Raw genomic sequence first — 130,925 nt, 5'->3', positions numbered from 1 at the left:
AGGCCCTACCCCTGGAGCTGGTACCCGGGCCCTACCCCTGGAGCTGGTACCCGGGCCCTACCCCTGGAGCTGGTACCCAGGCCCCGCCCTGTGAGGGAGGCAGCTCAGCGCTCCTAGCTCCTAGCTCCAGAGAATGGATTTCCTCATCAGGATTAATAATATATTAATATATGATTGATAAGTATATATATATATATATATATATATATATATATATGATTGATAAGTATATCATCATCATTCAGCGCCCGTCGAAGAGCAGTTATCAGGTTTTGCCATTGTCATTAAATCTGTGACATTTGGGATACACACCTAGACATAATATAGTGCATCTCTGGTTCCCTGACGCCCCGGGCCCAGCTGAACATCCAGCCCTTTGAGCCAAAGGCAACAGCGGCCCAGAGGCGGAATGACACGTTTCAAACACTGTGCGGACCGGCGTTTTTACCGACCCAGCCGAACCAGCGGGTCGTCTTGCTATCTCATATGGTATGTGCACTGCATAGTAGCTATGCACAAATATATTCACACACATTCTTACAACACATCTGAAGCTAGGATGAATGGTTTTTGAAAAGATTGAGCCCAGACACAGGCGGCCCCCTGCTGTTCAAATTAATAGAGGGCAAACACCCATAAAGTGTGTGTCTGTGTGTCTGTGTGTGTGTGTGTGTGTGTGTGTGTGTGTGTGTGTGTGTGTGTGTGTGTGTGTGTGTGTGTGTGTGTGTGTGTGCGTGCACGTGTGTGTGTGTGTGTGTGTGTGTGTGTGTGTGTGTGTGAGTGAGTGTGTGTGCATGTGTGGACATGTGTCATGTGTGAGTGTGCATATGCGTGTGCATGTGTGTGTGCATGCGTGTATGTGTTTCCGCATGCGTTTATGTGTGTTTTTTTCCACTGCCATGCCTGCTGTGGATGACATTTGTATTCACCCATTCACCTAAATCCTATCCTCAATTTCCGCGCAGTAAGGTCTCCAAGTGAGGCGGCGACGTTGTTGAACGCATGAAGGCAGAGAAGAGCGAACCAAAGAACGAGCCAGAAAATACTGGCATACAGTCACACAAACCTACTGTTGCTGCGTCACATTCGTCTCTATAAGGAGGCACGATGTGAAAACAAAGTGAATAAATCTGTGGATTACAGTAGAGTTAACCATCTGGTCGTCATGCTGTGGCACACACAACAGCTGCCACTCCTGGTGAAAAGCCGCTGTCGTCTTGAACGTGTCGTCCTTCAGGCAGACAGAGAGAAGGTGTAATACACGACAACAGATCCAGAACCGGGCTGTTTTACACACATGCTCAACCTGTGGCTGGTCTGGCGTTTAGCACTGATGTGGCGTGGTCATGGCCCATCGACGGACACAGCAACATGTAGAGGCACAGGACGTGTGTGTGTGTGTGTGTGTGTGTGTGTGTGTGTGTAGTTGTGAATGAATAAGCATTGAAGGCATAATCTCAACTGTCTGAAATTAAAATGCTACTTGCGCACACACACGCACACACACACACACACACACACACACACACACACACACACACGCCGAGTTATGGTTTGAATGTCATGTTACAGATACGCCACCCTTCAGGCTATACCTGGCAATTAATTTGTGGGACAGGGCTTGACCGCCGCAGCACATGACTAATCAGTGACACAACCTATTCTCTGGAATACCACAAGCCGACAGGCAGCAGCAGCCACTAGGACCTGGCCTCATCACAGAGCCTCCAAACTACCCTACACAGCGGCCGTACGCCTGCCAGCGGAGTGGGCTCGCCTTTTAATTGATTCGAGCAACAAAAACAGGCACTAGCAAGAGGTGTGTGTGTGTGTGTGTGTGTGTGTGTGTGTGTGTGTGTGTGTGTGTGTGTGTGTGTGTGCGAGTGAGTGTGTGAGGGCATGCATATTAATCGATTCAAAGGAACAAAAAACAGGCGGTCCAAAGAAGTCAGTATGTGCAGTGTGTATGTGCAGTGTGTGTGTGTGTGTGTGTGTACGTGCCTGCCTGCCTGCTGAGCGTATCTCTGAAGGAGGGATTATATGGTGGTTTCAGGTTGTCTGGCCAGCCCTACACACAAGCTAATTCTAGAGGTGCGATTAAAGCACAGCTTTGGCATCACATGGAAGGGTTAAAGGCACTGTAATCAATATTTACTTGTTAAAATAAGTAAAATAATATTTGTTAAACAGCTCTATTTTCTGACAGCCATCACTGATATAGAGTTTTTGGTCAGTTACATAGTTCTCCCAGTCGATAAGCTTAGCAGTAAACGGAAGACACATTTTCTGGTATACCGTTCCCACTTTATCTGATCACAAGAGAGAACTCTATAAAGAGGCGGTCCTTTCTGCACATTTGGGGGCATGCAGCAGTATTTCATTGGAGACTAACAATGGCAGAACAGGTCTGAACCCTGTGCTCCCAGGAACGGCTTACACAACCAGAATACTAAGTGAAAAAAACAGCTGAAGAACAGAAAGCTGCCAGGTAAAACAGACAGGAGTCCTTTATGGTGAGGTGGGGAGGAGGGAGGGGAGTACTAAATGCAAAAATGGACAGGAAGTTAACCAAAACGATGACATTGCTAACAGTGCATTTAAGGATCAGTAGAAGCTTGTTTGTGGCCATTTAATGATAACAGGTGATTGCTACAGGGAAGTGCCATGTATGAAATCAAACCATAAAAATAAAGATGTCAACCAGTATGTGTAGTGGTGTGTGAAGTAGGGGTAACTTCCTCATACTTAAAACAGGATTTAGTACCCCACCATGAAAGCCCACCATAAAATATGAGATTAGTCTCCCTAACCTTCATGGTCAAATTTAACCAACACGATTTCACAAAGAATAAAGATGGTTGACTCTAATATTTTTATATGCTAATGATGTGAGGCTGTGGTGTACAATTGTTTCTGGACTATTATTGCAGGTGTACTTCAGAGACATGCGTTTAACGACATTCAGATTGTTTGGCTAGGTGACTCGAGTGTGTAATCGTTACAAAGGCACTTTCATTTGCTAATGGCCCCCGTGAGTACAGAGGCATAGTGGGCACTAAAGCATGGCATCTCTCTGCTACAGGGGCCACCTCCCATGCCTGGCAGGGGATCCAAAGTACTGGTTCAGTGCACAGAGCAGAAAAAGCCAGATAGCATTATCACTCATATCAGCTGTTAAAAATACAAAAGTCTCCTGTCCTGGTTGACGACAGTTTAGCATCTGCAGCCCGAAGAGTGACGGCGCAAAACTTTGATCAAAGAGGAAGCCATTGCTCTGTGTGTGTCATAGTGCTATGTCATTCTAAATCCGTACGTGCATGTTCATGAGACGCGCTCATTATGCTTCGGTGTGTTCAGGATGAGACTCATGGCGGGGAAAGAGCTTGCAGAAGCAAAGAGGCACACAGTACCCAGTGTGGTACACAGTGAAATCCCACCTCTGCACTTTTCCTTATTCTCTTCTGCTTTATCTTACCCCTTCCTACTTTTCTTCCCCAGAAAATGATTCATTAGTGTCGAGATAGTGGAGTTACCTCTGGAGCCATCTCATACCTTCTTCTCTCTGCTCTTTCTTTTTGCCATGCCGCTGAACACAAAGCAATTGACCTTACACATTTCTATCAATCTCACACGTCTACCCCCACACATCCCCTAACCCACATATACTGGACTTGTAAACAACACACACACACACACACACACACACACACACACACACACACTGCATGCAAACACACACACATGTAGGCGTGCACACCGACACGCAAACACACACAAGCCACAAACACACATTCTCACACACACACCAAAAAGGTGCCCAAGGGCAATGTATTTAGAGCCGCCAGTAAAAAAAAAACAACAGAGCTAGCTATCAGCAAGTCATAAAGCAAAGTTTAACGCCCACACATACTCAAGTAGACAAAGTTCTCTTCAAAATCCCATATTGGACACTGCAGCATAGACATTGGCATATCCAGCCTCTCTGCCATGACTCAAAACAGCCTCTCCCCTCCACACACACACACACACACACACACACACACACACAAACACACGCGCACACACATACACACACACACACACACACACACACACACGCACACACACACGCTTGGACATAACTGGACCAACCGTTCGCCCTCCTGCTCCTTCTCCCTCTCCCTGTCCCGCTCTCTCTCCCTCTCCTTGGCCCGGCGAGACTTGTGCAGGAGTCCGATGAGGATCACCGCCGCCCGGATCCCAGCCTTCTTGCTGTGCACACGCTCCCTGGCTGGCTCCGACATGTCTTGTGGCTCTGAGACAACCGGTCCCAAGGCTATGTGGGCTCCAGTCTCCTGTGGGACGGCTGCGCTCCAAAACCACCGCACCCCCCCCAACCCCCGCCGCTGAGCGGAACGGCCGGTAGTTCTGGTGGCAGTGCAGAAGTTTCTTGTAGAGTCTTGTTTTGGTTTTGTATCAAAAGGTGTGTCCCACCAACCCAACACCGGCTCTCGAGGAACACCTGGAAGGGGCGCAGATGTGAGGCGGCTCTCTCCGTTCTGCGCCCAGCTGCAGGTCGGCACTAGGCACCTGGTGAACCAAAGTTCCCCCTGAACCAGGTAGTATTGCGGCGTTCCACTCCTAGAAATCTCCTAGCCAGGATCCCGTTCCGGCTTGTGTGTCTCCACGCTCAACGCCACAACAATTCACTGATCCTCTGCTCCGGACAGGGAGCGCTTTGCTCCTGCGGCCGATTCAAGGTTAAGTTGTATCTGTGTGCCCCCGCTCACAGCACAGTGAATCCTTGCGATTTGGCTCCATAGCACAACATGGTCCCTGAGGAGCAGCTCTACACACAATGCACCGATGCAGACTGTGACACTGCATCTCTCTGTCTGACTACCTCTACCTATCTACACCTCTCTCGCTCTCTCGCTCTCTCTCTCTCTCTCTCTCTCTCTCTCTCTCTTGCTCTCCCTCTCTCACACACGCTCCGGCTCTCTCTCTATCTCTCTCTGTGACTCTTGCTTGTCTGCACCCTCCTTCCTGACTGCTAAACCCCGCCCACTTCTCTCGGATAGGGCAGGATTGAGTCCAGGGACTGCCCACTTCTCTTCCCCCACCCCAGCCCTTCTCCCATTTCCCTTGCCTCCTCACCTCTCCACAGTGAAGCGCTCTCATTCTCTCGCACTGTCTCTCGCTTTCTCTCTCTCTGACTGTCCCTCTCTATCTTGCTCTATCTCTTTCTCTCTCTCTCACTCTCTCTCTCTCTTTGTGTCCTTGTTTCTGCCTTGTTATTAATTTTAATTTAATCTCCCTGACCTTGTTCCATCTATGCATGAATTACTGATTTCCGTTTTTGACACACCCACTCATAATGAACACACATAGTTCAAACACGCACACACACACACACAAACATGCACACGCACGCACACACACACACACACACACACACACACACACAGGCATGCATCAGCACACTCAAACACAAAAGCATAAAAGAGTGTGCACACACACACGCACGCACCCAAACACATACACGCATGCACACATACATGAAAACACACACACAGCTGTGTGTTCATGTGAAATCTTAGTTCAAACAATCTTATTAGCCAATCGCATGCCTTGTTGTCATTGTGGAAATTGCAATATTTATATTGCTTATATTTGAGCAGGATCCTCTGCACATCCTCTGACAAAAACAAACACACACACACACACACACACACACACACACACACACACACACACACACACACACACAAAACTACATGCACATCCTGCTTCATCTCTCATCTCTTCATCTCCTATTTCATCATTGTTCGTCATTGTTTCTCTTTTTATCCATCTCTAGCCACACAAGCCTCGTGGTTGACACCTCAGTCAGTGTGTGAACGGGATTGGGTGAATGTGAGCTTTTAATTACAAATCATGCAGAGTGGCCAGAGAGGTGGGGAGTGAGCCGTACAAAAGCGTGTAAAGTGTGGGGCGTTCTTCACCCGGCCACCTGTTCCTCTGCTGGCTGTGGCATGAAGGGACTGGCTGAATAGCTTCTGAGTGAATACATGAAAGAAATGAGAGCTGCACGGAAATCAATAATGGGGATGGCTAGCCATCCATCCATCCAGCGCTTCCTCCCTGCAGCCATCTATCCATCAACATTGTTTACCTTCATGGGATCTTTTTTGCTATAGTGATTTTTGTCTTCATAGGGAATAATCATAATCATTAAAAAGGACACCGCCCTGCCACTCATTTCACTAAAGAGCTTTATCGCTCTCTTATTAGTGTCAGGGGTGATGCATCGCCGCATGTTCAATTTTAGCTCGGGACATTTGATTGGTTGCGAATTAAAAAGGGGCGGGAGGAGGTGTGGTGTGATGGGGGGGGGGGGGTTGAGGAGGAGGTGTGACACAACAGAAACAAAGGGGAAAAGGGGAACAATCATGAGGACACGGCAACCAGCCCGAGGCCCTAAAGTGTGCATCATCTCCGTTGCTTCTGCTCACCGACATCTTCAACTGAGGTCAATTAACCAAAAGGATCATTAAATAGGGGAGAAGAGACGCTGGGCTCCGGTAATTGTTCAGGGGAACAGACCAAACCAGGGGAAACAGACAACAAAGACGACAATTAACGAGGAATCACTGTTTCTCTCTGTGCATAAATTACTGCTGCTGCTGCTTCGTTCCTCTGTTCTGTGTGTTGGTGCCTGTTGGTGTGTGTGCGTGTGCGTCTGCCTGTGCATGTGTGTGTGTGTGTGTGTGTGTGTGTGTGTGTGTGTGTGTGTGTGTGTGCCTGTGCATGTGTGTGTGCACGCGTTTTGCTCATGCCATGGTAACCAGGCAGCTGCCAGATGCACTGCTTCACATATCCATGAAGGTTGTATGCAGTCTGACAACATGGGGAAGAATAAGACGTTGTTTGTTCTTCTGTTTCAAGCTCTGCCTTCTCCACCGGCAACGACGTGAGCTGAAGTGTAGCAGCTGACTTGTTGAACAGAGCCATGTACCGGGTTCTCCCCCAAACCACCTGAGGATTTCCTTCCCCCTTCCCCCACCCCCCTATTTTTCTGTGTGGGAAGGTGGTCTAATGACTGCGGGTGTGTGACAAACAACCGCGGTTAGAGAAAAACTGGAGTAGTCCCACATGGCAGGACCCACACACACACACACGAGTGCGCACACACCCACACACGCATTCACACATACACACATACACACACACACACACACACACACACACACATGCAGCCACTTATCACTGGGGTTATGTGCCTGCGTCATCGAGGGGCCACCAGACACCTGTATCCCTTCAGTTTCACTCAAACACACACACGCCTGCCGACCCATCCGCTAATGAAGAAAAGCACATGTTATATGACCCAGTGCAGTTCCTGTGTGCTCTACGCACTCAGAAACAACAAAAACACAGGCTGAGGACCTATCATGTAATAGACCAACCAAGTCAATATTCTCAAACTTGATTTCAATAGTGTAATTATTTTGTGCAAAAGGATTTTAATTCACAACTATCTCTCAATCTATCCATCTATGAATCCATCAATCAATCTTTCAATCTATTAATCAATCAATCTAGCAATCCGGAATGCTAACAGACCTACAGGCACACACACACACACACACACACACCCAGACACACACACACACACACACACACCCAGACACACACACACACACACACACACACACACACACACACACACACACCCAGACACACACACACACACACACACACATGCCGGAGTGTTCCTGGTGCCGGCCAGTCGTTCCTGTCACTTCACAGTTCCTCCAGCGTCTCCTAAACCAACAGTTGTCAGTCTACCAGCTACATGCCACCTCCACTGCAGTCCCTTCTATTATAGGCTACATGAGCATACACACGCGAGCGCACGCACGCGCACACACACACACACACACACACACGCACACACACACACACACACACACACACACACACACACACACACACACACACACACACCACTTTGGAACATGTATACACACTTTGACAAATGCATAGCAAACATACCCACACACACACACACACACACCAAAAATCCCCTATGGAAACACTTCCAGCAACAGGTCTGGAAGGCGGAGAGCATACCCTGCTAACAATCTCCCCCCCACTCCAGCCCTCCATATGTACACATCCACAGCCTCGTCCCTCATCTCTCTATGTAATTTCACTGATTGATGACTTTATCTGAAAGGCCACGGAGCACTATGCGGTGCCCTGTCCCTGCCCTGTGCACGTGTGGCCATTAAGGGCTGGGAGCAATACAAAGGGTTTTCAGATTCTAATTGATCTTCATTGGCTTTGTCATTCAATGGCCAGGACAGTGAAGAGAGACAGGACAGTGAGGAGAGACAGGACAGTGAGAAGAGACAGGACAGTGAGAAGAGAGACAGGACAGTGAAGAGAGACAGGACAGTGAGAAGAGAGACAGGACAGTGAAGAGAGACAGGACAGTGAAGAGAGACAGGACAGAGAGGAGAGAGACAGGACAGTGAAGAGAGACAGGACAGAGAGGAGAGACAGGACAGTGGGTTGAAGAGGAGAGGGAATGACGTGTAGCACAGGACCACAGGTGGGACTCAAAGTTTTTTGTGGAAGATAACAAATCCTTGTACAAAGCATTGATTATCTGAGAATTGGTCAAATGCGTATTGTAACGGAAACATCCCTCGACCGAGACGATATTGAATCATCGTATATCGAATCGCAACCTCGCTAATCGGAATCAAATCGATTCGGGGAAGTCAGAGGCGGGCCCGGCGGCTATAAGACAAGAACGTCTGCGACCGCATGGAGCCGGTCCCCGCCTCGCTGTGTGGGCTGCTGCTGCTGCTGCTGCTGCTGCTGCCAGCCCAGACCACTCAGCTGCCAGGAATACGATTGACTCTGAGACGTGACATTGTGATGTAAATCAAAGGACGTGGGCTGTGGTGAAGATAAATTAATGTCATCTCTCACCGTTTGTCCTCGGGTCAACGTATGCAGAACGGAGGCTGCTCACCTGTTCACCATTAATTGCATAGGTCTGTAGAAGATTGTAGATGTTTTATGTGGGATCTCGACATCTATTGGGAAAAGGGGAAATGTATTCCCTACATCCATTTATCTTGTTAAACCAAAAAAGCAGGGGAAAAACAGTGGAAACATGCGTGTGCTATCGTAGGAAACGATTTATAAATTATAAAGTAGAGAATATAATACGATAATACACATGAGGTCATCACAATGTCACTAATGCATGGTGTGGTTTTGGGGGCTTGGTATGAATTGTCATTTAACATTTAATTTCAACCAAAACAGCCATTTGAGTTTAGTTGTGTGTGAAGTGGACGGTTTGATGATTTAATAGCGTTGTGTAGAGGCCGTATGGACGTCTATCCTCTATTATCTTCACAAGCCTTTTCTCCCCATTCTTCTTTAAAAGGATCGTCTATCTTTTTTTCGGACCAATTTAGGAGCAGAGATTTTTCCACTGCTGATGGGCCCAGTGGTAATCAGCCATCTGTAAGGGATTCCATTTTTAAAATGAGCCACTTCCAACTGTCATTCCAAGTCTCTCACTTCTCTGGGGTCCCTTCGCCACCTCCTCTGCCATCTCTCTCTCTCTCTCTCTCTCTCTCTCTCTCTTGTCATAGTTCTCATCCTGCACCCTCCCCTTCCTCCCTTTTTCGCTCTCTCACTCTTTCTGTCTCACTTCCTCTCTCCTTCTCTCTCTCTCTTTCTTGTTCTCAACATCTCACACATCAGGCGTAACCTGTCACAAGAACATAATGACTTCTAGGGAATTTGCACACACACACACACACACACACACACACACACACACATGCGCGCACACACACACACACACACACACAATATGACTAGCCTTTGGTGCTCAGTCAGACCTTTGCCAAGCCAAACTGAGCAGTTTAAAATAGCTGCAAGACACACGCGGTAAAAATGTTGTCACAGGCCTGGAAAGGGCAGGGCAGGGCATGCACACACACACACACATTTAGAAAAGGCTAGATGTGTGTGTGGGTGTTTGTGTGTGTCTGTGTATTTTGTGTGTGTGTGTGTGTGTGTGTGTGTGTGTGTGTGTGTGTGTGTGTGTGTGTGTGTGTGTGTGTGTGTGTGTGTGTGTGTGTGCGTGTGTGTGTGTGTATGTAAGGGAGGGAATGCAGCATGTGTCTGTGCGTGCTTGTGTCACAGTAGTGACCCCTAGTAGTGGCAGCTATCTCAAACGGCTAAATTTAACCTAGCACCAATGAGAAATGCCATAGCATGCCGTGCATTAAAACCACACCGCTAACGAAGGAAGACAAACTGCAGACCACAAGACCCTTGCATTACTTGCACCAAGTTTGTTTGAAATTCCTACTTTACCATTGTTTCTTACTGTACTTGTCTATTAATCAGCTGCAAGTCAAATTTCTGTGTGCCCATTTTTTTCTATTCAGTGCTACTATCTCCCCCCCCCCCCCTCCACACACACACACACACACACACACACACACACACACACATACACACACACACACACTCCCTGAATCTTCCCTGAAATGGGAATGCATTCAGTAAAGCCAACCGAATGGCTGGCCACAGGCTGTCTTCAGTGGGAGAAATGTTTTATAACTTGATCTGCTGAACTGAAACCCTGTAACCCAAATAACTACTTTGGCCTTGCTGTGATGATGTGCTATTCTGGACATTGTATTAGTAATAGATACTGCTATTCTCGTGTTGTTGGAAGGCCATCCTCGGCTGCTCCCCCATATTGCATGTATTAAAACAGCCCGGGCCAATTTTACAGAAGTCTCGACTTAAAAAGAGACTCCTCTTTTCTTTCTTTTACCTTATAGGGATGTTCTGGTAAGTATTTTCCTTTGGGGAGTAGGTTATTGTGTGTGAGTGTGAGTGTTCCCAAACGCTGCTCTGGCTTTAATGTAGGCCCTTTAAAAATCGAGATTGAGCACTCTATTAAAGAAATTAGCCTTATGCAAACATCCACGCACACACAAGTGGGCACACAGCACATACACACAAAAACATGCACTTAGCAACTGCGCAGTGGGGATTTCTTTACAGAGTCAATGAGCATTGCATTTACCTGCCTGGGCGCTCTGAACAGGATACAGTCCACTGAGTGTTTAATGTACACAGCGGTCTGCTACTCCACCCTGGTTCTTTGAGTGACTGTAGAATAACTGCTTCATTAAACTAACGTTATGAAACAGAACACAGTGGTACGGTGTGCTGATCTTCAAATAACCGATTGCCAGAAATATTGTTCAACACAGCCTAAATGACACTCATATAATTCCAACTCCTGCCATCAATCAAACTTGCCATGACTAGAAAGATCGTGCTGTAGAGCTTATCATTGACTTTCACCAGCAACAAATCACAGAAATGGCACCCCTGGACACACAAATCATGTGTGAGGATTGGGTGTGTAATGGTAAGTTATAAATAATATCATCATCATCATCATCATCATCATCATCAAGCAGGTTGAGTGCAGAGGATGTTTAAGTCCAGTAAGTTTATCATATATATATCACATATCACATATTTTTTTAGTATATGGCCTAACCTTATTATTAGAGCGGAACAGAATTAGTTTTTGGAGGGCTGAGTTTGGAAGTCTAGTTATACGAGCATATGTACTTCAGGTGTTGGACAAGACAAGAGGAGTGGGTGTGACAGAGTATGTCGTGATTAGTATACTTCAAGCGCCAGTCCACGTCGTCTTCTTCAATAGATGGTGTTTTATTACCCCTTCATCTTGATGGTGTTGCAATGACACGCTCAAAACCATTGCGGACAAGTTTTCTTAGAAAATGAATCCGCGTGGATTCCAATTTTGCCAGCTGCGATGTGTTAAGATGACAGGCTCGGGTACTGTATGTAAGACGGCTGCCCACACACGCAGTCAGGAACTTTACACCGGTGGACAGCTTTATCCGACGATCCGTGGGCACGGTTTTTATCTCATTCCACTTCTTATGGGCTGAAGAAATGCGTTGGATGGTACAAGCTGAATGTCCTTCCACATTTGATATGAGTATAGATAATGGGTATAGAATGGGTGAATAGACATGTTGATAAACCCATGGGGAGATGGTCTTAATATGAGTAAGTATATTTAGTATATACTTACTAAAGGGATCGAGTGACACTAAATCTCTCTGTAGCCTCTAATGACTTTGAAACCTGAAATCATTAATGCACACTCGAACAATTCCATATGTTTAACATTTAATAGAATACCCATGTCGAAAACTGCACACTGGAATCAATGACGAGAGAAAACCATTGATTTCGTTTTTTTCTGGCTGGCCTACACTGTATCCTGTTACAATTAACACTAACAAAACAGTATGATGCCAAGAATATTCAGAAGCCTTCGCCAGTCGATTTCTGCTGCAGCCAACATTGTGCACACACACACACACACACACACACAAACAATATGTGCATTGAAACTATTTTCTGAACACTGCTAACAGTATTTCCCACCCTGCCAAACGCTACCATGGAAGGACTGTAATTTCCGTAGCAACATGACCCTTGGGAGTCGGCACGAGCAGATGACAGATGTGTGTGTTTGTGTGTGTACATGTACGTGTACGTGTACCTGTACATGTGTGTGTGTGTGTGTGTGTGTGTGTGTGTGTGTGTGTGCATGCGTATGTGTGCATGCACGTGTGGGCGCGTGTGTGTGTGTGTGTGTGTGTGTGTGTATGTGTGTGTGTGTGTGTGTGTGTGTGTGTGTGTGTGTGTGCATGTGTGTAAGTCAGTACCATGTGCCAAGGCAACCTGTGTGTCTTAATTATGAGTGGCTATAGTGTCTCAGGCACATGGGCAAAATACTCCATTGTTGAGCTTGTGACCACACACTTAAGCTCCATGCACTGTCTTCAAGCAGATAAGCATATTATGAAGTCATTGCTGAATGAAACCATCACACGATTTGTTCGTTGATTAGAAGCCATTCGACCTCTATGAATGAAAGCGGTGGCCTGAAAGGGCTCCACGTGTGAACGTCTGTGAAAACAGGACCTGACGGACAGCCCGCAGTGAAAGACCAATACCCTCACCCTAGCCAATGGCTCTAGAAGCACGATCCTTCATATCCAAGGATCCGTGGCAGTTCCAGGCAATGGACACTAGGGGTGCCTACGAATGTTCCAGTACTCGCTGAGATTTGGACCGTGAAATCGATTGTAATGTTTTGGGTATTTCTTGCATCCCTAAAAGACATTGTGACATGCCGCCCATGTCGCTCCTTGGCAGCCGAATGCTCCTCAGACCCCCACTCATGATAGGGATCGACCAATCAGTGCATTGTAACATCATTAGCCGATGAGCTTATGTGGACCGTTACTCTTTTTATTTACTGTGAAAATAATACAATGATAATAATAACACTGACAGGTAATTATTTAGAAAGCCAGCCTTGTCCCACTGTGTAGGTTTTGCTATGTTATCTTCATTGTTCCTGGGCTCGGGTTACTCTGACTTTCAGGGTAAAGAGCAGGCAGTGACCCAGCATGTCAGGCCGGATGACCCTGCGTCTTCCTGCCTGCACCCTGGTAACCAGAAGAGGCACAATGTCTCTCTCTCTCTCTCTCTCTCTCTCTCTCTCTCTCTCTCTCTCTCTCTCTCTCTCTCTCTCTCTCTCTGGGGGGGGGGAATGACTTCAGTGGCCGCCGGGGGTCTCCTCGTCCACGGAGCCCGGCGCTTTGCTGACGTTGCCAAACAAGACACCATGTGTTTGTCAAGAGGCAACAGATGGAGTGGAGAGAGGGAGAGAGTGACAGAGAGAGAGATAGAGAATTAACTTTGAAGGAGCTGGGCTCAGAGGCCCATACATGCACACACACGGCCACGCATAAACAAGTGTACACACTCAATCACACACACACACACACACACACACACACACACACACAGGCTTTTTATTTGGCGAGTCTCTCAGCTGTTGCGTTCTCCTACTCTCGAACCCAGGGAGGAGACACAGGCTGAAATGGAGCTATTGTGGAGATTCATGCGCATCCTATGCTATATTCCAGGGGAAACAAACACCTTCATCTTCTATAGCTCTTAATTATCTTACTGCAGCACTGGCAGCATCATTGAAATATCATCCCAGCAATGCAAACTGTTTTCATGTCATTAAAATGCCGGGTGTAAATGTAATGTTTGACTAAGTAGGACTTCACTAAAATGAACATGAAAGCAATGACATCAATCAATTCAATGATGAGTTGGCCAGCACACTTGAATAAGTGTGTCTATTGAGCTGGCAGAGGAAAAGGCAGCAGGGAGATCACAGCATGCAGGTGTTGTCTGAGTCAGTGTGTTTTAATGGGTTCTGGGTGACTCAGCAGAACAGGCAGAACCATAACAGAGCGACAGACCACAGCGATGGCCTTGAGTGATACTGTGGGGAGAAAACAACCAGCTTTGGAAACACATCGGCTTTGCCCTTTACTGCCATCAGCACGGCCGAGAAAGGTAAGCAATTGCATAAAAATGCACATACACAAACACACACACACACACACGCACACACGTGCTTTTGATTCACCTTGGCCTAAGCTTTGCAAAATGGAGGCGATAAACTAAAGAGAAGGCAGTAATAAAACTGAATTTGGGTTGCATGTGTGTGTGTGTGTGTGTGTGTGTGTGTGTGTGTGTGTGTGTGTGTGTGTGTGTGTCCAGGGATATTTAGAGCAGAACCAAACTAGGGAACAGTACAGCTCTTTCTCAAGGACTACCACACACCCCCCCCCCCCCACACACACACACACACACACACACATACACACACAGCTATTAGGACCAGCTCATACCACCGTGGGGTGTCCACTCGGAGCCTGATAGTCGACCATCCATCAGTAGGTCTTTTGCTGTCTGCTTTAAGAGCCCCAGCGCCCCAGACAGTAGCAGGGCAACAGGGGACAAAGTCATCCAGACGACCGCGTCGGGAACAGCTACCAAGGCCTATTCACATGATTACCTGCTCCGCTGCGTCAAAATACATTCTCAGGACACACCTTGCTACTGCTGACTAATTAAACACAAACAGTGTTGTGACGAGGTACACGCCTGTTGTTCCCGGAGAATGCTGCATACAAAGGTTATCTGAAACCTTGTAATTTTCATACTATAGACCTGAATGGTCTATAAATGAAAAGGAAAAACACAAAGGGAGAGAGAGGGGGGGACAGGTACAGAGAGAAAGAGATATAGAAAGAGAGAAGTCACGTGATCGGCTGGACAGAGATGGCGGCTTAAAGTTTAGCTCCTAGCCCAACCTTGTCAAATAGTTGTTTTAGTTGGTTCCAACTTCGATATTTTACCATTTTATGTTCGATAAAGGTAGTTAAAGCAGAATGTCAAGCAAAGGCAGACCTCAACGCAACGATATTGATGCCATTGCCGAGGCATTTCTGGAGAAGCAGCGAAGCTACTTCGAGCCGCGTCTTGCTCAGATTCAACAAGTGGGGATCGACAACGACGAGAAGCTAATTGCTATCCAAGCACAGCTAACATCTTTTACTGCAAGCCTTGGTTCTATCAGGTCTGATGTGGACAACCTAAAAACTACCGCGGAAAGTAACTCAAGCGTACTTGATAGCCATGGCCACGCTTTTCAAGAGCTGGAGGTGAAGCTAGCCAATATGGAGGACAGAAACCGAAGGTGCAATATTTGTGTCATTGGTTTGAAAGAGGGACTAGAAGGCTCTAATGCTATTCAATATCTCTCTCGCTCCTTGTCTGAGTGGTTCCCACAACTGGCGGATGTTCAGATCGATATTATAAGAGCTCACTGAATCTACAGTGATAGGCCTGGTTCAAAGAAGAATGTCACTACTAATCGCACGTTGATTTTCAACGTGCTTCGCTACACAAGCAGGCAGGCGATTTTACAGGCTGCGCGGAAATCTCCTCTCATCATCGATGGTCGGAAAATTTGCTTCTCCCCGGATTACAGCAACCACACGGTCAAACGTCGCCAAGCTTTTCATCAAGCTATGGATTTAGCACGATCCAAGGCACTTGATTTTTTCCTGCTCTATCCGGCAACCCTGAAGATCAAAGAGGGCACCCAGTATAGGGCAATCACCTCCGCTGAGGATGCTGAGGACTTCGTGAACCGAGTTCCCTTTCATCCACCTGCTGCAACAGAGATGACCGACACATCGGATTCTACTACGGGAAACGCCTTGGAGGAAGAGCAGGATTAAAACATCTGGCTGATGAGCATGGACCTTCTGTTTGTCTTAATACCCTTGTTCTAGTGTTATTACACTGTTATCTGCTATGATTACAGAGACTGAATGCCATATCGAACTGTTTTCTATAGCCTAGGTTAGTTAACTGGCTGCTAAGCATAGCAGCTAGGTTAACCAGGCCATTACTGCCTGCGATTTTGTGCTTTTTGTTTTTGACGAGAAATGTTGTTTAAAGTTAATTTAATGTGGAACCAGTTGCCGTTGCAACCAGGTACTTATGGGCTACATGTTCCTTTTTACTGCCCCATATCCATTCTGGATCACAGACCTACTTTGAGTGTTAGCCCTTTGGCTATGTTTCCCCCCCTTCGCCTGCTTTCCCCTTCGTATCACTGTCTCGTCTGTTGTTGTTACCTGTCTTATGTGTTTTGTGTCGTGAGGGACTTAACTTTGGATGCACTGTTGTTAGGAGTTAACGAGGTGGAGAGCGGTAGCACTATACTTCTCCACATATACTTTCATTTAGAGCGCAGCCTTTTTGATAATGGGTGATCTTTCATTTTTAATTTGGAATTGTGGTGGACTGAATGCCCCTCATAAACGAGCCAGCTCTCTGGGCTTACTAAAAGAGAGAAACGTTGACATCGCATTATTACAGGAGACGCATTTGCTACAGGCTGACACCGGCCGTTTAGCCAATAGATTCTATCACACAATTGCATCTTCCTCAGCGAGCACAAAAATAAAAGGAGTAGCCATTGTTGTCAAACGAAATCTCCCACTTAAAGTTCTGTCCTCTTGGTCGGATGATACAGGCAGGATTGTGATCTCCACGATAGAATTCAATACTAGGAAAATTGCTCTAGTGTCGGCTTATGCGCCTAATGTTTTTGATGGCAACTTTTATAATACGCTCACCAATCAAATGTTGGAGTTAACGGACTGTTCTTTTATTGTTGGTGCAGATTTCAATGCTGTTTGGGACCCACAAATTGATCGGTCGAACGCAAAGGTGACAGGGGAGCAGGCTCAGTCCACAAATGCTCTGAAATCATGGGCCAACAGCTTGGGGCTTATAGATATTTGGCGTGCAGTTAACCCCACCTGTAAGGATTATTCCTTTTTCTCAGGTAGACACAAGCCTTTTTCCAGAATAGATTTTCTTTTTGCTTCCCCTCATTTATTTAACTCAACTGATAAAGCAGTGCTACTCCCAATGGCACTATCTGACCATAAAGGGGTCCTCTGCTCCACCACCCTAGGTCGACTGTCTCAACGTGCTGTTAGATGGCGTTTCAATTCCTCTTTATTGAATAATGAATCCTATGTCACACAGTTTATTGCAGAATTCCAGATATTTGCAGAAATTAATGTTGGCTCTGTAGAAGATCCAAGGATCTCGTGGGACGCGATAAAAGGTTTAATTAGGAGCAATACCATACTTTTCTGCTCAAATGCAAACAAAGCTAGGTCACTTCAACTGCAAAACCTCGAAGCTGAATTCACCAGATTAGACTCATTGATGCAAACAAGTTTTACTGATCAAATAGCTTTAGAACGATCACTAGTCAAGAAAGAAATAAACAACATTCTGAAACGGAAATCTGAATTTCTAATTCATAGAATGAGACAGCGTTATTATTTCCAGGGCGCTAGACCTAGTCATCTACTTGCCATGAGAATCAGGTCCAGTGACCACTTTTCAGATATTCCTACCATTAAATCTGCAGATGGCAATATCAGAACTGACCCTGTTGAAATAAATAAATCCTTTCAGACATTTTATTCTAATTTGTATGAATCAGAGGTTACTTTAGATAAGACACACTGTGACAGATGATTAGATCACCTTGACTTGCCTCAATTATCAGCAGAGGAATCAGCTGACTTAGACAATTTGATCGCTATAGAAGAATTAAGAATGGCAGTACAGAGTATGCAAAGGGGAAAGTCACCAGGTTTTGATGGGACCTTACATGGTTCGACCCAGATACCTCTGTGTGTCTCTCTGGCGTGCTTTAGAAAGTGCTATGACAGAACCATGGTCACTCCATGACGTTCTTTTTGCCAATATCTCTAATAAACAGTGCCAGTTGCGCTTTGGCCCCATTATCTCTCATCTTATAAAAAATTGGAGATTGGTTGAAACATATTGCCATATACCATACAATTGGCATACACTTTCTCCACTATTCAACAATAAAGCACTCCTGATTGGTGGGAGGCCTATAACAGCTCCACATTGGGAACAGAGGGGGGTTCATTATCTAAAAGACATTTTTAGCGAGACTGGCTTGTTACCTTTTTCCGACTTACAAAGTTCATTCAGTCTACCACGTTTCTCATTTTTCTTTTATCTTCAATTAAGATCAGCACTTAAGGCATATGGTGTCCCCTGGCAGAGATCTTTACCCATCTATCCTATCCGGAAATTATTTACAATGCAGCAAAAAACCAGCGGTATGGTATCCAAGCTTTATCAGTTTTTGGTGATACCTGGCCGCCCCAGCCTTCCTATTGAGAGGGTCTGGGAACGTGATTGCCCAGACCTGGACATTGATCTCGACTGGCATGATGTATGGTCTAACATTCCAGAAGTATCACGCAATCCAGACCATCAGCAGATTCACTACAATTTCATTCATAGGACATATCTCACCCCTGTGAAAATGCATCACATGAAAGTAATTACCAGTCCATTATGCACTTTCTGCCCGTAGGCAGGTAGAGAGAGAGAAAAGCTTAGAGAGGAAGGCAGAGAGAGAGAGAGAGAGAGAGAGACACACAGACAGACAGAGAGAGACAGAGACAGTGTGTGTGTGTGTGTGTGTGTGTGTGTGTGTGTGTGTGTGTGTGTGTGTGTGTGTGTGTGTGTGTGTGTGTGTGTGTGTGTGTGTTTCTTTTTTGAACAGCTACTGAATTGATTGTGGCTTGAACAGCCACTGGGATCACACAAGAGATCAGGCAACCTTTCCCTGTTGGGAATCCACTGATTTGACATGGATGGATAGGTAACAGCTGCAACGAAGAACACATGCTTAAGCCTGTCCATTCACATTAATACATGCTTCTGAAGACGAGGACGAAGGGGAGGAGCTAGATTCAGGGTTGTTGTTGCTCAACTTGCTTAAAGAACCAAATGATCCAAACTTTCTGGGATTTTCTGGACATGGAGCTGATGTTGCAGACTGTGATTGTCCACAATACTGCCTATGAAGCAGTACTCTCTTATATTAGAAAATAGCCACGGTTGGCGCTCCCCTTTTAACAAGAAATAGAGGTTATGACCAAGAGCTTTTGTTTTTATTTCAATGGCAAATCCCGAACACCAAAAGGTTGAATTGCTGTAAAGAATGGCAACACCCTGCAGTTCAATGCTGACAACAGCACACACAACCATGGGATTAAGCCCATATGAGATTCACAGCTGTTACTTACACAAATCCATAACCCATGTAAAGTGATGGACGGCTGTAACACCAGAATATGGCTGCATGTTTAGAAATGTTTAGAAATCAGTCACTGAGTAAACCATGAATACATCTCAAAGATTGGTTGGCCATTTCTCATCAAGGAAAAGTAGACCTACACAAATGTCTTGCTTGAATGAAACTGCAAGTGGGTTATGTTATTCTGTAGTCCCATCCATTCAAGTTCAATGATTCAGTGACACATTGGAAATATGTGCAATTGACTATCATAGCATGCAAAGTTGTACTTTGTTTTACTGTGCCTCTCTGGCTGGCTGGAAAGTGTGTGGCAGTTGCATGAAGACTATTTGTTGCCCATCATTTGACGGACAGATTAAATCAGGTTATGTTCTTTGGGAAGCTGTGAAAACTGGGGCAGAACAGTCTAGTGGTTAGGCTGTTTGACTCACAGCTTCTGTGTTTGAAGTCTAATTTCTGCCTATGCTACCCATATGAGTCCCTGAGCAATACAATCACTATGTTACGTTTGATTAAAGCTTCCGCTAATTGACCACAGTCATAATTGTAATGATTTGTATGGAAAGCTGACTAAAGAGGCAGCCGTGACATATGGAGTTCAGGGCCAAATATCCCAAAAATCCAGATCAGAGGGCCCTTAAACAATACAATAAAAAGGAAGTTGTGGATGTGAGCTAAAGTAAATGGTAAATGGACAGCATTTATATAGCGCTTTACAATATTGCCTAATATTCACCCATTCATGGACACATCAAACACAGATGGCGGTGTCAGCCATGCAAGGCGACAGCCAGCTCGTCTGGTGCAGGGTAAGGGTTAGGTGCCTTGCTCAGGGACACCTTGACAATCACCTCCAGCTAGGAGGAGCCAGGGATCGAACTAGCCGCCCCTCTAAAAGCTGAAGAGCCAAGAGAGGCGGCCGGCCTGGAAGTCAGTGGCATGCAGCTGGGAGACGGATCTACTAGACACACACATCCACAGGGTGTTTTATCAACACGTATGGGACTCGCCTCTCTGTCTGACTCTGACTCCATTATGTGTCGCAGGTGGTTCGGTCAAGGTGATCCAGAGGGACTTGTAGGAATTTATCGACCACTATGCCACGCAATGAGGCCGTGGAAGAGGACATTTCACCAATTTTAAGATTTAAATCCAGAAATCCAGAAGTTAGATGCATCGGAATGAGCTCTGACCGTCAGCCTCCCACATCACCGTGCAGCGGAACGCATCGTCAGGACGACGAGCGGCATTGTTCACTGCAGGAGCACTGATTGTCTCACAGTTCCTCCTGGTCAGTGAGCAGAAGAACCTGAACACATTGGTTCATCTGCTCACCCCCTGCTCCACATATTCAGGTCCTCCCAGAGAAGGAGAGGAATCCATGAAGCTGAACACACACTTCAGATCCGGCACCATATACCAATATTTTCGGCATTGGGCGAAGAGAAAGTCTGAGAAAGCAGGATAGTCATCCAGGTGGTTTCGGCCTTGCCTGCTTTAATCCAGTTTCTCAACTCTTTGTCCTCTGTGTCCCAGGAACAAGAGATCATTTCTTCAGAGGATGTCGGTGGCCCTCTTCAGCCAAGAAGCATCGCAAGGCTTCTAAGGCTGCAAGGTTTTAAAATTGTACGTTTTTAAAAAGGTTTTTAAAAGAAAAAAATGTAAATGGAAAGCTAATTATTTGAAGATTCTGTACAACCAGGAGGTAAGTCTCTAGCCAGGCTAGCGCCGCCTACTGGTTCCGGCAAATTTAATTTGCCTCAACCATATAGTCAGGGAACTAGCAATGCGTTTCGGTTTGCTCCGTCCGCCAGAGCGGACGGACCAATCAGCGAGCAGATGTGGCGATGACGGGCGATAACAGTTGACGAGATGGATGTCGGCGAAGCTATACGCTCTGTGCTTGAAACTATTCCGGATATTGAAGACTTAAAGCCAGAACAAGAAGCATGTTTGACGAATTTTTTGGAGGGCAAAGACGTTTTTGGACTTCTTCCTACCGGGTTTGGGAAAAGTTTAATTTACCAGCTGGCCCCGTTAGTGGCGAAGACATTATGCAAGCCAAACGCTAATGCTAACCCTATTGTCATCGTTGTGTCCCCCCTGCTTGCCCTGATAGAAGACCAGATTAAGGAGGCAGGGATACTGGGTGTAACAGCAGGCCAGCTTGGCGTTAGTGATGACCAGGACATAATAAACGGAAATAAATAAACGCATAGCATACGTCACCGCCAAGCAGCAGCGATTAGTCGAAGCAAACGGAAGCAACCGCCTCCCGGAAGCAAACGAATCTCTACGGCTCGTGTTCAGACGCTATATGAAATGTAATGAAGTAAGCGGCTGATGCATCAGGCTAGTAAGTCTCCTCTTCCAAGCTGGAAATATCAATAAACTAACAGGATTGGTTGTTTCAGAGCAGTCATCCAGACTAGGTAGTGAGCTCGCAATTTCTTCTGATCGGATTTCTTTCTTAAAGTTCACCACTATGCTAATCAAACGTTAGGGTGACATGCGTACATGCATGGCTGACTGTGAGTCGCCCTTGGAGAAAAGCCTCAGCTAAAATTATTAAATATCGAGCTTGGGTAGTTGACCAAATGCTCCCACTCTATATACGCTCTCTATATACGGCATACATGTCCGCACAACCCCATGTTATCCGTTCTCTCCGGCTTGGACGTCTGTGATAGTATTATCTGTTTTTAATTGGTGTTCCGGAGTCCCTCTCTGTCTGCTAGTCAGTGTCTCTTTGACTCCTGTGTCTTTGTGCTTCTCTAGTTTCCATGGGGGCCAAAGTGCCATGGATTACTCATAGAGCTAAATCCATTTCCTGCTTTCTATGTTTGTCTGGCTGACTGCGATGTGGGCTGACAGCAGGTTAACTCTGCGCCACACGCACACGGCCTGGCCTTATGCACACGCGCACGGCCACACATACACACACACGCACACGCACACCAGTGGCGGCTGGTGGTTTTTAAAGTGAGGGAGGAAGGACTGCACGCTTGGTTGCCATTGGCCTGCTTGTACCGTTAGTAGCGTATGGTGGCATAAGTATGTGAGACTCAAGTTTTTTCAGGGTGTAGCTATTGGTTGTTATTTGGCTATGTTTATTTTCAGCTACAATTGTTTTAAGAAAAATTAAGACAAGACCAAAAGTGCCATTTAAAATGCATCATGCTCTGAATCATTCACTTACATCCTTTCCACAATATCAAACAGAATGGTCAGAGTAACAAACAATTAAAAGAACAACAAGAACATCATTTCACAACTATTGACATGGGCCATAAGCCTAACATTGTTTGAGGCAAATGTGGATGTTAATGGATGTTTCAGAATGTTGGTCATGGTGTTAAACCAATTAAGATTGAGGGACTTCATTTATTATCAAGTCAATCCTCCTCACTGTTTGTGTTGCAAAGATATCAGTGACCTGGTCATACCAAACTGGTATAAGTTCAGAATAACGGCGTGTGTAGCTCCACGTTTTCGCCACCCTTTCAGACGGCTTGGTAACCCAACGGAGGAGTGTCGAAAAATAGGTAGGCTCAGCGCTTTTATTTCGGCTGACTTTTGGCGGTGGAAACGCCAATATAAGTGAACCGAGCCACACCGAACCGCACCGCTCGGTGGAAACGCCAATATAAGAGAACAGAGCCGCACTGTACCGCTACGAACAGTAGTGCACCACTCGGTGGAAACGAGGCATACGAGCGGGTTCATTGGTTCTCGTAGCCTAGAGACTTGAGGGGATAACCCCTCCCTCCGGGCTGCTCCACAGCCAGGGCTCCTGCTTATTGGTTCATAGCGCAGCCAGGACTTCTTCTTATTGGTTTATAGCGCAGCCAGGGCTCCAGCCTATTCGTGAATAGACGTTGACGTGATTCAGATCCCTCAGCTAGTCCACCCACTCAGAGGAGGACTTTCCTCCTCTCTCCCATTGAACCCCATGTAATTCACCAGCCGCCAGTAGTGCCAGAGAAATGAATGGGAGTCAATGGAGGCTGAGGGAGGAACATCCTCCCTGAAGTAATATTCAATAGGCGATAGGGGGTGGTAATGTCCCTTTACCCAGGGAAACAAACATTACATGTACAAAGGCATTAAAGTAGTCATATTTAAGGGCATTCATTCATTTCAGTAGTCTGGGCAATCTACACTTTTTATTCTCAACAATGTTAAGGAGGATCTTCCTCCCTCTCCTCACTGGAGAAGGAGGAGAGGGACACACACACACACACACACACACACACACACACACACACACACACACACATACAGATGCACGCACATACACACACAAACAAGCACTGTTGTGCATTGATAAATGTAGCTTCACAAACTGCCATTTGCTTCCTATCTATAACTCTATTTCTGGACAAACATCATTTGGCTTAATTGCCTTACTTGTGTACAAGGGGGACCAAAATGGTTCTGTTGACATTCATTTGACCACACCAGTATCAAAACATGCGTCCGTCCCCCATGGAACTTGCAACAGGTAACGCGCTGATTTTGAGCATGTTAGGTATAATACAATCATAATGCACAATGCAATCAAATCCTATGCTCGTCACTGAAATCATTCCAGCTTTCCTGTCGGATGCAATCTGAAAAACATTTCATATTGGCTCCTGACATCCACTCCCTGTCAATAAGTTGACCATGAATCTCTGCAGGGCTTCAGAGCTTATTTTTGTTGCCTAGCAACCAGGCACTGTTTATGAATATGGTTGACCCAACAGGGTCACAGAAAGGGCAATGACTCCAATGTATGGATGCTCTCATCCTCTATCTTCCATCTCTAGAACACACGCACGCATGCACGCACGCACGCACACACAATCACACACACAATCACACACACACACACACACACACACACACACCATTTCTGAAAGGTTAATCTCTGCGAGAATACATTGATATAAAAATACTTTCTTTCAGGACCCTGCGCTCCCTTTGCTCAGCCTCTTTGTCAAAGCAGCTCAGCGTCAGTCCGTCTCCGCCTCTCTGAATATCTCATGTTTCTGTCTTCACCTTTATCAGTCTCAATGGCCTGCCCTGCTCCCAGCCCACTCCTCAAGCCAGGCTCTCTCTCTAGCTCTCCCTCTCTCTCTCTGACATGTTAATATTGACTCTTGATATTGTGTGTGTGTGTGTGTGTGTGTGTGTGTGTGTGTGTGTGTGTGTGTGTGTGTGTGTGTGTGTGTGTGTGTGTGTGTCTTCTATCTCCAAAAGGATGTCCAGGTGGAATACTGACAGACTGACTTTCTGGCCAGCATTCTAAAGGGCCTGTCCATCTCTTTTATTGCCCTTTTCTATAGACACTCACTCCTGCTCTTTTCTTCCAGCATCTCTTCAAAATAAACTCTGTTTATCGAGCGCTCGCACACACACACACACACACACACACACACACATACACATACACATACACACACACACACACACACACTTTTCCTACTTGCCCTCTCATCAAACAACCTTCTCCTGCCTGTCTTCTACCTCGCAGCCATTTTCTCCAGACGGAGAACAATTGGCCGCTGGTGCTTGTTGAGATATAGATGGAGATACAGCTGAAACTCTACTGTGATGAACGCACACAGACACACACACACATGCTGGTTTGTTGAGATATAACTATCTGTATGGCTTAAAACGCCATTGTGATGAACACACACACACACACACATGCTGGTTTGATGAGATATAACTATCTGTATGGCTTAAAACGCCATTGTGATTAACACACACACACACATGTTGGTTTGCGTTGGAGCATCCATGAGCACTAGCCACAGGGAGAGGACGAGAAGAGCGTCTCACTTGGTTTCCCACGGCAATGCTTTCGGGGGTGAGTGGAATTGGGCAAACACTGGTTTCCTGGCGAGTGACGGGAAACGCAGACACGGTGTGCGAGGTCACTCCACCTCTCCTCCGAGCGTCTACAGCGCTGAGGGTCTGAATGTTCAGCGCGGTGAAACCCCAGGGACAGCAAACTGAATTTAGACGACACTCAGATGAGCTCTCATACGGGCTTCCTAGCAACGCACCGAAGAAACAGAGAAGATAATTGAGGGACACACTCATTTTGTTCTTGGCACCTGTCTACTGCTGATGTTTGTGTGTGCGTGTGTCAGTGGGTGTGATTGATTGTGCGTGTGCATGCGTGTGCTCGCTGTTTACCTTAACCGTGTGCCTCTCCTCTCTTGGAACATTTTGCCTCTTAATAGGTGAGGGTCGGCTTTATGAGCCCTTCACTGTCAACACACGGGCCAGATGGTGCATTTGTGTGTGTGTGTGTGTGTGGGGGGGGGGGGGGGGGGGGTGGAAAGAAAGGGGAGTGAAGGGAGAAGGCAAGAAGTAAATATTTGTCAGAAGGAAAAGCAGGCAGCTGGATGTCTAAGGGGCATTAGGTTGTTTAACACAGCGGTTCTCAAACTATTTTTACCACTGTTTCTAGGATATGTTTATCAGCCACGAAGCCCTTTCACAAGCACAAAACAGGAACAAACCTAAATGAGTATAAAAAATATACGTGCACGTTATTTGGTGTAAACATGAACAATAAATGGGTGGTGCAAATACGTCAAATGAGAAACAAGACAGAAGATTTTGATAATCCATTAGAACCTCTATTTTAGTATTCTGATTAACTTAATTGTAATAAGGCGATATTCAGATTCAACTGGTAATTCATAACCAATATAAAAATGGATGCATTATACATTTTCCAAGTACCCCTTGCAAAACCCCTACTCTAGAGGTACATGTACCTCTAGGAAAGGGGTGCATGTACACATAACCTCATGTGGGAAACACTGGTCTAAGACACACACACACACACACTTGCGTGGTTTGCCTCGTTCACGACGGAGAGGAGAGAATGGGAGAGGAAGACTGAGACAGTGAAACCAATGAAAGACAAAGAGGATATTTATCTAAACTGGGGGAAGCTGTTATCTTGCTGCCACTGATGTCAATGCCAGGGGCTGCACTCGTACGAGACACACATGCAATCTGGCTTGTCACAATATTCCAGGGCATGTTCAAGCAGAGGAAGAGGAGAATCGGATGTGAAAAGGATGGCATAATGTCAAAGTTTACGGACAAGACTTGACGGAAGGATGGAGATAGATAGATCTTTATTATAATGTCCATCAACCTTTGAGTACCTCTGTTAGAATCCCATAATGCGAGGGGGGGGGCAGGGGGTACGTTTGATTTAATTTACTGTATGTTTCATCTTCAACTCAACATACAGAAACACACACATGTGCACATGCATACACACACACACACACACACACACACACACACACACACACACACACACTAGTGGACACCCTATAAAAACCAGAGCTTTTCGACCATGGTATCTAACGGAAAAGGAAGATTGACATATAGCTGGAACGTTACTGTGATGAAGACACAAACACACATACACACACATGGCGACGCCTATAGAGCCATTTTATTTCCCCGCCTAAGGGATATAAAGAGACATTATTTATCCATATGGGTGACAATGACAATGCAAGCCAATTATTGTATTTTTTTTACCCCACTTGCACTGCGCTTTGATCAACTGGAAAGGCAGTCTGGTTGTTAGGCTAGACGCTCCAGTCCCTATCACCATGGAAATCAACAATAGTGGACAATCCCACAGGCAATCATCAGCTCATGCTGCCATAGCAACAGTCTTCTGTTCCCTATATGGTCCAAAATGGAGACAAGACATATCAATACATAAACAAAGTAATATGCCACTGTCTTCAGTTAGATAGATAGCCTAAGATAGATAAGTAGATAGATAAGATAGATAAGTAGATAGCTATATATATTGTTATATTGTTATATTGTCAGTGCTGATAGCTCACATTGATTAAAAGTAGCTACATGTGTTCTTTAAAATAATCTAGATTTCAAAGGCATATAAACTCTGAACCGTGTGGAGCGGTTTGCAGTTGAGATTCAACAGGTAATGTAACAGGTGGCGGAGAAACAACCTCATGTCAAGGGAGACGGTAAACTACCGCTCTCTGGCGGTCATTCTAATTCACTTCACTCTGTGAATGATTTTATAATGGGTTACGATACATTAATTGATATGCGTGACTTTAAGAAAAAAAAATACTAAAATCATTGATGATTATTTGAAATCTAATTGAAAGCATATTATCTACAACAAATTATCTTCCTCGTAGGCCTTCACGCAAGCAATAATTACATATAATATCCTAATTGATTTGTATTTTGTGCACACTGAAACACTCAATATAACAATTTTTGGGGAAGAATCATGACATCATTATTTGCATGAATAAAGGGCAAGAAAGAGCATCGAAAAGAAGGGAGGACGCCAGTTGACTGCTGCTCGGAAAATGTTACGAGGGCTCCCTCTAGTGGTTAAAGACGCGGATGACGCCTGTTGTTATTCAGTAAAGAAGCCTGCAAAACACGTAGCGCCATCACATATCCCCTTTGAGACGCAATGAGAAATAAATTCAAAGGTCAGCATTAATGGATTTTTTTTTTGTTATTTGGTTTACGCTTATCAAACAAATCACCAAGACGCATTTTTGATAGCGTACTTTTCCTCACCCAAAGTGTTTTGGGTGAGGAAGTGTGAAATTTCTTGACCACAACTTACTCGGAAGGGTGGAGCGCCACACCTCACCCACAACTGACCTGAACTCTCTTTCCAGTGTGGTTTCTCTACCTGTTTTGTCACACTCACATACAACCTGGAGTCCTATGTGAACATTGTTCACATGGAAACCAAGAGGAAGTGAAGTCATTATTGAACATAAAGATGAACAGATGCAGAACTCTGTAGGATCCTGTGTATGCAGTGTTTAAGGATACAGAGAGCAGCGCCTCCTATGAATATAGCCACTGCACATAACTGCAAACACAGAACAGAACCTTTATGGAGGAAAAGTGTAACGCACACCAAATAGCGAGGTCCTGGCTGCCGATTAAAGTCCAGTATATGAAAGAGAGGTAGCCATGGCCTTGGCCTTGAACATGAACATGGCCTTCATCTATTAATTAAAAAATAACTTTGATAATTGTAACTCGGAGTGTGCGGCTACCTCTCTTTCATAAACAGAACCTTGCCAGGACATTTTGCATTGTTAAGCACTCCTGCTGTCCGCAGACCCTTTACCACCAGTCTGTGGACATCGCAGAGACATTATACTAGCAATACCAATAAAATATGAAGAAAAGCATGCATTCACATCTGAGTTGTACGACTTTGACACTTGACACTTTTTGGTTGATTCTTGATATTGATACTTTAATAACCATAAGTAAACTGTAGTCAAAAGTACTGCCCCAAAACACACACACACACACACACACACACACACACACACAAACATGCACACACACACACACACACACACACACAGACTCTCTCCCTCTCCATTCTTCTCCCCTCCCCCAATACACTACCATTAATCAGAAAACCACACAAACTGTTACACCATGACAAACATAGACCTCAAAAGAAGAAGTGACTGAAAAGTCACATCAGATAGTGAAAGATGAAGGCCGTGCCGTTTCGCTGTGTTATCGGACTGGAAGCTATCAGTGTGTCTGAGGACACACTGTAATATAGTACATATGGAGGATTGCCACACTATGAACCTGCCTGAGTAAACAGTCTTTGGCCGTCCTCAGCTGGCTTCACGCTATCGCTGCGGTTTAGTACGGCACTGCACGGGACGATATTTCATGTGTGCTGTTTGTTTAGTGGCCCTATAGTAGGCTAGTCTACGGTTCTGTAATACAGAACCCCCGCGCAGGAAAAGTAAATGCCAGCTTCCAGAAATAGCCGTGATAGGGTGGGACTTTTCCGTGACGTTGGGAGAAAGCTAACATTAACACCTGCCCTTAATTTAGGCAAAAAAAAAGGAAGAGGGAATATGGCTCTAGAAATTAAAGTTCAAAATGAAAGGACAGGAAGTCATTGGGATAATTATTTTTCCGTCAAATGTTCAATTGCCTCTATTTGACCAATATTTTCTAAATATATGGCTGCTTATTTTCTATTGTTTCAAATCATCATCATTTCCTAACATGGATATGTCTAATTTAGTGTTAATCTGAAACATAAGATGGATCTATGCTATTTTAATCTTGCAGGTCTCAACCACGGATGAAGATGGTGAAGTGGTTGTTGTTTCTGTGTGTGCATGTGTGTGTGTGTGTGTGTGTGTGTGTGTGTGTGTGTGTGTGTGTGTGTGTGTGTGTGTGTGTGTGTGTGTGTGTGTGTGTCTGTGAGTGTGCGTGCGTGTGTGTGGGAGCAACCGCACAGATCACACCCACTGGCTGCTAGTGGGAGTTCACAAGATCAGTCGGAGATAGATAAGACAGAACTTGAATGATCCCGCCCATGGGAAATTGTATGGTTGCCGTGGCTACACAGGGAGATGCGAGAAGATCTGACCATGGATGACTCCATCCACAGGGTGGTATCAGAATCTTGGTAGAATTTTAAAGTTATATTTGAATGACCTGCGACTCGAGTCCCCATGTCATCATTAACAATATGACCACAACAGCGCTTCTAATAGCTGCTGATTGCTCTGTGCATCGCGTTAGTTCAGTGAATATACTGCAGAATGAACCATCCTTTTTTTAATTACCATGTCATTATGCAAGCACCTTTATTCCATATCCTATTCAATTCCCTCCGATCTGCCCTACATTGCTACCTCTCACTACTTTGATACGTATAATGTGTTTCCTCATTACTAGTACCATGGTTGAAAAGCTTCAGTACGAGCGACTGCAACACGAATTCTCAGATCCAACAGATAAACAATAAATATGATACAACACCAACCAATGAAAAATGCAAGCACCACACCGCACCTTCAACTCCAACCTGTTATCTTTCTCCCACAGGATATGAATAACCCATTTATATTACATGTATAATCTACAACGCTGTAACCACCAGGCACCTACAGGGAGAAAAATTAAGCAAACGGAAACTGCAAACTAATAAAAACACAATAAAACGGAGACATATGTTGGAAATGGATAGAGAAGCTCTCTTGGTAAAGGAGAGGAAGGGATTAAAGGCAGAGACTCACCACAGTTTGCGAGGCATGGTAACACAATGTGTATCAGGGACCTTCTGTGATGCAAACACCTTCGTTTCTGATTTCCTACCACTCTCCTCCTCCTCCTCCCCTCCCCGCTCTCTCTTCATTTGCTGTCTGTCTGTCGCTCTTTTGGCCCATGTCTTTAATCCTCCATCCACTCAATTCTGCCCATTTGTTCTTTCGTATTACTCATTCAGAAGAACCACCACTTCAGACCAAAGCACATACACTCTCACAAATGCACACATGCACAAATGCACACACACGCACACACACATCTGTGGCTCTGATTATGTAGTTATTAATGAGCTGTTGTACTTTGTGATGCAAAATTACCACATTGTAGAAGCCAGCGGCAGCGGAGGAACAGAGGTAAATGAGACAAAACCACAAGCAATTCATCCCAGGACGCACAGAGAGAGAGAGAGAGAGAGAGAGAGAGAGAGAGAGAGAGAGAGAGAGAGAGAGACATAGAGTGTGAAAGAGAGAGAGAGAGAGAGAGAGAGAGACATAGTGTGAAAGAGAGAGAGAAAAAGAGAGAGAGACACACACACACACAGAAAGAAAGAGAGACAGAGAGAGAAAGAGAGACTGCGAAAGAGGGATAGATAGAGAAATAGACATACAGACTGAGAGCAGAGAAAGGATCAGAAAAATAAAAGGAGTAAAGGCAGGAGGGTGACAAGCAGCGGGGGTGGGGGGGGGAGCGTGGGGGGGGAATAGATAAATAAATCAAAAGCCGAAAACAAAAGATGAGAGGAAGGCCACCAAGCTGCAGACGCTGTCAGAGCCATACCTCCTCCAGGCCTCCTCCTCTTTTACTCCCCGCCCGCCTCCCCTCAATGCCTCCTCTTTCATTACACTCACCTGGCACTCACAAAGCCTCCCACAAAGTCCCTTAGCCCGGTCCGCCAAGCCTGGACAAAGGTCTAGACGAGAGGCGACATGGGAAATCAGGACAGGAAGATGCTTCAAGGTAGTTTGTGTCAGGGTACCAATTCATGTCGCATGTACACACGTCACGGTCCATTGACGGTTCCATCCTCCTGGCCCTCGCTCCAGTCCGCCCACAGCCACCCAACCCCCCCCCCCAATCCACCCACCGACCCACCCACCACCCAAACTAGCAACACATTGAGCGGTTCATCCGTCCATCCACCACCCACACACCCAGCAATCAATCCACCCGTTTGTCTATGGATCTATCCACCAATGAATTCATCTGTTTGTCCATGCTGTGCGTCTATGGAATTCCTTTCCTGAACACAAAAAAAAGTAAAAAAGTGCCCCAACTGCTCCCAGTTTTAAAACTATACTCAAGACTGAACTGTTTTTAATTGCCTTTTGCTAACTGCCAACTTACACTCTGTTGTATGCCCTTTTACCTATTTTTAAATGTATGCCTATCTGCACTTTTAACCTCCATCTGATTTCTTACTTCTTATAAATTCATTTGTTTGTATTTTTACACTATGATTACACTATGATTATTTATGCTTACACTTGATTACACTATTATCATATCTTTTGTCAAGCACATTGAGTTGCACTTGTGTATGAAATGGGCTATATAAATAAAATTAACTTACCTTACCTTACCATGGATGGGGGTGAGTGGGGTCAGACATTGAGAGGGACTGGCAAGACTAATATATCAGTCATCAAGCCCTGAAGGATAACTAGGAGCTGAGAGCAGACAAGGTCAAGGGTCAAAAAGGAGGTGCAGCCTTGCACATTCACTCTATTTCTCCCTCGCTCTATATCACTCTGGCTCTGTCTCTGTCTCTCTATCTCTCTCACGCAGGCACACACACACACACACACACACACACACACACAAGACTATAGTGCGGGTAATGCGGGACAGCAGCAGCAGGAGTCACGACTCACTCATTCATATTCCCCACACACAGGCTTATGACACCTAGGCGGGATTTATGTGTGTGTGTGTGTGTGTGTGTGTAAAGGTAGATAAATGGGTTGATCAACAGTGAGAGTGAGATAGATAGAGAGAGAGAGAGAGAGAGAGAGAGAGAGAGAGAGAGAGAGAGAGAGAGAGAGAGAGAGAGAGAGAGAGAAAGAGAGAGAGAGATAGAAAGAGAGCGAGCGAGACAGACCGACAGACTGACAGACAGACTGACAGACAGACAGGACCTGAAAAACCTCTCCTTAGGGAGGCTTGCTCCTTCATTTCACCATCCCTGATTGACGTGCATGAGTGATGGCGGAGGTTGCATAGGTGGTCATTTACTGTGAGGAGGCCGTTGAATAGGTAAACGCTATTGATTCAGCCCTTCCATATTGTCCAGCATGAAATGCGCATCTCACTGCAACTCCTTTTTTTCTCACGTCGACTACAATTCCAGCGGCAACATCGCAATGTTGGCTGTCGGTTGAGGTGTTGTTTTCCCAATTATAGCATGAGCCACTGTATGCCCAACAGATTAGCCCCTGGCAGGCCTCGGATACTTTTTGGATAAAAATAGCATGGAGATTATAATTCTACTTGTTTCACATGCCACCCTAAAGATATCGCGAGTATCGCTTTCCCCGGAAGCAGCATGATGAATAAGAGCGTTGCGTCACACCATTACATAAGGTGATCACTCTACGAAAACAAACTCGGCATCAGCACAACGTACACAACCAAAACGAAAGAAGCAACATGGCTGTTTTCGGGAAACAGAAATGTGACAAACACGCGTGTTCTCTCATCTTTGTTCCTCCGCACGAGCATCCTACGCATGCAGCAGAACCCCACTGCCTGAGCCCCCTGCCCCCGTCCCCCTCTCTCTGCTCTGTGTGTGTGTGTTCTCATTTAGTCTCAAGTACCCCCCCAAGCTGCGGATAAACAACAATATCATCACAGTGCACCAAAAAACCCAGACACTTGATGAGTTCCCTTGTCGTCAGGGGCCGGATCGGAGGATGGATCATGATGAGGTCTGTGGCAGGTGACAGTGCAGTTATTTCTCAACAGAACCCATTGCTTAACAACCCTCCTTGTGGTGTGGTCATGCTCCGTGGGTGTGGCGCTAGCTTTCTTGCAGAATTGTACAAATGTTTATAAATTAAGACTCCTTCTACAATAAGCCAATGAATTGCTGTTTGAATAGACTTTATCGCATTCTGGAGTTCTTGAGGATGTTAAATATCCTCTCCATTTTATTTGCTGTTTTAGTACACAAACGTGTCACACTTGTGTCCCCTTCTGAAGTAAAAAAAATAGGAAATAAATGATAACGGTCTTACCTGGCTTTTAGGGAAGACAAACTGGACTTGTCGATCCTAGAGGAAAGAGAGAGAGAAGAGAGAGTGGAGAGCGAGAGTGATACATAGAGGAGAAGAAAGAAAGAGAGGGAGATAATAGATGAGACTGTGTTCAAACTGATTAACGGCAAATATCAAAATGACGTTTCTTTCAAGCAGTGCGTGATGTACAGTTTTATTCGAAAGAAGATGAGTCACTGTGACCGTAACACAACATAAATCAAGATGATGGACTGTAGGCCCTTTGGGTCTGCGCCACTCAATCCATCAGAACCCCTTTGTGTGAGATGAAGGATGACTACCAAGAAGAACTCTACCAAGAAGAATGAAGAAAAACAGTGCTTTCTGATAAGGCACTTCTTGCGTAAAGGTCACCTTTGGTAAGTCTGCCTAAAACCAGTTCCCTGACAGGGTTCACCTGGAGTTGGTGGGGGAGGGCTACACGCTTCACCTCTCGCTGTGCCAAGTGAAAACACTCAGCATTCGTAACATCAACAACCACGCAAATCACCCCGTTGATACTTTGCCGTATCATTTTATAAATACATTCACCAGCTCTCTTGAATTTCCCTGGATTTTGAATACATGCAACAGAGGGTGGCTCTTCAAACATGACGTACATGTAAATAGGTCATATTTATTTGTGGGACTTGTAATGTGTATGGTCTGACACACAGATGAAAACTGTCGGTATGATCCGTTATGCTGTATAGGGCAAGGAGCGTTAGACTGGGGGATAGGACTCTGTTTACACTCAATTGAGACACTGCTTCAGTAATATCATGCATTTGAAATACTAACATAGGATGCTGCCTAATTTCCCACACCCACACACATACACAAACAAACACACACAGGTGCATGCATGGAAACACACGGAAACACACACACACACACACACACACACACACACACACACACACACGTGCACACAGAAACAAAAATAAACACACCCACACGCTCCTACAACCTAAGCGTACAAACTACGTAACACCTATACATGCACACACACACACACACACACACACACACACACACACACACACACACACACACAACCAAAGTGACACCTACACCACATACACAAACATTCCCACACCCTCACCTATCCACTCACGCAAACAGACAGGTCCAATGTTCTCGTTCTTGCCCCCTCAAGCTTGATGTTTTAAATATCTTTTGAATATTTTCCAGGGGCTCTGAATAGCGCATCTCCAGCTCCGTCACCACAGCTGCAGCACAGAGGGCAGCTTTCACTCGTGCGATCTGTGTTCTTGTTTATCACCACCAGTAGTGCATAATGTCAAATTGCCCTGCATGTCGTTCTTTGAAAATATCACAAACATTGCCCCTTTGGGACATAAGCGTAGCTAGTAAATGAACAGTTTAACTCTGACTTTGACTAAGAACAATCTCTAGAGGACCAGTGTGAACACGGTGGTGGTTCTCCCCACACCGCACACAAAGTGTTCCCAACCCTCCATCCGCCGTCTCCTCCTCTCGGATCGATGTGCCTCCTGGCCACGTGCGTGTTAGCTGCTGCCTTGAGCTACTGGGGGGGTTCCAGAGTTAAAGTACTTTTCTCTGCAGGGGGGCTGCAGTTAGCGTCGCTAATGGGAAACTTCTACTTTTCAGCAGCTCACACAGGTGGCTGCAAAAGGTGCACATCACAGTACCTACTAAATACAACCTCTGCGTGTGTGTGTGTGTGTGTGTGTGTGTGTGTGTGTGTGTGTGTGTGTGTGTGTGTGTGTGTGACAACGTCAGTGGATTCTCAGTAACAGCCTGGAGACAGCATAAACAGAAGCAGCAATGCTCACACACACACACTCACACCCACACACACACACACAATGTTAATCAGAGGGAAAACTGTTAGAGGTGAGACACTCCACCCATCCTTCCTCTCTGGAAATACTTTACTTTTGCACCGTCTACACCCAGAGTACCTCGCAAAATGCACAGAAACATACACACACTCACACTCACCTTATACCTTTGGGTAATAATATGTAACTATGCAAGTAATTCCTGGTCCCGCAAGATATAAACACATAGCACGCACAAACACTCACTCATCACACACACACACACACACACACACACACCACTTTATAGTGGGGGTCCGGTGAAAAGGCCACCTACCATCCGAATCCTCCAAAGGACACGCTCCTCTTTCTCCTCAGCATTTTCAGTTCACAGCAGTCGTCCTCTCCCTCTTTATGTCTCTCTGTCCGTTTGTCTCTCTCTAACTCCAACTCTGCTTGCTGTTCTGAGCCGTGTTCTAGCTCTCTCGCTCTCTCTCTCTGTCTCTCGCTCACGCTCTCTCTCTCTCTCTCTCTCTCTCTCTCTCTCTCTCTCTCTCTCTCTCTCACTCTCTCTGGCTTTTCTGCTTCCGTTTCCTTTTCTTGTCTCCCTGCGCCTCGGTTCTTGGGCTACTTTCTCCACCTGCCGCATCTGCTGTGGCTCGCACACACACACACACACACACACACACACACACACACACACACACAATAACAGACACAAACACACACACACACAATAACATACACACACACACACACACACACGCACACACACACACACACACACACACAAACATACACGCACACACACACACACACACACACACACATATTTATACATTATACACAAGCACACATGCTTTATCAGGCCGGGAGCATGTTGCGGCATGATGTATCACCTCTTATCCGACCGGCTTTGTTTAACACATAAACACACTCAGAGAGCGGGTTCTAGCTCGCAACTACAAGCGACCGCATTGGCTCCTCACCCACCCAACATGCCGTGTGTGACCCATCACACACACCCTTCATGCCCAAAAACAGGAAGTGGTCGTGTGGTCACTTCCTGTGTTGTTTAGCACCTTAGTGACCATGTCGTGTGGCTCATACTCATGCATGCCCAAGTGTCAACGCATACAGGCGGATCCATGAGAACCATGGCATCCTGACTTCAGAGGCATAAAACATACTTCTGCATATTGTATGGTTTCAGAATGAGACGTAGAACTCTTTAGGAGAAGCTGGTGGAGGATTCAGTGAGAGCAGAGTAGAATTGGGGAATATTTTTGTTTATAATAGTCCAAATAGGAAAAAGGAGGAGCTATAAATATGTGGCAGTCGTTATGTAAACTGTATTTGGTTGCTGCAGGGGGTATCTAGTGGCTGTGTACTTCCTCGCTTCCTTCCTCCTTGCCTCCTTCCTTTCTACACTCATGGTCAATAGCTACCACAACCACTGGAATGTGCAAAGAAAAAAGGGTCCCTCTGTCTTTGTTATTAGAGTGCATTAATCGACCATCCACTTCTGCTTTACAGAATTCCCAGAGCGTTCCGGAGTGGAGGTTTTAAGGGAGTTGAGTGATCCAATGCTGCTCGGTCCTCTCAGCATTACTTATAAGTCACTTTTTACTGACTGAAGAGATATAGGTTATTCAATGCTGTCCTGGAAGAACAAAAGAGAAAAAAAGATAAAGCACGTCATGTGAATGGAATCAACATCAAGGCAATGTCATTGCAATTATTAAAATAGACCTATACATTATAATTGTCCGTATAAACAGATCTGAGCGCCGGCCGAGAGAGAAATATGAGCGATAACGTTAGTCCATTACATTCAGGATGAAAGAACATCAAAAGAGAATATGCAGGCGTACTTGTCTCATCTGTGTAGCTTCCTCTCTCTCTTGCTCGCTCCTGCCCTCTCTCCCTCCATCTCTTTCTTCCCCTCCCTCCCTCTGTCTGTCTATCTATCTCCCTGTCTCCCTCTCTGTCTCCCCTGTGAAGCTGACATTCAGACGAGTGGGTGTGCACACCTGGCCCATCTCTCCATCACGAGGTCACCTTGTTGATTGCGTCGTAATAAAAAGCTCCTTTGGCGTAATGTGATTTCATTTCAAGGGCAGATACGCATTGTGTGCAGTTCACGGATGGTTCTGTGCATGCAGGGTTGTGTGTGTCTGTGTGTGTGTGTGTGTGTGTGTGTGTGTGTGTGTGTGTGTGTGTTTGTTTGTGTGTGTGTGTGTGTGTGTGTGTGTGTGTGTGGAGGGGGGACGTGTATTGTTGAATTAGAATTGATGAAGTAATGGTTTAATGAGGAGGCACATACATTTATTTCTCCCTGTACAACGTGCGTATACACGGTGCAAATACAAATGGCAATTGGCCGATGAGACAGAATGCCTTATGTCCATTGAACACAATTCAATAAACTAGCAAACCTGTGTTTCCAATCCTATGTTTAAAGTAAGGGTAATAATTCGTAATGTTCTTCTAGAATACGGACTGGTAGACCAGTAGTTACGGTCCCCCTGTGTCAGTCCACTGAGAGTAAACAATGATGAATTATTAGCCCCAAAGCTGCTTTAGCCCGAAACTCAGAGAGGCTGGATGGTTCTGTAGTTATTGCTTACAATACATCACTGGCCTCCCGGGCTATCCCCATGGGTTCCTCCAGTACGATGGCCTACTAGCGCCGCCCAGTGGTTGGCTGTTCAGAAGCCCTAGAGGGTGTTCAGTTAATTTCCACACGCACACCACTCGGCTTAACCATCTATGGATTATGCTGAATGAGTCAGCCACTTAGCTTGCTCTATTTTTGTCCAAACATTAAGCCGACACTCAGATAGAGCTTATTTACACAATGTACACAAACTAGAATCCACATTTATGAAGAACAAAAGGTTAACTCGAAAATACCAGTTTGCCAGCTTGCATAACCAAATCCCACAACATAATTACGTCGTCTAGAAAGCGCCGTCGGGTTCTGTTATCAAAACGGTGATGGATGGATTCTTCTTCACATATTTCCTTGACGTTTTCCGTTGTGGTCAAGGAAAAGTGGTTCGGAAAGGGCATGGGATGTGTTTTTTACTCTTTGGCCAGAGCCCGATACTGCTCTTTGTAAGTATCTCTATAATTAGGAGGCTGGTTTAACACAGAGAGATAATACCCAGTCATTAGGGATTCAATGCAAGACACAAGTAATTGTGACCAGAACAGATGGATGACACAAAGTGTTTTATACTTCATCCTACTCGTTCTTGTCGGTGACAATCTCTGACAGTCTCATGATAATTGAATTAATGTTAGAAGACGAATGGTTGCGCTGAAGGATAATAAGACACCCGTGTCAAGTCGACGTCAAGTTGTGGTGTGTACCTTTCCCACCCTCTTGTGTTCATTCTCCTAAATGTTGTTTACTTTTATTTTCTTACTTGATTCTCCAATTTCCTTTCTTTTTTTTCCCCCTGCTCCATCTCATTCCTCTTCGTGCAGATTCTCTCTCTCTCTATAATCAAAGTGTTTAGTCATCTGACGGGTACCCTAGGGGGGTGAGAAACTTGCAGATGGAGGTGATGCATCTTCTTCCAACGAATCACCCTCCGCACACACACACACCCTCCACAAACACACACACACACACACACATACCGTGCACACCCACACCCACCAGACACACACACACACACACATACACACCATCAACACACACATCCACGGCACACACCCCCTCTACGCACACACACACACACACACACACACACACACACACACACACACACACAAACGGCACACACACACACACACCGCACACACACCTACTTCACACACACAGCCACACATCCCTTCCAAAGCGCTAGTGAGAGTTGGAGGAGAGGCGGGGGTGTGGATATCTAGACAGAGCTGCATCATTAACTCCTCTGTCTCCCTAACCGCCCCCTCATCTGTCTAACTTTTTACAACCCAAAAACTCAAATTGAAAAGAAACAACGCACAAATCGCACACTCTTCTACTATACTGTAGCTATTAACCTGTGAAATATTGTTAATTCTGTTCATTATTTTAATATTTGTGTGCACTGGTGTGTATGCATGAGCACGTGTACGTGTGACAGTGTGGCAGTGTGTGTGTAGGTTAGTGTGTGTGCGTGTGTGGGTCTGGGCATGAGTGTGGTTGCACGTCTAACGGTGTGGCAGTGTGTGCGTATGAGCGCGGGTGTGCGTGTGCGTGTGTGTGTGTGTGTGTGTGTGTGTGTGTGCTTCCACACGCCTGCAGTGATTCCACAACGAGGATGTGTTTGCAATTTCTATCCTTCCACATGGAATTGGGGGGGGGGGGGGGGGGTGATCCCCTACAGTCCTTATCTCCCCCTCCCCCCTCCATGCTCACCAACTGTCTCACACTCACAAGCATGGTAGCATCATCTTTACATCTTTACTTACACACATAGGCCTACATTTTAAGTTGCACAAGGGTCAATGCACGCATGCACACAAACACACCCACTAATCCGCATACTGTTATGTGTATAGACAACCACACACACCAAAGGACACACAGGGCTCTTCATCCTCCCACGCAATCTCCATAGTGCCTCGAGCCCCTCTTCTTTTCCCATGTTCATTCTTCCAGACAAGATTGATCAGAGAGGGGGGAGAGAGCGAGAGAGAGAGAGAGAGAGAGCATCCGTTTAATTCGCACATCCCTGACTGCCAGTTCACCAGACTTTAGGGACAGGCACAAGCAAAGGAAACCCAACAAAATAATGATAAAACAACACTTCTTCACGCTCTGAAGCGCACACACACACACACACACACACACACACACACACAGCTAAAGAGTAACGATGCCAGTGACATAGCAGTGGCCAGAAACAAATAAAAAAGATAGATGGGCTGAGATCGGCAAATATCGAGTCCAAATAATGGACCCGTGAGGGAAAGGGAAGGGAGTGGGAAATTAAAAGGAAAAGAGTGATGCATGGATGTTAATGAAATGACTGGGATTGAGAGGTGGTAGGAGAGGAGAGAAGGGGGGAGGAGAGAGGACAGCAGAGGAGAAGATACAGGAGATAAGAGGAGAGAGGAAAGCAGAGGACAGGATAGACTAGATGGCAGAGAGGAAGGCAGAGCAGACGAGAGAAGCGAATGGAGGAGAAAAGGATAGGAGACGACAGAGAAGATAAGAGGAGAGAAGAAGATATAGGAAATGAGAGGGGAGGAGAAGGAAGCCAGGTAGAATATTGCTTCACTCCTGACAGATTATTGTGACTGAACCGGGAGTGGTATCAACAAAGGAAATAGAGCAGATGGTGTGAGCACCACAGAAAAAAACAGAAAGAAAAAATAAACACATCAAAAACAGGACAACCCCTACTATGCGACTATACAGTATGCCTGTTTGATGTTTGCAAAGAGAAACCAATGCTTTCTCTTTGGAGCACACACCTTTCATAACAAGCTGCTCTGTGAGCCAGCTCAGACACCACCCCCCCGCCCTCGCTGTCACTCATGTAGCGGCAGCAGCTAGCTACTGGTCTGGGCCAACCAGGACCTACGGCCGGGTGACAGAGGCCATCCTCCTGTAGCTGGGATTCGTCAAGCCCCTTAGCCTCATGGGCTCTTACAGCCATCAAAACAGTCTGTGGCTTTAATGGCATGTGTGTGTGTGTGTGTGTGTGTGTGTGTGTGTGTGTGTGTGTGTGTGTGTACAGTAATGGGGAATGTAAAGGGTACATAAATTTAGCCAGGTCTGCATTATTGATATATTCAGCAGAAGTTGGTTGACCATGGAGCATAGCTGGCAGTTGGCTACGCTGCAGGCCTGACTCGACACCCACAGAAGAATAAGAGGAATAAAAATACACACAGAACCAAGGAGATCAGAGTGCTGCTGAGAAGATAACCAGCTACACGGTCAAACTGCATGATTAAAACTCGATTTATAATAGCTAACATTCCAATGCTCCGATTGCGGTTCATTTGATGTGAAGCCTTGATATACAAGCCCTATAACTACAGGTGGCAATTTGAATGGTGTATGTTGCAAAGCATATCTCTAACACACTCAGAAAGGTTAACTACTTGTATGGAGGGCCACGTGTTTCGTTCAGGCATATACACTCACACTCAAACACTATCTGGCCCGTGTGTTGTGGTTTTTCATCTATATAACAAATACAGACAAACACACACATGATCAAACTTGACTATCTCAAGGCACTTTAAGTCGTAAGTATGGAAGCAAATCACTGCAATAGTGTTTTGAATTTTAAAAGCCATTGAATTTTGTATTGAAATGTAAACAACTTTGAATTCATAACATTGAAATATTATTCTTTGAACACAGGGTCAGCTGAATTTATTTCGTTTTGAATTCATGTCATTGGTATTCAATTGGTATTCAAAGTTTAGCCATTTCAAAAAATATTGAAAAATATATTTTTTTGAAGATTTACATAGTCACATTTGTTGCATATCAAAATAGTTGCATATCAAAATAAGTTATTCACATGAGTCATATTTTGCTCAAAATACAGATCTGAATTAGTGAACATTTGATTATAATGCATATACTTGAAATGCCATATTTGAATTTCAAAGATGTAAATTCAAACTGATTTAACATAGACTTTAACCCAGGTTAAACAGATTTAAACCAGACTGTATAATATAGGTTAATCTGACCTAACATATACTGTATATAAAACAGGTTAAACTAACTTAACATAGACTGTATAATACAGGTTAACTTGACTTGTCATAGACTGTATAATAAAGGTTAAACTCATTTAACATAGACTGTATATAGAGGAGGTTAAACTGACTTAACATAGACAGTATATATAATACAGGTTGAACTGACCTAACATAGACTGTATATAAAGCAGGTTGAACTGACTTAATGTAGACTGTATATATATAATACAGGTTGAACTGACCTAACATAGACTATAAAGCAGGTTGAACTGACTTAATATAGACTGTATATAATACAGGTCAAACTGACTTAACGTAGACTGTATATAAAGCAGCTTGAACTGACTTAATGTAGACTGTATATAATACAGGTTGAACTGACCTAACATAGACTATATATAAAGCAGGTTGAACTGACTTATTGTAGACTGTATATAATACAGGTCAAACTGACTTAACGTAGACTGTATATAAAGCAGGTTGAACTGACTTAATGAAGACTATATAATACAGGTCAAACTGACATAACAGACATAATAGACATACAATTTGCATAATAGTACCAATGTACACACTGTACATTGCTGGAAATGGTTACAAAACGGTGTATTCGATTAGAGCTTTTTGGGATTTCTTACATCCCTAATATACACATGCACACACATACACACACGTACACATCTGTGTTTGAAATGAGTCACTCCTGAACACAACTACAACTGTGGATCACACACACACACCCCGCCACACCACCTCTGTGGTCCTCCTCCTCCTCCTCCTCCTCCTCCTCTCTCCTGTTAACACTTACCTCGGGTCCCCCGCGGCTCCTCTACCTGCTGGGGAGAACATCTCTAGGACAGCCTGCACACTGCACCAGCTGGGGAAACAGCGATGGAGTGAATGACTGCGAGCCCGAGTATTGCGATGGAGCGAGAGAGAGAGAGAGAGAGAGAGAGAGAGAGAGAGAGAGAGAGAGAGAGAGAGAGAGAGAGGGAGAGACAGAGCGAGGAGGAGGTCCTAAGTGGGGGTTGAGACGGAGCAGGGTAATCGTGTGCCTGCGAGTGTAAGAATGCAGGGATCTGGTGTTGCCATGGAGAGGGATACGCCTAACGTCATTTAGGCAGGGAGAAAGCGACAAGATGAGGGAGGAGAGAGAAGAGATCAAAAGGAAAGCCAATGAGAGGAGGAGGAAATGGAGGAGGGGGGGGGAAGGGAGGAAAGAAGGAAATATGTAGTCCTCAGTTCAAACGTCAAGAAAGCTTATGGAGAGAGAGAGAGAGAGAGAGAGAGAGAGAGAGAGAGAGAGAGAGAGAGAGAGAGAGAGACAGAGAGAAAATGTCTTAAAGCTAGGGTAGGCAATCATTTTTGTCATATTTGTGAAAATTCGCTTTACATCCTGCAGGAAATTAATAATCTAAATTACCTAAAAAAAATAAGAGAAATAATCTGGAATCTGTGGTGGCTATCCAGTAATTTAATGTGGCCAGAATAAAATGCTTGGCTGGCTTACCTGTCTACCTGGGCGCACTAGACGGGCACCCAAATGACCGGAGGCCTGATGTTTGTTTTTTCTTCCAAATTGCCTCCTCTAGCTTTAATTTGCCGTAGCCTCTATAGGTCTGCATGTGTTTTTGTGTGTGTGGAACAACTTATGACCTCGATGGAGGTGGCGAGTGGATGAGGGTCCCTGCATGGTCACTGTCCACACTGCCTTCATCATCCTAACCATCAGCCGCCCACTCACTTTACCTTAAGTATAGCCTCACCTTGACTCCATGGTAACACAAATACACAAGCACGCGCATGCAAACACATATGGCCTCTTCCTCTGGTCAAATAGTATTCATGGACATACAACCAGCTAAGGGTGAGTGAGAGAGAGCGAGACAGTGAGAGGGAGATTCATGCATTGTGTGTCCAAGGATTTGTCTTCTTTGTCAGCCTTTGTCAGTTCTAATTGGTTCTTTCTGGTTGGGGTTGCCTTGGAAACCCCCTAAGAAAGTGTTTAGATGTAGCAGGCTGTAGCCAAAACTATATTGTTGACCATACCAAATATAGCCTCACCTTGGTTGGGCTGCGTCGAGTTCAATGATCATTCTGTTCAGAACCATTGAACCATAAACATTGGTTCAATTGTGAAGCACCCTCTCCACCTTTGAACGTCATTTCCATATCGTATTTCGAGAGGCTTGGATAAATCAAGAAATTAATTATACAAATGTTTGTCTTCCAAATATTAGTCCCAACAGGTGGCATGAGTAGATGGAGGAGCACAGGAGCACAGCTTGTCCTGCATTAGCAGCTTGGCTTGATGGAGGATAATGGGCATTGCGGCGGCTTGCATTTCACCGCAATCACAAGCCGCAAGCACAAGTTCCACACAGCCATAAACCGTGGCAGGGGTATCGGGTAATAACATTCTGCCCACTGGCCTTGTCAGCATACATAGCCATGCGCCTGCGCTGCAACAACAAGGTACTGATTTATTATACAATTATTTTGCTGTGTATGTATGTATATATATACCATAGCAGCCACAATGGAATCAAATATGAGAGTATGTCTGCAGCACTAACTGAGGCAGCCATATGTTTAAACAACTCAGTAGCTCTGTCTCGCCAATGCAAATTCCCTTTTTGCATAGCACACAGTCAAAACGGGACCTAAAAAATGAACGTCTTGTGGTAGGTGTAGCGTTACAGTGGTTTCCAGAGTCCTTCTCTTAGTCAGCTACTGCTTGAGCTGGGTTAGCAACATACAATCTAAGCATTAAGCAACCGCGGATCCAAAACTCAAGTATTAGATAGGGAAGATATTCTTCATGGACATTAAAAAATCATAAAAACCTTATCAATAATTATGATTATGATTAATGATTAATGATTAATGTGTTATACATTGTCATTTGAAGTCCTCATGCTGTCCCGCTCCCCAGTGCCATTTTTTACCTGGTGCTGGTTAACTACCAGGTGTTGGGGGAAGCAGGGCATAAGCCCACAGAAATCATTAATCAATCATTAATCATATGGTTAATCATAATTAACCATACCATGTTATGTTTGTATGTATGTAGCCTATGTACAATGTTCCAATGTTATATACACATCTTTACACAATATAATTCAACTAAAAATTAACCTCATCACCTGACACACATCGCTACTCCATGCTGTCGTAGAAGATTACTTATTTCGAAATACCAAGACTTCCGTAATTCCCATCACTAGTTGGAATGACACCTGCGATCCCGAGTTCCCTTTAGGGGGCGTATCCTTGCTTTAGCGCACATGCTATTTGTGTGCTGTTTTACGTGACTGTTTTCCCTGGTTTATTTGGTTAATTAAATGGAGTTAGCTTCGACTAGGGGTGAAACGGTTACCAGTCGTAGGCTACGATAAACCGCAGTGAAAGTTTTACCGTGTCGAATTGAATTATCAAAACCCTGATAATAATTTTACCGCAAATGATCGCGAAACCGGTAACCTTTGCATCCCTCGTCCACATTTTTCCATGAAAAACCTGCCTAGGCAGTGACAGAGCTCCCGAGAGACTTTCCTAGAAAGATAAGGTTCTCAACTTTTAGTCCATCATAACCATTGTTAGTTACACGAAAGACAATTCAATATAACAAAAATATTAATTCCAACAGTCCAAACCTTATCACTTTGTAAATAAAAGGACGAACTAGAGGCCAAAACCTATGAAGAGCAAACTTCACTTTTTCTTCAACAATCAAAATATTCAACAATCAAAGATTATGTTTTACCTTTGTTGTTTTTGGCATCTAAGTGGTGTATGATCGTATAAAACCACCATAGACAGGTAATCCAGTGTATACATTTTGCAATTAAACATTGTGTTTACAATCAATGTAGGTCTGTATACAGACCTACATTGATTGTAGGTCTGTATACATTTACCTATACATTTACCTGTTTTCTCTGAAACCCTCTCTCCACTGAGTAACTATAGTTACTCAGTGGAGTAACTATAGTTACGCACCATACGGCCACCAGATGGCGACGAATAACCTGTGTTCTGATTGAAGCCATTTACCTATTTTCTCTGAAACCCTCTCTCCACTGAGTAACTATAGTTACTCAGTGGAGAGAGGGTTTCAGAGAAAATAGGTAAATGGCTTCAATCAGAACACAGGTTATTCGTCGCCATCTGGTGGCCGTATGGTGCGATTGTCTGGCCTGGTGTCATTAAACAATATTCGCCCTGACCGATGCGTAGAGGGGTGAAGTGTCAAGATTGTACATTGAATACTGAAGATATCTAACGGTTGGTGTTTCATCGCGTTGATATTGTCGATTGGCATACGTTTGCATTGAATTTATTGATTTATTTGAAGATTTGACCTAAACCCACCACTGCTAAAACCTCTGTCTTTGCTCTACTAGTACTATGACCATATGGTATAATATGGCTGGATAATGCTTTAGGTGGAATTCAATCTAAAACATTTATTTCAGGCAGAAATTAAATCTTATTCCACTTATGCAGTGTTCTTTATTCACTCTAACCAAGTAGTATCCACATTGATTATTTCACTTGCACAACAATCTCACAGGTTTTATCTTGCTTGTGGTACATAGGTTTACATAGGTCCTAGTAGGTGTATAGCCCTTGCAGTTGTGGAAATATATTTACTTACAAATGTTACTTTCAGAAAAATAGGCCTTGTGATGTTAGGCTAATACACGTGTCATGTTAATATAATAATAAAACAAATGTACTGCATTATGTACTGCATTATTTTATTGTTTATGCAGACAAGGGCCTAGTTCTGCTTTTTGTGGTTTTCAATATAAAACAGTGAAACACACTGATTTCAGTGTCTGTTTCAGTAGCCAACTTTTAAAAAATGTCAGCAGATTTTAACAATAACGCAACAATACTGATAATTTGGTCTCGATAATCCTGATGATTTGGTCACGATAATCGTGATCTGAAATCTTCATACTGTTAGCTCCGCCGAGAGCCCCTGAGTCTCCGTAATTCGACACAGCTCCATTTTGTGAATATGAGATTGAATCCCACAAACACTGATTAAATAAACGTTCAACTAAATATAAAAAAAAACCTTACAGCTATAGATGCAGAAGTTTATCTTAGAAAAAACATCTGCATATAATCAACGTTCTTGTACATATGTCATGATTTGCAGACAAATCTGTTGCACCACTAAAAGTATGTCCATTACACAATTCCAATAGTTACAACAACCACTAAATTAACAGAGTAGACACCTTCATTTTATTTGTAGGGATTTGAAAGGATTGCCATTCGTAACATGCATAGGCCTGCTTCTCAAATAACACACCGTTTTTTTGTAATCTATGGTGGGTATTCCAAAAGTAGGCCTATATGTGGCTGCTTTATTCAAATTGCGCCTGTTTAAAATAAAGCTATAGCCTACAGAGATTCGGGAGGACTACCGATGATCCCAGCTGCTTAGTCATATCGTGGAGCCTCAGCTGTATATACTCGATCTATTGCTCTGGTAATGGGGCCAGAGATGGGAGACTGTAGGGCAGATCTCTTCTGAAACCTAGTTATTAGGGACCGAGCAGAACCTGCAAGGTCCCTATTGTTTTTGCTATGTTTATTATTCTTCTTCTTATTATTATTTTTCAGAACTTTGACTGCATTTTTTCCCCCCCTGCACATATACGAAAACTTTTTTTTATTTGGCACATTTGTGGGGACTGGTGAAAAATTTGATATTCTATGCGTCAAATTCACATTGGCCCCAAGGTGGCGCTATACCAACTGTTCAAAAGTGCAAATTTTGCACAAGCATATCTCGCCACCGGTTTGACCTACACTCATGAAACTTTGCACACACATGCATATCCTCATGCTGAACAAATTCGCCTCTTGGACTGAACACTTCCGGTAGCCAGATTTTCCGCCATTTTGAATTTAGTTAAAAACAGTAAATTCCCCAAGGATCCCAGGTTTTTCGACTTTGACAAAAATCCTTTGGCACATATCATCTATGGCCCATTATCTTCAATCTGACTAGGATGACAAGGATTAGTCAGTACAATAAGTTAAAGATAAAATATAAAAGTTTAAAGCACCATTGAGTTCTAAAAGGGGTGTGGTTTAAACCGCGAAAATAGTTAACTGCTCATATCAACATCAAGTTGGACTCCTATGATGTTGACCCCAATACAAAAGTTGTTCAGAAACAAATTCTGAACAAGATAAAGTAAACATATTTCCAAATGGGGCGTGGCATTGAAATGGGCGTGGCCTGTCACTAAAATCGCCACAGTTCATAGACGCAATGTTTGATTTGAGCGGGACCGACTTAGTGGCCGTTGGGGACCAAAGTTCCAACCATAGACATCTTATAAGTAGACGCAGCATCGACCGCTACTGCCTACTGGCGCTGACGAGACGCGGGGCCGCCATCTTGGAGTGGTGATCCATAGTTGGCTTAACAGTAATAGAATATTCTTATATGCTATAAGTGACCAGATGTCCGAGATCAAAACTGGGAATATAATCCCCGAGAAGGGGAAAAAAACGGTCAGCTATTTTTAAGTAGAAGAAACAATATGATTAGGTTATATATACATATACGTATATCCTACATAAACAATGTATGAATACATTAGATATCTTAGGGACTTATAGACTGTATCTCTGTTGCTGCAGCAGCAGAGTTTATTCTGTCTTGACACTTTGTATTGATATTTTGTATTACATTCTTCCCTTAAATTATGTTTAGAGTGATTGTTTTATATGTATTTTTTATGTATGTCGCTTTGGATAAAAGCGTCTGCCAAATACTTAAACATAAATAAACACCTGAAAGTTTTTATATCAGCTAAAACCACCAATCTGTTTCACTGGATTCAGAATAAAACCAAATTCTGTCTTACCCAACAATGTTAGTATTTCAATATTGTTACTTGAACGACTTATTCATGGTTCCAATTATACTGTTAAGAAAGTATTGTCTTATACTTTGCCTAAAATTAGACAAAATAGAACATTTCCTTAAAAAGACGAATGGGGCCGGGGAACTAAGTTTTAACTTAATATTTGCCTTGTAGAATTCAGCAAGATTAAAAGTGCAAATATATCAATAGAAATTGGGAATTATACACAAGTTAACATTCAATTAAATTTTATTTATAGAGTGCCAAAACATTACACGTCTCACGGCGCTTTACAGAGTATTGAACATTCAGAGAAAAACTCCCTAGAATTGGAGATACATATAGGAAGAAACCTCGAGCAGATCCACGACTCGAGGGCCTGACCCATCTGCCTAGGGTCAGTTACAGGGCAGTGAGGTTTGTATACATGATAAATGAATAGGTTAGTTAGGTGTAGAGAATAGAACATGGTGTTTAGAGCCACCTGGGGTGTATGTTACAAAGAGGTGGGATGGTTACCTTACCAGTATGATAATGCATGAATCCCATTTAGTGTCAGAAAGTTAAAATAGTCTAGTGTAGGGATGAATTGTCATAGGGCAGTAGTGGATCGCTAGGCAGCGCAGGCCAGGAATCCGGTCAAGGGGACAGCAACAGGCGATGGTAGGGCAGTCATAGGGATGGGACTTCAGGTGCAATGAGGGCCAAATACAAGGATGGCTAATGACTGGTAATGGTTTACCTCACAAGTGAGGTAAGGGGGAAGAGAGATATATAGAGTGGGTTAATATTGCTATACGTTTCATGATGGTTAGTTTTAAGTGTATCAATGGTACTATAGTGTTACACTATAGAGAGAAAAGGCAAGAAATGTTATATTGATAATATGATTTATCAAGTCTCAGTTCATAGCCGGGTGAACACAGTAGTTCAACAGTAATCCCAAAAAATACCCCATTCCAGTTGTCAGGTAAGTGTGGCAGGACCTTTTCCTGTTTATCACACATTTCACGAAGGTGGGCTACACAAAATTGGGTTGGAAAGCTAGACTAGCTATACTGTATAGCCACTGTCCATCTGATTGTCTAGTTAGCTAATATCATCATACGTGCTTTTACTGGTTTGATATTCGCTGCTATGGTTAAGGTTAGGTTTAGGGTTAGGGATAAGTGTGAGGATGAGGATAAGGGTGAGGATTAGGGTAAGGTTGTGGGTAAGGGAGGCGGGCGGTTAGGGTATAGGGGAGGGGAGAGGTTAGGGTTAGAGGAGGGGGGGGGGGAGGTATGAGTAAAGGAGGGGGGAGGGGAGGGGGAGGTAAGGGTGTATGGGGGAGGACAGAGTATAGAGGGGGAGGTTAGGGTATAGGGGAGGGAGGTTGGGAGAGGATATGGGAGGGGGGAGGTTAGGATATAGGGGAGGGGAGAGGTAACCTTACCTCATTAGGGTAACATGCATGTGTATAATAAAAATTACCATACAACAAGCCACACAACCAGGTCATTTTAAATGATTTTATATCATAAAACATCAGTATACATTTCAACATCTGTGCACACAGTGAAACAATTCTGGGATGTGATTAAAAAAAAACAATGGTTCATCGTGAGACCATCTGACCCTAACTCTGTCCCTAACACTGAACCATGAGGAACCCGCGACTGAACCCTTGAGAAACAAGGAACCCTTGACACCCGTGACTTTAGTCACGTCCTGCGAGGTAGAAGTTGCATCTGAAGTCTCCACCGTCCAGCTCCGACGAGGCGCCGTCAGTGGGTCACTGAAATGTTGCAAGAGGAAAAACAAATCGTTAGCCTCGTAGCATAATCTATGTTGCTAGCCATAGGCCAACAACGTCAATGAGGCTACCAATGTCGATTACACTATGAGGCTACCCATGTCGATGACGCTATGAGGCTACCATGTTGATTACACTATGGGGCTACCAATGTCAATTATGCTACAATATCAATTATACTATGAGGCTAATGATATAGATAACTCTATGAGGCTAGCGATGTTGATTATGCTATGAGGCTAACAATACCCATTATGCTATGAAGCTAATGATATCCATTATGCTATGAAGCTAACTATATCCATTATGCTAGGAGGCTAACGATGTCCAGCTAGGCGGCTAACCAGATTCCGGGTCTCCCTCCAGATAGGTGGCTCCTCCATCATTTTTTTAGTTTATATAATTTGTGTTGAAGAAAATACTTTTGTTTTGAGAATTCTACACTAGAAACACAGTGGTAGTAGTTTATTATTCTTTGGACACCTTGTTTAAATAATTCTGAATCAAAATCAAATTTTAAACTTCAACATGAAACATGCGCACACTTGGGAATTTGTAATTCAGGAATATAGTAAAACATTCTGTGAATTTAACAGCATAGCTTTGGTGGTGAAACGATGTAAAAAAAACCTGTTGGTATTAACCTTCCAAAGACTTGAGCAGTCCCATCGTAGTCCTCGTCTCGCTCCTGGTGGGTCGTCAGCTTAATCTGTTCACAATACAAACACACATTAAAAGGGTGATGTTACGTTACCAAGTGTGAGTGTGACCAGCTGTTACGTTTTAGTGTCCACCTTGATGTACGCTGGATAAACTATAGTAGTAGCAGCTGATGTGACCTTAATTACTTCAAATCACAGCTTTGGCTAAAATTCACAGAATGAAAAATCTGAAGGAAAAACTAATGAAGACCCTCTACGATCGTTTGAAATAATTAAAAAGAACCTCCAGGTGTCAAGTGTTTGGTTATGGTTACCCTCCGGTCCAGCCTGGTGCCCCATTCCTGGTCCAGGGGGATCTGGATACCCTCTGGTCCAGCCTGGTGCCCCATTCCTGGTCCAGGGGGATCTGGATACCCTCTGGTCCAGCCTGGTGCCCCATTCCTGGTCCAGGGGGATCTGGATACCCGCTGGTCCAGCCTGGTGCCCCATTCCTGGTCCAGGGGGATCTGGATACCCGCTGGTCCAGCCTGGTACCCCATGCCTGGTCTAGGGGATCTAGTTACCCTACATTATAATTAAGTGCGAGAAAAGCACTAGACACAGCCAAATAATAATAATAATAATAATAATAAAATATTATTATTATTATTATTATCCACCCTGGTGACCCATACCTGGTCCAGTGGGATCTGGTCACCTGCTGGTCCTCAGCCTCTGGTCCACCCTGGTCCAGGGGATCCTGTGAAGTCAGACAGCATCTTTATAGACCCGTGCACATCGCAGTCTCGAATCTAACTACCAACCCCCCCGCAGGAGCCCCTTACCTTGAGCTGGAACGACGATGGAGATCTTGGGGTGCTTTGGTCGTCTTGTTGCAAAATACAGCCAACAGACTTACCTTGAGCAGATCTAGTAGTTTGTTGCTGTTGGTTCATGTACAAATAATTGACTATACATTTCATATCCCCCCCATTTAGCAAATAATTCCCACCCATAAACAAGGCTGACAACAGTACAAAATAACAAACTGTTCTCATGCCTTTTGTCTACTTCCTTACTACTCTCTAAAACATCGCATGCACATCGCATGAGTGTTGCCTTACTGATCAGGGTGTGATCTGAGTGACCAGAGATGCATGCTGGGATACTGTGCCATCTGACGCCTACAGTTCTGTAGAGGTTCCCCCTCAGGAGAAACCAAGTTTTCAAAAGGCTGTCGTGACATCAGTTACATGACCTGGAACGTCTGTCAAGACCGTGACAGGGACTCCCCAAGGAGAAACGCCAAAGGGTAGGCTGTGAGGCTCCCCCTCTCGGCGACTAGAATACAACAGCTCTTACAGGAGAGAATCATGGCGCACATTTCAACGTTCCTCTTCATAGACCTTGAAGCCCCGGTGAGGCTTTCTTCACCTCTTCTGAAGAAGAGCACAACTGCAGCTCGACAGGAATGCTAGTTGGGATGTTTCCAAGATGGTTTCCGATTCAGCCCGAGAAATACTTGGATCTCAGGGCAGGAGTACAGGAGATCCAGAGGGCTTGCCAGCAGTCCATCATGTTGAGGTTAGGTAGGGAAGCCACGTTGCAGAATGTTTCATCTTCCATCTTCAGTTAGTTGGTTGGTTTCTCATTCGATTCTGTCCATTCGGAATGCCGTTAGTCCATCATCCATTGTACCAAGTAGCCATTGTCGCTTCTCATTGTTTGCATGATTCAGTCACACTACAGTCCAAGCTGCATGACACTCAAGTCATCCTGTCCAGTGTGTAGAAGGTCGAATTGAGATCCAGATGCTAGATCGCTCCAGGCTCTTGCTGTATTGAACACCCACTTTGTTATCCTCTTTGATTTAGGCCACAGACTTGAGTCATCAGAAACATCCGACCAAATGACACTCAAGGGTGTTTCAGGAAGAGTAGCATCCTCCTATAGCTGAAAATTAAAATGTTAAGGTAATACAAGCCAAGTAGAAAAAGTTCCCCTCACACATGTGGTGCCCAGTACCAGGTTAAAGATTGCCCCTCTCACACTTAGTGCCCCATGCCAGGTTAAATATTGCCCCTCACATGAAGTAGTGCCCCATGACATGCAAAGATTGACCAGTACCAGGTTGAAGATCACACCTCTTTATTTTCAGTTATTAGATTGTGTATTTACACAAACAATGACAATACTCAAAGGAATACAAAGCCAAATTAAAACTGCGCGCAGTGATGAATGGGACCTCGTAACGTGCGCTTTTTTAAAACTGCGCGCAGTGATGAACGGGACCTCGTAACGTGCACATTTTTAAAACTGCGCGCAGTGATGAACGGGACCTCGTAACATGTGCGAATTTTTAAAACTGCGCGCAGTGATGAACGGGACCTCGTAACATGTGCGCTTTTTTAAAACTGCGCGCAGTGATGAACGGGACCTCGTAACATGTGCGCTTTTTAAAACTGCGCGCAGTGATGAACGGGACCTCGTAACGTGCGCTTTTTTAAAACTGTGCGCAGTGATGAACGGGACCTCGTAACATGTGCGCTTTTTTAAAACTGTGCGCAGTGATGAACGGGACCTCGTAACATGTGCGCTTTTTTAAAACTGCGCGCAGTGATGAACGGGACCTCGTAACATGTGCGCTTTTTAAAACCTGCGCGCAGTGATGAACGGGACCTCGTAACATGTGCGCTTTTTTAAAACTGCGCGCAGTGATGAACGGGACCTCGTAACGTGCGCTTTTTTAAAACTGCGCGCAGTGATGAACGGGACCTCGTAACGTGCGAATTTTTAAAACTGCGCGCAGTGATGAACGGGACCTCGTAACGTGCGCTTTTTTAAAACTGCGCGCAGTGATGAACGGGACCTCATAACGTGCGAATTTTTAAAACTGCGCGCAGTGATGAACGGGACCTCGTAACATGTGCGCTTTTTTAAAACTGTGCGCAGTGATGAACGGGACCTTGTAACATGTGCGCTGCCACGAGGTCCCGTTCATCACTGCGCGCTGAGTGTAGGTCAAACCGGTGACGCGTGCTGCTTGTGCAAAGTTTGCACTTTTGAACAGTTGCTATAGCGCCACCTAGGGGCGAATGTGAATTTGAGGGCTAGAATATCAAAACGAGTTTTCGTATATGTTCAGGGGGGGAAAAATGCAGTCGAAGATGAGGAAAAATACGGCGGAAGAATAAACACGAGGGTTTCAATAGGGACCTTGCCATGTTTGGCTCGGTCCCTAACGAGAGGAGAGACCAGTGGAGGGTTTGTAGGTCTTTGAGAGAGGAGAGACCAGTGGTGGGTTTGTAGGTCTTTGAGAGAGGAGAGAGCAGTGGAGGTTTTGACAGAGACCAGCGGTGGCTTTGTAGGTCTTTGAGAGACGAGACCAGTGGAGGGTTTGACGGAGAGACCAGCGCTGGGTTTGTAGGTCTTTGAGAGACCAGTGGAGGGTTTGACGGAGAGACCAGTGCTGGGTTTGACAGAGACCAGTGGAGGTTTTGTAGGTCTTTGAGAGACCAGTGGTGGGTTTTTAGGTCCTTGAGAGAGGAGAGACCAGCGGAGGTTTTGACAGAGAGACCAGCTCTGGGTTTGTAGGTCTTTGAGACGAGACCAGTGGCGGGATTGACAGAGAGACCAGTGCTGGGTTTGTAGGTCTTTGAGAGACGAGATACCAGTGCTGGGTTTGTAGGTCTTTGCGCCCTGCCCTTCAAAGAAAAGAGAACTCTTCCCGGGGCTCCCGCCAGCTTCTCCGGGGTCGTTTGCGTTACCGCACTGGACGCCTCGCGGCGCCTATCTCCGCCTCTCCAGATTTGGGAATCTGAACCCGACTCCCTTTCGATCGACCGGGGGCGACGGAGGCCATCGCCCCGCAGAGACGAGAGACCAGTGGAGGGTTTTTAGGTCTTTGAGAGGAGAAACTAGTGGTGGGTTTGTAGGTCTTTGAGAGGAGAAACCAGTGGTGGGTTTGACGGAGAGACCAGTGGTGGGTTTGTAGGTCTTTGAGAGACCAGTGGTGGGGGGACTAGGGCTTCAAAGCGTACGGAGGGAAACGTTGGAACGTGCTCCGTGGTTCTCAGGTGCAGGAACCAGGTTGGGTTCTAGTTGCTGAGAGGGACAGCCCTCACATCTCGCCCCCTGGTGTGTCTCCTTGAGGAGTCCCTGTCTCCATCCTGAAGGACGTTCCAGTTCATGTAACTGACGTGACGACGGCCTCTTAAACACTAGGTTCCCCTGAGGGGGAACGTCTACACAACTGAAGGCCTCAAACAGCGCAGAAAACTCGCATGCATCTCTGGACAGTCAGTCACACACCCTTATCAGAAGGACAACACACATGGGATGTGATGCAATGCTGAGGAATGTAGTAGGAAAGTGGATGGATAAAGTATCTTCTAGGGACGAATGAGAGGCATGAGAACGGGAGAGGCCAGAGAGAGAGAGAGAGGCCAGAGAGAGAGAGAGACCAGAGAGAGAGACCAGAGAGAGAGACCAGAGAGAGAGAGAGAGAGAGAGGCCAGAGAGAGAGAGAGAGAGGCCAGAGAGAGAGAGAGAGAGAGAGAGGCCAGAGAGAGAGAGAGAGAGAGAGAGAGAGGCCAGAGAGAGAGAGAGAGGCCAGAGAGAGAGCGGCCAGAGAGAGAGGGGCGGGGCCTACATGGGGCAGGGCCTACATGGGGCGGGGCCTACACGGATTTTCCAAGATGGCCGCGCACACGTCGCTGTTTGTTTTCTCCCTCTAACCTTGTGGTGTTTTAAACCTATTTCTAACCTATTTTAAATCTACTTTAATGATTCTAACTGTAGCGTCTACCTGGCCACCTATATTGTTTGTGATCGCCTGCGGATTGGCCTTTTAAAACACTTTTAAGGACGCCTTTTTATTAAACACGTCTCACTGAGTTCAGCCGAAGGCGCCGGCGTCTTACCTCCTCCGGATTCCTCACCCGTACCGATCCCTGGTGTGGTGTTCTCCCTGCTGACCCCCCGGATAATCACCTCGGATCCAGACTGTGTCGAGATTCTGCCGGCCGGCCCTGAGAGCCTGGGGATCCGTGTCATCCAGCATCCTGCGAGTCCCACTGGATAGGGTTGCAAACGAGGGTTGCCCTGCAGCACGCCCGGACCCGCTGAGACCTGGACCTCAGGCTGCCATCCCATCTGCGGAGCTGGCGTACGGATTGGAATCCTGTCGCAGCAACTTCTGCTTCCCTTACCGGTGGTCTGCGGGGAACCGACCTCCTACTGGAACTCGCTAGCTGCGGCTCCCTACCGACGAGTGGGGATCTGCGGGGTACCGGCCTCCTGCTGGACCCCGCTAGCAGCGGCTTCCCATCGGTGAAAAAAGTCCTCAAGTCCTTAAACCTCTTATGTACTTGAACTTTGTATGCGGCAGCGGCGAAAATGAGGCTTCTTCCTGCGTTTCTCTTGACATTGTTGCACTTGTCGTGGGGACCTGCGGCGTTACCCCATAACTCTGGCGATGTACACAGCGATGTGCCACGCCCCCCTCTGGGCCCCCTCAGTACAGTAACCATAGACATATATACACTCAGCTGGTCATTGGCTGACCCGGCCTGTCAAATATTGAAGCCCCAAGATGTGCCTGTTTTAAATGACAACTGCCCCATTCGTTTGTTGTGCCTTTCAGTTCTGGAAAATAATTTTAGGCTCACAGAATCCTTAATTATTAACCTCACCAATCCAGATAATGAGGCCATTGTTAAAACGTCAGTTGTTAAAAGGAAGTGTTTTATTTTACTTTTGCTCTTATTGTCAGGTAACATACAGCCAAACCCAGGCCCTCCACTGAATTATCTTGATACTCCTAATGAATTCAGGGCACGGTCTGGACTTGGGATTATCCACATAAATGTTAGGAGTTTACTCCCTAAAATGGACTTAATTAAAATCTGGATACAGACAACCGATACTGATATTCTTGTACTCTCAGAAACCTGGCTGAATAAAAATGTTCCAGACAAGGACATCACTATCAGTGGTTATAATGTTTTTCGTTGTGATCGGCCCAGGAAAGGAGGAGGTGTTGCCATTTATATCAAAAAGAAATTTCAGGCCACACCCATTACCTGTATTTCCTTAACTAAACAATTTGAATTACTTGCCCTAAAACTTGAGTTTTCTCATGACCAGTCTCTTATAGTTATGGGCTGCTACAGACCTCCTTCAGCCTGCAGTGAGACCCTTTCAACCCTATCTAATCATGTGGCAGGGTTTAATTCTAATGAAATTGTTCTTGTGGGAGATCTAAACTATGACTGGCTATCTTCAGCTTCAGACTGCCTAAAAAGTGTCTGTGATTCTCTGAATCTAACCCAGCTCATTGATAGCCCAACCCGACCTAACACAAAATTTCCATCCAGATCCTCACTTCTTGATCTTGTTTTGACCAATGTACCTCATAAGTACAGTAATATAGGTGTTTTTGCGAATGATCTGAGTGATCACTCCACTATCGCAGTGGTTAGAAATGCCAAACTCCCCAAGACCAAGCCACGTATTATATACAAGAGAGATTTTAAACATTTTCATGAACAAGCTTTTATTCGTGACGTGTATAATTGTAAATGGGACAGGATCTCCTTATTTGATGATGTGGAAATGGCCTGGAGTTATTTTTATGATGATTTCCTGAATCTAATTAATAAACACGCCCCCTTTCGGAAATTCAGGGTGAAAGGGCGTAATAATCCCTGGTTTCACCCAGAAATAGGAAATCTTACAAAAGACAGGGATGCTGCATGGGCCAGAGCTCGGAAATCAAAATCCGAAAATGATTGGCTTTGCTTCCGACAGTTACGAAATAAATGTACGGCATCAATTAAGAAGGCAAAAGCTGAGTTTTATCTAACAGAAACTACAAATAACTTAAATGACCCAAAGAAATTTTGGAAGGTGGTGAAGTCAACATCTGGTGTTGTTCAGCAAAATGAACTACCAAATTTTTTGGTCCATGGCTCTGTCAATTTAACAGATAATTTGTCTAAGCTAAATTTTTTTAACAAGCATTTTGTCTCTGTGGGTCATTTATTCGATAATGAATATTCCAGTCAAATAGAATCTGACGTGGCGAAGGAGTCCTTGGATGAGGCTGTAAATAGCCCCCCAGAGAACTCCTTTTACTTTGAACCTGTGTTAGCTTCTGAGGTGTCTAGAGCCCTAACTGGCTTGGATACTAAAAAATCAGCTGGTCCTGATAAATTGGACCCTATCTTCCTGAAGGTGGCTGCAAATTATATAGCTGAGCCCTTGACACACATTTTTAATCTTAGTCTCAGCACTAATACACTCCCAAAAGTTTGGAAATCTGCCTTTGTCCTTCCCCTGTTAAAAGGGGGTGACCCTTCTGACGTAAATAACTACAGGCCTATTTCAAAATTATGCATTGTTGCTAAAATATTGGAAAAAATAATCAGTGAACAACTAAAAGATTTTTTAGACTCTAATAGTATTTTAAATAACTTCCAATCTGGCTTCAGGAAGCAACACAGCACGGTCACGGCTGCCCTGAAAGTTTTTAATGATTTTATTGAAGCACTTGATCTTAAAAAAGTATGTGTTGCCCTTTTTATCGATCTCTCTAAAGCTTTCGACACAGTTGATCACAAGATACTGATCACAATCTTGAGAAAAATTGGCATTTCTAACCAGGCTTCCACCTGGTTTGCTGATTACCTGTCTAACAGGACCCAGGCAGTCCAGTTAGCCAATGTCACATCATCCTCACTCGGGATCACTAAAGGTGTGCCCCAGGGCTCGGTCCTTGGACCTATTTTATTTTCTATTTATATAAATGATCTCTGTATCAATTTGTCAAATGCTGCTTATCACTTTTATGCTGACGACACTGTCATTTATTGTTGTGCGTCCTCTGTTGTGCATGCATTTGAGCTGTTACAGTCTGCTTTTAATGTTGTACAGGCCCGACTACAAAGTCTCAAACTGGTTTTAAACACCAGCAAATCAAAAATAATGGTTTTCTCAAAAGCTACCTACTCAACTGAAAATTTACCCTCTGTAATAACTGCTCAAGGAAACCCATTCGAGGTTGTTACTAAGTATAAATACTTAGGTTTCCTTCTAGATACGGAGCTTTCGTTTAAATTGCATATTGAAAACCTGGTAAAAAAAACTCAGGCTAAAGCTTGGCTTCTTTTATAGAAATCGTGTGTGTTTCTCTCTGCGAGTGCGTAAATTGCTTGTGTCGTCAACTTTCCTACCAGTAGTTGACTATGGAGATGTGTTGTACATGTGTGCTTCGTCCAAAAGCCTAGCAGCTTTGGACACTGTATATCACAGTGCATTAAGGTTTTTCACTGGCTGTGGTCGTCTCACTCATCACTGTCAGCTCTACTCGATGTCCGGGTGGCCATCTCTGAGCACCCGGAGAGAAACTCATTGGTTGCTTATGATATATAAGGCTCTCCTTGGTATGGTTCCTCCCTACCTCTGTTCACTCCTCCGTCGAACAGAAAATCGATATGCCTTAAGGTCCAGTGATATCTATTGTTTGAGCATTTCTAGAGTGCGGACTGAATTAGGGAAAAAAGCGTTTAGTTATGCCGCTCCATTAACATGGAACAACCTCCAGGCTGAACTGAAATTGTCTGAACTTGTATCTCTTGGTGTATTTCGACACTTCTTAAAGGTCCGACAACAAAAATCATTTGAGCGGTGCCTTTGCTGACCAACCTTGTCACCTTGACCTCCTGCTCCCTGCACTTTTTGTTTTAACCTCTATTGTAACATGGCCCTATTTAATATAATGTAATATTGTAATGTCTTTTGTAATGTATTTTGTATTTTATAATGTTGACGACGTGTGCTGCTGCCCTCTTGGCCAGGTCGCCCTTGAAAATGAGATCTCGATCTCAACGGGTCTTTTACCTGGTTAAATAAAGGTTAAATAAAAAATAAATACATGGGGCGGGGCCTACATGGGGCGGGGCCTACATGGGGCGGGGCCTACATGGGGCGGGGCCTACATGGGGCGGGGCCTACATGGGGCGGGGCAGGGCCTACGTGGGGCGGGGCAGGGCCTACGTGGGGCGGGGCAGGGCCTACGTGGGGCGGGGCAGGGCCTACGCGGGGCGGGGCCTGAGAACCGGTTCAAACTAAACGCTGTCAGCCCACAGCATTAAAAGAAAATGTTGTGACTTACAGTTCGCAGTTTCTTCTTCTTCGTGGTTCGATCGTGATACTCACAGAATCTGTTTCTTCTTCTTGAGCTGTGAAGGAGAGCAACAAGATTAGTTTTACGGCTTGTGTGTGTGTGTGTGTGTGTGTGTGTGTGTGTGTGTGTGTGTGTGTGTTTTAATTAGTGATTAATCCAATAAATCCAAATAAGTTAATAAAATAAGTTATTTTTCCCATCTAACTACGACGGTAACCGAGTGCGGAGTCATTGTGTGACGTCATGGCCCCACCCCCCTACGTCTTCCGCCGCCAACTCCGTCATGGAGTCATTGATAAATATCTGCAGCCGCGTCACCCGGCGAAAAATATCAATTAACTCAATTAAAAACAGCTTACGACGACATACATCCAGAACTACTATTATTCAACTTATCAAGTAGGCCTAGAGTAAAAAAACAATTAAGATAAATTATAAATAAGTGTCCTACTCACAGCAGGTCCGGATGTAGCGGGCCGTTTTACTTCAAAAAGTGTTCGTTAATTAACCCGACGACCTGGAAAACAAAAGGACCAGACGGATCATTAGTTACTTTTATAACTTCAACCGGACGTTTCTAACCATGTTTCGGTTAAACTAGGCCTACTAAAATAACGTCAATATTAACCGTGTAATGGAGACGGCTCAGCGTCTTTTTCAACCTGTGGTGGAGCCAACAGCTGACGGAGCGCGAGCAGCAGCAGCAGCACAGTGAGGCTCAATGGAGACGCAGCGCGATCCGCACCGAGACCCGCGAAATAATCAGCGAATAATCAGCGGAACTACATGCAGGTGTGCGCCGCCATATTAGTGTGTGTGTGTGTGTGTGTGTGTGTGTGTGTGTGTGTGTGTGTGTGTGTGTGTGTGTGTGTGTGTGTGTGTGTGTGTGTGTGTGTGTGTGTGTGTGTGTGTGTGTGTGTGTGTGTGTGTTGAGCGGGGGTGGGGGTGGGTGGGTGGGTTTGGGTTACAAACTGTGGGTGTGTGTTTGGGTTTGTGTGTTTAAAAGGTGAACGATATGTGGATGAGTGGGAATAAATGGTATATATGTGGATGTGTGAGTGTGGTTTAAAACCATATGGAGTAGAGGAATACTGTTACTACCAGGAATTGTATGCTGATTGAAGTATGAAATTACACCGTATGATGGTGTATTTCCTTTTGATGAAAATAATAAAAAAAATAAATGCCTAATGTGTAACATAACTAATTAACTATAACTGTATTGATACAATTACTATTATAGAACATAAAAAAATAGAACACAACTTACTTAACTTAAATATGCAAATTACAACATTTGGGCAAATTATGATTTATGAAAGTTATTAACTATTAATTAAAAAATATTAACTATGAAAGTCTTTATAGTTGCGTTTGTTTATTCACAAAATAGAAATGCTATAACGGCATAAAAAATAATAAAATCAATCAGCTCAGATATTTATTGTCAAAGTGATGAAGTTATCAAAACGTACAGAAATCCAAATGACACTAAATGTTTCAAATGACATTAATAAAAGAATAAATTATATTGTTACTTTAATATTCTTATATTGTATATTTGAACAGTGTTCCAATATATTAGTCAAACATTTACATGTATTAAATCTATATCTGTACATATTTTATACAAACAAAAACAAGGCGATGACATTAAAGTCATACATCAAATATCCGTACAGTCACACCCAATTCATAAATTAGACATTTATTGCCTGTTACACAATGCATGGACAAACAAATAAAAAAAAACGAATTGATTGTATTTATTTAATCAAAGGAATCAGTACATTTCCCCCCCCAAAAAAAAAAAATATATATAGATTGCATTTCATATCAAAATACTAATAATAGTAATTATTCAAATAATAATTATATATTGAGCTTGTTCTCTTTTAAACTGAGCGGTGTGAACTTCTTGGGAGGGCTAGTGAACATGTGTTGATGACCTTGACCTCTGAGCCTAGGGTCAGAGGGAAGGGCTAGTGAACATGTGTTGATGACCTTGACCTCTCTGAGCCTAGGGTCAGAGGGGAGGGCTAGTGAACATGTGTTGATGACCTTGACCTTTGACCCTAGGGTCAGAGGGGAGGGCTAGTGAACATGTGTTGATGACCTTGACCTTTGACCCTAGGGTCAGAGGGGAGGGCTAGTGAACATGTGTTGATGACCTTGACCTCTCTGACCCTAGGCTACGGCCACCTGGCTCCTGTCCCTTCGTAGTATGGGCTCTCCTCCAGTACCTCCTCGATGACCGCCTGAAACGGACCAGAACCAACCGTCACCGCTTCAAACCGGATCAATCACACAGGGACCATGAAAGAACGATTCTGACCAATAAACAGCAGGTTACTAACCCAAACAAAAACATTGGTGAACTCTGTGTCCGTGTGTGGAGATTGTGACAACCCGCTCCCCACCCGGTGTGACCGGGGGGTAGTGGTCGACGGGGTATACCACCTTCACCCACCAGTCGGCAGCAGAGCGTGCGTCGGCACCCGGCGCAATCACCGGGATGCAACGCACCTGGCCGGAGGGGGGAAGAGTCGGCATAAAAGACGAGCATGGACGCACACCGGGGGGAACAAGAAGGACCAGCAAAGAGTCAGTTGACTAACGGAGAGTCTCACGGAGGCCACCGTTAATAGAGTATTTGCATTGCCTTGTACCCATTGAGCCGAATAAACGCCGACTTCGGCTCACCCTGGAACCAGAGTGTGGTGCATTCCGGGTGTGTGAGTTATATTCCTGAACCGGGCTGCCACATATGGTGGAGAATAAGGGCAACCCGACGCCACTACCTCACACGGTAACGTACCCACTCGATCCATCATGCAGAACCCCGACGGCACCGCCGCTCCCTCTGTTGTTCAGAGACAACAACAGCTCCAGGCACAGGCTGCCGCGTTACAGCGGGAGACGGCGGAAAGTCTCGCTCTGCTCCGCGAAGTGGTGATCCGGCTCACGCAGCATGCCGTCCGCGACGCGCCGACAGCCGCGCCGACGGTCGCGCCGACAGCCGCTCCGACCAGCCGGCTCACCAAGCTCGGACCGGACGACGATGTCGAGGCGTACCTGGAGGTATTTGAGAGGACCGCCCGGAGGGAGAACTGGCCGGCGGAACAGTGGGCCCACATCATCTCGCCCTTCCTCACCGGTCCCGCGCAACAGGCGAGCCAGGATCTACAACCCGAGGACGCCGATCAGTATCCAGCGCTCAAGCAGGCCATACTGGCCTACTACGGGCACAACCTCGCGGCCCGCGCCCAACGGTTTCACGACTGGCGGTTCGACATCCACGGTGCAGTGCGGACCCAGATCGCCCAGCATGGTCGGCTAGTAAGGAGGTGGCTGACCACGGGTGAGGGACCCAGCCCGGTGGATCGGGTACTCATAGATAACACCGTTCGCCAGCTGCCGGCCGACGCCCGGAGGATCCTGGCCCACCACCATCCCGAGACGGTAGACGATTTGATCCGGCAATTGGAGAACTGGCAGGTAGCCCAGCATCTCAGCGCCAGTCCCCGGACCAGCCTGCGGCCGACCGAGAACCGACGAGACCGGAGGGGGCCCCTGACGGCGTCACGGACACCACCACCGGAGCCGCCGATCGGGTCCCGGGAGGGTCGAGAAGGGAGACGGTGCTACGCCTGCGGCCAGCCGGGGCATTTGGCACGAGACTGTCCCGGGGACAGAGACGTGTCGATGCCATCGGCTTATGCGGACGAGGGTACGTACCGGCCCTGTATGTTGGCCACCTGTTGGGCACAGGAGGTAGCTGGGTCCCCGACCATCCCAGCACGGGTTATGACCCAGGACACACAGGCCCTCCTGGACACGGGGAGTGTGGTGACCCTCCTTCGTCCCGAACTGGCGGGGGGGAAGGGGGGGGAACCTATGGAGGTGGCCTGTGTACACGGGGATACCCGGACCTATGGGTCATGCCATGTGGTCATCCGGACCCCCTATGGGGTGTTCACAGCCTGGGCGGGGATCGTACCCCACCTGCCGGTACCCCTTCTTATCGGGAGGGATTGCCCGATTTTCCACAGACTCTGGGATCCGGAGCGGGAAAATCGGGTAAGGGGAGAGCCTGCTCGCCGAGCGAGGAGGAAGGGGCGGCCGGCGTATGGGGCCATCCGGGTACCGGCGACCCAGGAGGAGTCATCGGCAGAGGACCCCGGGCCAGAAGGGGACGGACCCTCGCCACCGGGGTCTCCAACCCACTCGGGAGGGCGCGCTTCTGGGTCACAGCGGCTCAGACCCGGCACCTCGGATACCCTGACGGCGCCAGACCTGAACGACCCACCCGAGGAAGCAGAGAGTTCCCCTCTCACCGAGTTTTCGGACTTCCTACCGGAGGGGGGGGTAGGAACCACTCGGCCGGGCCACTTCGCTAGCGCCCAGCTGCAGGACGACGCCCTCAAACACGCCTGGAGCCATGTCCTCGCACACGACGGACAGACCCGGGACTCGGTGAGTTGCCTGCCACACCCACATTTTAGCACCAGGGGGGCTCTGCTATACCGGGTGGTGGAAAAGGACGGGGCGGTGACCGAGCAATTAGTGGTCCCTCGGACGTATGTCAGCAAGGTGCTGTATATGGCCCACACGCACCTCCTGGGAGCACACCTGGGCATGGACAAAACCCGGGATCGGGTCTTGGCGAGATTTTACTGGCCGGGGGTGAAGAGGGACGTAGAGCGTTACTGCCAAACGTGCCCGGAGTGTCAGCGGGTAGCGCCTCGCTCCTCGGCTAGGAACCCACTTATTCCCATGCCCATCATAGAGACTCCGTTCGACAGGATAGCTCTGGACATTGTGGGGCCCCTTCCCAAGACCAGCCGGGGACACCGGTACATCCTGGTGCTGGTAGACTATGCAACCCGGTACCCTGAAGCCCTGCCCCTGCGCGCGGCCACCGCTAAGGCGGTAGCGAGGGAGCTCATGCTTCTGTTTAGCCGGGTGGGGATAGCACGGGAAGTACTGACGGACCAGGGGTCGTGTTTTATGTCTCGGGTCCTAAAAGAACTGCTCAGACTTCTCCAGGTCAAACAGCTCCGGACGTCGGTGTACCACCCCCAGACGGACGGCCTGGTGGAACGGTTTAACAAAACCTTAAAACAGATGCTGAAAAAGGCCATGGACACAGATGGGAAGAACTGGGACCAGCTGTTGCCCCATGTACTGTTCGCGGTGCGGGAGGTGCCCCAGGCTTCTACGGGTTTCTCTCCGTTCGAGCTCCTGTACGGGAGGAGGCCTCGGGGAATCCTGGATCTCGCCAAGGAGACCTGGGAGAGTCAACCGTCACCCCACCGCACCGCGTTGGAACACGTAGAACAGGTGAGGGACCGTATGGCCCAGGTCTGGCCCATCGTCCGGGAACATCTCGGGCGTGCCCAACAGGCCCAGGCGAGGGTCTACAATCGGGGAGCCCAGCTGCGCGTCTTCCGGCCTGGGGATCTGGTGCTGGTCCTGGTCCCGACGGCGGAGTGCAAGTTCTTGGCCAAATGGCAGGGGCCATACGAGGTGGTCGAGAGAGTTGGAGAGGTAAATTACCGAGTGCGTCAACCAGGGAGGCGTAAGCCTACCCAACTATACCATGTGAACATTTTGAAGCAGTGGAAGGGGGGAGGGGATCCGCCCGATCCGGCACCCCTGGGGTTGGTGGCCCGACGAGGAGTTCCGGTGGTCCCGGTAGGAGAGGACCTCAGCCCGGCCCAGAAGCAAGACCTCGCCAACCTGGTCCTGCAACACCAGGACGTCTTCTCCGAGCTCCCGGGTCGGACCACGGTGATCCAGCATGACATCCGGACGGCGCCTGGAATAAAGGTGAGAGTCCCGCCCTACAGAGTCCCGGAGGCCAGACGGGCGGCGATCCAGGAGGAGGTGGCCCGGATGCTGCGGCTGCACGTCATCGAGGAGTCCCGCAGCGCCTGGTCCAGTCCAGTCGTCCTCGTGCCCAAACCTGACGGGAGTTACAGGTTCTGTAATGACTTCCGACGGCTGAACGAGGTGTCCGACTTCGACGCCTATCCCATGCCAAGGGTGGACGAACTGATCGAGCGACTGGGACCGGCCCGGTATCTCACCACCCTGGACTTGACCAAGGGATATTGGGGCAGGTACCCTTGACCAAGTCCGCCCGGGAGAAGACGGCGTTCGCGACCCCGGAGGGCCTGTTCCAGTACACCGTTCTCCCCTTCGGAGTCCATGGAGCCCCGGCAACCTTTCAACGCATGATGGACCAGATCCTGCGGCCGCACCGGGCCTACGCCGCCGCCTACATAGATGACATCATCATCCACAGCGACAGCTGGGATGTCCACATCCGACAGCTGAGGGCCGTACTGGGCGAGCTACGGAAGGCGGGGCTCACCGCCAATCCGGCCAAATGCCGCCTCGGGTTGGAGGAGACGGCCTACCTGGGCTATCAGGTGGGTCGGGGAAACGTCAGGCCCCAGGAGAGCAAGGTGGCTGCCATCAGGGACTGGCCCCGACCGACCTCCAAAAAACAGGTAAAGTCGTTCTTGGGGCTGGTCGGGTACTATCAGCGGTTTATACCCGGTTTCGCCACCCTGGCCAGTCCTATGAACGACCTGACCCGAAAGACATTGCCAGACCGGATCCGGTGGACGGAGGCGGCCGAGAAGGCCTTCGAGTCGCTCCGGGGAGCCTTGTGCTCCGAACCGGTGCTCATAACCCCAGACTTTACTTCTCCCCTCATAGTGCACACCGACGCCTCGGAGGTGGGGCTGGGGGGAGTCCTATCCCAGGTCCGGGCTGGAGAGGAGCACCCCGTCACGTATATCAGCTGGAAGCTCCTGCCCAATGAGAGGAATTACTCGACCGTGGAGAAAGAGGCCCTGGCCATCAAATGGTCGCTGTCTAAACTCAGGTACTACCTCCTAGGTCGGGAGTTCACCTTGGTCACCGATCACGCCCCGCTGAAATGGATGGCCGGCGCCAAGGACTCCAACGCCAGGGTGACGCGGTGGTTCCTGGCCCTCCAGGACTTCCGTTTCAAGGTGGACCACCGACCTGGCCGAGAACACGCGAACGCCGACGCCTTGTCACGCCGGGATGCCTGCCTGGGCTGGGTTCCCGGGGACCGGAGGCCTCAGCTAACGGGGAAGGGATGTGACAACCCGCTCCCCACCCGGTGTGACCGGGGGGTAGTGGTCGACGGGGTATACCGCCTTCACCCACCAGTCGGCAGCAGAGCGTGCGTCGGCACCCGGCGCAATCACCGGGATGCAACGCACCTGGCCGGAGGGGGGAAGAGTCGGCATAAAAGACGAGCATGGACGCACACCGGGGGGAACAAGAAGGACCAGCAAAGAGTCAGTTGACTATCGGAGAGTCTCACGGAGGCCACCGAGTATTTGCATTGCCTTGTACCCATTGAGCCGAATAAACGCCGACTTCGGCTCACCCTGGAACCTGAGTGTGGTGCATTCCGGGTGTGTGAGTTATATTCCTGAACCGGGCTGCCACAAGATTCAGAAAAGTACATTTTGATTGTATGCGCGTATCTCAGCCCAACTTGAAGGACGCTTTGCATGAACGCTTACATGAAGCTAAATGACCAAATGGAAACGTGAAACTAATTGAGCGAATCCAAGACTGATCCCGCCAGACTTACTGGAAAGTTAAATTTGTCTAGACAAAAGGCCATTTACATGGCCTCCGATATATAACCAAACCTGTTAGGCAAATGTGTAGTAAAATGTGTCAGTCAAATAAGGGTAGGGCAAAATTGGTTTTGTGCACATTTTCATGCAGTACTGAGCCAAATAGTATTTATTTGGTATGGAAACGATAACGACCTTGACCGCATGGCTTCTGGACCCACATTATGCCGATATTATTCCTTCTCTGTATCAGTCTACTTTCCTGTCTGTCTTCACTGTTTGATCCATAAAAAAAATAATAATAACTCATGAATACAGAAATCTAGAAATCAATAACATGTACGCACTCTCAATGTTGTGGGACACTTTGGAAGGAGTAGAGGAATGGGGAATCCATTTTAAACAGAAACATGTAGAAACAGACCTGCATTTGTTCATAAGACACAGCATCCCTGAGGGACGCTTGGTCCATCGTCTCTGAGAACACACAGAATGTACACTTTAAACGATGACACATGTTGTGGGCGTGTGCTGTGCTGGTGCTGCATGTCGCCAGGCAGGACATCTCCCGGAGTGTGTGCGGGCTGAGGGCTGGTCTAGCTAATTAACTAATTGATTGCTCAATGTGCAACAGTTGTGCAGCCTCGCCCAGCCCGATCAGACTCAATCAGTGTGGGTCGGGCCAGGTGAGGCTGCCTGAACCAACCCTGGGCCCCGTTTCCCGAAAGCATCGTTAGCCTAAGTGGGTCGTAAAGTTCATCGTACGAGCATCGTAGAGTTTTCAGACCCGTTTCCCGAAAGCATCGTTGTGTAACGAACGTCGTTAAAACCCTCGTAGCTAACGAGGGCTCCAGGGGCACTCGTAGAGTGCTAAGAGGCATCGTTACTATAGCCTCAGTGGAGTCACCAGCTGGACATTCCGTGTATTGGATGTATTTTATTCAAACACATCCAATACCACAGAATGTCCAGCTGGAGCAATTTCGCAATATACCCCAAAAACAGTGGTTACCGCCGATGTATTACTCATAGACTACTGTTAGATTTAAGTTACTGACTGAGCGTGGCATCTTCCTACAGAAGGTTCTCCAGAGGACCAGGGAGAGGGTGGTCTCTGGAGAGGAGAACCCCCTCCTACAGAAGGTACTCCAGAGGACCAGGGACAGGGTGGTACCTGGCTGATGAGGCCCGCTCAGCGGGGCCTTGACAGAGAGGCTCTCTGAACGAGCCTATCTCTGGGCACCCCTGCGGTCTCCCCAGAGCTAGGCTCGTTCAGAGCCTATCTCTGGGCACCCCTGTGGTCTCCCCAGAGCTAGGCTCTGAACGAGCCTAGCTCTGGGCACCTGCTCCGACCAGGTTTGATTGAGAGCATATGTTTCTATAGCAACTTACATACCGTGTTCATTTTGGAACGGAAAACCTAGGGTTGCCGCTAACCCTGGGTTAACTTAGCTGGGTAAGTGATAAAACCGGCTTTGTGGAACACCCCTCAGGTTAGTTTGGGCGGATAAGTTGCCATGGTTACTTAGCGGAGATTCCCTTAAGTGACGTTCATGGAACGCAACTCCAGCTGAAAGAAGCCCGGCTAAGCAGAATAAGCCCAGCTTTGCGTTCAGCCTGGTTGATGGAACTCCCCTCGGGTTGCCTCCGCTGTGTTTGTAGCTGATCAGCTGGCAGGCTGAGCACATCACTGGATATTGTCGCTGAATGCAATTATGGCTTTAAAAAGCTCGGAAACAACGTGTGCCGTTTGAGGATGTACTTACAACCGGACAAAACTAAATAATTGGTTGAAATCGTAATGAATGAATGACTGACGGCGATTGTTTACATCGATCTCGTAGTAACCAGTAAAGCCCACAATTCGCGCAAAGCATCACAGGGTGGTGGAAACTTGTGGATACAAAAAACTGTCTGATGTCTGACACATTTTATGAATAAAGTGTTCCCAAAAAGCATTGGACATATGACCCACTATGTTGTGCTCCATGTACCCAATGTTGACAACGTGACATGACATGACTAAGCTACCAACACAAACAAAGAAAGGAAATTGACTACGTGTTGACAGCTGAACGCTGTATCACATCATGAGCTGGCTGTTCTCAATTCACAACATGCATCCATCCAATCTAAATCATGCATTCTGACCAAAACTCATGCACTCCCCACCGCAGTTATTCCACTGATTACTCCACTATCATCATCTCCACTATACCCAACACTGTACGAACGCAAACCGTGGATAAGTCAGGCTACTTGGTGGCTATGGCTAACATCAATTGCAAGAGTTAAGACAGCCGACCACTTGAGTGCAAAAAAACACAAAAGACCTCCCCACTGCACCAGCAAACCTTAAGCAATAAATATCGCGTCTTACCTTTATTTATGTGGCAGTGGTCTGCAGATGCATCCCGTGGTGTCGCCTGCCACATCCATTTAGTTCAACAGGTGATCGCTCTGTGTGTCCATGGTACTACCAACCTGCTCTGGTGCTGTTTACCTTCATGTATTCAGGCTAAAACGACTTGATTGTCTGATGCCTCATCATTGCATCCCAGCCAAAGAGTATCGGTATCAATACCTCATTCGTTGTCCAAGCCAGGCTGGCAGCTCATACAAAAATAAGTAAGGGATAATGTAGAGAACGCCGGTCATTATCGGGAAAATAAGCCCCGACAGGGCGAACCGGGACACCGACGCAAAGCGGAAGTGGCTTGCTTCGCTTGCTTTCCCTGACAGCGGTCATTAGGTGCTTAGCAACGGTCAATTATCAAAAAAACAATTCACCGCCGGAAGTCGGGAAGGCCCATGCAAGTGAACGGAGTGTTCCACAGCACTGAGAAGAGCCGTGTAATAATACATAATATTTAAACTCAAGTTTTTTTTGTCTTTTTAAGTGGTGGGTACAAAGTGAATCTTGACGAAAACTGGTGGGTAGGCCTACTCGGCGTAACCCCAGCGTAAGACGCCTATGGTTACGACGTCTTAAGCATGCAGTGAAAGTATCAGAGGCTCATTGGTTTCTATTGGAAAAATAATACATACACTATATATCTTAGGGACTTATAGACTGTATCTCTGTTGCTGCAGCAGCAGAGTTTATTCTGTCTTGACACTTTATATTGATATTTTGTATTACATTCTTCCCTTAAATGATTGTTTACAGTGATTGTTTTATATGTATTTTTTATGTATGTCGCTTTGGATAAAAGCGTCTGCCAAATACTTAAACATAAATAAACACCTGAAAGTTTTTATATCAGCTAAAACCACCAATCTGTTTCACTGGATTCAGAATAAAACCAAATTCTGTCTTACCCAACAATGTTAGTATTTCAATATTGTTACTTGAACAACTTATTCATGATTCCAATTATACTGTTAAGGAAGTATTGTCTTATACTTTGCCTAAAATTAGACAAAATAGAACATTTCCTTACAAAGACGAATGGGGCCGGGGAACTAAATTTTAACTTAATATAAATAAAATGCAAATATATCAATAAAAATTGGGAATTATACACAAGTTAACATTCAATTCAATTTTATTTATAGAGCGCCAAGACATTACACGTCTCACGGCGCTTTACAGAGTATTGAACATTCAGAGAGAGCCCATGAGTAACAGGGGCGAGGAAAAACTCCCTAGAATTGGAGATACATATAGGAAGAAACCTCGAGCAGATCCACGACTCGAGGGCCTGACCCATCTGCCTAGGGTCAGTTACAGGGCAGTGAGGTTTGTATACATGATAAATGAATAGGTTAGTTAGATGTAGAGAATAGAACATGGTGTTTAGAGCCACCTGGGGTGTATGTTACAAAGAGGTGGGATGGTTACCTAACCAGTATGATAATGCATGAATCCCATTTAGTGTCAGAAAGTTCAAATAGTCTAGTGTAGGGATGAATTGTCATAGGGATTAGGAATTGTCATAGGGCAGTAGTGGATCGCTAGGCAGCGCAGGCCAGGAATCCGGTCAAGGGGACAGCAACAGGCGATGGTAGGGCAGTCATAGGGACAGGGCCGTCGTATAGGGGGGAAAGGTTATGACGATTATAAGGGCCCACAGCCCGCTAGGGCCCACACACAGCCTCTATGAAAAAATTATTATGCATACACTGAACTAATATATATTCATATGAATGAATCTGAATTAAAACAAAGCCACAAATCATACAATATTCTAATTTTAATCATTTCAATAATCCCCTTGGCCCCTTCTTAAAAAATGGTTTGGTCCACACCGCGGTTCGTTCTTCCTCATCGGGAGTGAGCGTGAGCGAACTCCAGCAGGATCGTAAGGATGCCCCCCAAAAAACACAAGTCTGGACACCAGAAAAGAGTACAGAAGGAGGCCAGGAGTAGGAGCGGCAGAGCAGGGGCCCAGGATATCAAACACTTTTTTTCGAAGAATGGTGAGAGTCGTGTCATTTAAATCCCTTCAGTGTCATGTCATCATTTATCACTGGTCCGCATCATAGACTGCATATAAAAGTGTTGCAGGCCTACCTTCAACTGTCTTTGACTCTTTGGGTTAAAAAAAAACTCCTTCAACTCAGTATCCGTCTAGTCCAAAAAAAATGAATAATAAAAATCCCAGCTGCTTCTGCTGCTGCAGACGGTGTGCAGACTGGCTCGCAGTCGGCACCGCGCGCATCAACAGTCATTCAAAGCAGCGGTAGTAATCACACAACCGGACGGTGTAGAAAGTCCCATCAGTTAAAAATACTAAATCCAATTTTCAAATCCATGTTAAAATCGGCAGGATATAGAGCTAGTTAGCTTTAAAAAAGTTGCTAACGGTGTCAAATGTGATGTGTTCAGGTCGGCTCAGTAATATGAATATTAGGCAAAGGTCTATAAAAGGTCATGATATGTTCAAATGTAAAAAAAAAAAATATATATATATATCGTTTTTGGCAAGAAACTTGAATACTACAGTTTTGGTGAAAAACTTGTTTATTCAGCAATATAAAATAGATAGTAAATATGGAATTATGAGCTGTTTAACGTCCTATCTTGAGCTCTGATCATCTTATATGCAATTTAAGTAATAATACAAGTTCTCTTTCGACAGTTTACACTGACTTTTGAATGGTTTAAAAATATTTTTTGCCTGGGAAAGTGAAGCTGTCCACCTAGAGCTAGGTACTAAGAAGCCCATTTAGATTTTGTCCAAGAATAGGTTAGTTCTGCAACAGTTTTTCCATGAAACATAACATTTAATGTTTACTATATATTTAATGGACCAATAAACCTTTATGATCTGCTGCTCCAGAATCAGCAGTGGATGCTTCATCTGAGTTTGACCCCACAGCAGACGCTCACCACCAGCAGTCCAATGATGCCTTTGATGGTGAGTGAGTGATGGAGAGTAGACACTGGTTGGCTGTTTTTGTTTATTAGTGAACTGCTGTATCACTGGCAGTGACTAAGATATTAATCAACACCTTGGCTATTTCAATTATATAATAGCAAAATATAGGCTAAATTTTTTTCTCTCAATTTATGTCACTGTTGCTGTTGACAGAGCCAGGCCCAAGTTCCCAAAGCAAGGCTACTTCAGATAGTGAAGGGAATTGTGAAGCAGATCAAAGCTGTTGCAGTCATGAAACTGCTGAAGACAGTCAGAGCACAGGAAGTACAGAAAGACAGGAAAGAGAGAACGAGGAGGAAGAATATTTAAAATGCGACCCAGGATTAAGGCCAGAGAAGCTCACAGACCATGATTGTGAGATAATTGTCAAAAAGCTAGCCACAGCCACTCAGAGAGATCTGACCTTGATAATGCCAAAGGATTCAGATGGAAAGAAATTTCCAGAGTATTTAGAGTATACAAAGTCAACAAATGGACGGGAAAAACAGAAGAGAGACTGGTTAATGTACAGTGAAAGTGCAAGAGCAATATACTGTGTGCCATGCATGTTATTTTCCTGTGATGGCCTAAAAAAACCATCAGCCAGTGCACTTAACACCAAAGAAGGGTACAAAATATCAGATCTCAAATGGCGGAGAATGTACAACAAATTCCCTGACCATGAAGTTTGCAAGGCGCACAAAACCTGCTACCTCAAGTGGAAAAATCTGAAATACTCTTTGATGGAAGCAAAGGGGATAGACAGCCATCTGCAACAAGAAATCCAACTTGAAGTTGACAGAAACAAAGCTATTCTTGAGAGACTATTAGATGTTACTCTTTTTCTGGCCTCAAGAAATTTGCCATTCAGAGGGAGCACAGAAACGCTTGGTGATGCACGGAATGGTAACTTCCTTGGCAGTGTAGAGCTTTTAGCCAAGTACGATCCTCTGTTGAATGATCATGTGAGAAAAGTGAAGGAGAAAAGACCAAGCACCAGAGTGACCCATTACCTTAGCCCAGAGTCTCAAAATGAGTTCATAGAACTTTGTGGAGAAAGAGTTTTGAAAGAAATACTGAAGGAAAGGGAGTGTGCAATTTATTACTCATTCATATGTGATGCGACTCCTGATGTCTCCCACAAGGAACAGAATGTAATTCTGTTGAGATATGTCGTTCAGAAGGAGAATGATCAGTGGGATGCAACTGAACGTTTCTTGAAGTTTGAAGAATTCAGTGGCAAGACTGGCCATGAAATATCAGAGATGATACTGAAGACATTAGAGGAGCACCACATTGACATTGCAGATTGCAGAGGCCAGGGCTTTGACAATGGCTCGAACATGTCAGGAAAAGTTAAAGGGGTCCAGGCTGAAATAAGGAAAATAAATCCACTCGCTACATATTCACCATGTGCCTCACATACTCTAAATCTTGTTGGAGTACATGCTTCAGAGTCATGTACCGATGTTGCAACATTTTTCGGGTGTTTGAATCGCTTGTACAATATCTTCAGTGCCAGCCCAGAGAGATGGGCCATTCTCAAAGAGAAGACTGGCTGCTCCCTTCACCGCATGTCTGATACTCGTTGGAGTGCCCGCATAGCGGCTGTTAAACCAGTTGCAAATCACTTACCATCTCTCCTAGAGGCCCTGGATAGCATCTTTGCTAGGTGCAGCTTGACTAATGAAGTCAAATCAGAGGTCACTGGTCTCAGGAGTTATTTTACATCTTTTAAAGCCATTGTTCTCCTGACTGTCTGGAAAAAAATACTGCACTCCATTGAAGACAGAAACATAATTCTGCAGTCAGGAAAAATTACACTAGATGTAGAAGCAGCCAATATAGCGGCATTGAAGGAAGAAATGCAGCTCTTTCGCAACTCATGGAATGACTTCCTTGCAGAGGCTTCCCTTATCGCAGAAGCTATGGATGTTCCCACTGGATTTCCAGTCAGCCACAAGCGAAAGAGAAAACGTTTTGCAGATGAGAGTCAGAGGTCAGAAGAAGAGGGAAACCAACAGGAGACAGAATCAAATCTGTTTCGCAACAGTGTGTTCTATGTGGCTTTAGATAACATAATCTGTGCCTTGGACACCCGCTTTCAATCCATTGCAAATATCTGTGAGGAATTTGCTGCAATACTGAAAATCAAGGATTTAAAAGATGATCAGATTCACTCAGTTTGCCATTCATTAACAAGCAAATACAAACAGGATTTTAGTGCTCATTTTGAAAGTGAAGTGCAACATTTGAGGTCTGTTTATAGTGCCACATTTTCAGACTGCCACTCCCCCCTTGAACTGCTGAATTGCATTCATAAACTTCAGCTTCAGAGCATTTTTGGTGAAGTATGTGTTGCCATCCGAATCTTCTGTACATTACCTGTGACTGTTGCAGGTGGAGAAAGGGCGTTCAGCAAACTGAAACTAGTTAAGAACTATCTCAGATCCACAACAAACCAAGAGAGGCTAAATAGCCTTGCTAGACTTTCAATTGAAAGTCAGCTAAGCCGACAATTGGACTTCAAAGACCTCATCAGCAAATTTGCTAACAAAAAGGCCCGGCGTTGGGCTTTCTGATGAGGCTTGTTGTTGTTTTTGATTTTTTTTTAAATATTTGTTACAACAACGTATTCCATGTGCTCTTTTTTTCACTTGCACATTTAAGTTAAGTTAAGTTTAGTTATCAGTGCTTGATTGTTAAATACAATAAAATACCCACACCTATTTGTTCAGTGGTTAATTGAAAATTTATTTGCAATCAGAGGTGTAATAACGTGTTGCAAATCAGGGAAATGAGAATAAGACAATTAATAATACATAATAATACTCTGACTTGTTAAGTCGTTAAATGTAAAAAAGGAAACAAATTTGGCGTATTACACCAGGCACCGTCAAGAACACTGAAAAACAAGAACATTTAAGGTGGCAATGAATGGGGTAGAGGGGCCCACACCGATATTCTTTCAGGGGGCCCAGAATTCCTAGCAACTGCCCTGCATAGGGATGGGACTTCAGGTGCGATGAGGGCCAAATACAAGGATGGCTGATGACTGGTAATGGTTTACCTCACAAGTGAGGTAAGGGGGAAGAGAGAGAGATATATATAGAGTGGGTTAGTATTGCTATACGTTTCATGACGGTTAGTATTAATAAGTGTATCAATGGTACTATATAGTGTTACACTATAGCGAGAAAAGGCAAGATATGTTATATATTGATAATATGATTTATCAAGTCTCAGTTCATAGCCGGGTGAACACATAGTAGTTCAACAGTAATCCCAAAAATTACCCCATTCCAGTTGTCAGGTAAGTGTGGCAGGACCTTTTCCTGTTTATCACACATTTCACGAAGGTGGGCCACACAAAATTGGGTTGGAAAACTAGACTAGCTATACTGTATAGCCACTGTCCATCTGATTGTCTAGTTAGCTAACATATATTACCCCCCCCCCCCCCCCCCCCCACACAATCTGGACTGTGGTCCTAACTTTCACCCCTGTTGGCTTTTACAATCTTTATCTTCATCATTTATTTCAACTTAATCTTATTCAAGTACAGTGTTTCCCATACATAGGCCAATGTGTGGCGCTGCGCCACAGATTGAACAACGAGCGCCACAAATTGATTCCGCTTTTCTTATTTATTTTTACTTGAATTTTTACTTTTTAAATGTAACTCCGCCAGCCCGTAATCGCGCCCCCGTAATGCTGCCAGTCCGACATGTTCCCATTCCGACAGTCCTGTGCGCGTATGCAAATTAGCCATGTGTACGCCAAACAGAAGAAGGGCCCTATCTTGCGACCGGCGCAATTGACTTTCTACACCGACGCATGTGTCGTTGCTAGTTTGCACCCGGCGCAAAGCTGATTTTCCCCCGCAGCAACCAGGCACCACTACACTTGCATGTTAAATATTATGATGTCAAAGATTATTCATACGTGTGAAACTGCATAGAAATAGCGTGTGGATTGTGGGAAAAAAAAAATTCCATAGGGCTGCATGAATGAACATGAATAAAGTATAGTAGGGTTAAAATAATAATAATAACAATTATAGCTGCTGCGCAGCAATGGGTCGGGTCCGGGCTAATTTTGGCAAATTCTGAGCAACAAACAGGAGAATAGGAAGACAGGACAGTTGACCTTATAATGTTCAATTTGCACCAGTTGAGGATTGAACCCACAACCTCTGGAACCAAAGACCATTGTCTATCGCACTGAGCCAATTGGCTAATTGGCAAGTGGCATTTCAACAGTGGCTTCACAAATTGAGTAAGCCATTCACTGTCGTGCAGTCAAAATTTCAGAAATTCAGTCATCTAAACAAAAATCTGATAATACATAAATTGCATCTTGACAGCATGGAAATGTTGGTGATTTGGTTTTAATGATAAGTGTTTTGCTTCATAAGAGAAAATATGATGTTTAAAAATTCCACTCTCACATTGGCTGCAGTTGTTCCCATGAGAGCAGAATTCAAAATGTTCTCAAAAATTCAGTTTTTGAGATAAAATTCTGATATTTGCCAAACTTCATCAACCATGACTCCAGAATATTCTCAATTCTTTTCAGGAAGATTGAAAATGTATTTATCAAGAATTTGATGGTATACGTTTACAGTACTGTTTACAGTCATACGTTTTCATGCACTGTAGGATAAATTTTTGCTTAATCAAAAATCAGAGAAACAAGTTTTGTTGAGGACGGTCTGGAGATGCTCTGTACCAAGTTTGGTGACAATTGAGCAAAAATTGTGGGAGGAGATACATTTTAAAAGTTTTACAGTTATTGAAAAAAACAGAGTGATGGACTTCATAATTTGTAATGAGTTTAAGTGGACTAAAGTTTCAGCAGTATTGAGGCTACATTGTGGTGAAGTTTCAACACTGTAGCATCTACCGTTGGTTTGGTAGGAATTTTTTAAGTTTTTAAATTTAAACGCTTATTGTGCCCCCCCTAGGAGGGGGGGGCACATGTCCTTGGAGTTGAGTGAATCTGGCATGGGACTGGACCTTTGTGCAAAGTTTGGTGAGTTTTCACCCATGGGAAGTATGACTTCCTTGGAAGAAGAAAGAAGAAGAAGAAGAAGAAAGAATTCCTAGGAATACAATAGGTTCCCGGCAGCTTAGCTGCCCGGACCCTAATAATACATTCGAGCAAAGTATATTCCAGGCTTCCAAAACAAAATCTAGTTTTAGGGTAAATGATTGGTTAAATTATTTGGGAAAGAACAGCTGATACAGCGGTAGGTTGTACTTTTAAATCAATGCATCTGAAAACACTGTACAGCAAACACATATGTTCTTGACCCATCATCGTGTACAAGCCCATTACTTTTAGGATTGATGAGTATTTGATCGTGAGAAAACATAGTTTTACCGCGAGTGAGTATTTAATAGAATGAATGAATGCGGGTGATGCTTGGTGCGCGCCCATCTGTCTAGACACACGCAAATTAAACACGTAGGGCCTAAGTGAATGAGAAGGAAATCGAGTCAGTCGACCTGCGATAAGCAGCTGATTCTGAACGAACTCGTCTTCGAGATGGACGTGTTCTAACGCATTTTTAATCCAAAAAATTTTCGAAAATTAAATGGTCAGATATCTATAATATCTGACCATTTAATTTTCGAAATTTTAGGTGAAGCCGAGCTTCCCTTGCAGTCGAGAAGTCGCCACTACGAAAGAATGCAATGCAACTAGCGGGATCTAAACAAACTAAGCTCCAGCGAATTACTACAATGCAGAAGTAGTGGAGAATGGCGAAACACAGTAACTCTAGCCTACTCTCAACCAAAATAAAAATAAAAATAATCGCCACCCGGTGCAGCAGTGTGAACTGCCCCGTTTTTAGAACGTCTCAGCCCGTCTCGTCGCAAGGAGTCGCAAGGAGTTGCGAGTTGCAAGCAGTTGCGTCGCAAATCTTTGGTCTGAACTGGCACATTGAACTGGCACATTGCTACCTGGTCTGTGGGAAACACTGAAGTAGGCCTACGTAATTTTTTCATTTAATTGACAAGCAATTCAATTATGGTCATACTCTTGTTTGCTAGCGGCTACGATTTCAGTACTATTGAAGATCTTTGCTCCTTCTCAACTCTGTGGTAATATTTTTTTCACAAAATACAACAGTAATCCAGTAATCAGTAAAACAAAAGTAATCCCCTGATTCCTATTTTAGACGGTCCGCTCATTTGAGCAGGAACACCAGCCCGGCATCCGTGTTCTCTTCTGTAGACGCGACCTGTCAGCTGTCTCAGCTCAGGCTGCTCATCACCACTCCAAGATGGCGGCCGAATTTCTCGCGTCACAGCAGCCAATGCTGCGTCTACTTATAAGATGTCTATGGTTCCAACTGCTCAAGTAAAATAGTCGATTGGAAAAACAACATGGCCGCCACAGGCTCTGGTGTCAGGGTAAATCACTCTGAGGACACCGTAATAGTTATGAATATGAAATTCACAGGACACGTGTAGACTGGTGCCGGTATCTCACATACCAACAATCGTATTTCTCATGTTTGTAGCGCCCCCTACAGGATCTTTAAAAAAAAAAAAGAAGGCGCAGCACCTGCGCCACGTTTCACCAATATGTATATGGTAGGCACGTATAACCTCCCATGACCTACAGAAAAGCCGCTTGGACCCATGCCCCAAACCCCACCGGAAGTCGGCTATTTTCATTTTTACATACTATTTCCATATAAAATGTTTTTTTCAGAAAAATATCACCTGTAGTAGGCTAGTTAGAGCATTGTAAATATGATCTACTACAGCAAACAGAATGGGTAAAAGTCATTTTATTGATTTTTAGTGAATATTTTCATTTATTAAATGCATACTATTTCCATATAAAATGTTTTTTTAGAAAAATTTCACCTGTAGTAGTTAGAGCATTGCAAATATGATCTACTACAGCAAACAGAATGGGGAAAAGTCATTTTATTGATTTTTAGTGAACATTTTTCATTTACTGAAACATGTAATTGGCAGACGGTCCCTACCGAATGTCAAGCCAATATCGAACATGCGGCTAACTTTTACCCGCTAGTCTAGCGGGTGCAGAGTGCATTTAGTACAGGTTTACAGCTTAGTAGCAGCCGGGTACGTGCTATTGCAAAAACGGGATGTTTTACGGCCGAGACTTTGCACTTTGCTCTCTTTCCAGAAGGCAGTAGTTGGAAGAGCGACCTGACAGGGTGGGAGGGATCATCTAACACTTTCTGCACATTCTAGAATGATAGTCTTAATTGTATTACTGTGGTAGAGTTTATTATATCGTCATCACTATTTGTAATGAAAACAAATGAGGACAGAAGCCATTTGTCTCGTAATAAAGCAAAATATAAAATTAAAATAAAACAGTTGATACCAATTAAAGCACATTTTGAAAGCATATGTTCCAGGCACCAAATTACAGATAACTTGGGCACAAAACACCAGTTTGGTAGCCTGTCACGCACAGGTTAGCTGCTTCATGTATCCGTTGAAAAATGTAATATAAAATGAATAATATAATTATAATATTATTATCTTTAAAGCACGCATTGTGGATTGGGTTACATGGCTTATCCTGGAGGAATACCTCCAGTGCACATAATCACAAAGGCAAAAATAATCAAAGGCCATGAGGCAAAGCAACCGCTCTGGGAAGGACCTGGAAGGTGTACCATCCATCAGGTGACGGTGAACCACAGACCACGCACACGGCCCTGCTGACACCCTGAACCACTTACATTCCCATGGAAGACTCCTGCACCTGGCATCCCAGCAGGACATTCCCTGCTTCTACACACTCGGCCATGCAGGGCACTGAACAGGGAAACAGACAAACCATCAGCTAGAATTACTTCAAGTGTTCCAATGAAATCCATGTGAGAAAAAATAATCCTAATACTAGCATTTCCTTTGACCTTTTTCCCCATGCAGCCATGACACGGCCTTCATTGCTAGAAACTCCCACTCCTCCTGAGCATCCTTATTGAAGCCATGGAGCCAGATCACAGCCAGAACTGTAGCCCACACTTCTGGGCTCACCTAAAAAGAACACAACGATGCATGATGAGAGAAGACCAGGAGAGGGGGATATATCTAAAATGATCTCCTTTTTTACATGAACCACTCTGTACTGATTCTTCTTCTTTCATTCTTTCTCTTGTGATGAAAGACAAACCCAATCAAGTCAATCCAACAGATGTTTGATGTCCCAAACCAGACTATACAACAACACACCGACGCAGGCATTGCACTCTCCACATCCTTGAGGGTCCTTCCAAATACGGCAGCCAGAGCGGACTCCAGCAGCCAGGAGCCAGAGGCCCTCTGGAGGGAGATCATCTGTAGCATGGGGTCCCTTGGAGCCTGGCGAGCCAGATCTTCTGTACCATCATAATCGAGGGCATCCATTTCTACCATGCCCTGACTTGAAAAAAGGGAATTCATGACATCTGGACCTTAAGTAAAAAAAATACAAATAATACATTTTCTGAATCATTTATTATTTTCTGTTGATATATTTAAGTGGATGGTTCTCGACGATTAGATTGTTAATCAAACTTAAAGTGAAATCTGTAGGATTTGCATCTCTGACAGTACCAGTAGAGTCAATGGTTATGTAACTGTTGTCTGTAAAGTGATGCACAGCTCAGCTATCCTTGGTTGGCTGAGCACTAGAATCATCAACAACAACAAAATCTATACAAAATGATAAGTGAAACACTAACCTACCGAGGATATAATCAAAGAGAATATCTGAAATTCACCTGCACCATATGTTTCCATCCCACGCATTGTACCTACACAAATATTGTGAGAAAGAACAAATGCAAAAAGTAAAACATTAACCTTTTTTTTTTAACGACTTCGCCATAGGACCACCTCCACCTCCACCTGAAAAGATATATAGAAAAAATGTAATATACTGTTGATTTATGATTGAGGGATGGTTATAGATAGTTTTCAGAAAAGTGCTTCCGTCGTCCCGGCCCCCCAAACACAGATTAGGTCAACTGTCAAACTAACGTACGCTGGTTATCACTCATGGATGTATAATAAGAAGTTAACGTTACAATGTTAACATAGTAGCCAAGCCGATGCAATGTGGACACAGGCCCTAAGATGCTTAATGATACTTAATATACACTTAAGTAAAAAATGTGGGATTTGAGTCTTCAAATGCTGGATGCTTGTTGCTTGCAGTTGCTCGGCATGCCAACTGTCACATGTTCTCAGTTTGGACACAAGTTTTTCAGAGTTCTAGCAGAGTTTAACCATCCTGGGAGCCCGACCCGCCTCCAAGTGGGCTGCGGTGATGTCCACCTTACTTGCTGTTTGGAGTGAGAAGTTGTCTCATAAATTGTAGGAATATATGCCTATAAAACTACAATACCTGCATTCTTGTGTATGAGATGCATCTCAATGCATGCATAGTATTGCTAAAGTTCTCAACAAATTTATTTGTTATTTTTTGTTCATTGTATGATGTATGTTATGGCGAGTTGGAATGTTTACTTACCACAATGTCTGAGAAGAGGCATGGGCAATGAACACATTGCCATTGCTGTTCGCCCCGACATCCTACAAATCTTCATCCCTAGGGAGAGGAAAGAGGAATTGTGTTAGTCTATTGTGTAAGGAGACAGAGTTAGATAAGCCAATATGGACACACTAAATGCTCTCTACTCCTATGGTCTCTGGTTATTAACCAGCCTCTCTCCCCCTCTCTAAAACCTCTAAAATGTCATGTTTTAGATTGAATATCACCTAGTGCATTATCATTTGGTAGCTCTACAGTACTGTAAGGCCATAGAACAACATCAGTGAAATCACACGTGGTATGTCCCAATTGCATGCATACTATGTGCAACAGTACTTTGTAAGGGTAGCTGCAGTACATACTACAAGTAAAAAGAATAAAATTGATTTGGAACGCAGCTCATGTTTAGTTGTTATGGTGCCCAGACACTTGAGTATCCATTTATGGTGGTATAATTCAATGAAACACAACTTTGGTAACAAAAACAACAAAAGGTAAGGCATCATTTCTGGTTGTAAAAAGAAGAAGGAGTTACGTTTGTTCTTGATTGTTCTTTGCCTCTATATTGGCGAGTTTTAGTCACAGAGAGAGATAGGATTTAAACTTTTCAGTGGAGTCTCAGCTTTCATTTTGATATTTGTGATTTATGTTTGTGTAGATCAAATAGTGTTATAATAACGCTAATTCTGTACATGTGCACATTTAAGAAATACATAACTCCTTTTGTTACATGCTACTTATCTTATTCAAATTAATAATAATATTTAATTATATTTAGTGTAGCTATGAATGGTTATGATAGCCTAAAACTTGAGATTCTAATCTTACTTAAATCTTACTTAAATCTGGGTTTAACAGGACTGCTTTCTCATGTGTTAAAATGCCCTTAAAACATCTTTGAAATTGTGGGGAAGGGGCTTTACCCGGATACGGGCCATTTTGGGATGAAGAGGTTAAACGCTTTGAAGACGTTCTGCATCTTGCTAGTTTCTAGGATCATACTCATATAATATATCTATTATAATGCTTGCGTTGTCTGTGTCTATTTTGAAATCGTACTCCTATACCACATCTATTATAATGCTTGCGTTGTCTGTGTCTCTTGTGAATGCAGTACAGATGTTAGAGTGCAACCATAGTGACAGAAAGACAGAGCAAGAGGGTAGACAGACAGATGGTTGGATACTAGACGTACTCGGTGCCGGCACATTTCTGCGCAGAAGAGGCCCTTGTATAGCCTCCCCGCTGCCTTTGTTCACGGCAATGAAGGCGGTGAGGGAGCTGCTCACTCCTGATTGGACGCTGACTTCGACCACCTTTTCCTTTGCATTTACTTGGTCGCTAAGGTCACCCTGTTCGCTTGCCTCCGCCTCCAGAGAGCGAATCAGGGTCCGAGCCCCCAGTCGGTGGGCTGTCAACCTACAGAGAGAGAGTGAGAGCGAGAGAGAGATGTTTGCCCCACGTATTGCTATAGTGATGATATAGTTAGAGACACTCCTTGGTCATTCTTATTCTCACATGACATCAAGAGAAATTTAACCAATGAGGGACCGTTGGCTTACCCTGTGTCCTCTGTCGGCTTGAGGCTGAACTTCAGCTGATTCTGAGTAGGATGATCTGCCAAACTGTACTTCACCGTCACACAGCCCTCTGCATCCCCAGAGCTCTGCGGGAGCACACAATACTTAATATAAGGATATATTAACAAAACATATTAGTATGTAGGTGAATTTATTCTTTGACACATATTATACCTCTCCAGTGAGCTGGGCATAGATCAATGACCTCTGACCCTGGAAGAGGTTTGTGAGGGGCGGAGTAAGTGGAGTGACAGACACACCAGCAGGCACATCCCATGTGACAGAGATGTCCACCACAGCCGGTTGCAGAGCGAAGCGCAGGGACTGCATCACCTTGTGGGCGGTTAGAAGGAGAAGATTGTAGTATCACAGTTAAGCCGAGCAGTTTCATACAGAGACAAAAAAGTATTTATTTTGACTCCCTTCCGTTGCCTCCCGGGTCCTTGTCTTACTTTGGACTGCATTCTGTCGGCACCAGTGATGAACTGGGCGTGGCCCCGTCCTTCTTTGGCCAACCCATTGATGAGGGCCGTACTGGCTCCCCCGCCAATACCAAAAGAGAAGCACCTACAGTATATCAAGACACGGGTTTAAGGGCACAGAAGCTTTGCTACTAATACCTATTTAATCTGCTAAGCCCCATTCAGGACACGCAAGAGTAAATTAACTTTAAAGTCAACCTTCAACCTATTTGATCAAGCATGGAAACCAATGAGCCATGCTTGATTTCACTTCTCTAACAAGAATTTTATTTAAATTGGCTTACACTATATAATATGTTTTTTGCATGAGTCCTTGTTAATTATGAATAACTGGATGATAAAGGATGATGGCCAATGCAGACTATTAGTGGTGCAACGGAACAACCCTCACGGTTTGGGACACACGTGATCCGCAGATCAGCTAACTATGCAAAAACTTTTTTAAAAAGTTGTGTGTTTCGATTACCTTTATACATTTTTTCATAATCACAGTTTAAGTTCCATGTCGGCTTAGTTTTCAGTTGGTCTCATTGATTTACATTGAGGCAGTAGCGCGAGGACGTGCAGGCAGTGTTCCCAGATTGGGCACTTTTCCCGCTCAATTTGACTACTTTTAATCACTTTAGGCTGGAAAAATGAGCATTAGGCGAGTACATTAAATTTCAGCTGGTTTTAAAAAGAACTGGCGGGATTATTATAATTCTTTCTACAAACATCAATCAATACCATACCTGTCATATGGCATATCGTTTGTGCAGCTAGTTAAGTTTTTCTTTTATGTGGACAGCTATTTCTATTTTATTTACTATCCATGTTTAAAAGAAGAAGGAATAATGCCTCAGTTTGCACTTTATATTGTTTTAAAATATTTCAATATTTAATTTATAAATTGGAGTTAAGTTTTTATTTTATGTGGACACAAGCTATTTTTTTATATTTACTATGCTTAAAGGAAGCAGGATTATTACCTAATTTTTCACTTTATTTAGTTTTTACACATTTGTATATTTTATTTTAAATAGCCTGTTATTCTACCCTGGAAATCCAGAGTTCTCGCGAGAGCACAATTTGAATTTGCCCCTTGAGTTGGGCCATTTTCATCACTCGTTGCCAGACCCTCAGCTTTCTAGATGTGGGTCTGGATTTCCAGGCTACTGTTATTCACTGTTGAAGTTGAAAATAAAACAAAAAAAGCAATTGAAAATTAAGTCACATTTGTCTTGTTATCTTTTTTGTTGTTGTTGATCCGAAAATGATCCGACCCGTGACTCAAAAACCGTGACACGATCCAAACCATGAGTCTTGTGATCCGTTGCACCCCTACAGACTATGGATGTGTAGAGAGCTGTCACGCACGCATGTGTGAACATACTCAAACCAAGACTAAAACCACACACAACTTCTTTCAAGCATTGTGGAAATAACTGAGGTTTAGCAATGATTTAAGTATACAGATCACACACACACACACACACACACACACACACACACACACACACACACACACACACACACACACACACACACACACACACACACACACACACACACACACACACACACACACACACAAAATCAACTAATATGACCCTTGTGCAGTGCACGCCCAACCTGTGAGTACTGGAATTCCTCTTCACCACATCTATCACTGCCTTGGTGTTACACACCTCACCGTCAGTGAAGACAAACAGCTACGGAGAAAAGACAACATGAGATTAGTCGTGAGTGACCAACATAGTTCTACAGAAGGACATGAATGGCTCATCAATCAAGCTCTACTAAAATACATTCAGCTAGAGGTGCAGCAGGTTTCAACCAGGGAGAGTGAACAACCCACAGGCCTAGAAATGCCATGAGTCAGAGTTCAGTGAACTGCATAACTCTTGAACCGACTAGCCAACCAACTAGATTTGTATCTGCACACAACTGGTGATGGTAATATGCAAAATAATAAACCACATTATTTAGAATGATTGACTAGTTAAAAACATATACACACGGTACATATGGTCACAATCCTACTGTTCTGGTGGTTAGCTGGTGGGTAACTGGTTGTCATGGTAACTGTGGGAGTGGCTCCCTTGATTGGCCTTGATAATGGTCACCTGACGGATCCAAAATGGCGGATAGAAACAAGATCGCTGCTGAATAGACAGCGTGGTTCCCAGACTTGGTTACACTCAATACCCACAGAAAGACTATGTGAACCCTATTCGCCTTAACACAAGGACAGGATTAAGGATTCCTAAGGGGGGAACATGACCGCCCCTTTGTCGTGTATGTTTGTCAAGTGTTATTCTATTTTATATGTCAAACCATAAGCAAACAGGACAGGCTAGTGTTTACCCCAACACTTGGGCTATCCCTCACTGCTCACGTGGCCGGAAGCTATTTGCCTGCCAGCTGTGGTTTGTTACCACTTATGTGTCTTGACTCCTGCCTAGACAGAGAGCCGTTTTGAATATATCAGTGGGGTCGTGACACACGGTACATACACAAAGAGTGTGTGTGTGTGTGTGTGTGTGTGTGTGTGTGTGTGTGTGTGTGTGTGTGTGTGTGTGTGTGTGTGTGTGTGTGTGTGTGTGTGTGTGTGAGTCATACTTGTCTTGGCTGACTGGGGATGCAGGGCTGCTTGAAGATATGCTGAAGTGGCTCAAGAATTTCTGTTCCTCCCATGTCAGCCTTCAGGTCCTCAATCACCTTCAGAGCTTCATCCATCGTCTGCTGGCTGTACACTACACTCTGCCTGCACGCGCGCACACACACACACACACACACACACACACACACACACACACACACACACACACACACAGTAGAATTTGATTGATTGAGCCATTCATGCTCTTCTGTAGAACTATGTTGGTCACGACTAATCTCATGTTGTCTTTTCTCCGTAGCTGTTTGTCTTCACTGACGGCGAGGTGTGTAACACCAAGGCAGTGATAGATGTGGTGAAGAGGAATTCCAGTACTCACAGGTTGTGAGTACGTGCACTGCACAAGGGTCACATTAGTTACGTGTGTGTGTGTGTGTGTGTGTGTGTGTGTGTGTGTGTGTGTGTGTGTGTGTGTGTGTGTGTGTGTGTGTGTGTGTGTGTGTGTGTGTGTGATCTGTATACTGAAATCATAAGCCCATAAGCGAAATGATCAAAACAATTGATGTAAATTAATGACTTCATGGCAAGCATGGCTTACGGGAAGATGTGGGTGTAACTGGAACCAAAGCTGTAGATGTTGAAATAGCAGCCAATCGGAAGGCTCTTCAGCAGGAGAAGCAGTGTTTCCTAAAGTTTGGCAACAGCATACCAGTGAGTAGGTGCTGAAAAATCATCATCTAACAAAAGATGTCAAAAGGGAATTCAATAACTGATTAATAACATCTGCTACATGCCTTGGCACTATCAATGCGAATCTGACTGCGATCTGCATTACTCATGGCCGAGCTCATGCTTCCAGAACGATCGATCACAAACACAAACTCCCCAGACTTGGTCATCAGTGACATCATCGCTGGTGGGAACTCGGGGTACAGGCTGACCATGACCACTGGGTCGCCCATCAGAGAACCTGCGGGGCAGGACGCCAGAACCTGTGTCAGATCCTGCTCTGAGACAACTGTTGAATGGCAGTATTTGAAGACATTGAAAGAGGTTTTTTTTTACATACCAGGCTCAGCAGACGCACGGCCCGCCTCCACCACAGCCGTGGGCAGGTGGGAGTCTTTGTAATACAACAGCAGCTCTACATCCCGGTCAAACTTATGTCCCGCAGCCAGCTTGACCTGACAACAACAGACAGTACAGAGTTACAACAAACTGTTTTCTTAAATGCCCCACACACCGTGGACTACAGGTGTGTGGAGATACGGAGATACTAGGCACAAACACACACACCGTGGCCTGGGTCTGCTGTTGGTTGAGGTACTGCACCGGGTCCAGGGAGCAGTTGGACTCTACTTGAGTGATGGGCCGTGGAGAACAGACACTGGCACAGAGAGACAGACTGTAGGGCACCAGACTGGCCGGTACAGAGGTGCCCGGGACACAGCTTACGGTCCCAGGGCTGCCATTACTGCCTGTTGAACAATCAAACAAGATGAAAATGAGTTGAATAACCAACCATATGAGATGTTGAATGACCATGTTGAATGATAATGTTGAATAACCAACCATATGTTGAGAAAACATCTTGAATAATCATATATGCTGAATAATCATGTTGAATAATCATGAGATGCTGAATAATCATGTTGATTGCTCATATGCTACTATGAATAATCAGGTAGAATGAGCCTGTTGAATAATCAGGTTGAACCATGTTTTTGGCTCCTCCTCACCCAAAGGCTGATAGCGTGGGTTGAGCACGGCAGGCAGGCAGAATCTCAGGCCGTCGTCAGCCTGCACTTCGAGCTCAGTGACGTACTCCAGCCTGATGGAGGCGCTCTCCCCTGGAGGAAGGCTGCCCACGCTCAGGGAGAACACGTCCGGGCTCTGCTCACTCTCCTCCAATAGGAAGGCCTGCTGGCCCCTGGTGAGCGCGTCGTCATACTCCTCACGAGCCTGCCGTAATGGGGAGGGTTGGTGGTGGTTGAAAACGTTGTTATTCAGTCGAGGACAAAAGAAGTCTTCAAACGAATGCTGTCACAGAGAAACAAATGTGTCGTGTGAAAATTGTGAAACCTGTCTGGCGAGATTCTTCCTCACCTTCTGCTTCTCCCGCACTTCGGCGACCACCTCTGACTGGCCGATCTTGGCGCTGAAATGGCAGACGGCGGCATCGCCGGGCAATGGGAAGACGAAGACAGCCTCGATGGGGCTCTGTTCTTTGTTCTCGTACAGCAGGGTGGCAGCGACCGTCGCCACGTGATCTCGCACTGTGACCTCCACATCGACGCTCTTCAGAGGAACTGTTCAACACAGAGCCTAGAAAGTCTCACAGACCATACAAAACATTCTCTAGAGTCACGCAATGACCCTTTTTCTTGTTGATAATGTTCTTTAAGTTCTTGAAGTTCTCTTCAGTTTTTAGATTTAACTATTGATGATTATTAGGGACCGAGCCAAACATGGCAAGGTCCCTATTGAAACCCTCATGTTTATTATTATTAGGGACCGAGCCAAACTTGGCAAGGACCCTATTGAAATCCTCATGTTTATTCTTCTTCTTATTATTTTACCTCATCTTCGACTGCATTTTTCCCCCCCTGCACATATTCGAAAACTCATTTTTATTTGGCACATTTTGTGGGACTGGTGAAAAATTTGATATTCTAGCCCTCAAATTCACATTCGCCCCTAGGTGGCGCTATACCAACTATGCCAAAATTTCAACGTTTGCACAAGCATAACTCGTCACCGGTTGGACCTAAACTCATGAAACTTTGCACACATATGCAAATCCTCATAATGAACAAATTTGCAGATACTAACTTAGCACTTCCGGTAGCCAGATCTCCCGCCATTTTGAATTTAGTTAAAAACAGTAAATTCCCCAAGAATCCCAGGTTTTTCGACTTTGACAAAAATCCTTTGGCACATATCATCTATGGCCCATTATCTTCAATCTGACATAAGGATTAGTCTGTAGGATAAATTTCAAAGTACCCATGAGCCATTGAGTTCAAAAAGGGGTGTGTTTTTCACCCCAAAAATAGTAAATTGCACATATCTACATTAATTGGACTCCTATGGTGTTGGACCTCTCTACTAAAGTTGTTCATAATCAAATTCTGAACAAGAATAATTCAACATTTTTTCAAATGGGGCGTGGCTTCGAAATGGGCGTGGCCTGTTACTAAAATAGCCACAGTTCATAGACGCAATGTTTGATTTGAGCGCGACCAACTCAATGGCCGTTAGGTACCAAAGTTCTAACTGCTCAATTAAAATTAAGTCGATTTAAAAAACAACATGGCCGCCAGAGGCTCAAAATCACTCTGCGGACACCGTAATAGTTATGAATATGAAATTCACAGGACACGTGTAAACTGATGCCGATAGCTCACATACCAAAATTCGTGTTTCTATTTTTTGTAGCGCCCCCTACAGGAACTTTAAAATGCAGCCCCTACGTCACATTTCACCAATATGTATGAAACTCAGTATTCACGTACAATGTGCCCATACCTACAGAAAAGCCTCTTGGACCCATGCCCCAAACTCCACAGGAAGTCGGCTATTTGCATTTCTAATTTTCACTTTTGGCGGCCATTTTGAATTTTTTTCACTTTTTTGCCTTGTATTTGAATGAACTCCTCCTAGGGAATTTATCGGATTTGCTTCAAAATTGGTCAGTACAGTCATGAAGTGGTGCTAAACCAAAATCGTGCTATTTGTGACTGTACGTTGAAGGGCGTGTCCGTGGCATGCCGTCAAAGTTGGCCATTTTTGAATTCCGTCGCTTTGTATTTGAACTAACTCCTCCTAGGGAATTTATCGGATCTGCTTCAAATTTGGTCAGTACAGTCATGAAGTGGTGCTGAACCAGAATCGTGCTATTTGGGACTGTACGTTGAAGGGCGTGTCCGTGGCGTGATGTCAAAGTTGGCCATTTTGAATGGAATTTCACTTTTTCGCATTGTATTTGAACGAACTCCTCCTAGGGAATTTATCGCATCTGCTTCACAATTGGTCAGTACAGTCATGAAGTGGTGCTGAACCAAAATCGTGCTATTTGTGACTGTACGTTGAAGGGCGTGTCCGTGGCGTGCCGTCAAAGTTGGCCATTTTTGAAATCCGTCGCCTTGTATTAAACTTACTCCTCCTAGGGAATTTGTATTTGAACTAACTGCTCCTAGGGAATTTATCGGATCTGCTTCAAAATTGGTCAGTACAGTCATGAAGTGGTGCTGAAACAAAATCGTGCTATTTGTGACTGTACATTGAAGGGCATGGCCGTGGCGTGCTGTCAAAGTTGGCCATTTTGAATGGAATACTTTCACTTTTTCGCCTTGTATTTCAACTAACTCCTCCTAGGGAATTTATCGGATCATTGATGTAGGGTTAATAATGTTAGTTAAAGTTGTTACAACATGTAATTCAGTTAAATGTGGTCTTACATGTTAATGTCAAAACAATCAGTAGGACACCACAGGGCACCTCTGCTTCTACAGATTACATAAATTTGCGAATTTTTTTTAAAACTGCGCTTTTTTAAAACTGCGCGCAGTGATGAACGGGACCTCGTGCCGGCTTGCGGCTGCGTCACGTGCGGTCCTAACATGTGCACATCTTGCCAGCACACATGTTACGACGGCACGTGACGCGGCCGCAAGCCGGCGCGATTTTTTTTTAAAACTGCGCGCAGTGATGAACGGGACCTCGTAGTGGCGGCTGCAAGCCGGCGCGAGGTCCCGTTCATCACTGCGCGCAGTTTTAATTAGGGACCGAGCCAAACATGGCAAGGACCCTATTGAAACCCTTGTGTTTCTTCTTCTTATTATTTTCCAGAACTTTGACTGCATTTTTCCCCCCCTGCACATATTCGAAAACTCATTTTTATTTGGCACATTTGTGGGGACTGGTGAAAAATTTGATATTCTAGCCCTCAAATTCACATTCGCCCCTAGGTGGCGCTATAGCAACTGTTCAAAAGTGCAAACTTTGCACAAGCAGCACGCGTCACCGGTTTGGCCTACACTCATGAAACTTTGCACACACATGCATATCCTCATGATGAACAAAAAAGTCTCTTGAACTGAACACTTCCGGTAGCCATATTTTCCGCCATTTTGAATTTAGTTAAAAACAGTAAATTCCCCAAGGATCCCAGGTTTTTAGACTTTGACAAAAATCCTTTGGCACATATCATATATGGCCCATTATCTTCAATCTGACTTAAGGATTAGTCTGTACAATAAAGTTTAGAGCACCGATGAGTTCTAAAAGGGGTGTGGTTGAAACCTCGAAAATAGTTAATTGCTCATATCAACGTCAAGTTGGACGCCTATGATGTTGGCCCCAATACCAAAGTTGTTCAGAATCAAATTCTGAAAAAGATAAAGTCAACATATTTTCAAATGGGGCGTGGCATCGAAATGGGCGTGGCCTGACACTAAAATCGCCACAGTTCATAGACGCAATGTTTGATTTGAGCGGGACCCACTCAGTGGCCGTTAGGTACCAAAGTTCTAACTGCTCAATTAAAATTAAGTCGATTTAAAAAACAACATGGCCGCCACAGGCTCTGGTGTCAGGGTAAATCACTGTGCGGAGACCGTAATAGTTATGAATATGAAATTCACAGGACACGTGTAGACTGGTGCCGATAGCTCACATACCAAAATTCGTGTTTCTATTTTTTGTAGCGCCCCCTACAGGAACTTTAAAAAGCAGCCCCTGCGCCACGTTTCACCAATATGTATGAAAATCGGTAGGCACGTATAAGGTCCCATGACCTACAGAAAAGCCTCTTGGACCCATGCTCCAAACCCCACCGGAAGTCGGAAATTTTAATTTTTTCATTTTCACTCTCGGCGGCCATTTTGAAATTTTTTAACTTTTTTGCCTTGTATTTGAATGAACTCCTCCTAGGGAATTTATCGGATATCCTTCAAAATTGGTCAGTACAGTCATGACATGGAGCTCAACCAACGCCGTGCTATTTGTGACTGTACGTTGAAGGGCGTGTCCGTGGCGTGCCGTCAAAGTTGGCCATTTTGAATTCCGTGGTCTTATTTTCACTTTTTTCCCCTTGTATTTGAACGAACTCCTCCTAGGGTATTTATCGGATCTGCTTCACAATTAGTCAGTACAGTCAAAAAATGGTGCTCAACCAACGCCGTGTTATTTGCGACTGTACGTTGAAGGGCGTGTCCGTGGCGTGCCGTCAAATTTGTCCGTTTTGAATTCCGTGGTCTTATTTTCGCTTTTTTCCCCTTGTATTTGAACGAACTCCTCCTAGGGTATTTATTGGATCTGCTTCTCAATTAGTCAGTACAGTCAAAACATGGTGCTCAACCAACGCCGTGTTATTTGTGACTGTACATTGAAGGGCATGGCCGTGGCGTGCTGTCAAAGTTGGCCATTTTGAATGGAATTCTTTCACTTTTTCGCCTTGTATTTCAACTAACTCCTCCTAGGGAATTTATCGGATCTGCTTCACAATTGGTCAGTAGAGTCATGAAGTGGTGCTGAACCAAAATCGTGCTATTTGTGACTGTACGTTGAAGAGCGTGTCCGTGGCGTGCCGTCAAAGTTGGCCATTTTTGAATTCCGTCGCCTTGTATTTGAACTAACTCCTCCTAGGGAATTTATTGGATCATTGATGTAGGGTTAATGAACATGTAATTCAGTTAAATGTGGTCTTACATGTTAATGTCAAAACAATCAGTAGGACACCACAGGGCACCTCTGCTTCTACAGATTACATAAATTCGCGAATTTTTTTTAAAACTGCACTTTTTTAAAACTGCGCGCAGTGATGAACGGGACCTCGTGCCGGCTTGCGGCTGCGTCACGTGCGGTCCTAACATGTGCACATCTTGCCAGCACACATGTTACGACGGCACGTGACGCGGCCGCAAGCTGGCGCAAATTTTTTTTAAAACTGCGCGCAGTGATGAACGGGACCTCTTACCGGCTTGCGGCTGCGTCACGTGCGGTCCTAACATGTGCACATCTTGCCAGCACACATGTTAGGACGGCACGTGACGCGGCCGCAAGCCGGCGCGAGGTCCCGTTCATCACTGCGCGCAGTTTTAATTAGGGACCGAGCCAAACTTGGCAAGGACCCTATTGAAACCCTCGTGATTATTAGGGACCGAGCCAAACTTGGCAAGGACCCTATTGAAACCCTCGTGATTATTATTATTAGGGACCGAGCCAAACTTGGCAAGGACCCTATTGAAACCCTCATGTTTATTAGGGACCGAGCCAAACTTGGCAAGGACCCTATTGAAACCCTCGTGTTTCTTCTTATTATTATTTTTAGCAACTTCGACTGCGTTTTTCCCCCCCTGCACATATTCGAAAACTCATTTTTTTTTGGCACATTTGTGGGGACTGGTGAAAAATTTTATAATCTGGCCCTCAAATTAACATTCGCCCCTAGGTGGCGCTATAGCAATTGTTCAAAAGTGCAAACTTTGCACAAGCAGCACGCGTCACCGGTTTGACCTACACTCATGAAACTTTGCACACATATGCATATCCTCATGATGAACAAAAAAGTCTCTTGAACTGAACACTTCCGGTAGCCATATTTTCCGCCATTTTGAATTTAGTTAAAAACAGTAAATTCCCCAAGGATCCTAGGTTTTTCGACTTTGACAAAAATCCTTTGGCACATATCATCTATGGCCCATTATCTTCAATCTGACTTAAGGATTAGTCTGTACAATAAAGTTTAGAGCACCAATGAGTTCTAAAAGTGGTGTGGTTGAAACCTCGAAAATAGTTAATTGCTCATATCAACGTCAAGTTGGACGCCTATGATGTTGGCCCCAATACAAAAGTTGTTCAGAATCAAATTCTGAACAAGATAAAGTCAACATATTTTCAAATGGGGCGTGGCATCAAAGTGGGCGTGGCCTGACACTAAAATCGCCACAGTTCATAGACGCAATGTTTAATTTGAGCGGGACCCACTCAGTGGCCGTTAGGTACCCAAGTTCTAACTGCTCAATTAAAATTAAGTCGATTGAAAAAAAAACATGGCCGCCACAGGCTCTGGTGTCAGGGTAAATCACTGTGCGGAGACCGTAGTAGTTATGAATATGAAATTCACAGGGCACGTGTAGACTGGTGCCTCTAGCTCACATACCAAAATTCGTGTTTCTCATGTGTGTAGCGCCCCCTACAGGAACTTTAAAAAGCAGCCCCTGCGCCACGTTTCACCAATATGTATGAAAATCGGTAGGCACGTATAACGTGCCAATACCTACAGAAAAGCCTCTTGGACCCATGCTCCAAACCCCACCGGAAGTCGGAAATTTTAATTTTTTCATTTTCACTCTCGGCGGCCATTTTGAATATTTTTCACTTTTTTGCCTTGTATTTGAATGAACTCCTCCTAGGGAATTTATCGGATTTGCTTCAAAATTGGTCAGTACAGTCATGAAGTGGTGCTAAACCAAAATCGTGCTATTTGTGACTGTACGTTGAAGGGCGTGTCCGTGGCATGCCGTCAAAGTTGGCCATTTTTGAATTCCGTCGCGTTGTATTTGAACTAACTCCTCCTAGGGAATTTATCGGATCTGCTTCAAATTTGGTCAGTACAGTCATGAAGTGGTGCTGAACCAAAATCGTGCTATTTGGGACTGTACGTTGAAGGGCGTGTCCGTGGCGTGATGTCAAAGTTGGCCATTTTGAATGGAATTTCACTTTTTCGCATTGTATTTGAACGAACTCCTCCTAGGGAATTTATCGCATCTGCTTCACAATTGGTCAGTACAGTCATGAAGTGGTGCTGAACCAAAATCGTGCTATTTGTGACTGTACGTTGAAGGGCGTGTCCGTGGCGTGCCGTCAAAGTTGGCCATTTTTGAAATCCGTCGCCTTGTATTAAACTTACTCCTCCTAGGGAATTTGTATTTGAACTAACTCCTCCTAGGGAATTTATCGGATCTGCTTCAAAATTGGTCAGTACAGTCATGAAGTGGTGCTGAAACAAAATCGTGCTATTTGTGACTGTACATTGAAGGGCATGGCCGTGGCGTGCTGTCAAAGTTGGCCATTTTGAATGGAATACTTTCACTTTTTCGCCTTGTATTTCAACTAACTCCTCCTAGGGAATTTATCGGATCATTGATGTAGGGTTAATAATGTTAGTTAAAGTTGTTACAACATGTAATTCAGTTAAATGTGCTCTTACATGTTAATGTCAAAACAATCAGTAGGACACCACAGGGCACCTCTGCTTCTACAGATTACATAAATTTGCGAATTTTTTTTAAAACTGCGCTTTTTTAAAACTGCGCGCAGTGATGAACGGGACCTCGTGCCGGCTTGCGGCTGCGTCACGTGCGGTCCTAACATGTGCACATCTTGCCAGCACACATGTTACGACGGCACGTGACGCGGCCGCAAGCCGGCGCGATTTTTTTTTAAAACTGCGCGCAGTGATGAACGGGACCTCGTAGTGGCGGCTGCAAGCCGGCGCGAGGTCCCGTTCATCACTGCGCGCAGTTTTATTAGGGACCGAGCCAAACATGGCAAGGTCCCTATTGAAACCCTCTTGATTATTATTATTCTTTTCCAGCACTTTGACTGCCTTTTTCCCCCCCTGCACATATTCTAAAACTCATTTTTTCTTGGTGCAATTGTGGGGACTGGTGAAAAATTTGATAATCTAGCCCTCAAATTCACATTCGCCCCTAGGTGGCGCTATAGCAACTGTTCAAAAATGCAAACTTTGCACAAGCAGCACGCGTCACCGGTTTGACCTACACTCATGAAACTTTGCACACATATGCATATCCTCATGATGAACAAAAAAGTCTCTTGAACTGAACACTTCCGGTAGCCATATTTTCCGCCATTTTGAATTTAGTTAAAAACAGTAAATTCCCCAAGGATCCCAGGTTTTTCGACTTTGACAAAAATCCTTTGGCAGATATCATATATGGCCCATTATCATCAATCTGACTTAAGGATTAGTCTGTACAATAAAGTTTAGAGCACCAATGAGTTCTAAAAGGGGTGTGGTTGAAACCTCGAAAATAGTTAATTGCTCATATCAACGTTAAGTTGGACGCCTATGATGTTGGCCCCAATACAAAAGTTGTTCAGAATCAAATTCTGAACAAGATAAAGTCAACATATTTTCAAATGGGGCGTGGCATTGAAATGGGCGTGGCCTGACACTAAAATCGCCACAGTTCATAGACGCAATGTTTGATTTGAGCGGGACCCACTCAGTGGCCGTTAGGTACCAAAGTTCTAACTGCTCAATTAAAATTAAGTCGATTGAAAAAACAACATGGCCGCCAGAGCCTCAAAATCACTGTGCGGAGACCGTAATAGTTATGAATATGAAATTCACAGGACACGTGTAAACTGGTGCCTCTAGCTCATATACCAAAATTCGTGTTTCTATTTTTTGTAGCGCCCCCTACAGGAACTTTAAAAAGCAGCCCCTGCGCCACGTTCCACCAATATGTATGAAAATCGGTATACACGTATAACGTGCGAAAACCTACAGAAAAGCCTCTTGGACCCATGCCCCAAAACCCACCGGAAGTCGGAAATTTTAATTTTTTCATTTTCACTCTCGGCGGCCATTTTGAATTTTTTTCAATTTTTTGCCTTGTATTTGAACTAACTCCTCCTAGGGAATTTATCGGATCTGCTTCAAAATTGGTCAGTACAGTCATGAAGTGGTGCTGAACCAAAATCGTGCTATTTGTGACTGTACGTTGAAGGGCGTGTCCGTGGCATGCCGTCAAAGTTGGCCATTTTTGAATTCCGTCGCCTTGTATTTGAACTAACTCCTCCTAGGGAATTTATCGGATCTGCTTCAAAATTGGTCAGTACAGTCATGAAGTGGTGCCGAAACAAAATCGTGCTATTTGTGACTGTACATTGAAGGGCATGGCCGTGGCGTGCTGTCAAAGTTGGCCATTTTGAATGGAATACTTTCACTTTTTCGCCTTGTATTTCAACTAACTCCTCCTAGGGAATTTATCGGATCATTGATGTAGGGTTAATAATGTTAGTTAAAGTTGTTACAACATGTAATTCAGTTAAATGTGGTCTTACATGTTAATGTCAAAACAATCAGTAGGACACCACAGGGCACCTCTGCTTCTACAGATTACATAAACTTGCGAATTTTTTTTAAAACTGCGCTTTTTTAAAACTGCGCGCAGTGATGAACGGGACCTCGTGCCGGCTTGCGGCTGCGTCACGTGCGGTCCTAACATGTGCACATCTTGCCAGCACACATGTTACGACGGCACGTGACGCGGCCGCAAGCCGGCGCGATTTTTTTTTAAAACTGCGCGCAGTGATGAACGGGACCTCGTAGTGGCGGCTGCAAGCCGGCGCGAGGTCCCGTTCATCACTGCGCGCAGTTTTAATTAGGGACCGAGCCAAACTTGGCAAGGACCCTATTGAAACCCTCGTGATTATTATTAGGGACCGAGCCAAACTTGGCAAGGACCCTATTGAAACCCTCGTGATTATTATTATTATTATTATTATTATTATTATTTTCCACGACTTCGACTGCATTTTTCCCCCCCTGCACATATTCTAAAACTCAAAATTTTTTGGTGCAATTGTGGGGACTGGTGAAAAATTTGATATTCTAGCCCTCAAATTCACATTCGCCCCTAGGTGGCGCTATAGCAACTGTTCAAAAGTGCAAACTTTGCACAAGCATATCTCGCCACCGGTTTGACCTACACTCATGAAACTTTGCACACACATGCATATCCTCATGATGAACAAAAAAGTCTCTTGAACTGAACACTTCCGGTAGCCATATTTTCCGCCATTTTGAATTTAGTTAAAAACAGTAAATTCCCCAAGGATCCCAGGTTTTTCGACTTTGACAAAATTCCTTTGGCACATATCATCTATGGCCCATTATCTTCAATCTGACTTAAGGATTAGTCTGTACAATAAAGTTTAGAGCACCAATGAGTTCTAAAAGTGGTGTGGTTGAAACCTCGAAAATAGTTAATTGCTCATATCAACGTCAAGTTGGACGCCTATGATGTTGGCCCCAATACAAAAGTTGTTCAGAATCAAATTCTGAACAAGATAAAGTCAACATATTTTCAAATGGGGCGTGGCATCGAAATGGGCGTGGCCTGACACTAAAATCGCCACAGTTCATAGACGCAATGTTTGATTTGAGCGGGACCAACTCAATGGCCATTAGGTACCAAAGTTCTAACTGCTCACCAAAAATTAAGTCGATTTAAAATACAACATGGCCGCCAGAGGCTCAAAATCACTGTGCGGAGAATGTAATAGTTATGAATATGAAATTCACAGGACACGTGTAAACTGGTGCCGATAGCTCACATACCAAAATTCGTGTTTCTATTTTTTGTAGCGCCCCCTACAGGAACTTTAAAAAGCAGCCCCTGCGCCACGTTTCACCAATATGTATGAAACTCAGTATTCACGTACAATGTGCCCATACCTACAGAAAAGCCTCTTGGACCCATGCCCCAAACCCCACAGGAAGTCGGCTATTTGCATTTCTAATTTTCACTTTTGGCGGCCATTTTGAATTTTTTTCACTTTTTTGCCTTGTATTTGAATGAACTCCTCCTAGGGAATTTATCGGATCTGCTTCAAAATTGGTCAGTACGGTCATGAAGTGGTGCTGAACAAAAATCCTGCTATTTGTGACTGTACGTTGAAGGGCGTGTCCGTGGCGTGCCGTCAAAGTTGGCCATTTTGAATGGAATTCTTTCACTTTTTCGCCTTGTATTTCAACTAACTCCTCCTAGGGAATTTATCGGATCATTGATGTAGGGTTAATAATGTTAGTTAAAGTTGTTACAACATGTAATTCAGTTAAATGTGGTCTTACATGTTAATGTCAAAACAATCAGTAGGACACCACAGGGCACCTCTGCTTCTACAGATTACATAAATTTGCGAATTTTTTTTAAAACTGCGCTTTTTTAAAACTGCGCGCAGTGATGAACGGGACCTCGTGCCGGCTTGCGGCTGCGTCACGTGCGGTCCTAACATGTGCACATCTTGCCAGCACACATGTTACGACGGCACGTGACGCGGCCGCAAGCCGGCGCGATTTTTTTTTAAAACTGCGCGCAGTGATGAACGGGACCTCGTAGTGGCGGCTGCAAGCCGGCGCGAGGTCCCGTTCATCACTGCGCGCAGTTTTAATTATTATTAGGGACCGAGCAGAACCTGCAAGGTCCCTATTGTTTTTGGTCTGATTATTATTATTCTTCTTCTTCTTTTTCTTTACACTCGACTGCATTTTCCCCCCCCTGAACATATACGAAAACTCAATTTTACTTGGTGCATTTGTGGGGACTGGTGAAAACTTTCATATTCTAGCCGTCAAATTCACATTCGCCCCAAGGTGGCGCTATACCAACTGTTCAAAAGTGCAAACTTCGCACTAGCAGCACGCGTCACTGGTTTGACCTACACTCATGAAACTTTGCACACACATGCAAATCCTCATGTTGAACAAAAAAGTCTCTTGAACTGAAAATTTCCGGGTTGCCAGATTTTCCGCCATTTTGAATTATGTTAAAAACAGCAAATAGCCCAAGGATCCCAGGTTTTTCGACTTTGACAAAAATCCTTTGGCATATATCATCTATGGCCCATTATCTTCAATCTTACATAAGGATTAGTCTGTACAATAAAGTTTAAAGCTCCCATGAGCCTTTGCGTTCTAAAATGGGTGTGGTTAAAAATTACTCAAAAGTTAATTGCTCATATCAACACCAACTTTCACTCCTATGATGTTGACCCAGATACAAAAGTTGTTCAGAATCAAATTCTGAACAAGATAGAGTAAAAAAAAAAAATTATGGGGCGTGGCTTCGAAATGGGCGTGGCCTGTTACTAAAATAGCCACAGTTCATAGACACAATGTTTGATTTGAGCGGGACCAACTCAGTGGCCTTTGGGGACCAAAGTTATAACTGCTCAAATCAAATTACGTCGATTGGAAAAACAACATGGCCGCCAGAGGAGGGTAAATCACTCTGCAGAGACTGTAATAGTTATGAATATGAAATTCACAGGACACGTGTAAACTGGTGCCTCTAGCTCACATACCAAATTTCGTGTTTGTCATGTTTGTAGCACCCCCTACAGGAACTTTAAAAACCAGCCCCTGCGCCACGTTTCACCAATATGTATGAAACTCGGTATGCACGTACAACATGCCAATACCTACAGAAAAGCCTCTTGGACCCATGCCCCAAAACCTACTGGAAGTCGGAAATTTTCTTTTTTTCATTTTCAATCTCGGCGGCAAATTTCACTTTTTCGCCTTGTATTTGAACGAACTCCTCCTAGGGAATTTATCGGATCTGCTTCACAATTGGTCAGTACAGTCATGAAATGGAGCTGAACCAACGCCGTGTTATTTGTGACTGTACGTTTAAGGGCGTGTCCGTGGCGTGCCGTCAAAGTTGGCCGTTTTGAATTCGGTGGTCTTATTTGCGCTTTTTTCGCCTTGTACTTGAACGAACTCCTCCTAGGGAATTTATCGGATCTGCTTCCCAATTGGTCAGTACAGTCAAAAAATGGGGGTCAACCAACGCCGTGTTATTTGTGACTGTACGTTGAAGGGTGTGTCCGTGGCGTGCCTTCAAAGTTGGCCGTTTTTCTTGGAATTTTTTCACTTTTTCGCCTTGTATTTCAACAAACTCCTCCTAGGGAATGTATCTCATCTGCTTCTACAGATTACATGAATTCGCTAAAAATTAAAATTAAAACTGCGCGCAGTGATGAACGGGACCTCGTGGCAGCGCACATGTTACGAGGTCCCGTTCATCACTGCGCGCAGTTTTAAAAAAGCGCACATGTTACGAGGTCCCGTTCATCACTGCGCGCAGTTTTAATTAGGGACCGAGCCAAACATGGCAAGGTCCCTATTGAAACCCTCATGTTTATTATTATTAGGGACCGAGCCAAACTTGGCAAGGACCCTATTGAAACCCTCGTGTTTATTCTTATTCTTATTTTCCCTCATCTTCGACTGCATTTTTCCCCCCCTGCACATATTCGAAAACTCATTTTTTCTTGGTGCATTTTGTGGGACTGGTGAAAAATTTGATATTCTAGCCCTCAAATTCACATTCGCCCCTAGGTGGCGCTATACCAACTATGCCAAAATTTCAACGTTTGCACAAGCATAACTCGTCACCGGTTGGACCTAAACTCATGAGACTTTGCACATATATTCAAATCCTCATAATGAAGAAATTTGCAGATACTAACTTAGCACTTCCGGTAGCCAGATTTCCCGCCATTTTGAATTTAGTTCAAAACAGTAAATTCCCCAAGGATCCCAGGTTTTTCGACTTTGACATAAATCCTTTGGCAGATATCATCTATGGCCCATTATCTTCAATCTGACATAAGGATTAGTCTGTAGGATAAATTTCAAAGTACCCATGAGCCATTGAGTTCAAAAAGGGGTGTGTTTTTCACCCCAAAAATAGTAAATTGCACATATCTACATTAATTGGACTCCTATGGTGTTGGACCTCTCTACTAAAGTTGTTCAGAATCAAATTCTGAACAAGATTGAGTCAACAATTTTTCAAATGGGGCGTGGCATCGAAGTGGGCGTGGCCCGATACTAAAATAGCCACAGTTCATAGACGCAATGTTTGATTTGAGCGGGACCAACTCAATGGCCATTAGGTACCAAAGTTCTAACTGCTCACCAAAAATTAAGTCGATTTAAAATACAACATGGCCGCCAGAGGCTCAAAATCACTCTGCGGACACCGTAATAGTTATGAATATGAAATTCACAGGACACGTGTAGACTGGTGCCGGTAGCTCACATACCAAAAATCGTGTTTCTCATGTGTGTAGCGCCCCCTACAGGAACTTTAAAATGCAGCCCCTACGTCACGTTTCACCAATATGTATGAAACTCGGTAAGCACGTACAAGGTCACAATATCTACAGAAAAGCCTCTTGGACCCATGCCCCAAAACCCACCGGAAGTCGGAAATTTTAATTTTTTCATTTTCACTCTCGGCGGCCATTTTGAATTTTTTTCACTTTTTGGCCTTGTATTTGAATGAACTCCTCCTAGGGAATTAATCGGATCTGCTTCAAAATTGGTCAGTACAGTCAATAAATGGTGCCGAACCAACGCCGTGCTATTTGTGACTGTACGTTGAAGGGCGTGTCCGTGGCGTGCCGTCAAAGTTGGCCATTTTTGAATTCCGTCGCCTAGTATTTGAACTAACTCCTCCTAGGGAATTTATCGAATCTGCTTCCAAATTGGTCAGTACAGTCATGAAATGGTGCTGAATAAACGCCGTGCTATTTGGGACTGTACGTTGAAGGGCGTGTCCGTGGCGTGATGTCAAAGTTGGCCATTTTGAATGGAATTTCACTTTTTCGCATTGTATTTGAACAAACTCCTCCTAGGGAATTTATCGCATCTGCTTCACAATTGGTTAGTACAGTCAAAAAATGGTGCTGAACCAACGCCGTGCTATTTGTGACTGTACGTTGAAGGGCGTGGCCGTGGCGTGCCGTCAAAGTTGGCCATTTTTGAATTCCGTCGCCTTGTATTTGAACTAACTCCTCCTAGGGAATTTATCGGATCATTGATGTAGGGTTAATAATGTTAGTTAAAGTTGTTACAACATGTAATTCAGTTAAATGTGGTCTTACATGTTAATGTCAAAACAATCAGTAGGACACCACAGGGCACCTCTGCTTCTACAGATTACATAAATTTGCGAATTTTTTTTAAAACTGCGCTTTTTTAAAACTGCGCGCAGTGATGAACGGGACCTCGTGCCGGCTTGCGGCTGCGTCACGTGCGGTCCTAACATGTGCACATCTTGCCAGCACACATGTTACGACGGCACGTGACGCGGCCGCAAGCCGGCGCGATTTTTTTTTAAAACTGCGCGCAGTGATGAACGGGACCTCGTAGTGGCGGCTGCAAGCCGGCGCGAGGTCCCGTTCATCACTGCGCGCAGTTTTAATTATTATTATTATTATTTTCCACGACTTCGACTGCATTTTTCCCCCCCTGCACATATTCTAAAACTCAAAATTTTTTGGTGCAATTGTGGGGACTAGTGAAAAATTTGATATTCTAGCCCTCAAATTCACATTCGCCCCTAGGTGGCGCTATAGCAACTGTTCAAAAGTGCAAACTTTGCACAAGCATATCTCGCCACCGGTTTGACCTACACTCATGAAACTTTGCACACACATGCATATCCTCATGATGAACAAAAAAGTCTCTTGAACTGAACACTTCCGGTAGCCATATTTTCCGCCATTTTGAATTTAGTTAAAAACAGTAAATTCCCCAAGGATCCCAGGTTTTTCGACTTTGACAAAATTCCTTTGGCAGATATCATCTATGGCCCATTATCTTCAATCTGACTTAAGGATTAGTCTGTACAATAAAGTTTAGAGCACCAATGAGTTCTAAAAGTGGTGTGGTTGAAACCTCGAAAATAGTTAATTGCTCATATCAACGTCAAGTTGGACGCCTATGATGTTGGCCCCAATACAAAAGTTGTTCAGAATCAAATTCTGAACAAGATAAAGTCAACATATTTTCAAATGGGGCGTGGCATCGAAATGGGCGTGGCCTGACACTAAAATCGCCACAGTTCATAGACGCAATGTTTGATTTGAGCGGGACCAACTCAATGGCCATTAGGTACCAAAGTTCTAACTGCTCACCAAAAATTAAGTCGATTTAAAATACAACATGGCCGCCAGAGGCTCAAAATCACTGTGCGGAGACCGTAATAGTTATGAATATGAAATTCACAGGACACGTGTAAACTGGTGCCGATAGCTCACATACCAAAATTCGTGTTTCTATTTTTTGTAGCGCCCCCTACAGGAACCTTAAAAAGCAGCCCCTGCGCCACGTTTCACCAATATGTATGAAACTCAGTATTCACGTACAATGTGCCCATACCTACAGAAAAGCCTCTTGGACCCATGCCCCAAACCCCACAGGAAGTCGGCTATTTGCATTTCTAATTTTCACTTTTGGCGGCCATTTTGAATTTTTTTCACTTTTTGGCCTTGTATTTGAATGAACTCCTCCTAGGGAATTTATCGGATCTGCTTCAAAATTGGTCAGTACAGTCATGAAGTGGTGCTGAACAAAAATCCTGCTATTTGTGACTGTACGTTGAAGGGCGTGTCCGTGGCGTGCCGTCAAAGTTGGCCATTTTGAATGGAATTCTTTCACTTTTTCGCCTTGTATTTCAACTAACTCCTCCTAGGGAATTTATCGGATCATTGATGTAGGGTTAATAATGTTAGTTAAAGTTGTTACAACATGTAATTCAGTTAAATGTGGTCTTACATGTTAATGTCAAAACAATCAGTAGGACACCACAGGGCACCTCTGCTTCTACAGATTACATAAATTTGCGAATTTTTTTTAAAACTGCGCTTTTTTAAAACTGAGCGCAGTGATGAACGGGACCTCGTGCCGGCTTGCGGCTGCGTCACGTGCGGTCCTAACATGTGCACATCTTGCCAGCACACATGTTACGACGGCACGTGACGCGGCCGCAAGCCGGCGCGATTTTTTTTTAAAACTGCGCGCAGTGATGAACGGGACCTCGTAGTGGCGGCTGCAAGCCGGCGCGAGGTCCCGTTCATCACTGCGCGCAGTTTTAATTAGGGACCGAGCCAAACATGGCAAGGTCCCTATTGAAACCCTCATGATTATTCTTCTTCTTCTTCTTATTATTATTATTTTTAAACACTTCGACTGCATTTTTCCCCCCCTGCACATATTCTAAAACTCATTTTTTCTTGGTGCAATTGTGGGGACTGGTGAAAAATTTGATAATCTAGCCCTCAAATTCACATTCGCCCCTAGGTGGCGCTATAGCAACTGTTCAAAAGTGCAAACTTTGCACAAGCATATCTCGCCACCGGTTTGACCTATATTCATGAAACTTTGCACAAACATGCATATCCTCATGATGAACAAAAAAGTCTCTTGAACTGAACACTTCCGGTAGCCATATTTTCCGCCATTTTGAATTTAGTTAAAAACAGTAAATTCCCCAAGGATCCCAGTTTTTTCGACTTTGACAAAAATCCTTTGGCACATATCATATATGGCCCATTATCTTCAATCTGACTTAAAGATTAGTCTGTACAATAAAGTTTAGAGCACCAATGAGTTCTAAAAGGGGTGTGGTTGAAACCTCGAAAATAGTTAATTGCTCATATCAACGTCAAGTTGGACGCCTATGATGTTGGCCCCAATACAAAAGTTGTTCAGAATCAAATTCTAAACAAGATAAAGTCAACATATTTTCAAATGGGGCGTGGCATCGAAATGGGCGTGGCCTGACACTAAAATCGCCACAGTTCATAGACGCAATGTTTGATTTGAGCGGGACCCACTCAGTGGCCGTAAGGTACCAAAGTTCTAACTGCTCAATTAAAATTAAGTCGATTGAAAAAACAACATGGCCGCCACAGGCTCTGGTGTCAGGGTAAATCACTGTGCGGAGACCGTAATAGTTATGAATATGAAATTCACAGGACACGTGTAGACTGGTGCCGATAACTCACATACCAAAATTCGTGTTTCTATTTTTTGTAGCGCCCCCTACAGGAACTTTAAAAAGCAGCCCCTGCGCCACGTTTCACCAATATGTATGAAACTCAGTATTCACGTACAATGTGCCCATACCTACAGAAAAGCCTCTTGGACCCATGCCCCAAACCCCACAGGAAGTCGGCTATTTGCATTTTTAATTTTCACTCTCGGCGGCCATTTTGAATTTTTTTCACTTTTTTGCCTTGTATTTGAATGAACTCCTCCTAGGGAATTTATCGGATCTGCTTCAAAATTGGTCAGTACAGTCATGAAGTGGTGCTGAACCAAAATCATGCTATTTGTGATTGTACATTGAAGGGCGTGTCCGTGGCATGCCGTCAAAGTTGGCCATTTTTGAATTCCGTCGCCTTGTATTAAACTTACTCCTCCTAGGGAATTTATCGGATCATTGATGTAGGGTTAATAATGTTAGTTAAAGTTGTTACAACATGTAATTCAGTTAAATGTGGTCTTACATGTTAATGTCAAAACAATCAGTAGGACACCACAGGGCACCTCTGCTTCTACAGATTACATAAATTTGCGAATTTTTTTTAAAACCTGCGCTTTTTTAAAACTGCGCGCAGTGATGAACGGGACCTCGTGCCGGCTTGCGGCTGCGTCACGTGCGGTCCTAACATGTGCACATCTTGCCAGCACACATGTTACGACGGCACGTGACGCGGCCGCAAGCCGGCGCGATTTTTTTTTAAAACTGCGCGCAGTGATGAACGGGACCTCGTAGTGGCGGCTGCAAGCCGGCGCGAGGTCCCGTTCATCACTGCGCGCAGTTTTAATTAGGGACCGAGCCAAACTTGGCAAGGACCCTATTGAAACCCTCGTGTTTCTTCTTCTTATTATTTTCCCTCATCTTCGACTGCATTTTTCCCCCCCTGCACATATTCGAAAACTCATTTTTATTTGGCACATTTTGTGGGACTGGTGAAAAATTTGATATTCTAGCCCTCAAATTCACATTCGCCCCTAGGTGGCGCTATACCAACTATGCCAAAATTTCAACGTTTGCACAAGCATAACTCGTCACCGGTTGGACCTAAACTCATGAAACTTTGCACACATATGCAAATCCTCATAATGAAGAAATTTGCAGATACTAACTTATCACTTCCGGTAGCCACATTTCCCGCCATTTTGAATTTAGTTAAAAACAGTAAATTCCCCAAGGATCCCAGGTTTTTCGACTTTGACAAAAATCCTTTGGCAGATATATTCTATGGCCCATTATCTTCAATCTGACATAAGGATTAGTCTGTAGGATAAATTTCAAAGTACCCATGAGCCATTGAGTTCAAAAAGGGGTGTGTTTTTCACCCCAAAAATAGTAAATTGCACATATCTACATTAATTGGACTCCTATGGTGTTGGACCTCTCTACTAAAGTTGTTCATAATCAAATTCTGAACAAGAATAAGTCAACAATTTTTCAAATGGGGCGTGGCATCGAAGTGGGCGTGGCCCGTGACTAAAATAGCCACAGTTCATAGACGCAATGTTTGATTTGAGCGGGACCAACTCAATGGCCGTTAGGTACCAAAGTTCTAACTGCTCACCAAAAATTAAGTCGATTTAAAAAACAACATGGCCGCCAGAGGAGGGTCGATCACTCTGCGGACACCGTAATAGTTATGAATATGAAATTCACAGGACACGTGTAAATTGGTGCCTCTAGCACACATACCAAAAATCGTGTTTCTCATGTGTGTAGCGCCCCCTACAGGAACTTTAAAAAGCAGCCCCTGCGCCACGTTTCACCAATATGTATGAAACTCAGTATTCACGTACAATGTGCCCATACCTACAGAAAAGCCTCTTGGACCCATGCTCCAAACCCCACAGGAAGTCGGCTATTTGCATTTTTAATTTTCACTCTCGGCGGCCATTTTGAATTTTTTTTCACTTTTTTGCCTTGTATTTGAATGAACTCCTCCTAGGGAATTTATCGGATTTGCTTCAAAATTGGTCAGTACAGTCATGAAGTGGTGCTAAACCAAAATCGTGCTATTTGTGACTGTACGTTGAAGGGCGTGTCCGTGGCATGCCGTCAAAGTTGGCCATTTTTGAATTCCGTCGCCTTGTATTTGAACTATCTCCTCCTAGGGAATTTATCGGATCTGCTTCAAATTTGGTCAGTACAGTCATGAAGTGGTGCTGAACCAAAATCGTGCTATTTGGGACTGTACGTTGAAGGGCGTGTCCGTGGCGTGATGTCAAAGTTGGCCATTTTGAATGGAATTTCACTTTTTCGCATTGTATTTGAACGAACTCCTCCTAGGGAATTTATCGCATCTGCTTCACAATTGGTCAGTACAGTCATGAAGTGGTGCTGAACCAAAATCGTGCTATTTGTGACTGTACGTTGAAGGGCGTGTCCGTGGCGTGCGGTCAAAGTTGGCCATTTTTGAATTCCGTCGCCAAAAGTTGGCCATTTTTGAATTCCGTCGCCTTGTATTTGAACTAACTCCTCCTAGGGAATTTATCAGATCTGCTTCAAAATTGGTCAGTACAGTCATGAAGTGGTGCTGAACCAAAATCGTGCTATTTGTGACTGTACGTTGAAGGGCGTGGCCGTGGCGTGCCGTCAAAGTTGGCCATTTTTGAATTCCGTCACCTTGTATTTGAACTAACTCCTCCTAGGGAATTTATCGGATCATTGATGTAGGGTTAATAATGTTCGTTAAAGTTGTTACAACATGTAATTCAGTTAAATGTGCTCTTACATGTTAATGTCAAAACAATCAGTAGGACACCACAGGGCACCTCTGCTTCTACAGATTACATAAATTTGCGAATTTTTTTTAAAACTGCGCTTTTTTAAAACTGCGCGCAGTGATGAACGGGACCTCGTGCCGGCTTGCGGCTGCGTCACGTGCGGTCCTAACATGTGCACATCTTGCCAGCACACATGTTACGACGGCACGTGACGCGGCCGCAAGCCGGCGCGATTTTTTTTTAAAACTGCGCGCAGTGATGAACGGGACCTCGTAGTGGCGGCAAATTATTATTATTTCTAAACACTTCGACTGCATTTTTCCCCCCCTGAACATATTCGAAAACTCATTTTTTTTTGGTGCAATTGTGGGGACTGGTGAAAAATTTGATATTCTAGCCCTCAAATTAACATTCGCCCCTAGGTGGCGCTATAGCAACTGTTCAAAAGTGCAAACTTTGCACAAGCAGCACACGTCACCGGTTTGACCTACACTCATGAAACTTTGCACACACATGAAAATCCTCATGATGAACAAAAAAGTCTCTTGAACTGAACACTTCCGGTAGCCATATTTTCCGCCATTTTGAATTTAGTTAAAAACAGTAAATTCCCCAAGGATCCCAGGTTTTTCGACTTTGACAAAAATCCTTTGCCACATATCATATATGGCCCATTATCTTCAATCTGACTTAAGGATTAGTCTGTACAATAAAGTTTAGAGCACCAATGAGTTCTAAAAGGGGTGTGGTTGAAACCTCGAAAATAGTTATTTGCTCATATCAACGTCAATTTGGACGCCTATGATGTTGGCCCCAATACAAAAGTTGTTCAGAATCAAATTCTGAACAATATAAAGTCAACATATTTTCAAATGGGGCGTGGCATCGAAATGGGCGTGGCCTGACACTAAAATCGCCACAGTTCATAGACACAATGTTTAATTTGAGCGGGACCAACTCAATGGCCGTTAGGTACCAAAGTTCTAACTGCTCACCAAAAATTAAGTCGATTTAAAAAACAACATGGCCGCCAGAGGAGGGTCGATCACTCTGCGGACACCGTAATAATTATGAATATGAAATTCACAGGTCACGTGTAGACTGGTGCCGATAGCTCACATACCAAAAATCGTGTTTCTCATGTGTGTAGCGCCCCCTACAGGAACTTTAAAAAGCAGCCCCTGCGCCACGTTTCACCAATATGTATGAAACTCAGTAATCACGTACAATGTGGCCATACCTACAGAAAAGCCTCTTGGACCCATGCCCCAAACCCCACAGGAAGTCGGCTATTTGCATTTCTAATTTTCACTTTTGGCGGCCATTTTGAATTTTTTTCACTTTTTTGCCTTGTATTTGAATGAACTCCTCCTAGGGAATTTATCGGATCTGCTTCAAAATTGGTCAGTACAGTCATGAAGTGGTGCTAAACCAAAATCGTGCTATTTGTGACTGTACGTTGAAGGGCGTGTCCGTGGCGTGCCGTCAAAGTTGGCCATTTTGGAATTCCGTCGCCTTGTATTTGAACTAACTCCTCCTAGGGAATTTATCGGATCTGCTTCAAAATTGGTCAGTACAGTCATGAAGTGGTGCTGAACCAAAATCGTGCTATTTGTGATTGTACGTTGAAGGGCGTGTCCGTGGCATGCCGTCAAAGTTGGCCATTTTTGAATTACGTCGCCTTGTATTTGAACTAACTCCTCCTAGGGAATTTATCGGATCTGCTTCAAAATTGGTCAGTACAGTCATGAAGTGGTGCTGAACCAAAATCCTGCTATTTGTGACTGTACGTTGAAGGGCGTGTCCGTGGCGTGCCGTCAAAGTTGGCCATTTTGAATGGAATTCTTTCACTTTTTCGCCTTGTATTTCAACTAACTCCTCCTAGGGAATTTATCGGATCATTGATGTAGGGTTAATAATGTTAGTTAAAGTTGTTACAACATGTAATTCAGTTAAATGTGGTCTTACATGTTAATGTCAAAACAATCAGTAGGACACCACAGGGCACCTCTGCTTCTACAGATTACATAAATTTGCGAATTTTTTTTAAAACTGCGCTTTTTTAAAACTGAGCGCAGTGATGAACGGGACCTCGTGCCGGCTTGCGGCTGCGTCACGTGCGGTCCTAACATGTGCACATCTTGCCAGCACACATGTTACGACGGCACGTGACGCGGCCGCAAGCCGGCGCGATTTTTTTTTAAAACTGCGCGCAGTGATGAACGGGACCTCGTAGTGGCGGCTGCAAGCCGGCGCGAGGTCCCGTTCATCACTGCGCGCAGTTTTAATTAGGGACCGAGCAGAACCTGCAAGGTCCCTATTGTTATTGGTCCGATTATTCTTCTTCTTCTTATTATTTTTCAGGCACTTTGATTGCATTTCCCCCCCCCTGAACATATACGAAAACTCATTTTTATTCGCCACATTTGGTGGGACTGCTGTAAATTAGAGATTCTAGCCGTCTAATTCAGATTGGCCCCAAGGTGGCGCTATACCAACTATGACAAAATTTCAACGTTTACACAAGCATAACTCGTCACTGGTTGGACCTACACTCATGAAACTTTTGCCACACATGCAAATCCTCATGATGAACAAATTTGCAGATACTAACTTAGCACTTCCGGTAGCCAGATTTCCCGCCATTTTGAATTTTGTTAAAAACAGTAAATTCCCCAAGGATCCCAGGTTTTTCGACTTTGACAAAAATACTTTGGTACATATCATCTATGGCCCATTATCTTCAATTTGACATAAGGATTAGTCTGTACACTAAAGTAGCAAGTACCCATGAGCCATTGAGTTCGAAAAGGGGTGTGGTTTTTACCAAAAAATTGGTAAATTGCACATATCTACATGAATTGGACTCCTATGATCTTGGACCCCTCTACTAAAGTTGTTCAGAATCAAATTCTGAACAAGATAAAGTCAACATTTTTTCAAATGGGGCGTGGCTTCGAAATGGGCGTGGCCTGTTACTAAAATAGCCACAGTTCATAGACGCTATGTTTCATTTCAGCGGGACCAACTCAGTGGCCTTTAGGGACCAAAGTTTTAACTGCTCAAGTAAAATTAAGTCGATTGGAAAAACAACATGGCCGCCAGAGCCTCAAAATCACTCTGCGGAGACCGTAATAGTTATGAATATGAAATTCACAGGACATGTGTAAACTCGTGCCTGTAGCTCACATACCAAAATTCGTGTCTGTCATGTTTGTAGCGCCCCCTACAGGGACTTTAAAAACCAGCCCCTGCGCCACGTTTCACCAATATGTATGAAACTCGGTAGGCCCATACAACATGACAATACCTACAGAAAAGCCTCTTGGAACCATGCCCCAAAACCCACCGGAAGTCGGCTGTTCTCTTTTTTAATTTGCACTTTTACCGGCAAATTTCGCTTTTTCGCCTTGTATTTGAACGAACTCCTCCTAGGGAATTTATCGGATCTGCTTCACAATTGGTCAGTACAGTCATGAAATGGAGCTGAACCAACGCCGTGTTATTTGTGACTGTACGTTGAAGGTCGTGTCCGTGGCGTGCCGTCAAAGTTGGCCGTTTTGAATTCCGTCGTCTTATTTTCGTTTTTTTCGCCTTGTATTTGAACGAACTCCTCCTAGGGAATTTATCAGATCTGCTTCACAATTGGTCAGTACAGTCAAAAAATGGGGCTCAACCAACGCCGTGTTATTTGTGACTGTACGTTGAAGGGCGTGTCCGTGGCGTGCCTTCAAATTTGGCCGTTTTTCATGGAATTTTTTCACTTTTTCGCCTTGTATTTCAACAAACTCCTCCTAGAGAATGTATCTCATCTGCTTCTACAGATTACATGAATTCGCTAAAAATTTAAATTAAAACTGCGCGCAGTGATGAACGGGACCTCGTGGCAGCGCACATGTTACGAGGTCCCGTTCATCACTGCGCGCAGTTTTAAAAAAGCGCACATGTTACGAGGTCCCGTTCATCACTGCGCGCAGTTTTAAAAAAGCGCACGTTACGAGGTCCCGTTCATCACTGCGCGCAGTTTTAAAAAAGCGCACATGTTACGAGGTCCCGTTCATCACTGCGCGCAGTTTTAATTCTTATTATTATTATTATTATTATTATTTTTAGTCGACTTCGACTGCATTTTTCCCCCCCTGCACATATTCTAAAACTCAAATTTTTTTGGTGCAATTGTGGGGACTGGTGAAAAATTTGATATTCTAGCCCTCAAATTCACATTCGCCCCTAGGTGGCGCTATAGCAACTGTTCAAAAGTGCAAACTTTGCACAAGCATATCTCGCCACCGGTTTGACCTACACTCATGAAACTTTGCACACACATGCATATCCTCATGATGAACAAAAAAGTCTCTTGAACTGAACACTTCCGGTAGCCATATTTTCCGCCATTTTGAATTTAGTTAAAAACAGTAAATTCCCCAAGGATCCCAGGTTTTTCGACTTTGACCAAAATCCTTTGGCACATATCATATATGGCCCATTATCTTCAATCTGACTTAAGGATTAGTCTGTACAATAAAGTTTAGAGCACCAATGAGTTCTAAAAGGGGTGTGGTTGAAACCTCGAAAATAGTTAATTGCTCATATCAACGTCAAGTTGGACGCCTATGATGTTGGCCCCAATACAAAAGTTGTTCAGAATCAAATTCTGAACAAGATAAAGTCAACATATTTTCAAATGGGGCGTGGCATCGAAATGGGCGTGGCCTGACACTAAAATCGCCACAGTTCATAGACGCAATGTTTGATTTCAGCAGGACCGACTTAGTGGCCGTTAGGTACCAAAGTTCTAACTGCTCACCAAAAATTTCGTCGATTTAAAAAACAACATGGCCGCCAGAGCCTCAAAATCACTGTGCGGAGACCGTAATAGTTATGAATATGAAATTCACAGCACACGTGTAAACTGGTGCCGATAGCTCACATACCAAAATTCGTGTTTCTATTTTTTGTAGCGCCCCCTACAGGAACTTTAAAAAGCAGCCCCTGCGCCACGTTTCACCAATATGTATGAAACTCAGTATTCACGTACAATGTGCCCATACCTACAGAAAAGCCTCTTGGACCCATGCCCCAAACCCCACAGGAAGTCGGCTATTTGCATTTCTAATTTTCACTTTTGGCGGCCATTTTGAATTTTTTCACTTTTTTGCCTTGTGAACTCCTCCTAGGGAATTTATCGGATCTGCTTCAAAATTGGTCAGTACAGTCATGAAGTGGGGCTGAACCAAAATCGTGCTATTTGTGATTGTACGTTGAAGGGCGTGTCCGTGGCATGCCGTCAAAGTTGGCCATTTTTGAATTCCGTCGCCTTGTATTTGAACTAACTCCTCCTAGGGAATTTATCGGATCTGCTTCAAATTTGGTCAGTACAGTCATGAAGTGGTGCTGAACCAAAATCGTGCTATTTGTGACTGTACGTTGAAGGGCGTGTCCGTGGCGTGCCGTCAAAGTTGGCCATTTTTGAAATCCGTCGCCTTGTATTAAACTTACTCCTCCTAGGGAATTTGTATTTGAACTAACTCCTCCTAGGGAATTTATCGGATCTGCTTCAAAATTGGTCAGTACAGTCATGAAGTGGTGCTGAAACAAAATCGTGCTATTTGTGACTGTACATTGAAGGGCATGGCCGTGGCGTGCTGTCAAAGTTGGCCATTTTGAATGGAATACTTTCACTTTTTCGCCTTGTATTTCAACTAACTCCTCCTAGGGAATTTATCGGATCATTGATGTAGGGTTAATAATGTTAGTTAAAGTTGTTACAACATGTAATTCAGTTAAATGTGGTCTTACATGTTAATGTCAAAACAATCAGTAGGACACCACAGGGCACCTCTGCTTCTACAGATTACAAAAATTTGCAAATTTTTTTTAAAACTGCGCTTTTTTAAAACTGCGCGCAGTGATGAACGGGACCTCGTGCCGGCTTGCGGCTGCGTCACGTGCGGTCCTAACATGTGCACATCTTGCCAGCACACATGTTACGACGGCACGTGACGCGGCCGCAAGCCGGCGCGATTTTTTTTTAAAACTGCGCGCAGTGATGAACGGGACCTCGTAGTGGCGGCTGCAAGCCGGCGCGAGGTCCCGTTCATCACTGCGCGCAGTTTTAATTAGGGACCGAGCCAAACATGGCAAGGACCCTATTGAAACCCTCATGATTATTAGGGACCGAGCCAAACTTGGCAAGGACCCTATTGAAACCCTCGTGATTATTCTTATTATTATTATTTTTAAACACTTCGACTGCATTTTTCCCCCCCTGCACATATTCTAAAACTCATTTTTTCTTGGTGCAATTGTGGGGACTGGTGAAAAATTTGATAATCTAGCCCTGAAATTCACATTCGCCCCTAGATGGCGCTATAGCAACTGTTCAAAAGTGCAAACTTTGCACAAGCAGCACGCGTCACCGGTTTGACCTACATTCATGAAACTTTGCCCACACATGAAAATCCTCATGATGAACAAAAAAGTCTCTTGAACTGAACACTTCCGGTAGCCATATTTTCCGATGAACAAAAAAGTCTCTTGAACTGAACACTTCCGGTAGCCATATTTTCCGCCATTTTGAATTTAGTTAAAAACAGTAAATTCCCCAAGGATCCCAGGTTTTTCGACTGTGACCAAAATCCTTTGGCACATATCATATATGGCCCATTATCTTCAATCTGACTTAAGGATTAGTCTGTACAATAAAGTTTAGAGCATCAACGAGTTCTAAAAGGGGTGTGGTTGAAACCTCGAAAATAGTTAATTGCTCATATCAACGTCAAGTTGGACGCCTATGATGTTGGCCCCAATACAAAAGTTGTTCAGAATCAAATTCTGAACAAGATAAATTCAACATATTTTCAAATGGGGCGTGGCATCGAAATGGGCGTGGCCTGACACTAAAATCGCCACAGTTCATAGACGCAATGTTTGATTTCAGCGGGACCGACTTAGTGGCCGTTAGGTACCAAAGTTCTAACTGCTCACCAAAAATTTCGTCGATTTAAAAAACAACATGGCCGCCAGAGCCTCAAAATCACTGTGCGGAGACCGTAATAGTTATGAATATGAAATTCACGGCACACGTGTAAACTGGTGCCGATAGCTCACATACCAAAATTCGTGTTTCTATTTTTTGTAGCGCCCCCTACAGGAACTTTAAAAAGCAGCCCCTGCGCCACGTTTCACCAATATGTATGAAACTCAGTATTCACGTACAATGTGCCCATACCTACAGAAAAGCCTCTTGGACCCATGCCCCAAACCCCACAGGAAGTCGGCTATTTGCATTTCTAATTTTCACTTTTGGCGGCCATTTTGAATTTTTTTCACTTTTTTGCCTTGTATTTGAATGAACTCCTCCTAGGGATTTTATCGGATCTGCTTCAAAATTGGTCGGTACAGTCATGAAGTGGTGCTGAACCAAAATCATGCTATTTGTGATTGTACGTTGAAGGGCGTGTCGGTGGCATGCCGTCAAAGTTGGCCATTTTTGAATTCCGTCGCCTTGTATTAAACTTACTCCTCCTAGGGAATTTATCAGATCTGCTTCAAAATTGGTCAGTACAGTCATGAAGTGGTGCTGAACCAAAATCATGCTATTTGTGATTGTACGTTGAAGGGCGTGTCCGTGGCATGCCATTAAAGTTGGCCATTTTTGAATTCCGTCGCCTTGTATTTGAACTAACTCCTCCTAGGCAATTTATCGCATCATTGATGTAGGGTTAATGAACATGTAATTCAGTTAAATGTGGTCTTACATGTTAATGTCAAAACAATCAGTAGGACACCACAGGGCACCTCTGCTTCTACAGATGACATAAATTTGCGAATTTTTTTTAAAACTGCGCTTTTTTAAAACTGAGCGCAGTGATGAACGGGACCTCGTGCCGGCTTGCGGCTGCGTCACGTGCGGTCCTAACATGTGCACATCTTGCCAGCACACATGTTACGACGGCACGTGACGCGGCCGCAAGCCGGCGCGATTTTTTTTTAAAACTGCGCGCAGTGATGAACGGGACCTCGTAGTGGCGGCTGCAAGCCGGCGCGAGGTCCCGTTCATCACTGCGCGCAGTTTTAATTCTTCTTCTTATTATTATTTTTCAGAACTTTGACTGCATTTTTCCCCCCCTGCACATATTCGAAAACTCATTTTTATTTGGCACATTTGTGGGGACTGGTGAAAAATTTGATATTCTAGCCCTCAAATTCACATTCGCCCCTAGGTGGCGCTATAGCAACTGTTCAAAAGTGCAAACTTTGCACAAGCAGCACGCGTCACCGGTTTGACCTACACTCATGAAACTTTGCACACACATGAAAATCCTCATGATGAACAAAAAAGTCTCTTGAACTGAACACTTCCGGTAGCCATATTTTCCGCCATTTTGAATTTAGTTAAAAACAGTAAATTCCCCAAGGATCCCAGGGTTTTCGACTTTGACCAAAATCCTTTGGCACATATCATATATGGCCCATTTTCTTCAATCTGACTTAAGGATTAGTCTGTACAATAAAGATTAGAGCACCAACGAGTTCTAAAAGGGGTGTGGTTGAAACCTCGAAAATAGTTAATTGCTCATATCAACGTCAAGTTGGACGCCTATGATGTTGGCCCCAATACAAAAGTTGTTCAGAATCAAATTCTGAACAAGATAAAGTCAACATATTTTCAAATGGGGCGTGGCATCGAAATGGGCGTGGCCTGACACTAAAATCGCCACAGTTCATAGACGCAATGTTTGATTTCAGCAGGACTGACTTAGTGGCCGTTAGGTACCAAAGTTCTAACTGCTCACCAAAAATTTAGTCGATTTAAAAAACAACATGGCCGCCAGAGCCTCAAAATCACTGTGCGGAGACCGTAATAGTTATGAATATGAAATTCACAGCACACGTGTAAACTGGTGCCGATAGCTCACATACCAAAATTCGTGTTTCTATTTTTTGTAGCGCCCCCTACAGGAACTTTAAAAAGCAGCCCCTGCGCCACGTTTCACCAATATGTATGAAACTCAGTATTCACGTACAATGTGCCCATACCTACAGAAAAGCCTCTTGGACCCATGCCCCAAACCCCACAGGAAGTCGGCTATTTGCATTTCTAATTTTCACTTTTGGCGGCCATTTTGAATTTTTTTCACTTTTTGGCCTTGTATTTGAATGAACTCCTCCTAGGGAATTTATCGGATCTGCTTCAAAATTGGTCAGTACAGTCATGAAGTGGGGCTGAACCAAAATCGTGCTATTTGTGATTGTACGTTGAAGGGCGTGTCCGTGGCATGCCGTCAAAGTTGGCCATTTTTGAATTCCGTCGCCTTGTATTTGAACTAACTCCTCCTAGGAAATTTATCGGATCTGCTTCAAATTTGGTCAGTACAGTCATGAAGTGGTGCTGAACCAAAATCGTGCTATTTGGGACTGTACGTTGAAGGGCGTGTCCGTGGCGTGATGTCAAAGTTGGCCATTTTGAATGGAATTTCACTTTTTCGCATTGTATTTGAACGAACTCCTCCTAGGGAATTTATCGCATCTGCTTCACAATTGGTCAGTACAGTCATGAAGTGGTGCTGAACCAAAATCGTGCTATTTGTGACTGTACGTTGAAGGGCGTGTCCGTGGCGTGCCGTCAAAGTTGGCCATTTTTGAAATCCGTCGCCTTGTATTAAACTTACTCCTCCTAGGGAATTTGTATTTGAACTAACTCCTCCTAGGGAATTTATCGGATCTGCTTCAAAATTGGTCAGTACAGTCATGAAGTGGTGCTGAAACAAAATCGTGCTATTTGTGACTGTACATTGAAGGGCATGGCCGTGGCGTGCTGTCAAAGTTGGCCATTTTGAATGGAATACTTTCACTTTTTCGCCTTGTATTTCAACTAACTCCTCCTAGGGAATTTATCGGATCATTGATGTAGGGTTAATAATGTTAGTTAAAGTTGTTACAACATGTAATTCAGTTAAATGTGGTCTTACATGTTAATGTCAAAACAATCAGTAGGACACCACAGGGCACCTCTGCTTCTACAGATTACATAAATTTGCGAATTTTTTTTAAAACTGCGCTTTTTTAAAACTGCGCGCAGTGATGAACGGGACCTCGTGCCGGCTTGCGGCTGCGTCACGTGCGGTCCTAACATGTGCACATCTTGCCAGCACACATGTTACGACGGCACGTGACGCGGCCGCAAGCCGGCGCGATTTTTTTTTAAAACTGCGCGCAGTGATGAACGGGACCTCGTAGTGGCGGCTGCAAGCCGGCGCGAGGTCCCGTTCATCACTGCGCGCAGTTTTAATTAGGGACCGAGCCAAACTTGGCAAGGACCCTATTGAAACCCTCGTGATTATTATTATTATTATTATTATTATTATTATTTTCCACGACTTCGACTGCATTTTTCCCCCCCTGCACATATTCTAAAACTCAAAATTTTTTGGTGCAATTGTGGGGACTGGTGAAAAATTTGATATTCTAGCCCTCAAATTCACATTCGCCCCTAGGTGGCGCTATAGCAACTGTTCAAAAGTGCAAACTTTGCACAAGCATATCTCGCCACCGGTTTGACCTACACTCATGAAACTTTGCACACACATGCATATCCTCATGATGAACAAAAAAGTCTCTTGAACTGAACACTTCCGGTAGCCATATTTTCCGCCATTTTGAATTTAGTTAAAAACAGTAAATTCCCCAAGGATCCCAGGTTTTTCGACTTTGACAAAATTCCTTTGGCACATATCATCTATGGCCCATTATCTTCAATCTGACTTAAGGATTAGTCTGTACAATAAAGTTTAGAGCACCAATGAGTTCTAAAAGTGGTGTGGTTGAAACCTCGAAAATAGTTAATTGCTCATATCAACGTCAAGTTGGACGCCTATGATGTTGGCCCCAATACAAAAGTTGTTCAGAATCAAATTCTGAACAAGATAAAGTCAACATATTTTCAAATGGGGCGTGGCATCGAAATGGGCGTGGCCTGACACTAAAATCGCCACAGTTCATAGACGCAGTGTTTGATTTGAGCGGGACCAACTCAATGGCCATTAGGTACCAAAGTTCTAACTGCTCACCAAAAATTAAGTCGATTTAAAATACAACATGGCCGCCAGAGGCTCAAAATCACTGTGCGGAGACCGTAATAGTTATGAATATGAAATTCACAGGACACGTGTAAACTGGTGCCGATAGCTCACATACCAAAATTCGTGTTTCTATTTTTTGTAGCGCCCCCTACAGGAACTTTAAAAAGCAGCCCCTGCGCCACGTTTCACCAATATGTATGAAACTCAGTATTCACGTACAATGTGCCCATACCTACAGAAAAGCCTCTTGGACCCATGCCCCAAACCCCACAGGAAGTCGGCTATTTGCATTTCTAATTTTCACTTTTGGCGGCCATTTTGAATTTTTTTCACTTTTTTGCCTTGTATTTGAATGAACTCCTCCTAGGGAATTTATCGGATCTGCTTCAAAATTGGTCAGTACAGTCATGAAGTGGTGCTGAACCAAAATCCTGCTATTTGTGACTGTACGTTGAAGGGCGTGTCCGTGGCGTGCCGTCAAAGTTGGCCATTTTGAATGGAATTCTTTCACTTTTTCGCCTTGTATTTCAACTAACTCCTCCTAGGGAATTTATCGGATCATTGATGTAGGGTTAATAATGTTAGTTAAAGTTGTTACAACATGTAATTCAGTTAAATGAGGTCTTACATGTTAATGTCAAAACAATCAGTAGGACACCACAGGGCACCTCTGCTTCTACAGATTACATAAATTTGCGAATTTTTTTTAAAACTGCGCTTTTTTAAAACTGAGCGCAGTGATGAACGGGACCTCGTGCCGGCTTGCGGCTGCGTCACGTGCGGTCCTAACATGTGCACATCTTGCCAGCACACATGTTACGACGGCACGTGACGCGGCCGCAAGCCGGCGCGATTTTTTTTTAAAACTGCGCGCAGTGATGAACGGGACCTCGTAGTGGCGGCTGCAAGCCGGCGCGAGGTCCCGTTCATCACTGCGCGCAGTTTTAATTAGGGACCGAGCCAAACATGGCAAGGTCCCTATTGAAACCCTCATGATTATTCTTCTTCTTCTTCTTCTTATTATTATTATTTTTAAACACTTCGACTGCATTTTTCCCCCCCTGCACATATTCTAAAACTCATTTTTTCTTGGTGCAATTGTGGGGACTGGTGAAAAATTTGATAATCTAGCCCTCAAATTCACATTCGCCCCTAGGTGGCGCTATAGCAACTGTTCAAAAGTGCAAACTTTGCACAAGCATATCTCGCCACCGGTTTGACCTACATTCATGAAACTTTGCACAAACATGCATATCCTCATGATGAACAAAAAAGTCTCTTGAACTGAACACTTCCGGTAGCCATATTTTCCGCCATTTTGAATTTAGTTAAAAACAGTAAATTCCCCAAGGATCCCAGGTTTTTCGACTTTGACAAAAAGCCTTTGGCACATATCATATATGGCCCATTATCTTCAATCTGACTTAAAGATTAGTCTGTACAATAAAGTTTAGAGCACCAATGAGTTCTAAAAGGGGTGTGGTTGAAACCTCGAAAATATTTAATTGCTCATATCAACGTCAAGTTGGACGCCTATGATGTTGGCCCCAATACAAAAGTTGTTCAGAATCAAATTCTAAACAAGATAAAGTCAACATATTTTCAAATGGGGCGTGGCATCGAAATGGGCGTGGCCTGACACTAAAATCGCCACAGTTCATAGACGCAATGTTTGATTTGAGCGGGAGCCACTCAGTGGCCGTAAGGTACCAAAGTTCTAACTGCTCAATTAAAATTAAGTCGATTGAAAAAACAACATGGCCGCCACAGGCTCTGGTGTCAGGGTAAATCACTGTGCGGAGACCGTAATAGTTATGAATATGAAATTCACAGGACACGTGTAGACTGGTGCCGATAACTCACATACCAAAATTCGTGTTTCTATTTTTTGTAGCGCCCCCTACAGGAACTTTAAAAAGCAGCCCCTGCGCCACGTTTCACCAATATGTATGAAACTCAGTATTCACGTACAATGTGCCCATACCTACAGAAAAGCCTCTTGGACCCATGCCCCAAACCCCACAGGAAGTCGGCTATTTGCATTTCTAATTTTCACTTTTGGCGGCCATTTTGAATTTTTTTCACTTTTTTGCCTTGTATTTGAATGAACTCCTCCTAGGGATTTTATCGGATCTGCTTCAAAATTGGTCGGTACAGTCATGAAGTGGTGCTGAACCAAAATCATGCTATTTGTGATTGTACGTTGAAGGGCGTGTCGGTGGCATGCCGTCAAAGTTGGCCATTTTTGAATTCCGTCGCCTTGTATTAAACTTACTCCTCCTAGGGAATTTATCAGATCTGCTTCAAAATTGGTCAGTACAGTCATGAAGTGGTGCTGAACCAAAATCATGCTATTTGTGATTGTACGTTGAAGGGCGTGTCCGTGGCATGCCATTAAAGTTGGCCATTTTTGAATTCCGTCGCCTTGTATTTGAACTAACTCCTCCTAGGCAATTTATCGCATCATTGATGTAGGGTTAATGAACATGTAATTCAGTTAAATGTGGTCTTACATGTTAATGTCAAAACAATCAGTAGGACACCACAGGGCACCTCTGCTTCTACAGATTACATAAATTTGCGAATTTTTTTTAAAACTGCGCTTTTTTAAAACTGAGCGCAGTGATGAACGGGACCTCGTGCCGGCTTGCGGCTGCGTCACGTGCGGTCCTAACATGTGCACATCTTGCCAGCACACATGTTACGACGGCACGTGACGCGGCCGCAAGCCGGCGCGATTTTTTTTTAAAACTGCGCGCAGTGATGAACGGGACCTCGTAGTGGCGGCTGCAAGCCGGCGCGAGGTCCCGTTCATCACTGCGCGCAGTTTTAATTATTATTATTATTATTATTATTATTTTCCACGACTTCGACTGCATTTTTCCCCCCCTGCACATATTCTAAAACTCAAAATTTTTTGGTGCAATTGTGGGGACTGGTGAAAAATTTGATATTCTAGCCCTCAAATTCACATTCGCCCCTAGGTGGCGCTATAGCAACTGTTCAAAAGTGCAAACTTTGCACAAGCATATCTCGCCACCGGTTTGACCTACACTCATGAAACTTTGCACACACATGCATATCCTCATGATGAACAAAAAAGTCTCTTGAACTGAACACTTCCGGTAGCCATATTTTCCGCCATTTTGAATTTAGTTAAAAACAGTAAATTCCCCAAGGATCCCAGGTTTTTCGACTTTGACAAAATTCCTTTGGCACATATCATCTATGGCCCATTATCTTCAATCTGACTTAAGGATTAGTCTGTACAATAAAGTTTAGAGCACCAATGAGTTCTAAAAGTGGTGTGGTTGAAACCTCGAAAATAGTTAATTGCTCATATCAACGTCAAGTTGGACGCCTATGATGTTGGCCCCAATACAAAAGTTGTTCAGAATCAAATTCTGAACAAGATAAAGTCAACATATTTTCAAATGGGGCGTGGCATCGAAATGGGCGTGGCCTGACACTAAAATCGCCACAGTTCATAGACGCAATGTTTGATTTGAGCGGGACCAACTCAATGGCCATTAGGTACCAAAGTTCTAACTGCTCACCAAAAATTAAGTCGATTTAAAATACAACATGGCCGCCAGAGGCTCAAAATCACTGTGCGAAGACCGTAATAGTTATGAATATGAAATTCACAGGACACGTGTAAACTGGTGCCGATAGCTCACATACCAAAATTCGTGTTTCTATTTTTTGTAGCGCCCCCTACAGGAACTTTAAAAAGCAGCCCCTGCGCCACGTTTCACCAATATGTATGAAACTCAGTATTCACGTACAATGTGCCCATACCTACAGAAAAGCCTCTTGGACCCATGCCCCAAACCCCACAGGAAGTCGGCTATTTGCATTTCTAATTTTCACTTTTGGCGGCCATTTTGAATTTTTTTCACTTTTTTGCCTTGTATTTGAATGAACTCCTCCTAGGGAATTTATCGGATCTGCTTCAAAATTGGTCAGTACAGTCATGAAGTGGTGCTGAACAAAAATCCTGCTATTTGTGACTGTACGTTGAAGGGCGTGTCCGTGGCGTGCCGTCAAAGTTGGCCATTTTGAATGGAATTCTTTCACTTTTTCGCCTTGTATTTCAACTAACTCCTCCTAGGGAATTTATCGGATCATTGATGTAGGGTTAATAATGTTAGTTAAAGTTGTTACAACATGTAATTCAGTTAAATGTGGTCTTACATGTTAATGTCAAAACAATCAGTAGGACACCACAGGGCACCTCTGCTTCTACAGATTACATAAATTTGCGAATTTTTTTTAAAACTGCGCTTTTTTAAAACTGAGCGCAGTGATGAACGGGACCTCGTGCCGGCTTGCGGCTGCGTCACGTGCGGTCCTAACACGTGCACATCTTGCCAGCACACATGTTACGACGGCACGTGACGCGGCCGCAAGCCGGCGCGATTTTTTTTTAAAACTGCGCGCAGTGATGAACGGGACCTCGTAGTGGCGGCTGCAAGCCGGCGCGAGGTCCCGTTCATCACTGCGCGCAGTTTTAATTCTTCTTCTTATTTTCCCTCATCTTCGACTGCATTTTTCCCCCCCTGCACATATTCTAAAACTCAAATTTTTTTGGTGCAATTGTGGGGACTGGTGAAAAATTTGATATTCTAGCCCTCAAATTCACATTCGCCCCTAGGTGGCGCTATAGCAACTGTTCAAAAGTGCAAACTTTGCACAAGCAGCACGCATCACCGGTTTGACCTACACTCATGAAATTTTGCACACATATGCATATCCTCATGATGAACAAAAAAGTCTCTTGAACTGAACACTTCCGGTAGCCATATTTTCCGCCATTTTGAATTTAGTTAAAAACAGTAAATTCCCCAAGGATCCCAGGTTTTTCGACTTTTACCAAAATCCTTTGGCACATATCATATATGGCCCATTATCTTCAATCTGACTTAAGGATTAGTCTGTACAATAAAGATTAGAGCACCAACGAGTTCTAAAAGTGGTGTGGTTGAAACCTCGAAAATAGTTAATTGCTCATATCAACGTCAAGTTGGACGCCTATGATGTTGGCCCCAATACAAAAGTTGTTCAGAATCAAATTCTGAACAAGATAAAGTCAACATATTTTCAAATGGGGCGTGGCATCGAAATGGGCGTGGCCTGACACTAAAATCGCCACAGTTCATAGACGCAATGTTTGATTTCAGCAGGACTGACTTAGTGGCCGTTAGGTACCAAAGTTCTAACTGCTCACCAAAAATTTAGTCGATTTAAAAAACAACATGGCCGCCAGAGCCTCAAAATCACTGTGCGGAGACCGTAATAGTTATGAATATGAAATTCACAGCACACGTGTAAACTGGTGCCGATAGCTCACATACCAAAATTCGTGTTTCTATTTTTTGTAGCGCCCCCTACAGGAACTTTAAAAAGCAGCCCCTGCGCCACGTTTCACCAATATGTATGAAACTCAGTATTCACGTACAATGTGCCCATACCTACAGAAAAGCCTCTTGGACCCATGCCCCAAACCCCACAGGAAGTCGGCTATTTGCATTTCTAATTTTCACATTTGGCGGCCATTTTGAATTTTTTTCACTTTTTTGCCTTGTATTTGAATGAACTCCTCCTAGGGAATTTATCGGATCTGCTTTAAAATTGGTCAGTACAGTCATGAAGTGGGGCTGAACCAAAATCGTGCTATTTGTGATTGTACGTTGAAGGGCGTGTCCGTGGCATGCCGTCAAAGTTGGCCATTTTTGAATTCCGTCGCCTTGTATTTGAACTAACTCCTCCTAGGGAATTTATCGGATCTGCTTCAAATTTGGTCAGTACAGTCATGAAGTGGTGCTGAACCAAAATCGTGCTATTTGGGACTGTACGTTGAAGGGCGTGTCCGTGGCGTGATGTCAAAGTTGGCCATTTTGAATGGAATTTCACTTTTTCGCATTGTATTTGAACGAACTCCTCCTAGGGAATTTATCGCATCTGCTTCACAATTGGTCAGTACAGTCATGAAGTGGTGCTGAACCAAAATCGTGCTATTTGTGACTGTACGTTGAAGGGCGTGTCCGTGGCGTGCCGTCAAAGTTGGCCATTTTTGAAATCCGTCGCCTTGTATTAAACTTACTCCTCCTAGGGAATTTGTATTTGAACTAACTCCTCCTAGGGAATTTATCGGATCTGCTTCAAATTTGGTCAGTACAGTCATGAAGTGGTGCTGAACCAAAATCGTGCTATTTGGGACTGTACGTTGAAGGGCGTGTCCGTGGCGTGATGTCAAAGTTGGCCATTTTGAATGGAATTTCACTTTTTCGCATTGTATTTGAACGAACTCCTCCTAGGGAATTTATCGCATCTGCTTCACAATTGGTCAGTACAGTCATGAAGTGGTGCTGAACCAAAATCGTGCTATTTGTGACTGTACGTTGAAGGGCGTGTCCGTGGCGTGCCGTCAAAGTTGGCCATTTTTGAAATCCGTCGCCTTGTATTAAACTTACTCCTCCTAGGGAATTTGTATTTGAACTAACTCCTCCTAGGGAATTTATCGGATCTGCTTCAAAATTGGTCAGTACAGTCATGAAGTGGTGCTGAAACAAAATCGTGCTATTTGTGACTGTACATTGAAGGGCATGGCCGTGGCGTGCTGTCAAAGTTGGCCATTTTGAATGGAATACTTTCACTTTTTCGCCTTGTATTTCAACTAACTCCTCCTAGGGAATTTATCGGATCATTGATGTAGGGTTAATAATGTTAGTTAAAGTTGTTACAACATGTAATTCAGTTAAATGTGGTCTTACATGTTAATGTCAAAACAATCAGTAGGACACCACAGGGCACCTCTGCTTCTACAGATTACATAAATTTGCGAATTTTTTTTAAAACTGCGCTTTTTTAAAACTGCGCGCAGTGATGAACGGGACCTCGTGCCGGCTTGCGGCTGCGTCACGTGCGGTCCTAACATGTGCACATCTTGCCAGCACACATGTTACGACGGCACGTGACGCGGCCGCAAGCCGGCGCGATTTTTTTTTAAAACTGCGCGCAGTGATGAACGGGACCTCGTAGTGGCGGCTGCAAGCCGGCGCGAGGTCCCGTTCATCACTGCGCGCAGTTTTAATTATTATTATTATTATTATTATTATTATACATTATATTTTGCTGATTTCTGCATGGACAAGCATCAGCACATTGCCATCTGCCCACATGCGATACGCCCACATGGGACAATGAGCTCACTGCAAGCTCACTGAAAGAATTAGAGCCTTTGCCTTTAATGTCACTGCAGGCACATTTGCACAGAACACATGAAGCCATTAAAACAATTGTGTCGAGGGAACCTTCAGTGGAACATTACCTGGTTCCTTGGTGGCAGTAAGCAGACCACAGCAGCATTTCAACATGATGCCTGTGGAAATCATTTTGAAGTTAATATTGTATTCTAGGGGTGCATATGAGTATGTGTCAGTTATAATGGTGAAGCAATAAAGTAATAAAATCAACCAGCGATGCTAGCCTGACACACACACACACACACACACACACACACACACACACACACACACACACACACACACACACACACACACACACACACACACACACACACACACACACACACACACACTTTCTTTACTTGTTTAATGTTATTTGAATGATTAGGTTAATTATCGTCAATATGTTATGACAGGCAGAGGAAGGTTTTAATACCATTTGAAGTAACACCAGCCAACAACCGCGGTGAAGTTAGTTTTAGGTTTTCTTTCAATAGCTTCTATGCGACGTGACCCAGTGACTCCAAACCATTATCGAATTGTAAAACTAATCCCTGCAAATAAGACACACAATTTTTTTATGGTATTTTAGTACTTCCTCAATTGGATACTGGTTTGGAGTCACTGGGTCACATGGCATAAAAGCTATTGAAAAAAATATATAATTTCTGCATATTAATATTCATATAAAATAGAGGAAGCACTAAAATACAATAAAAAAGTGGTGTATCTTATTTGTAGGGTTTAGTTTTACAATTGTATACTGGTTTGGAGTAGTATAGCAAGTATTTTGTATTGATATATTTACGTGAAGTAATTTATTGACGGTCCCTAAATCAGTTTCCAGCGATTCACCGCGACACACACACACACGCACACGCGCACGCACACGCCCACGCCCACTCTGGGCTGTGACGTGACTTTTGACATACGCAGAAAAAAGTAGCTAACAGATTATTAATAATGTAACCCAGTTCCTGTTACAATAATAACAAAAGTCTGTATATGGAAACGGCGTAAACGAAGGAAGGTAGGCCACAGCTTTCCAAGTTCACTGTTCAAGATCTTGAAATGAAAAGACAACTAGAGACTATGTCGCATTGCATTTTTTTTTTTTTTAAGTCAATTTATTGAGGCAAATAGTCGTCTTACCTTTCCGTAGATATTTATGTGCACAGTCTCAAATCTAGGAGCGCAGTACGTCTTTCTTCCTGCTTGCGCAGTGATAATACCAGGTCACGCCCATTGAGTTTGCAGCTGGGCGGAGTTGGGAGGTTTACCTTACCTTGCCATACGGGGAGATAAATGTAAAACTCTTGTAGACAGATAGTTCTCGGAAGTGATTGGATTGGATCTCATTTAGGTATCTGCTTTCTAAATCAGATTCAATGGCCCGCCAAGCACTTCCGAGAACTAATCTCCATCAACCACCACGTGACGATAAATTATTTTTAACTTCCGTTGTCGTTGAATAAATGCGTTGTAAATCAATGCATTTATTGACTCGTAGTTACCCGAAACCACAGTTGTCTCTCTCTCTGTCTGTCTTTTCTAAAGAGACAGAACTGCGGTTTTCTGGTAACTATGAGTCAATAAATGCATTGATTTATAATATGTATATATCACACAGGCGTTTGTAGGCTATCTAGCAATGTCAATGTTTTTTATGTAGCGTGTTGCTCTTTATTGCTTTGAATTATTATTATAATTTTTTTTTTTTCGTGAACTCATCTTGATGTTTATTCATATATTTAGAGGGAAGTGAAGCAATGTTTTCAATTTTAGATTAGATTATTCTACCATTACTTTAATTCATGGTGGTTTCAGTGATTTCATGGTAGGCCTAGGCCTACCTGTAGCATACGTAACCTTA

General features: G+C 44.4%; 2 protein-coding genes across 4 annotated transcripts; one reads left to right on the top strand and one right to left on the bottom strand.

Annotated features, from left to right (window-relative positions):
- Nucleotides 1-74,567: 74,567 nt before the first annotated feature.
- LOC311342486 (zinc finger MYM-type protein 1-like) lies at nucleotides 74,568-76,213 on the top strand (the record flags this gene model as incomplete). Its single annotated transcript, XM_084467305.1, has 2 exons — nucleotides 74,568-75,481; nucleotides 76,210-76,213. 2 exons carry the CDS (start codon nucleotides 74,568-74,570, stop codon nucleotides 76,211-76,213), a joined length of 918 nt encoding a protein of 305 aa, XP_084323431.1.
- A 4,852-nt stretch (nucleotides 76,214-81,065) lies between these two features.
- On the bottom strand, nucleotides 81,066-130,439 carry LOC311342572 (von Willebrand factor A domain-containing protein 5A-like). Of its 3 annotated transcripts, none has more exons than XM_084467406.1 (19): nucleotides 130,205-130,439; nucleotides 129,136-129,186; nucleotides 90,444-90,646; nucleotides 90,077-90,299; nucleotides 89,634-89,815; nucleotides 89,407-89,521; nucleotides 89,132-89,307; nucleotides 88,936-89,024; nucleotides 88,340-88,484; nucleotides 87,350-87,429; nucleotides 85,709-85,823; nucleotides 85,431-85,589; nucleotides 85,239-85,342; nucleotides 84,872-85,095; nucleotides 83,656-83,733; nucleotides 82,904-82,936; nucleotides 82,374-82,594; nucleotides 82,055-82,178; nucleotides 81,066-81,953 (listed from the first exon to the last, which is right to left on the bottom strand). In XM_084467406.1, exons 2-19 carry the CDS (start codon nucleotides 129,179-129,181, stop codon nucleotides 81,874-81,876), a joined length of 2,397 nt encoding a protein of 798 aa, XP_084323532.1. In that variant the 5' UTR covers nucleotides 129,182-129,186; nucleotides 130,205-130,439; the 3' UTR covers nucleotides 81,066-81,873. The 3 variants fall into 3 exon arrangements, with proteins under 3 accessions (XP_084323532.1, XP_084323531.1, XP_084323533.1); XM_084467405.1 differs by lacking the exon at nucleotides 82,904-82,936 and adding an exon at nucleotides 82,986-83,030 and having other exon boundaries at nucleotides 130,205-130,438; XM_084467407.1 differs by lacking the exons at nucleotides 81,066-81,953; nucleotides 82,055-82,178; nucleotides 82,904-82,936 and adding an exon at nucleotides 82,988-83,030 and having other exon boundaries at nucleotides 82,387-82,597; nucleotides 130,205-130,437.
- Between the last annotated feature and the right edge of the window lie 486 nt (nucleotides 130,440-130,925).

This window comes from Micromesistius poutassou, assembly GCF_964030765.1.
Source record: "Micromesistius poutassou genome assembly, chromosome: 4".
In the NCBI taxonomy this organism is placed as follows: Eukaryota; Metazoa; Chordata; class Actinopteri; order Gadiformes; family Gadidae; genus Micromesistius; species Micromesistius poutassou.
This window is presented reverse-complemented; position numbering and strand designations above follow the sequence as displayed.

Bases quoted from the DNA above. Each gene is read 5' to 3' on its own strand.
- LOC311342572 (XM_084467405.1), bottom strand. From the start codon at position 129,181: ATGTTGAAATGCTGCTGTGGTCTGCTTACTGCCACCAAGGAACCAG. The intron at 89,308-89,406 runs GTATGTAAAAAA...CCTGCCCCGCAG, and splicing joins CCGTGCGTCTGCTGAGCCTG to GTTCTCTGATGGGCGACCCA. The intron at 83,734-84,871 runs GTACGTCTAGTA...TCCTCTCCCTAG, and splicing joins CAGAAATGTGCCGGCACCGA to GGATGAAGATTTGTAGGATG.